Below are 144179 nucleotides of genomic sequence, written 5' to 3' on the forward strand. Positions count from 1 at the left end.
ACTCAACCATATATGACTATATATAGATGTACTTATATGTACACACTGTAAACACATACGATGTTTTAACTCAAATGATTTAAGTCTGTTTACATAAAATTGGATATTTCTAAACAATACTCAACTATCTTGAGTTAGTTGAACATTTGTGGGCACACATATACATTTAAACTGAGATCTTTGAGTTGAACCAACTTATAATATAGTATCTAAATTTAATCTGTTGTCATTGGCAGCTTCTTTATCATTGGCTTTTGTCACAATCTATTTGCTTTATACTGGGTGTGTCCAACAGTTTCTGACTAACACTCACCATCACTGTGTAGTGATTCACCCGGGGCTACCTTAGATAAACGTATAGATCACCTATTATGATTAAATACTTGCTCTCTGTGTTGTAGGCTGTAGAACGAGCATCATTTACTGAGCTGCAGTAACTCTGTGTTCTCGCTGTGCTCTCAGTACTTTTAATTCTTTACTGTTTTCTTTCATCTACTTTTCTATGAGTATTTAAAAAAATAGTTGAATGAAAACAGAAAGAAGACTACAGTAAATACAAGTTCAGGAAAATATTCATTTTAAATATATATGTATATGTATTTGTTAAGTTCACTATACTTAAAAATTATATTACATGTTACTTAAAATGTATTAGGTAACCGGTTACAACAAAGTTTTGAGCTTAGTCAACTTATCGGGTTTTACAGTGCAGTCTTACAGTATAACAAAAATAAAAAAGTTAAATCAACTTCCCCTTTAGTTGTAATAACTTAATGTTCTAAGTTATGTTAACTTAAGTTTTCTTAACCCATTACTTAACATTTTTAAGGCAACCAGTTACCTCAATTTTTAAAGTAAATTCAACTTATTCGAGTTTACAGTGTATTACTTCAAAAAATTAAGCAAACCAGCTGCCAAAATAAAAAAGTTAGATCAACTTCCTCGTTAGTTGTAATAACATGATATTCTAAGTTATGCTAACTTAAATTTTCATTACCCATTACCTAACGTTTTTAAGGCAACCTGTTTCCTCAAATGTTTTATGTAAATTCAACTCATCCGGGCTTACAGTGTATCTCACTCCCTGTGAATAAAAACAGCTATTCAATTATAATTCAATATTTTTTTACATTATTAGCAGGTACTTCTGCACAATATATAGTTTCAGTTTTTTCCTCACAATGAGCACAAAGCAGTCAGCATTCCCATTAATTACTCTGTAGGTAGAAGTATAGATACTAATAGGGCTGCAACGATTAATCGATATAATCAACAATGTCAATTATTTAAATTTATCGATTACAGATTTCCTTGTCGACTGATCGATCATTTTTAACAGTACCACATTACACACAGTGCTGGGGACAGAAGCGCAATGGGAGATGGGTAAATGGCTCACTCACACAGTTTACAATCAACTTAGTCTGTATCTCCAAAAGTGCCCAAACACAACAGATTACATATTAAATCACTAAATATCAGTACTTTCCACGTTTAAACATCTTCTAGACATTTAATTGCCTTTTTAATCTCATGTTCAGCTGTTTGTATTGTTTTAAGAGATGGAGGACATGGCAGAAATAATCATTGACTAATTGAATAATCAAAAAAATAATCAGATTAGTCGACTACCTAAATAATCATTAGTTGGAGCCCTAGATACTAGGGTTAAAAAAAGACTTCTGTAGAAGTTGAAGTATCAACTCAAGCTTCTTACTCTTTAATTGAAAGTGTAAAAAAGTACTGCTTTCAAAACTACTTAAAATATAAAAGTAAAAGTAATAAAAGAGGAAACAATAAAGCCATTAAGAACAAACGTTTAGGCCTATAGTGCACTCCCCCCCTTCCCAAAACTCTTTTTTATAAAAGCCATAATGACTATAATGTTCTATTAAAATTAGGGCTATCAAAATTAAAGCGTTAACACACACGATTAATTTGAAATCAGTAATGTGTTGTTATTTTTTAACGCAAGTTAATCACCCCAACTGAGAACGTGATCTGTTCTCGATCCGACCCAGCTACCAAATATACTTCTTTTTCATTGAGCTAAACTGCTGATAAGAAGCAGTTTAATCGGATACAGTATATTATCCAGATAACATACTGCTATGAACAAACAAACACATTTTCAGCGTTCTGTATTAAATCAGATTCACACTGCACAGATATACACACTTCTTGCTTCTGCACCAGACAGCTCTGACCAATCATAGGAAACATTGTGCTCGTGAGGTTTATTGGTGCGCATCTCCCTTCAAACATACAAGTATATACTAGTATTTTAATTAACACCACTAATATAAATATAATTGCAGTTTACATTTCTTACATTCATTATTTTATTTACTTTTAAGTATAAATACCACTGTAAAAAACTTGCGGCTTAAGAAGAACAAATGTGATTAATTGCAGTTAATCACAGAATATTATTATTTTGTGATTACATATTTTTTTTTATCGAATGACACCACTAATTAAAATGTTACTGTTGATAAATGTAGGATGCACTAAGCTCCCTGTTTGTGCTGCATATATGCTTATTTAAAATGTAAATATACAGATCTTGAGAAAAATACCTCTTAAAAATGATGAGTTTTTTTTTATTTTAGCAAAAAAAAAATAGAAAACCTCTGGAATATAATCAAGAGGAAGATGGATGATCATAAGCCATCAAACCAAACTGAACTGCTTGATTTTTTGCACCAGGAGTAAAGGCATAAAGTTATCCAAAAGCAGTGTGTAAGACTGATGGAGGAGAACAAAAATTACTTATTTGTTACCTATTGTCTCTGTTATAAATGTTAAGGAAAAGGAAAGGAAAAGAATGTAATGCCTTCATTCACATATAAAATTCTATATCTAGAACTAGATTAAACAACATTGCTTAGAGGTTATAAGCTAATGTAATGTAATTACACTGGTGGTTTATAGATCACAGCTCTGCCTCTGTGAGAGTCTGGCTGGTGTTTTGAGATGGTGTAAAGCACAGCGCAGTAGTCTGAGTATTTCAGCTGTAACTGTAGAAAGTGATTATGTTGGTGTTAAGCCGTGTCTAGACCCTGCTGAGCTATTTTCTCTGGGTGTTCAGTACGTCTGGTCAGTGGACACTGCTCAGAGGTTTAGAGAGCACAGCGTTCAGTACAGTATTACAGTATAACGCTGATGAGTGACTTTTGTGTATGTGTGCATGCTGGGGGTGTAATGGTACATGTATTTGTACACATCACAGTATATACAATACATAATATTAGCGCAAATATGTTTCACAACCACAAGCATGCCACCCAAAAAAAACCCAATGAAGCCTTTGGTACTTCATTTCAGTAATTCAGTTCAAAATGTATGCGTGTGTGTATTACACATAGAGTAACCTATTTTAAGCATTTTTTTATTTTATTGTTGATGATGATTATGACTTACAGCCAATATAAACCCAAAATCAGTGTCTCAGAAAATTAGAATATTATAAAAGACCAACTGGTACTTTTCGCAGTGTGGGCAGTGTGCCAAGTCCTGTAGCATCCTGTAGCACATTTACCCACAGATGTTGCTGCAGTTGGGCCTGTAGATCCTGCACTACACTCTACACCATGCTGTGCATGGGTGAGCATTATCCTGCTGAAAATTGCCAGTTGAAGTCCTGCCATGAGAGGCAACACATGTGGCTGCAGAACGTCCTGCACAAACCACTGAGCTGATAGTGTTTATCATATAACTACTAAGGTTGACCGTCTGTTGTATGTGATGGCTTTCTAGATCATCGCAGCATTAGTTGGGACAGTGTGTAACTCCACAGCAAAGGCCTGATTAAAGTGCTCTCCACAAGGCCTCCATACTCGAACCCAAGCAAACAGAACCTACATTCCTCACTAAAGAATATAAAGTTTTTCAATCATGACATCATTAAAACTGAAGTCTGTGATGGTGGCTGGCTGGTGAATGGCCTAGATGGTGGCATACCTGTCAAGTCTCTCGTTTTGGCCGGGAAACTACCGTATTTTACTCCTCTTTCCAGCCGTCCTCCCATATTAGTATTTTCCCGTATTATATTAGAATAAAAAAAACGGTATTATTAAGGAGACAGGGCACTGGCCGATATGTGTCTCTTAACCAATCGTAGTGCCGGTTCAAGGAGAAAGTCCTGTCTTTTCAATCAGGTTCCTGGTTTTGCGGAGCGCAAAGTCTATTAAAGTCTACTAAAATCTATTAAAAAACAAAACAAAACAAAACAAACAAAAAAAAAAAATATATATATATATATGCCAAAAAAGAGAAGATTTAATGTAAATATTTAGAAAAGGGTTTTACTTAGGCTGTTTTATAAGAATTACATATATAGGAATGTCCACAACATTTCAGTGTCAACAAAGATAGATTTCTTGTAAACCTGTCTTAAAATGTAAGGGGTTCTGAACATCGGTTGGGTTGGTGCGTGGTTCGAAGTGGGTGACGGAAAATTTCCCTTATTTTTAAATCCAAAACTTGACAGGTATGGACTTTCTCTTAAAGTCTGTCAACAGGACAAAATGTGTAGTTGACAGCAATCAACAATCTCTCTTGAAAAGCAAAATATGGTAACTGTTATTAAAGGAACACACGTGATTTTATAGAATGGTCAGATAATCCTGGGACATTTTCATTTTGACCTAAATGCAAAATACATGCAGCTTTCTTTCAGTATCTTTCATATTGTTTAACCACTGTACTTTGCATTCTTTAATTCTGGCTCCAGTGCTTTAAAGACTTCAGTGCTGTAGGTAAGTTAAACCATAAACAGAGCTGGGACATGACCAGGCCACAAGTGAGTCACCCACATTTTTGTACCAAGTAAAGCAATACATCTTACTAAACAAACTAGTATATATAAATATACTAACTTAATGTGATATTTCTTTTTCAATTTTCCTCTGAAACCAATGAAGTACCCATCTATCTACCTACCTGCCTAACCCACCCAGCTACCCTACTGACCTACCTATCCAACCTATCTACCTACCTATCTATCCAAACTGTTGATTTACCTATTTACCTACTTACCTAACCAACCTATACCTATTATAATAATTACATTTGTTCATTTTATTATTAGTTTTTTCTGCACCCCATTAAAAACCCTGATCCAGAGGCCCATCACTACGATCTACGTTCAGCTCTGAGTTCAGCTCTGATCTCTACAGTCCTGCAGAGTCTGGACCGGGCCTGGACCGTGTCTGCACCTCTGTGTATAGGTGCTCCGCTCTCTGGCTCTCCATTGTCCTGTCCAGCCTTGATACTGACAAGGTTGACATCAGAGGAGAGTCCTGACACCGGGTGAGTTAGGGCTGCCAGCTGGTAGCAATCAAGTCTATTTTGAAGTCAGGGACACACGGACCCCCAGGGCCAAAGCCGTAACTAGCCCAACTTGTAGCCCCCTCTCCCCCAAACCTCTATTTACCCGCTCCTGATATTGATTCCAGATGTGTGAAGCCCTCAGCAAAGCTTTACCTAACAGGACCCTGAAATAATCACAGCTTCACAGCCTCTGATGAAGAGCTGAAGAATGCAGCGGAGAAACTTCAGCAACATAAATAAGCTTACCTCTGCCTCTCCACCCCACTGATAGAGGATACTATAGGGTCAGTTTCCCTCAGAGCAACACCAAAATAACCCCTTAAACTGCTGCTGACCTGACAAAAACATAACGTCTTCAAAATACAACTGCAAAGGTGTAAACTTTAAAACCGGAGTTTACAGAAAATTAAATCAGTTTACTTTTCTAAAATTAGAAATAACAAAATACTTTAATGTTAAGTTGTCCAAATGGGTTTAAGCTTTTCATTCTAGCTATTTAAGCTATTCATTTTCAGAAGGATCAGCAAAATAAAATTTAGTTTTCAGTAAATAAACAAATTAATTAGCTTACAAAAAATAACAGATGAATTTTGCATTTTAAAATGAAAAGCAAATAGTTTAAGCACAGTTTGTGAAAAAGAAATAATTTGGATTTAAATTCTGTATTCAAATAATCTAATTTTCTATTTAAGGATAAAATGTTAATATGTTTAAGTAACATTTGCTACAAATTTCCATTTGTTTCTGTTTTGGAAAAAAAATGTTTTTAGCAAATTAACTAATTAACTAATTACTTAAATGGTGCGACATAAAATTGATTTTACCTTAAGTTAACAGTAAATCTGTCAGTAAAAAAAGGGAAAAAAAAATGAATATATTAAGTAACATTTGCTGTAAATTCAGATTTTGTTTATTTTTTTAATATAGATTTTTAAGAAACTATAATTTTTATAGAAATGTCAGAAAATAAATATGTTTAAACCTTTGTTTTTAGTAATTTAACAAAATACTTATATGTTGGATATATGTCTTAGAATATGTTGTAACTTGTAAGTAAATAAACTTTAGGATGAAATGTTTGTGTCAATGTAAAGTAATTTGCTGCAAAAATTGAATTCCATTACAAAGTATGCAAATAAACCTGCATAAAAATAATGAATTAGGTTATAAATTAAGACTCAGAAATGTTAAACAGACTGAAAACGAGAAAGAAACTAATATTTCAAATTAAATCCTATTCACATATGATAGAAGTGTTTATTAATGCATATTAATTAAAGCAGTCAGCAGTAGGCCTAAACTGAATACATGTTCTTATAAAGTCAGTTAAGTTAGTTTAATCTGTAAACTCTGAAGTTTTACTACAGAATGATTTTATCTGGGGGTCGCTGTCAGACTCTATCAGTGGGAGATTGATCAGGTAAAGCGCTGGTTTTGTTTAGGTTGAAGTGGGACATGAAAACAATCCCTGAAGCTCCGGCTGAATTCTGCTGACCTCTCCTCAGAGCCCGTACGCCCAGCCCAGGCCCATCACTGAGGAGCAGGAAATGGGCTGTGATATGAGGAATGCCCTCGCACGCACCCCTTCAACCTGCCACCCACCACACCCCCCTGCAACCCCCCTACAGCCCCCCACACCCCCACATGAAATGCTCCTCACGTGAATTTCTGATGACAAGTAGAGCTGATTTTCTAAACATCTCACCAGATGGCAGGACAGGCCTCCATACACTTCACTCTGTTTAAAACAGGCTCCTCCCACAACTGCTGACCTGCACAGTGCTGGATATGTTCTCAGATGTTCTCAGATCCTGCAGATGATTGACTTATAGTTCTATGTATGTATAAGTAGAGCTGGGCAATATGACCATATTTGATCATTTTGTGGTATTTTTTCTAATTGTATTGACGATATATGCAAAGTAAACACGAATAGGTTTTAGTATTACTAACATGCTAATGTGCTTAAAAGATTTGTTTTCAGTAAATTAAATATTTACTTAAATGTTAGGTCACAAAATAGTGTTTAAGTTGTAAGTAAAGGAACAGCTACATTTTTGAATTTCAGGATTAATATTAAAAATTTTAAGTAACGATTACTAAACAAATTTGGGGGAAAAATTAATTTTGAAATTTAAGGATTAAACTTAAAACTATATTTGGGTCCAATTTTAGATTTAAACTTTTCTAAAAAAATTTAGTAAATTAACTAATAAACTATTATCTCTAAATAATTAGTTAATAAATATAATAGCTAGGTTATAAAATGTATTTTAAAGTACGCAAGCGCTTCATTTGGAAGTATAGTTCTGTAAAAAACGATACTTTTCTATACAGCACTATTTCAAGTAAATGTGCTTAAAACTTTAATTACCTCAATATTTTTAAATGTTCTTTTTCATTGTATATTTGTATTGTGATACATTTACTTAATTCGAAAAAATATACACGTTTTAAAGCATTTCAAAGATATAATCACTGCTTAAAGAACACTTGCTTTAAGACCCAACTGTACATTACATTGCCAAAAAAGAATAATTAGTTGAGATTAATTGGATGAACTGCAGGTTATTCTGAATAAAAGTCACTCTACTCACTATGGGATTGCATTTAACCCTTTCAGACCCTGCATTAATTGCAGTGGACATCATGTAGTTTCTTTTTTTCAAATGTTTTGTTGCACAGAAAAACAATTGAGACCTGTTGTCCATCAGAATAGATCGTAAACCAGTCAGTGAAATAGTAGTTTAGCTTTTATATCATGTTTAGGAATAAAAATTCAGCTAATCGGATTTATTTTTATATAGATTTTATATTTGGATAGTAGTGTCTTATTTTGTGTGACAGCACCATTCTTATATTTTCCCTCACTGGAACATAATTCGGGTCTAGAAGAGTTAAAAAGTGTGTACTGTGAAAATATCTTCAAATACTGTGATCCTATATAGAGGAAGTTAATGAAATAAACTCAGTGGAAGATTATTAACACGACCAACACATTCAGACTCTCAGCAGATAGATCAGCTGCATTTAGAAGCAGGAGATCAGTCCTGCTGCTGTTGATGCTGCAGATACGGTCAGCTGATGCCCTCTTTTGGCAGTGTCCAATTACTGCAGCTTCTCTTTAGGAGATATTATTATATTATTTAATAAGCATTACTTTTGGTAATGCTTCTGTTTTGTCAATGATAGTAATATAGGAATTCAATGCTAAAACAAAAAGCAGACATTCTGAGAGTTTACATGTAGTCAGTGTAGGCCTTGTATATTGTCCCAGGCCTAGTTTAGAGTTTATACAGTCCCTTACTTTCCACTAAAATATACTTCAACCACACTTATCTATCCTTAAATATCACTGAAAGTCCCTTGTTCACATAGAAAGATATAGATATAAAATGAATAAAAATAGAGAGCGAGAGAGAGAGAGAGAGAGAGAGAGAGAGAGAGAGAGAGAGCTTGTGAGGCATGAGAGTAAGAGAGAGAGCAACAAAAATACAAAAATAAAAAATGATGATATAAAATGGAATGCACCAAAACAAAATGACTGAAACCAAACTAAATGAAAAATAAAGAATAGTGAATACGTTTTTCACAGGTTTTACTGAGTTTGCCAAGTATTAAGTGCAGTAGTGAAGTAAAAGTAATACTCCAGTAGATACACATACAGTATTTTAGTACTTAATTACAGTAATGAAGTAAAAATAATACTCCAGTAGATACACATACAGTATTTTAGTACTTAATTACAGTAATGAAGTAAAAATAATACTCCAGTAGATACAGATACAGTATTTTAGTACTTAAGTAGAGTAGTTAAGTAGTTAAAAATAATACTCCAGTAGATACAGATACAGCATTTTAGTACTTAAGTACAGTAGTGAAATAATTAAAAATAATACTCCAGTAGATACAGATACCACATTTTGGTACTTAAGTACAGTAGTGAAATAGTTAAAAATAATACTCCAGTAGATACAGAATTTTAGTATTTAAGTACAGTAGTGAAGTAAAAATAATACTCCAGTAGATGAAGATACAGCGTTTTAGTACTTAAGTACAGTAGTGTAGATATTTTAGCTCTGGTGGGCACATAACCAGAACAAGAAGTGGAATGAAAGAGAGAGACAGAGAGACAGAGAGAGAGAGAGAGCGACAGAGACCCGGAAGAGTTTCGAAACCAGGCCTTTTACTGGAAATGGTGCCAGTGAGAGCAGAAATGACGCTCAGAGTCTCCACCCACTAAACACACACACACACACACACACACACTACTGCATGAACACAGCAGCAGTAGCTCAGCACTGCAAACTGTCCTTATCACATTTATTACAGCTTCAGATTGAGCTGCCACTCAGTCCATTACTCACACAGCTGCCTATCTAATAGTGAGCAGCTGTAATTCTCCCACAGCCTGTTTACCACTCACTAACTCACTAATACTAATATCAGTCTTCACAACAAACAGTATCATCATTTAATACAGAACATCACTTTCCATTAACAACCCCCCCAAACACACCTCCCAGTGTAATAGAGCATCATTTTCTCTTTAATAACACACCCATTTACATTATTCACCAGCAACACACATATGGTTCCAGGAATATTAAATTGTAACATTATATATTAAAAAACATTTCAGAAATGCTCTGAAGAACTGTGATGTAGGCCTAATGACATTTCACATAAACATCCCCAGTTAGCCAAACCCTAACATTATATAGAATAACACAAATACAACTGATGCATAAGGTTTAATTAATGTGACATGCAATGCTTCTATTTCTAAACTTTGTAGGGGAGTTGTTCCTTGCCACTGTGTCACCACAATAATTAGCCTCTTTGTGGTGCTGCTCATAAGAGACGTGGACCTGTTTTTTTTTTTTCTTCAAACCTGCTTTTTGCCAACTTTTGTTGTAAAAAGCGCTATACAAATAAAATTTTATTTAATTTAATTTAATTGAAGTATGCATAACAAATGAGAATTGTATGTGTTTAACTGTAAGAATAAAACGGTAAATAAAAACAATCAAGCAATATCCTCACCCATATGGAAAAATTTGTATAATATATGTAAATTAATTTATAAATACATTTGAAAATTTATGAAATAGGCCAAAAATATTTTTTTGCTAATGTACTGTAATCAATTTTATGTCACAAATAAAGGAATACATGAGCATATATATTTTTTTATATTTTATATATCTTTCCATGAGGGGAAAGTTTCATAGACTGAATGTTCTAAGAACCAACAAAGCATTTATAAAATAAAATAAAAAAACAGACACATTTAGCTCTTACCTCTAACATTTTCTAAACGTTGCGACTTATGCTTCTTAGAACGATTAATTTCTGCAAACACCTACATTTTTTTATTTTATTTATACCTGAACAATTTTAATAACATTTACAGTATACATAATTTTGTTTTTCTGTTGTGTTACGTTTATTTATTTATTCTGCAATTTAAGATTTAGTTGGCATGTTTCAATAATAATGTAATATTTATTATATTATTGTTTTATATTATTTGTGTAAGTTAATAAAATATAGTTTTTCGTGTTTAAACAAACACGTTCATTAAATGTGACCACAGTGATAATGTACTGTATGTGTTGAATCATTGTTTTTGTTTGTTTGTTTGTTTGTTTACTTTTTTAGGAATGTTTTCCAGAACGTTACAGTTTAAAAAGTGTAACTTGGAACGTTGTGTTACAAACGTTCCAATTACGTTGCGATTCAAATTCAAATGCAATTCTTTTTTTTTTTCAATTACTGCGACAAAGCACGTTCCTAGAAACGTTATTTCTGAAAATACTCCTGGAAAGCTTTACAAAACGTTTCCGAACGTTTTAATAACGTTCTTACGGCGTTGTTTTAACGCTTTCTATCAGCTGGGCTAATTAATGGCAGAGGCTGCAGCTCCACCGGCTCTGAACGCTGGAAGGAGCTGCTGAATCGCCGCTCAGCTCAGAAAAGTGAAAGTACAGCCGAGCTGGGAAGGGGAAGAAAACACACACACACGCACACGCACACACAACGCACACACACACTCACAAACACACACATACACACCAACGCACACACGGAAGGCGGATAAGCTTATTTCTCCTTTACATGTGTATACGAAGTGGCGACGAGGAGAGGTGAGTCTCATATTTACTCTCTTTTCTGCTCTTTAACTCTCGCTATAGCAGCCTGTAGCGGTTGTCAGTCGTTGTTTATGTCGTTTAAAAGAAGAAGCTTTTTGCCAACGACTCGAGGAGAAGTTGGTGGACTAGGCCACTGTACTGAGGTGCTTACGCAACATGCGTTTTTTAGCTCTCCACAGATCCATCCGAGCGTAAACGCGCACGGCCTCACCAAACTGAGCCTAAAGTGCCTTCCTCTGTTTAGCGACAGTGTTCTAGTCACTTCCCTGCTCTGACAGGGTTTATCAGAACCTGTATCGACTGTTTTTCTAACCAACGACGTTTATAGAGGGAAAGACAGGCCTACCAGAAACCCCAGGACCTCCCAGATCTCAGATCATCTAAACATCAGCCCACACAGCACATTTACAATTAAATTAACAATGTGGGTTTTAAAAAGATATTTTCATCATTTTATACAGTTAAATCTGTGTGGTTCTAACACTGGCACATTTGCTGTGTACCAGCAATCTTGAATACCCCACCAACACCCACTATAATGGTGTTTAGCTATAGCTATATACAGTATATGTGTGTAAATGCTGTAAAACTGTAGTATAGTCACGCTGTTACTTACTATACTATACTATACTAAGACACTACTCTAGGTTCCAGTTCCCAGTGTTAATCCAGTAATAGCTAATGTAGTCTATATATATATATATATATATATATATATATATCTTTATACACAGTACATGCATATATGTATATATTTGTAATGTATGTACGTTTGTATGTACATGATTTACTAAAGTAAAAAAAAGTTAATTTTTCTTTACACTTTTACACACTAAAGGATAACAGTAAATGCTGTGTTGTATCCTGTTGGAGAAACAAATCACATTTTTTTTTAAAGCAGAAGCCTCCTGCCTGAGCTCAGGTTTCTGTTCCCCCTAGATTACTAAATGCTGCCTGTTTCTATGGCTTTTTGGGCAAGGCCTTCACCAACTGAACAAAGACATATTTAAAGGTTCTCCCTAAGCTAAAAGCCAGCAAGAAAGGTGGATATTTACAATAAAAAATATAAATAAAATGCTTTGAAAATGGTGGGATTTTTTTTTTGATATTTTATTATACATTGTTTACAGCATCTGTCATTGGCACAATAAACAAATTGCCAAATATGTTTTTCTGAAGCTTGTTGGTACAGTTATTCATTGTGGATTTTATTTTTTGTTATATTGATACTGAAATTGTATTGCAAGCAACAAAATTAAGAAACGTATTTTGATACAGATTTTGGCTAATAAACAGTTGTTTTCAAAGCATATCTTGAATTTAATCAGTTCTTAAAGGAAACACACCTACTAAGTATATTTCATTACAAGGAGTGTAGCACGCTCTGAAGAAAAGTCACTGTACATTGTATAGCAAGAATTTTATTGCATGAGTAGCAGTTACTGAGGCATTTTGTCTGTTAATATATTGTGATTAATATTGTGTATCATGAAAATAGCTTTTAAATATTGTGATTCTATATTTGTATTGTATCGTCTATCTCTAATATTACTGTGTGAATCTGTAAAAATGTACACTACTCACAAAAGGTAGAAATATAAAATGTAAAATGTTAATTCTACAAAAAATATTATATAATAAAATAGAGCACTTAAATAGAAGCAATCAGTGTTAATTTCCTCATCTCAATGTTGGATATGCCCCAGCAAAAAAATGGCAGTGTTTCAATAACTAACTTGTCATGTGCTCTTAAGCATCAATTACAGCTTGACAACACCAACACTAACCCCTCACGCTTTTCACAAGTCGACTTATTGTCTGCTGAGTCACGATCATCCCACTCTTCTTTAAGGGTGGCTCTCAGGTCATTAAGGTTCTGGGGTACAGAGTTATGAGCCTGTACACAGTGACTCAGCAGGAAATCTGTGGGATTCAGGTCTGGGGAACGTACAGGCTTCTCTGTTTGAGGTACCCCAGACTATTGATGCAACCTTGATAAGCTAGAGCATTATGGTCTATGAAGATGAAATTAGGCTTGTGTTGTTCATGCAGAGACACGTTTACTGTATGTATTGAACTGTAACACTGTAACACTCCCACCACCAAAATCTCGTCTGGTGACAACAGTGGCTGATGCTTAGAGCTCCTCTTGACGTCTCCAATATCGTTGGCGTCCATAATTTCTGCTCACTGTAAACTGACTTTCACCAGTTACATCAGCACTGAGGCCCACTGATCCCTCGTCCAACATACATGCTCCCTAGGATAGGGGGACATATTGCAAAATCTATTCTGCATGAATTCCAACTGTTGCTTAAAATATCTCTTTAATATACAACTCTGGAAAAAAAGAGACCACTTAAAAATTATGAGTTTTTATTATTTTACCAAAGTGAAAACCTCTGAAATATAATCAAGAGGAAGATGGATGATCACAAGCCATCAAACCAAGCTGAACTGCTTGAATGTTTGAACCAGGAGCGGCATAAAGTTATCAAAAAGCAGTGTGTAAGACTGGTGGAGGAGAACATGCCAAGGTGCATGAAAACTGTGATTAAAAACCAAAATCAGAGAAATTGATTCAGAAACTGAAGTGGTCTCTTATTTTTTCCAGAGCTGTATCTTTCAACAGAATCAAATAATTAATTTTACAGTCTGTTTCCCAATCCTACCTATTGGTTTGTGCTCATCAGTCGACTTATAGTGACTTAATTTCAGGATGGTGGCACTAAGAGATCCACCTGAAGACACTGTGTGTTAGGGTTGCAACTAATGATTGTGTTGGTTGTCGACTAATCTAATGATTATTTTTTTGATTAGTTAATTTTTGAGTGATTATTAGTCAGCGATAATTTCCGCCATGTTTTCCATCTCTAAAAACGATAGAAACAGCTGAACATGAGATTTAAAAGCCATTTAAATGTCTAGATGTTGTTTAAATGTGGAAAGTACTGATATGTAGTGAGGAAATATGTAATCTGTTATGTTTGGGCCCTTTTGGAGATATAGACTAATTTGTTTAGTTAAATTTGTAGTCAACAAATTAAAATAATCTGCATTGTGGATTATATCAACTAATAATTGCAGCCCTACTGTGTTAATAAACAGTCTTTTATTAAGCTATTTGTGCACTTTCAAAGCTCTCTGTTCCTCGTTTTAAATGTCAGGGCCTTAGATTTCTACCATTAAAGTGTGGTCGAACTTCACTAGCACTGTAAACCTGTTAGGAGCATCGTCTAAAAGCTGTGTGTTTTGGAATGCTGTAGGTGATCGGAAGAGAGCTATTCAACAAAAGTTTGTACTCGTTATCATGTTTCATTAAGTCCATTTCACATCGGATTTCCTCTTAAATTCCAGTGATTCCAGTCATATTTCCATATACCAATAGCAACAGAAACAATCAGATACTTCTTTATTTTTTTACCTAAAAATTTACTTTCTTCATCATGATTAGAATCAGTTACTGAGTTATATAAATCATCCTTATGATGACTGCGCTACAGCATGATTTTCAAGCATGTAAACAACTCACAGTGAGAGCTAATGCTAACCAGGCTAGAGCTAAAGCTATTACTAAACAGAGCCTCGACACCATTAAAACACTAGTGTAAATAAGATGTACATTTCAATTCAGTTATTAAACAGTTAAATTTAAAACTGGAACTTAAACAAGGTTATTTATAGTCACACTTTTCCCAAGTACATTTTTATTGAGTTATATAGAAGCTTCTGGTGTGGTTAACCCCTCCTATATAGAGCAGATTGTAATAGTTTCACTCACATTTGTTCACATCATTTTCAGTACTTCACATGTTCATGTAAAGCAGAGGTTATGCCGTGTGTAAATTGCTTTTGAAAATTAATGTAGCATTAATAAGTATGTTAGTCGAGGTTGTGGTCGACTCTTCCTCACATGACGTGATGTGTCACGCTGTGTCCTTTAGTCTAACATTGAAGAAGAAATCACTGGAGGCTTTTATGGCCTTTTTTGTGTTATTGGTCAGTCCTCACTTACTTTTCCTGCAGTGACCCTCAGTCAGACTGTGCGTTTTTTGTAAGTATTATAGTCATTAAATTTACATCTAGGCCTGTCACAATATCTGTTTTTGTTTGGGCGAGATATTGTGCCAGAAATTATTTCATATATGATAGCATAGTAATTAATAAAGCAGTTCCACCCTTTTAAAGAGCATTTCATTTTAATTTAGTGTATTAAGACTGTTTAGACACTGAATGTATAATATGCTATATAAAATGCTTAAATATCCTAATAAAATAAAACATAGAATAAATTCAAAACACTGAACACTGGCTTATTCACACGAATGAGGTCTACATGCTAATAAAACATAACAGACAATATTGAGGTGAGCTAATATTATTGAGGTCAGGTTCATATATTGTGCGAAGGCTTATTTATGTAAGAATCACTAAAGGCCTAATTACAACAGATCTATTGTGTCTGGATATCTGGATAAACTTAATTATTTGATAGCACTGACCAACATTAAAAATACAGCCATATTCTGTATATTTATACAACAGAGTCCTGAAAAATTTACTTAATGTCAAATTTTACGTTTGTAGAAATGGGCAATATTTTATTGTATTGTAATGAATTTTCGTATAATGGATGTCGTCAGTGCTTAAAGAAAACTGAGAATCTGCACGTTTTGTTAGAGACTGTAATTAGTGCTGTTTAATTGAATGAATTGCATTTTTGTGCACATTTAAAATAAAAAAAATGTGTACTAAGTAAGGCAGAGTATTGTCGCTGTCCTGGAAACCTTGTATCTTTTTTTTTTTTTCTTGCCCAAGTGTAATTAAAATGGACCAATAGAAAAGCTCCAAAATGATGTGAAAGTAAATATTTTTTAGTTTTTTTAGTTTTTTTTTGACAAAATATTGCAAAAAAATTGTAAAATTTGTAATCCTATTGCCCACCATTACTAGTTAGTTGACTATATGTCACGTGTCACTGACTCAACAATAATATATTAATAATTGTTTCATATTCTTGACTGTGGATTGGCAGTCTGTTGCTGGGGGTTAATACAACACTACTGATTTAGAGCTTAATTACTTGTATGCTATGTCTGCAGGGTTGGGGTCTTGCAGATCTTAGAGCTGTTTGGTAACCCTGCGTTCACACTGGAACGCGACGAGTCGCTTGTGTCGCCCAGCGTTTGTCGCTTGTGGGCGTGTCAAGCTCAACGCCCGCGTTTATCATGGTCCAGCCTCCGACAAGAAAAAAGGCACAAAAAAGGAATGGCTTGGCCACTTTATTCTACAGCTATAACTCCCAAACTTGCTGGACTCTGGTGCGTTTCTGTGATTTAACTGCGCTGGAAACGCAGCCGTTCCCACAGACTGATGTGGGTCCACCCCGTTCAACAGAAAGAACCGGGAAAGAAACTAGAAATTCAGAGGACGTCGAACCGCCTTGTTTGTGATTGGTCCAAAGAAAAGCTAGGAGCCAATCGGGTTAGAATGTCGCTTCACCGCGTCATAACTCATTTGCATAGAGTTGAGAAAAATTCATCTCCGTGTCGCTTGTCGCTCTGTCGCTCTGTCGCTTTGTCGCCTCTCGCGTGTCGCGGCGACAAATCGCGCCCTGCCATAGGAAATGAATGGTCGCCTGTCGCTTTGTCGCTTTCCAGTGTGAACGCAGGGTAAGTGTGTTGCCCAAAATCATTCTTAAGATTCATACGTGTTACATAATTTAATAACTCAAACCAAATGCACACAATAAAAATTCAGTTTATAGACAAAATTGCCATTTTAGTTTGTCATTTTCCATGCATTATTAAAGTAAAGTGAAACCACACAGACATCCTTTAAATGAAATTTATATATAATAAGAGTAAAAATGATAAAAATAAAAAAAGCTTTTGTTAGTCCTTTAGTAAGGATTTGAACCATATAAGCAAACAAAATAAGATTTGGACATGAGGCCTGGTTTTATAAGATTGTTGACAGTCAACAATCTTATGAATAAATAATCTTATATGTAAAGTCAAGTGTGTGTTATCATCATTAGCTTAGCATCATTAGCCTTGCATCTGTTTTACACTACAACGTTGTGTATGTAATATTAATATCTTGTACCTATTTGACCACTCTTTGTATGCCAAGACTGGATATGATCTGACATAATTACACATTTTTAAGTTAGTTGACAGATTGATGCACCAGGTTTATAAGATGGATATACTGTATTGTTTCATTTTACAATATATGCTCATTTTTATCCCACCAAAAGTCTTTTTCTGACCTTTAATCTTTACTTATTTTTTTCCTTGCCTCAATTTTTATTGAAATGCATTTGTAACTGCTTTAATTAAATATTTGATAATTATTATTTTATATTAAAAGCATTCATATTTAATCTTATCATATTAAACCTCTCTTTTATGATTTTTTTCTCTACTTTGGAATCTTTGTTTATACCGATCTTTAATTTCTTTTGTGTTGTTTTCACTCTCCCTGTGGTTCTCGGCTACACTGTAAAAGAGATTCCTCTTTAATATGAGCCCGAGCTTAAACAAGAAATGATGATGATGATGATGGTGATGATAATGAAAGTAATCACATGCTCCAGTGATATTACAAGTGAAATTGCAATCTAGTTTAGAGTAGATTTGTTGTTTCTCTGCAGGTGAACAGGGGAAAGTCATGTTCTTTACTCTCTTTTGTTCAATTGTTCTTTGTTTCGAGGTATGAAGTCTTTTGAGGAAACATTCAAAGAATAAATTCATTCTTTTCTCACATCCTTTGTTAGTTTGTTCCTTTTTTTGGGTATGATTAATAGTTTTTGGAAAACCCTGATCTATCAAGTGCGTTTGGAGCTAAAGGGGAATTGCATGCTGGTCAAGTAGCATCAGAACGTCTCCTGTCTGTGTTCCGTATAGTAAAGCAGGTCTGTTTTATCACTTTCATTGTTGGTGTTTCTGTAGAACAGATACACTCTTGCTTGCTAATAACAATGCAACAGTAGTTCCTCTAAATCATGTTCAGCAGTGATTTAATCATACAATAAGAAAAGGAAAGAAATAGAGAATTTTGCACCTTTTTTGCTCTGAGGTTGGAACTCTTGGCATAGTCAGGCCTGTTAAGGCTTTTCTTACTGACTCACTGTGAGACACACCCTTAAGTGTTTTGGTTTTGATGGACTGCAGACAGTAGTGCCACGTCACGGGAGCAGATGTAGATCAGAGATGTGTGGCATGCTTTAATGATGTATCAGATAAAATACTGTAAAGGTCATATTTTAGGAGCACAGGTGCTGAAAAGTAATGTCTAATAATTATATTTATATGTTATATGTTATTTATATGTTATTTTATATATATTGTTTTAGAGATCCTTTTATTTTAAAGGTGCATTAAGAATATTTTTGGCTGAACCCAAAACCAAACAAAATGCAACATCTGTTCAAAGGCTTTTACAGGTTTTCATTTATTTAGCCACTTTTTCACCACTGCAATATTAAATATTAATAATTATCTAGCCTAAATGTTTTTTTTTTTTTCAAAGAAAAAGCAATTATAAAACAACAATTTAAAACTTGTTTTGAACACTGAACATTTTTATCATCCCAGCAGACACACCAACAAAACACAGTACAGTGTTTCTACTACATGTAATACTGCAGAGTCTTACATCATTTAAAATGAGGGATGCAAGAGGAAGAGAGGGAGAGGAGAGGAGAAATAAAAGGTAGATTGTATTAGTGCTGGGCTATATGGGAAAAATCATATATCACGATATGGAATTTGTTATATCACGATAACGATATATATCATGATATACCACATTTAAGCATGTTTTCAGTTATTTTTCGAAAAATATGACAAAATAATATCATTGCTCACATTTTCCAACTTTATTTCAAATTGACATTAAACCAAACTTTCACAAATCAGAATTGCTACCTTTTAGTGCATCAGTATATATGTATGAAATGAAAACAGATGAGGTAGATGCAGTAGCTATTTTTTTTTTTAAAGAACAATGCGTCTCCATTGTTCAGCTCTAATGAGTTTATTAACTCAAAGCATGTCGCAAACCGGCGTGTCTGTGCGTGTCCGTCAAATAACGTAAAGCAGCGACATGTCGCAAAACCACATTATAAAGCTTTTTTTGTAAAGATTACTTTATTATCACTTATATAAACCAAGTTTATGCAACGTGACCACATCAATACATTTCATCGTAGCCTAGTTTATATATTTGCATGAATAATTGATAAAATTTCTGTTGAAACTTTTCTATCGTCCCCACAATATTTATCGTCATATCGCACAGCACTAGATTGTACAAGCTAGTGGTAAATTAGATGTAGCATAAAGCTTGTCATCTGCTGGAAGTGACACTGTGTATCCATGCACAGACATCTGGGCACTGTTTAGATTCCTCAGCGCAAATGCTGAAAAAAAATAGAAGAAACATTGAAATATAACTTTAAATAAATAAATATATTAAAATTTATATCATTAATAAATTATTATTTTCACTTATTCAATTGAAAATGGCATAAACTCACATTAATATTTGAATATGTTTGGTTTACAAACTTTCAGGGCATCTCTATTTTATGTCAGGTATGCTTTCATGCACAAAAACAGTAACAATTCATATTCATATAAGCATTTTCATATTTTATCGTGGGTGCCAGATGGATGGTACATTCCATTTTCAAAGTCACATGTGCGCTAGGAATACGTCATAGGCACCCACAGGGTACAGTGCAGTGGGTGCTGTGGTGATGATCATGTCCGGTGACATCTGGCTAGAAATCTCATTTAATACAGTAGACCCTACATGCAGACCCCACAGGGCAGTGCAGTCTTCTCTAGCTTCTATGTCGAACATGGCAAAAGTCTCTCCCATGACATTTGGCATATTAGTGCAAATGTACATCTATTGTTTTTGTGACATTAAATAAACAATAATTTGAGCAGCTCAAATGTAGTAGCTTATTTTCTATATTCTGATTAAATATTTACACGCCACATCAAGCTCTTTTGTTTCCAAATTTAAGTTTTGGAGAATTGGGAAAATTTTGCACAACGTCGGTCCTTTAAATGTTTATGTCCTAAGTCTTAATTAAAAGATCATAGGCATGTTTGGTTAATCTATATTAATGAATATAATAAGATCAAATAATGTATATTTACAAAACAAAAAAACTCAACCTATGTGTAATTCAAAAAGTGCTTATTTTTAAATTTTCTTTTCTGTTTCCATAATTAAATTGTGAAAAAAATTGTTTTTGCACGCATTTTTAACATTGACCTAAACCACTGTCAAACAATAAGCTCAGTCCATCCTGCTGAATTATGTGAAATATGATCCCGTTAGAGATGTGTTATTATCTTGACAAGGCTAATCTTGTACAAGAGCGTGTCTGTTTGCTACATTACTGCAGGCCCTTTACACCACAACTGCACGGCTCATTTAAAAACTGTCGAGATGCACCATCTATTGTATACTGTGTGAGCGGTCTCCTTATGTTAGCAGCAGATAAAGCCAACAGGATGTGCTGGGTACTCTCTTTTCTCACCCAAACAAAAGTCAGACCACCCCCCTCCCTGGTTCCTGTTCTTAAACAGCTAATGAAAGTGGAGAGACCGTTCACACCGCCGACTCGGCCCGAAACCCTGAACGCGTGTCTGAATTACCGTCAGCCTCCAAAAACTCCCTCGCTGAACTGGGATAAAGATATCGAGTGTATTATGAGGCCTGTTCTGTTTTTTGGTTCAGAGTCTGTGTGTATACTGCTGACACGTCTTGTTATTGATGGTGTCTTGTTATAATCTGGCCATTATTCTGGGCTTCAAGTTTACAGATTGTAGCTGTCAGAAGAAACCTTGTGTCTCCAGTCTTTTCTGGACTTTTATTTTGAAAAAAATGTAACTAGTTTTTTTTTATTTCTCATTTCGGAGAATTTCTACTTGGTATTTTAATGATAAATGGCCACACACTGTAAATAACAGCTGATTTTTTAAAATGTATATAGTTAGTTGCTAATCTCCAAAACAGCAGCTTTACAGGAGAGAAATTAAACCTTCTTCATTTTTAATTGAAGTTAATGTAATAAAAAGTTTATTACAGGTAGTTTTGGAGACTTTCTATTGCTACGTTCATCAATATTTTTTTACAGAGTGTAAGGGACAGTACTGAAAATAATGGAGATACTTGTTTTTCAATGGACAGTGACGATATATATATACATATATTGTGATGATTGTTGTCAAACAACTTAAACAATACAAATAAGACATAATAAGACATCATAAGACATTATAACAGACATGATGATATTGAAATTATATCTGTAACGATCGATAATTGCTTTATTAGACTCATCGGCATTTACCAATTCGGCCAATATTTCAAACTGATACTTGTTTTTTTAATATATATTTTTATTAGTTTTAAAGTTCTAAAGTTATACCTGGGTGTCTATTCTCTCTATAAGTAAGGTAGTTTTCACATCTAAAAAGTCTGCAGAGACCACACAAAGGTTCATGTCTTTGTTACATTGTGTATATTTGGTTTGGTTAGTTTTGGTTTCACACTGCAGTTTAGTAATTCCTGCTTATGAGGTTGGAGGCCGAAATTACGATTTAACATGCGTTTGAGTGTTTTCTAAGTCGGGTGGAAATGGACGCCATTAGGAAAATAATTTTGTTTATTCTTTTGGCCTATTATCATAAAAACCAGGAGGTTTATTTTACCATACTCCAAGAAAATAAAACGAATGAAATAATAAAAAGCTGTTAAAAAATATCTGCGCATGAAATCAATATATGTGCAAAGCATAAATAACTTTACTACACCCTGTTGTTATAAGCTATGTGGGCGGAGTCTCTCTACTTTATACTTTATATTAATCGGTTTGTAAAATGTTAGTTATATTAGTGTTTGGCGAGTTGCTTTGCAAGGTGTTGTGCTGAATTTAAGCTCTCTGTCAGATTCTGACTCCTTTTCACATACACGCTCTCGCCCTGCACCAGAATGAGTGTGAAAGGTTATCCTCCGATTTTTTTATTTAAATAAAACTCCGGTTCTTTGGTCCGGAACGTGGTTCACACCCCCTTTTACACTTTCGACAAAGTGAAAAGTCAAAACAGTCAGAACCATATAAAGCAGGTGTAAAAGCACCTTAGGTTCTAAATGTGCATATCGGCATTAGCAGATTAGTACATGTTTAATAGTAAATACCCATCAGTTCATCTCTAATAATAAATAAATAAATAAATATTGACCAAAATGTAAAAAAAATAAATCAGTGTTTGATCCAAAGTGAAAAGAAAAAATAATCTATACAGAACAGTGACTGGTTTGTTTTAAGTCGACATGTTTTAAGAAACATTAGAAACTGCTGCTGTATAAAAAGACGACAGGAAGAACCAACAAATATCAGGGATAAATTCATTTAACTCTCTTCTAACACAAATTAAACTCACAAATTAAATTCACAATATAGCTGTTTTCCAGCTGAAAGACACAAGCTGTAGTTAAAGAGCTAATTTAGAAACATTAGCTGAGCTAACTTAGCTTTAGCATCTGTTTCATTTACTGGAAAACTGACTGAATATGGAACAAGTTAGCTAAGTTGGCTAGTTAGCATATATGAATATGACTTTGTGAATGTATGATAAATTTAGGATTGGAATGACTCTACTGAGTTAGTTTATGACTAAAATTGCACTGCTGCTACATTTCTAATTGGCACTGCTGAGGTAGGTGGCTAACTATCCAAGAGTGCGAGTGGAATAGCACTGCTATTCCAGGTAAATGCACTGTGTTGTGTTGGTTTGCTTGCTGGGATATTTAAAATGTGTTCAATACATATTTTTTTAATTGTAGTTTTGTAATTGCTTTTGCTTGAAAGGCAAAGAGTATACACATTGTCTCTGTCCAATAAAAAAACAAGTATCTCCAAAACAGCTAATTTACAGGAGAGAGAAAAAACCTTCTAAACTTAAAAAAGAGTTTATTTCCGGTCATTTTGGAGCATTTCTTTTGGTCCGTTCATCAAAAAAATTTTGACACAGTGTAAGGGACAGTGTGGCCATTCAAATTATGTAGTAAACTAAAAATCGACAAAAATGTAGATCTTTTTTTTTATTGGACAACAACGATATAGGCTATTAAGTCTATTCAGTTGTAAAAAAAAAAAGGGGGGGGGGAATGTATGAAAATCTGTAAAACAAAAAAAAAATAATTTAGATTCATCTTTAATAAAAAATAATAATAACAATATATGTGTATAGTAATATAGGGAGATTAAGGTTGGATAGGGACTTTAAATAAGTATATAGTAATTTAGGGTGATAAAGGTAATATAGGCAGTTTAAATTAGTATATGGTAATATAGGGAGATTAAGGTAATATAGGCAGTTTAAGTTAGTATATTATAATATAGGGTTATTGAGGTAGTGTAAGGTAAAATAGGCAATTTAAGTTAATATATATTTATATTAATATATCAAGGTAGTATAGGATAGTATTAAGTTAGTATAGTGTAATATAGGGAGATTAAGGTAGTATAGGATAGTGTTAAGTTAGTATATGGTGATATAGAGAGTTTAAGTTAGTATATTGTAATATAGGGAGATTAGGGTAGTATAGGGTAGTATTCAGTTAGTATATGGTGATATAGGGAGTTTAAGTTAGTATATTGTAATATAGGGAGATTAAGGTAGTATAGGGTAGTATTAAGTTAGTATATGGTGATATAGGGAGTTTAAGTTAGTATATTGTAATATAGGGAGATTAAGGTAGTATAGGGTAGTATTAAGTTAGTATATGGTGATATAGGGAGTTTAAGTTAGTATATTGTAATATAGGGAGATTAAGGTAGTATAGGGTAGTATTCAGTTAGTATATGGTGATATAGGGAGTTTAAGTTAGTATATTGTAATATAGGGAGATTAAGGTAGTATAGGGTAGTATTAAGTTAGTATATGGTGATATAGAGAGTTTAAGTTAGTATATTGTAATATAGAGAGATTAAGGTAGTATAGGGTAGTATTCAGTTAGTATGGTAATATAGGGAGTTTAAGTTAGTATATTGTAATATAGGGAGATTAGGGTAGTATAGGGTAGTATTAAGTTAGTATATGGTGATATAGGAAGTTTAAGTTAGTATATTGTAATATAGGGAGATTAAGGTAGTATAGGGTAGTATTAAGTTAGTATATGGTGATATAGGGAGTTTAAGTTAGTATATTGTAATATAGGGAGATTAAGGTAGTATAGGGTAGTATTAAGTTAGTATATGGTGATATAGGGAGTTTAAGTTAGTATATTGTAATATAGGGAGATTAAGGTAGTATAGGGTAGTATTCAGTTAGTATATGGTAATATAGGGAGTTTAAGTTAGTATATTGTAATATAGGGAGATTAGGGTAGTATGGGGTAGTATAGGCAATTTAAGTCAGTATAAAGTAATATAGGGAGATTATAGTTGTATAGGGTAATATAGGGAGTATAGAGTAGTATATGAAATACTGTTGTCTATTTTCGTGTGTTCTCACAGGAAGACAGGAATTCATTGCATGAATTAAGATCGCAGTGCCTTACATCATATATGTATTGGATTTCAGTAGCACATATTGAACTGTTTTTTTTTTTTTGCCATTTACATTTCCACGTAAATGACAGATTTGTTTCCTACATATGATTAAAAAGATTAGATTTGGGCTGCCTGTGAACTTGTCACAGGACCCAACACTGGGTCCTGTCTGATCTATTTGTATTTTTTTTTGTAAATATATATTTTTATTGCATTGGGAAATGCCAATGTGTGTCTCATTGAATTGGCAAAATATAGTATAACATTAACAGCTTTGTCCCTTTTGTCATTCAGTTTATTTTGTATTGACAATAGCAGTGTTGATGTAGTATATTGAGTTTACATGTAAATAATTAAAAGCATATTCAGGGCTGTTTTACTTTATGCAGTGTGTGAACTGCATTTATAAAAATGGGCTTTATTGGAGGTTGTCTAATTTGAGTTGTGAAAATAATCTTTGCTTTGCTTAAGTCATTTATTTCTCTTTACAGCGCACATGAGTGTGAGTCATCTTTACTGTAATGTCCAGTTTCTTCCACTTAACTCCTGCAGGAAATCTGTAATCTGTAGTCGTCAGCTTGATATAAAGCTTCTCTATAGGGATGTACAGATTTTTTTTGAAGCCGCTGAACACAATGAAACATTTAAATAAGAACAGAATATGCAGTTTATTTAGCAGGTTTTATTTTTTTTTTTGCCACTATTTAATAAATAAAAAGCCTATATGTAGTTTTGACATGCTATTCACAGCTGCTTTTAAAACTATTTATTGAATCCTGAATATTTTAACATATCAGCAAAGCACAGTCTTGTTCAGTTAAATTTTCTTTTGCAGGATATTCTGTGAATCTGCAGTTCTCTACCTGTTTAAAAGATGTTCACACATATTTTCTTTTACAAACATGATTATTATATATTATTTATATCAGCATCTATATATATTTGTAGCACCTTTATTTTTAAGCCTGTCAGAAAGCTGTAGAACATCAAGAATGAAGTGAATAAAATTGATTAATACATGTATTGTTACAACATGTAATTTTTCATTACATATGTACTGTAGAAATTATATATTAGCTAAATATGATTTATTTTATTCATGTTAGATTATTCTTAGAATTCTGGTGAAAACTAAAAAAAGAAAAAATTAATGTCTTTTTTTTTTCTAATATTGTGCCGTCCTACATTTTGTCCAGTAGCGCAGCAGGAGGTTGTTTTGTCAGTGCAGCTCTGTAATATGAATGTTTTGTTTTCTGCTTGTTTCAGCCTTGCCTTGCCATGGCGCTGTGGATGCAAATTTCCCAGCTGCTTCCAAAACTGCCCAACCAGACCCTGAATGAGCTGTACCCGGATACATTCCCCATAGACGTCAGGCACTACCTGGCTAACTGGATCGAGGACCAGAGATGGTACGATAACATAGTTCTTACATAACCATACACAGTCAGAGTGAATATGAGCTGTGCTAACCTGCCTGGTGTGATGCCTGCCCATGCTGGCGTCTGTTAACTGGCGTAACAACATCGGCAGATAGTGTTCTCATCCAAGCGTGTTCGTCTGTCCAGTAATCAGAGTTTCGTTATACGCAGTTGTTGTAAGCATATGTTGACCTTTATCCTGCCAGTAGTCCCAATAAGAGGTCATTAATTGGTAAAAAAAAGAAAAGAAAGAAAAAAATGGGTGAAAAAGTCAACTATAATAGAGCAATATGAGAATATTTTCTTTATGTAACATTAAACTACTCTAAATTTGATTAGAAACAGCAAAATTAGTTTTACTGAAACTTAAACTAAAGCAATTTGTAAAACTAATATTGTATGTGTAGTTTTAAATATTATTTTTATGTGTGTTAATTTTCCATTTTTTATGTTGCAGTAAAACTATATAATTTAAATATTTGTATCAAATACATTTGGTCATATTGCTCACCCCTAGTATCAACTTTATTTTTTATTTTTTATTTTATATAAGTATTATAAAATAACTGTTGCAGCAACACAATGTATCTCTAAAATATTATACTACAATACAGGAGAGGAAACAACACATTATTAATCTTATTTTAAAGATGATGATACTTATGATTAAATATTTGTTCTAAATAATCTTGGACTATTTCTGTTGGAACCCACAAAATGTAAAGTGTGGCTTTCTATTTTTAAGTGCTGTAAAAAAACACAAATATATAGACTTAAGGCATTAATATATTATATATATATAAATATATTAATCATACTCAGATGTGGCCCACAGCAATCTCACCAAGACCCCTGAGAGAAGGAGATTTTCTGCTAGGGTAGTTTGTGGTGAGAGTGTGAGATCTATTCATGAAGTTCCTGGAACCAGTTAAAGCTGCTTCATTTCCCAGATAATTACTACAATTATGATCAAATGCCATCTCTGCTGTTGTTTCATGTTTCATTGGTCCAGAACGCAGGACCTCATTGTTCCCGCTCCCTCTGACTAAGTGAAAAGAACGTTCTCACTTTGTTTGTTGTGACGCATTTTGGTTTTTCAAGCGTAAAAAAAAACATACCAAGGTGAAAACGCTCCAAATTTACAAGCTTGTTAACCGATTCTGATCAGACCAATTGTAGGTGTGAAAACACCCTCGCAAAATTTTTATATGACAGTAGACTATTTTTCAAGTATTTTTAGTGTACTGGCCAAAAGGGTGTGCCCTACCATATTGTGCGCAATAATATCACCAACATTTTTGAATATAGTGAACGATATTCCTAATTATCAGGGTACCACTTTTTTTTGCTGTTTTTAGCAAAAGGAAAAATTCACACTGTTCTCATTTTCCATTATATATCTACTAGCGACCAGTATCATTTTTTTTTTTTTACTTTAATCCTGTATATAAAGACATTTGGAGTGCATTATTAGTATCATGACGTTCTGCGTCATTGACTTTTGTTTAATATGTCAGTTAGTGGTGTTCCATATTATATCGTATGCAATAATAAAATGTAATTTTTTTATTTTGATGCAGTAGTGTATTTATATAATTCAGAGTTTTGTCATATCACCAAGAATTTCATTATCGTCAAATTACTTTAAGATATCATGATATTATTTTAGGGCCATATTGCCCACCCCTACTGGCTAAACGCTTCATGAATCTACAAACTGTGCAGTTTGTAAATATCCTGTCAGGATGTAATTCACTATTTATGTAGTTTTAGAGTGGTTTTACACCTAAAGTTTGTTTACTCTGGTCTAAATCAGTTTGTGAATGTTTTCCCTTTTTGGTTTGGTCTGTTTTTTAGACAAGGAAAAACCCAAGTGCATCAAAGTGTGTTAAACAAACCATATGAGAACGTTGTCTCTGCTTATTGGTCGGAGCTGTCTGAGGTGGCACAAGAAAGTAAATACAAGAAAAAGTTTGCGTAATCCCAGATTAGCGAATCTTTCAGTGGCATTTAGCATTGAGCAATGACAAATGTTCTGCAAATTATTAGCTGTAGTAATTATCTGGGTATTAAATCAGGTTAAACTGCACCTGAACAGCCGTTTAGTTGAAACTTGTGGAGTACACCTAAACACTGAGACCATCTCCTCTCGTAGATTGTGGAGCAGTCGGCACTCGAGTGCTTTTACGGTATTCAGTACAGTTTACGGCCCAAACAAATCACCTCAATGAAAACAAACCAAAATCCTTTTTTTTTACCTGACTGTGAAAGTTGTGATTAAACACCCTTATTCAGTTGTCCCTTTTACACTGACTGAACAAATCTATGTGTTGTATAAAGGTTGCCAAGTATAGCAGTATTACACTGTGTGCACCATTTAATGCTTTTTTACTACAGTCTGACAGATTGAAAATGAGTGTGTCTCTGCTTGTGTGTGTTTTTATTCTCAGGGAGGATTTTAACGTGGACAGTGTGGAGCAGGTCCCCCTGGCCCAGCAGCTGCTGGAGCAGATGCTGGAACGTCTTTATGATGTAGTCAGCCACAACTCCAACGTGGTGGAGAGGGTCAAACTCCAGCACATTAGCAGGAAGCTGGTACTGAAACTCTAAATTCTGCCGGATTTAGTCCCTAATGTGTAAAGAAAGTCGTTCAGAATGGGTTTGTTGGAAAATGGTTTATTGTAGAGAAGCTTTCTGACACTGGTTTCTTCACAGTGGTGGTGATGAAAAAAAAACTAAACTAAAGGCTACATCCACATAGCAGGTGATGTGGACCAAATCCGGTGTTTTATCTGGAAATATGAACAGCAAAAACACACTTATTCTGACCGATTTGGGATAATTTGTTATGTGGTACTGAAATCTGATTCATATCCCATACATTGCAATCCAACTCAATCGATCTGTCGGTTTTAACTCAAATTAACCATAAAATAACCAGAAATTTCCCAAAAATGGTCAGAATAATAATCAGAAGTTTAAAAAAGGAAGAAACATCAGAAAATTGAGTTTTGCCCTTTTTAGCAAGCCACTCCTGGTGATCAGACCAGTTTCAACCACTGGAACTCCATGATAGCTCCTTAGATGCTGGATGAGGTGAAACCGAAACTTCATGTGAAGCAATGCTCTCAAAGACATGCAAGTTAAGGAGCTTGATCTGTTCTGATGAATTTCAGATATTTACTGACATGCCAAAACTCATGGAATTAAGAAAAGTGAGGCTTTTCAGTTTCTGAATTCGCATTTAGGCCAGTAGCTTTTAAAAACTATTATGAAACTGTTTGAGACATCAGGCTGTGTTTAATACTGCATTAACTCTCTGTGTGATGGCTTTTAGGGGCTTTTAACCCTTGTAAGTGTACTATGAACACTTCTGAACTTGTAGGTTTTCTAGAACAAGGCTTTTCCCACCAGACCACTCTGAATGACTTATTAAATATTTATTTAGACAGAAATTATATAAAAAAATGTTGGATTTCCCCTTTAGAGTGGGAACACAAGGAAGGTTGTGTGAATTATTTTTTGGATTGATTTTCTTCCAAAATAAACATATATTGGGTTGAAAAGGTGACATTTTACAAAATAGCTCTTTCAAATAATATATAAACAGTGTACAACTGAACTAATGGGCACATCAACCACATTTTCCCTATAAAAATAAGTTCACCTTGGTTGCCAAGGTAAGAACACTGAATTACACTAAAGAGTGCACAAAGTGTTCAAGAACATGTGCAGTGATTGTGTATAATCACATTTGCAGCCAAATTGAATAAATAAAGAGTCAAACTTTCAGTTTCTGTCATATATTTCTGTAATGCTGGTTACTGCTGAGGTCCTAAACAGCTGTGACCCATCTGCCTCTCCCTTTGTGACTGACAGCGGTTCACATTAGCATGTTGTAGCATGATGCCATTAGTCACGTTTCCTCACTTCATCTCAAAAACTCACTGCCTAGATAACCCAGCTCTGTGAACATAAGCAGATTAGCATGTTCTGTTTTACATGTTGAAACAGATTTCTGCTCCATAACAGATAATTAAGAGCCTTTGCACTGCTATTAAGAGATACCAGTGCTTTTTGCTTTCAGTTTCATTGTATGTCTTATTACAGAAAATATAATACATAGTGGTTCCTTTTAACATACCACTATTTTTCAGCCATTGCTATGAATAACCATATCTCAAACATGTATCTCGAACATTTCTCCCTTTTGGGAAAAAGCAGTTATTTTCTTTACTATTGTAATAGTTTTTTTTTCATGTTAAATGCCGTTATAGCATATTTTAGTTTTTTTTTTATGTAATCAAGTCATTGAAAAAGAAGGAATGTTTTTTTTCCCAAAAAGAGATGGTAGATATATGGACATTTGTTGGAAGGTCTCATTTGATAGTGGGTTTGATTGTGCTCCTGTATGACTATTTTCACATTTTGTACACAAATCAATCAAAAAAGCAAGCAATGTTTTGTACATTAGCTCTTAGGACACATGACCACTGTTTGGTAAAGGATATCTGATTACTTTCATAAACCTATTAAGATAATGTTTTATTGCAAATAGTTCTGATGACTCAGTTTAATGTCTCATTATGATGTGACACCTGTAGAGTCTGTAGTGACTCCAGACAAGTTGCTGTATTTCCTCACAAAGTCCAACCAGTGTTTATTGTGCCATTAAATACTGTAATAAAGGAGCAGCCTAACCTGCTGAACTACTTTACAGAGCTTGTTCCAGTCCCAGCCTATGCATCTGGTGAGGATGGTGAGGGATATTCTGAGGAAGGAGAGACTCCTGCTCAGTCAAGCGGTAAGCCAATCCCCTTTCTCCCAGGAAGCACGTGGAGCTCTTTTCAGTTTGTACTGAAACTGCACGTTGTGCCTGGTGTGTGTTCAGTCTGCTCCTGAGCTTTCAGCATATCTCCTCATTTCTGTTCTCCAGCCAATGCAACAGTACCAGCAAATGCCGAGCTCTGTTAACGGCTCCATGCAGCCGGCCAGCAACCGCGACCTGGACGCCCTGGTGCTGAAGGTGCTGGAGATTCAGACCTGCCGACAGGAAATTCACCGACTCCAAGAGGAGCTAAACTGGGAGAAGCAAGATTCTGAACCCATGCAAGGTATGCTCTCACTCATTCACTCACTCACACATTCACTCACTCACTCACTCATTCACACACTTACTCACTTACTTACGTACTCACTCACTCACTCACTCACTTATTCACTCACTTATTCACTTACACATTCACTCACTCAGGCATTCACTTATACACACATTCATTCACTCACTCATTCACTCACTCATTCATTTACACATTCACTCTCTCACACATTCACTTATACACTCACTGATTCATTCATTATTGCACTCACTAATTCACTCAACCATTCACTCTTACTCACATATCCATTCACTCACACACTCACTCACACTCATTCACACACTTACTCACTCATTCACACACTCACTCACTCAGTCACACACTCATTTATTCACTCTTTCACTCACTTACTCATTCACTCACTTAATTATTCAGTCACACACTCATTTATTCACTCTTTCACTCACTTACTTACTCAGTCACCCACTTACACATTTAGCCACTCACTCACTCACTCACTCTTTCACTCACTCACTCATTCACTCATCTACTCACTTACCTACTCACTCACTCACTCATTCATTCGTTTATTCATTCACTTATTTGCTTACTCACTTATTCATTCATTCACTCATTTACTCACTCACTCATTCACTCACTCAGTCACTCACTTACTCACTCACTCACTCACTCACTCACTCATTTATTTACTCTCACACTCATTTACTCACTCACTCATTCACTCATTTATTTTTTCTCTCACACACTCACACATTTAGCCACTCACTCATTCATTCACTCACTCATTCACTCACCTACTCACTTACCTACTCACTCACTTACTCACTCACTCGTTTATTCATTCTTTCACACACATTTAGCCACTCACTCACTCACTCACTCACTCATTCATTCACTCACTCACTCACTCACTCATTCACTCACTCATTCACTCACCTACTCACTTACCTACTCACTCACTCACTCACTCACTCGTTTATTCATTCTTTCACACACATTTAGCCACTCACTCACTCACTCACTCACTCATTCATTCACTCACTCATTCACTCACCTACTCACTTACCTACTCACTCACTCACTCATTTATTCATTCTCTCACACACTTTTAGCCACTCATTTATTTACTCTCACACTCATTTACTCACTCACTCATTTATTTTTTCTCTCACACACTCACACATTTAGCCACTCACTCATTCATTCACTCACTCATTCACTCACCTACTCACTTACCTACTCACTCACTTACTCACTCACTCATATATTCATTCTTTCACACACATTTAGCCACTCACTCACTCACTCACTCACTCACTCATTCATTCACTCACTCATTCACTCACCTACTCACTCACTTACTCACTCACTCACTCACTTACTCACTCATTCACTCACTCACTCACTCACTCACTCACTCACTCATTCATTCACTCACTGATTCACTCACCTACTCACTTACCTACTCACTCACTCACTCATTTATTCACTCTCTCACACACTTTTAGCCACTCACTCACTCACTCACTCACTCACAAACACTGACATGACCTAAATGTAAATGTTGGTTTTTCATCAGCAAAGCAGGACTTTACACTAGTCGTGGGCAGTGTCTTCAAAAAAAAAGTAAAACAGTTTGTACAGTTTTAGGGGTTTGGTCCTCTGTGTTCATCATGTCATCATGTTATATCATGTTGTGTCTTTATTTAACACAAATAAGAATATTGTCGCTGTAATGCAAAAACATGACATATTTGAATCGGTCAAAATGAGCTAAATTAGAATCTATATACTGGATGCTGAATTTGGGTTGTGCACCTTTTTATTGCAGGTAGTTATTACAGCAATTAAGAGGCTCATGCTCATGGACAAATTAGAACCCATATACTAAATGCTAAACATTGTTCATGACTATATTTTGCACACTGTGTTATTACAGTAATCGAGAAACTCTCACTTTAGGACTAATTTGAACTGCTATACTGGATGCTCTATTTAGTTTCACACTTCTTGGTTACTTCTTGGTTTCAGTTTTACAGTAACTATCATCACTGTTTGGACATGCACTGTTTTTTCTTTATTTTTTTTACATTTTGCTACATTGTTTGATTAATATTAAAGACATCAAAACTATGAGGTAGAACCTGAAATGAATCTCCAACTGCTTTTACTTCAATCTGAGCTCCAACGCATCCCAAACCACCTGAGTTGGGTTTGTATGTCTGGTAGTTATGAAGGCCATACGCTGTTTTTGTCCACTACCTAATTGCATGTATGTTCTTTCATAGTTTAAGTCTTTAATATTAATCTGAGGTAAATAGGACGATTTGAACCCAGGTGTATATCCGGGTGCTGTGTTTTTTTTGTTGAGTTTTTGTTATTTTGTTGTGCAATATGGTGGATTAAGAAACTCATTGGAAATTCATTGAAACAATTCAGAAAATAGAAATGAGAAATATGAGCCAGTATACCTCCAGCCCACATCTACTCTAAACACAATGGCTTTTTATTTAGAGTAATGATAGTGTGAAATCCCGCGTGGGTTTTTTTTGTTCAGTACATACTGCTTTATATCTTAAGTCTGTTGGAATGCTTTTGGAATGATCTGGATTATTCAGTAATTATTCAGTGTTAAGGCACTGCATTGTGATGAGAGCATTTTTAAATGTTTTTATGTCTTCTGTATCTATGTAGATTGCGTATCTACTTGAATGTGTCATGCAGATAAACTACAAGGACAAAAGTATTGGGACACCTGCTTATTTATTGTTTCTTCTTAAAGCCGATGTCCGTAAATTTTGGGATTAAGGGCCCTCTCTGGTGAGAATGGGTAATTGCACCAAGCACACTGAAGAATCATTTTAATCTGGGAGGGTGTGATGCGGTCTCCTTTCAGAGCGGATGAATCCGATTCCAGGTTATGTTCAGTTAGAGAGAGAGAGAGAGCTCTCAGTCAGAAACTTCACTACTTCATTTCTTTGGTTTTGAGGCTAATGAGCTCTGAGTTCCTCTTCTGAAGTCTCCATTGCTCCACCAGCCGCTCGCGTTCAGTAAAACTGAGCCGGATTCTCTTTTAAAGGCTGTACGTGTGATGTAAGCACGTAAAGACACGTGACGTGGCCAGAAAAACTAGTTTACAGAGCTAGTTAGCGTTAGTTATCTTGTGTAAGTAACTGTAGGTTTAAATCGGATCTCTGGTTGATTCTGCGTTCTTCCGAGACCTTAAATACACACTAGGGGAGCACAGTTTGACAAGACAGCACAACTTGATAGAAGACCGGTCAAAGTGGACGCCGTTCGCACTGGATTTTACGATATAGAGCGGACTCTGTGGCTTCCATGTGGTGAAACTGTCCAAGCACCGAATCACCAAGTCTGAGGTAAGAGTTAGCAGCCACTGGAGTTGTCTGGGCTTGCATGGCATACATTCATATTAGAGACAAGACTAGACATTTTAAAATGAATGGGAAAAACGATGGAATGAGACCTTTAAAAATAAAGAAAGTAAATTTCTCCATTCCAGCAGACACCCACCTTGTTGGAGTAAGAGTGGACTAATCTCCACTTTCTAGCAGTTATTGGAGCATTGATGCAGCATGCTACAGTGCATGTAAACACATGCCCATAGTGTAAAAACTGTAAATAGCGCTTAGTGATACGAGTGTGTGGTGATTGAGCACATGCCTTCATGCTGAAGCAGTTAGTCTTCTTTTTTCAGTCAGACTGAGTTCTAATTCAGTTCAGATGCAGTGGACTCCTGAATATAAGCCTGTTTGTCTGCTAAAGCTTTTACAAAGTATCTCTCATGTCCCAAGAGTTGGGTGTCATTAATCTTCTTCTTGACCCCGTTTTGGTTTTCTACTCTGATTTGTGACTTGCCCCCTCTGTTTTTTGACCCTGTTTTCCATGTCCTGTTTTTTTTTCCTTTTGTATAATTTTCCCTCTGAGGTTTTGGTTTGGTGGTTTGGTTTCTCTCTGATTTTAATCTTCCCCTTGTATTTGAGTATATTTTTTGGTTCAGTTCTAATTTTACGGCAAGCATTTACTGCATTCCAGTCTGTGGTGTTACAGTAGGGTTATGACATCCACAATTTGTGCAGGAGGGAATGTCCTAGACTTCAGATTTTTGCTTGAATCATTTGTAAAATTTGACTTTGATTGAGAAAACAAGGCTATTTACCAGCTTGTTTGTTTTTTTGGCCTGATCTCACAGAAGCTGCATATTATAGCATAGTTTTAATATAGCATTTTAATTATTGCGAAGTTTAATATTACATTTTAATGATTTAATTATTAGCACAATTTAAGATGTAATTTTATTTATAGGTATAAACGAGGCACTGAGAACTTTAAAAGAGCACAGGTAGCTTATTAAACAGCCTGTTTATACTCGCAGTACCTTCAGGTAGTTGTCCTGGAACCGCCAATCTGAAATTAAGCCAAAAATAAGGCAAGGCAAGTTTATTTATATATCACCTTTCATCAGGGGCGTAGCAGCAAATTCCAGACATTGTCAAATCCGGACCCAAACCAATAAACTACTGAGAAGGATTTAATTCTGACCGTGTTCATTTAAAGCGGCGGAACTTTTATTGTATTTATGGTTTACGTGCTTTACAGTGCAGTAAACTCACAGACCAATCACATGTGCTGTAAGATCACCAAATGCTCTCCTCTGTCAATCAGATCGGTGCAGATGAAAAAGGTCTGATACAGTAATAATATTAAATAAAAGAAAACTATAGTTTTTTTTTTTTTTAAAGGTGATATTTTGGCCAAGTTCAGCAAAAAATAAATTATCATTCAATGAATTTTTACCATGACAGGCAGGCCTAAATCTTATATAAATGAAATCTAATAGAATAAATAAAGCATTTTGAAACAAAGTGAACATACAGATTCACATTAATAGACTCAGGAGTTCAGAATGTTTCCATTTATTTTATGATGGTTGATAATGTAATGATTGTGACAGGCCTATTTAAAACAATAAATATTGTTGAAATATACTAGTATTTGTAAGTACTGAATTATAAAACAAGTTAAAAATGGTGACGGTCCGGACCTTAGCCTGATTAAATTTTCTCTAACCGGACCAAACTGAATTTAATTAAATCCCCCTGCTCTAGACACTGTAGAGTGCCCAATTAAACAAGTCATGGGTGTGTGACTGAAGGCCTGAGCCAACAATGAGTGCACTAGATTTAATAGAAGGAGTAACTAGACACCTTTGGACATGTAGTGTATGTTGTATAGTGTCAACACTGTTATAACCAAAGGCAAATACCTGCAAAACAAATCTCATAGGTCATGTTATATATTTCATTCAAGCAGAAGTGTCACGTTACAAAGTACAAATACTTTGTCTTACTTAAGTAGAAATGTTTGTTATGTATACTTTACTGGAGAAATTATTTTTCAGTTAAATGTTTACTTTTATCTTAACTTTCTACACCTTACATTAGAAAATAAAAATAGCCTCATTACTCCTATTTCATTTCAGCCCAACACCCCCCACCCCCCTCACACTCCAGCAAGAACATAGAAGACATATGTAGCCTAGTATAAAGATGATCTCAAGAGATGAGACTCAAGAGAACTCCACACAAACGTCCAACAAAGCTTCTTTAATATATGTACATTCTACTAAAATACAGTCATTTACAATGGGCATATACAGTACAGGCCGAAACCTGAAATGGTTTTTCAACAGTCTTGAAGTAAGGAGTTCCCAGAGGTGTTTATTAGCACTTGTTGCCCCCTTGCCTTCCTCACTCTGTGATCCAGCTCACCCCAAACCATCTGGATTGGGTTCAGGTCCGGTGACTGTGGAGGCCAGGTCTTTTTTTGTTAAGTACATAAAACTCCACATGTGTTCATTCATAGTTTTGATGCTTCAGTGACAATCTACAATGTAAATAATCATGAAAATAAAGAAAATGCATTGAAAAAGAGAAGATGTGTCCAAACTTTTGGCCTGTACTGTATCCAGCTGAAACATTAGGGAGCCTAGTGCATCCCAAATGGGGGGGATGGGGGGGTAGGGTTCTATAGGACTCTGTGGTTCGGCTAAGCTTTTGTACTTAATGGCTTTATTTTTACTCATTTCATTACTTTTACTTTTATTCTTTAAGTAGTTTTGAAAGCAGTACTTTTACACTTTTACTTAAAGAGTAAAAAGCTCGAATTGATACTTCAGCTTCTACAGAAGTATTTTAAACCCTATATATAACAATGACTAAACTTTGTTTTGGATCGGTTCCAGCGATTCAGTTGTGTTATAAGGTCTTTTTTAAGGAACTGCGGTTTTGATAACAGACACTGTTCTTGTACTCTTGTGTACAGAAACCATGTGGATTAACTGGGTGAGTGAGCTGTTCTGTGGAATAGTGTAAGTACAGTGTAATGTACAGAGACAATTGTTTTATGAGCCAGGTCATGTTACTACGTGTCTGAGTGCACACTGAAGAGAAGAGTGAATATTTATGTGGAAGTATGCGTAAGAGAGTGTGCAACAAAACTGTCGGCATACCAACAGAAGAATTTGAAGACAACTTTGTCATACCTGTCAAGTTTTATATTTAAAAATAAGGGATATTTTCCTCCGTCCGCTTAAAGTCGTCCCACCAGCCCAACCAAGATTTAGTATTCCTTACATTTTAAGACAGGTTTACAAGAAATCTAAAATAACCACATGTGAACCACTTACACACTAAATTTAGATTATCAGAATCTGATATACCTCTGCGCTCCGCGAAACCAGCAAGCTGATTGGCTGTTTCTCCTGAAAGGCGAGACTTTCTCCTTGAACCGGCACCACGATTGGTTAAGAGACACAGATCGGTCAGTGCCCTGTCTCCTCAATAATAAAGTTTTTTTAATTTTAATATAATACGGGAAATTTACGGGAAAATATTAATACGGGAGGACGGCGGGAAAGAGGAGTAAAATACGGTAGTTTCCCGGCCAAAACGGGAGACTTGACAGGTATGCTTTGTTGAACTTGTGCCTTAGAAAATATTTAATTTTTTATTTATTTTGCACACAGAGGAAAGAAAATGCTGGCATTTCTGGCTAAATTAAATCTGCCCAAAAATATTTTTTTTACTACAATTGTGGACACACAGAGTCATTAGTATCATAACATGTTAAATCAATATATATTTTTTTCAATATTGTGCAGCCCAATTGCTGTATGTATTTTTATATTTATGTATTTTTCCAGATCTTTTTTAGTTAATTTTTTTCCAGCATTATTAAATCTGTATTTTGCTGGACATATTTTGGTTCAGTTAAGTCAGTTAAGTATTTTTTTTCAGATGTTTAAACTACACTATAATAGTGCATCTCAAATGTAGTAAAATTATATATATATATATATATATATATATATATATATATATATATATATATATATATATATATATATAATTGAAAACTAACTTTATTTCAGTAATTTAGTTGTGAAAAAAAAGTTGTGATGTATTACACACAAAGTGATCTATATATTTTGTTTCTTTTTATTTGGATGATTATGGTTTACAGCCAATGAAAACCCAAAAATCAGTGTCTCCCAAAATAAATAATACGTAAGACCAATTGGTACTTTTGGCAGTGTGGACAGTGTGCCAAGTCCTGCTGGAAAATGAAATCTGCATCTCCATAAAAGTTGTCAGCACTGCACTGACTTGATAATATAACACAGTGGACCAACACCAGCAGATGACATGACTCTCCAAACCATCACTAATCGTGAAAAAGTGTTATCAAACAACTTACCAAAATATTTGGTATATATTTGGAATATCTTAATGTAATTAAACAAAAGTTCTTTGCTTTTTAAAAGGATGTAACTGCATTATTTTACTAGTAAATCATCATTAGTGTTAGTATTAGTGTTATTCTGGAAGTTGGTCTAAATAATAATAATCTATTTTATCACAATTATTTCTGGTCCTTAAAAGATAGTTATCATGACAGGTCTGTTAAGGGTGAGAGAAGTAGCCTTTCCTATGATTTGATTTCACTTTGTTCATGTTTAGAAAGTGTTTAGAAGTAGTTTTTTATAAAGTCAGTGTAAACACAGCTTTGTGATAAACTGTGTCTGTTTTACATGAAGTGTATAAACATAGAGTTGAGGTACATTCCTTTTCTGGTGCGTAACTTTTGGCTTTGGATTTGCATTTTTCTGCAGTCGCAGTGAAGCTGGCCTTATGGGAGCAGTGTTTCAATAAGGAATTAAGCCTATTCTTGGACTACAGAGCATTTTAAATGGAGATTTTCCAATAAAAGCAAAATCTAGTCTTTAAGCTAGACTTAATCTCTGTCTGGGAAACCAACCCTCGCTGTCTAAACCACATCATTTACCACTTTTGTTTCCCTGGTTTGTGGATGGTGGGGTATATATGACAGCTGGAATACTAATCAAGATGATTCAGCTCATTTCTCTGCAAACTGGCCACATAGAAGTGGACTAAGAGAAATCTGGCAAAAGACAGAAAATCTTGTCTCTGTCCGTCATTTTGTGTGTTCATCAGTTCCTCTCTCTCTCGTCCCTTCTCTCTCTTTCTCTCTCACAAATGCAGAATGTTATGTAACATGTTTTTCTTTTAATTCCTTCACAGGACAGACTGAGATGGAGACCAAACTTCCGGATCAAGTCACCAAACAGAATCGCATAACACAGCTGGAGCACAGCTATCAAACCTGTGCCAAGGTAAATGCCTCAAACAAAAGCCTGCTCTGTTTTAACCCTTATCAACCCTTGTGTAGTCTTAAGGCTCAAAAATGACACACCACCTAGAGGTTACCATATTTTATAATATTATTCACCATAATATTGCTAGCATTGTTTAAACTACATAAAAAAAGAGCTAAACACTTTATATTATGATAATAATAGTAATCTGGCCAAAGCAGTGTATTTGGTATTTGTTTTGCTATTTCTTAACCTATAGTTGAGTCCTACTGAGGCTCTCTTGCCTTGTGTTTTGGGTTTTGGAACACATGAGCAGAAATCTTAAAGATCCATGACTTCTGCTAAATGACAGACCAGTTTGTGCTATTTTTGATTACCATATTTTTGCACTATAAGGTGCACTATCAATAAACCTCTGTTTTCTGGTCTATTTTTATACACAAGTTGCACTGAATTATAAGGCGCATTAAACTCACCTCTGAACGGCGAAAGAGCTAGCGCTTATTGCAGTTAGCGGATAATGCTATTGCTGCTCCAGCAGTGCTAGCTTTGATTAGCAGCAGGCTGCAGGCCAAAAATACTCACCTCTGAACGACGAAAGAGCTAGCGCATAGCAAGGTTAGCGGCTAATGCTAATACTGCTCCAGTCTCGAGTCTCTGGTGCTGAAGAACTAAACTGAAACTCCTGTATAACGCTGTACTTAGCGGAGAGACTTTACTGCTTATTACAACCTGACTGGTAAAATTTAAACATAAGTCGTACCAGATTATAAGGCACACAGACGATTTTGGGGAAAATTAAAAGATTTTAAGTGTACCTTGTACTACGAAAAAAACAGTAACTTAATTAATATTTCAGTTAAAATATTTATTGAGTAACAAACAAATTTTACACCATTGCAAGGGTTGCTTTGTACATTCCTTTTGTGGTTGGCAGGTGTATTTCATTCCTTTTTAAATGGAGTGCGCCTAAGCTATGCCTGCTTCGATTCCTCTTGTGGAGAAACTAAGCTAAGCTAAATTAAGCTATGTATATGCAGATGTATTTAGTTATATTGTATGACATATATATTTAATCAATTCATATAAGAGGTTTATTTCCTTATGTCCTTTTATTGGACCATAGAAAAGCCAGTATACAGAATGTTAAGATTACACAAGCGATAAATGCATAGGTGTTTTTGCTGACTGTTTACACGTGCTTGATACCTGAGGTTGTTAGTTACCAGGCCGTTGTAGTTACCACAAATGTATAAATTTAATAAAAAAATTTACAATGCATTTAACAACAGGAAAATAATGAAAAACACTGTATTGTGTGATGTGCTAATATTTGGTGTGCCACATGTACATGAAAAATGTGGATAAGCTAAGGGGCTCCAATAAGGTAATGAGTTGATAACAACAGGAGGTATGCACTGAAACAAAGAACAAAAGCAGAGCTGATTTAGGTTTGCATGTGTTTATGGACTTTTCTGGGTCCCTTCTTCATTAAAATTCATTTCAAAATAATGACATTAACTTTATCAGCGCTGTGGGATCAAAACAAAACAATCAGCAGCCGATCATGTATTTTTCTTTGGAATAAGCTGTTGGACTTGCTTAGTTGGTTTGTTGTTTGAGTTACTTTCCATGCTGGACATCTTAGATCACATCACTACAGTTGTGGTAGCATGTTTTACAAATAAGTATATTATTACAACCCATTTTAGCATCAGGCCACAACAGTGAATAAGAGTGGGCTATCTCCCCCGACCCCCTGTCAGACCAAAGTCCAGCTATAGGAAGCGTTTAGAGTCTGTTATTTCTGCAAAAGGAGGATGTACTCAATGTTGATAATTTTTTGTCTTTCAAGTTGTCCAAATTTATGCACCTGGCTAACTTAGTTTAAAGTGGACATGAAACATTTCAGTTTGTACAAGTTTTATAAGGGATTAAATATAATGGAATTTATTTTGGGGGGAATTTTTTTTATATAAAATGTTTTCACACTAAATTATAATATATTTATATAGTTTGTTATGTTTGCGCTAGTGCGCAGCCATTTTGCCTGTGCAGCACTGGTGACGTCACAAGGTTGGTTGGTTGAAGAGCCTAGGTAAATAGCTAGAAAGTGCTCACTACTAACCAGAAGATTCTCGCGCTTTAGCGCCGCTAGCCACCGCCGAAGAACAGCTGTCCGGTTAAGAGGCGAGATATGAAAGTGAAAGTAAATCCTTCTCTCATTTTTCACCCTATAAAATTTTCTTACACCCAGGGGCTATACAAAAGTGCCCCCCTCTTTGCTACGATTTTTGGTTTGCCTTGGACTTTATTATCCATTGAGGAACTACTGTAGGCTCATAGTTTATGTTAGTTAGGCGTCCAAGAACCAATCTCGTGACGTCACACTGGGACAAGATGGCGCTACACTTACTTCAAAAATGACATTTAGGTTGCTTATTATTTTAATTCCGTTTCCCTGACAGCTGTTAAACTTATAAGATTTGTTAGAGTAAAAATACATCTTGTGAAATATACTAAATACTCAAAGTGTTTCATGTCTACTTTAAAGAATTATTGCACGCTTTCTGTAAATCCTATAAACTTCATTTCACTCCTCAAATATCACTGTGTTTATCTGCTATTTGGTACACTGTATTTAACTGAAATTTATCAGGGATGCCCAGACCTTTTCATACCACTGTACTTGAAGATCAGCTAAACTTACCTTGTGCTGATCAACCATTTTTTACCATATTTAGTAACAGAATACTTGTGTGTGTGTGTGTGTGTGTGTGCAGATGCGTGTGCAACTGCTGCAGGAAGCAGTGCATAGTCTGGAACAGTGCCAAGCTGGACTCATCCAGCAAATAAAGTCTTGGAGGTGGCAGCAGCTCCGCTCCACCATTGGCCTTCCCTTCGACGACAACCTGGTGCCTCTGCAGACATGGTGAGCTTTTCACAACCCTGTACACAGTTTCCCATCTGTACACTTCCTTCATCTTTAATGTGTCACCTTCCTTCAGGAAGTCGTCAGTTACATTTAACACGCCTTAGTTACACAAATTATGACAGAACGCTGCAGAAAGGAGCAGTTAAAATGTCAATATGGTGGGAAAAAATCTCTCATTTCCTTTCTAAAGAAGAATTTAGAGTTTATGTTTCTTAATATGTCCTTGATGTTTCTTAATATGTAGTTCATTTTTCTTTTGAATTCTGTTTTTGTGTCACAAAAACTTCCACATTTATTCCAAGTTTGCAGATGTGAGATGCAGATGTGCAAACAGCTTGTCTAACCCTTGTAGAAAAGTATTGCCAATAGAATTCTCTGAAGCAGATAAATGTGAACCCATTGGCAGCATGATTAATGCCAGATGTGGGATAGAAAAGTATAAAGCCCCCCCAATCATTGAGCTGTGGAGCAGTGGAACTGTGTTCTCTGGAATGATGGTGCTCCATCCAATATTTTTGGAAGGCATGAGTTGGGAATGAGGTGGAGTGAAAATCATCCAACATCCTGACATTCACTAGTGCTCTTGTCTTTGATTGCAATCAATTCCTCACAGCAGTGCTCCAACATCCAGTAGAAAGCCTTCTCTGGACAGTAGAGACAGTTACACCAACAAAAGCATGATAAACTCTTTTTTTAATAGCAGCATTGTGCGAGAGTTGTCTTTTTCCTGGGCTCCCCCTAGAGTTGGGAAGTGTTTAATGCTTAGGATAAGCTTTACACATGCATTCCTGGACAAGCTGGAAGATACAGAACAGCCATCTGAACAAAAAAAGCATGTGGACTGAGTTTGTAGAGTAATACTTCATGATTTGACACAAATAAGTGACAGTGTTTTATACATTTTGCAATATGAGTGTTGTCTTGCCAGCTACACCAAAGTTACATAGTGCAGTTAATTGTGTGCTTACCCAGAGCATGTAATTTGTTGAGTTTGCAATACTCATCATTGTTGTCCATAACCAGTGATAGAGTAAACAGGGTGAATTAAATGGTTTGTGTGTCTGGTTTTATTGTTATGCAGATAGCTGTGCACTTGTGTCACACAAATAAAACAATTGCTGTAAATCCACAATTACATAACATTTCAAATACACTGCGCACTGCCTTTAATCGTTTATTAAAATGTGTGCAGCATTTCCACATAAATAAAACAGCCTGGCAACTGGCCAAAGACAGTTTTGTCCATAAGTGCATTTACTTCAAGCAGTTGTGTGTGAAGTAAATCCTTTTGAACTATGATGATTACATTTTAATCAGTGTATTTATTTCTGTATTTGAATGTATTCAGATTGTTTAAGTAAATGAATGTCAGTTGTAAATAGGTTTTGCATATTATGTGACTGAGCAAATATGTGTATCTGCGGAGTTCCATCATGCTCTACACTGATGGAGAATGAAATAGTTATGAAATAATTAGGCATGCACTAATATAAAAATTCCAGGTAGTCTATTAAAATTATGGATCTTTGCCAGTGGCAATTATGCTGATCCTGATACAAGTTTTCAAAAAGTAGAGATGGGACTGATGTTATCTGGATCAACATGACTGAGACAGAGTGTTTATTTGTAAAACTCTGCAACATGAATTACATTACATTACATTACATACAGACGCTTTTGTCCAAAGCGACTTACAATAGTCAAGTACAATGTAAAATAAGTTTAAAGGTAAAAACAACTTTGGATAGGGATAAAAGGAGGTCAAAGGGGAATAATAGGATAGAGGAGTGAAGGAGGGGAAGAAGGAAATGAGGTTAGAAGTAGTTAGTGTGTTAGAGGTGTTAAGAGAGTAAGTGCTCCTTGAAGAGCTCTGTCTTCAGGAGTCTCTTAAAGATAGCGAAAGATTCTCCTGATCTGGTAGTGGAAGAAAGTTTGTTCCACCATTGGGGAACTCTGTATGAGAACAGTCTGGATTGCTTTGTGTGAATGTTTGTTTGGTAAAGCGAAGCGACGTTCATTGGAGGAGCGCAGCGGCCGGGAGGTAGCGTAAGCCTTCAGGAGTGATCAGTGCAGGTAGGAAGGAGCTGTTCTGTCATCACCTTGTAGGCGATTGTAAGAGCTTTGAATTTGATGCGAGCATCAACTGGTAGCCAATGGAGCTCAATTTGCAGCGGGGTGACATGTGCCCGTTTTGGCTGGTTGAAGACCAGACGTGCTGCTGCGTTCTGGATCATTTGGAGTGGTTTTACTACGCAGGCCGGGAGGCCAGTTAGCAGGGCATTGCAGTAGTCGAGGCGTGAGATGACGACCGCTTGCACCAGGAGTTGGGTGGCCTGTTGCGTCAAGAACGGTCTAATTTTTCGGATGTTATAGAGCGCAAAGCGGCAGGACCGAGCAACTGAGGCCACATGGTGCGTGAAGGAGAGTTGGTCATCAACCAGAACACCCAGGTTCCTAGCAACCTTTGTCGGTGAGAGAGAGAGAGAGTCGATACTTATAGAGAAGTTGTGTTGAAAAGATGGTTTTGCTGGTATGACCAGAAGTTCAGTCTTTGAGAGATTTAATTGAAGGTGATGCTCCTTCATCCATGAGGATATGTCAGAGAGACACTGCGATATCCGTGCAGAGATTGAGTGATCTTCAGGTGAGAACGACAGGTATAGCTGGGTGTCATCAGCAAAGCAATGGTAGGAAAATCCGTGTGAGCGGACAACCTGACCAAGAGAGGTGGTGTATATGGAGAAGAGAAGGGGTCCCAGTACCGAACCTTGGGGAACCCCAGTGGATAAGGAGCGGGCTGAGGACAGCTGTCCTTGCCACGACACCTTGAACGAGCGCCCAGTGAGGTACGATCAGATATTTTAGTGGACTTATTACAGCCTCACCTAAACATTGTGTTCTTCTCGAGTTCACCAAAATCCTGTAGGCTTTTAATCAATGTTTTGACACTATAGGCCCTCAGTGTCATCAATAATAGTGTATCGGTTCACAGAAGTCACAGTTTGGTTCATAAGAGTAATTTACAACAGGGAAAATAACGTATATATCATTTAATTAGAACAGACATTTTTGTTCCATCTAGTACAATATACACTGTGTGCACAATTATTAGGCAAGTGAGTATTTTGACCATATTATCATTCTTAGGCATATTTCTTAACTCCAACACGAATGCTTAAGCAGAGCAGGTTATGTGTGTCTGTGTAATGAGGGAGGGTGTGGCCTAAGGAGGTCAACAACCTACATCAAGGTGTGCACAATTATTAGACAGTTTTTGTTCTTTATGCAAAATGGGCCAAAAAGTAATTTAACTGACTCTGGAAAATGTCAAAGATCCGGCTTGTGGCTGGATCAGTAACAGGCACAGAGCTCCACTTCGAGTCAGACGCCAGCACAGTGGTGGGTGGGGGGGGGGGGGGGGGGGGGTATTATTAAAGTTGGACCTTTTCGGGTTGAAGATGGCTTCAAAATCAACTACTAAGCCTACTGCTAGTTTTTAGAAGACAGTGGTACAGGAAGAAGTCTGCATCTATTAAAATGACAATGTTTGTATGCAGGACAATGCTCCATCACATGCATCCAAGTACTCCAGTACACTTATGATATGGCCCCCTTCCTCACCTGACTTGAACCCAATTGAGAACTTTTGGGCAATTCTTAAACAGAAAATGTACAGTGCCGGAAAACAGTACACCTCTCTGAACAGTGTCTGGGAGGCTGTGGTTGCGTCAACAGATCAAGAAACTGACAGACTCCATGAATGAAAGGCTTATTACTGGTTTTGAAAAGAAGGGTGGCTATATCGGTCACTGATTTTTTTTTTCATGCATTAGAAATGTTCATTGGAAAATTTTGAGTTGTTTGTTTATAATTCTCACTTGAACAGCTGAAAATAAAAAGTGAGATGGAAAAAATGTGTTTTTCATTTAGCTGCGTAATAATTCTGCACAGTAATAGTATAGCTATTCTCCTAAGAAATCCAACACCTCACTTTTACTTTCTTAAACAATTATGTTTGAGGTTTATTAACATGTTGCATTAACAGAGAACACTGTAGTTGGTGATTAAAACAAAGACTTGCCTAATAATTGTGCACACAGTGTAGTGCTCACTTGACTTTGTGATTGTGAGTATTTTGAAATATACAGCTCTGGAAACAATTAAGAGAGCACTTCAGTTTCTGAATCAGTTTCTCTGATTTTGCTATTTATAGGTTTATGTTTGAGTAAAAAGAACATTGTTGTTTTATTCTATAAACTACAGACAACCTTTCTCCCAAATTCCAAATAAAATATTGTCATTTAGAACATTTATTTGCAGAAAATGAGAAATGGCTGAAATAACAAAATAAATGCAGAGATTTCAGACCTCAAATAATGCAAAAAAAAAAACAAGTTCATATTCATAAAGTTTTAAGGGTTAAGAAATCAATATTTGGTGGAATAACTCTGGTTTTAAATCACAGTTTTCATGCATCTTGACATCATGTTCTCCTCCACCAGTCTTACACACTGCTTTTGGATAACTTTATGCCTTTACTCCCGGTGCAAAAATTCAAGCAGTTCAGCTTGGTTTGATGGCTTGTGATCATCCATCTTCCTCTTGATTGTATTCCAGAGGTTTTCAATTTGTTAAAATCAAATTAACATATAATTTATGTGATCTCATTTTTTTCAGAGCTGTATATGTGAGTCAGAATATTGGCGAATTACATGTTTGTTTTCAGTCGTTACAAATCTAAAGGTGAGACTCTCTCTGCACACAGCAGCGAGAGGGAGAAAGAACAAAAGTCAGAGAAGGCGGGAAGGACAAGGGCAAAACAGTACTCCTAAATCACTACAAATCCCACAATACCCTGCACATCCAAAGATTTACAGCTTAAGGATTCCAGGTGTAATACATGCTTGTGAAATGATTGTATTTCCCTAGTAGCACAGACAATATGCTTAGAAAACACAGCAGTCATTATACATGCCTTAATATGATGCTCATTTCCTCTCATTCCTCTCTCTGGCTTTTCCCTCTGCAGGTGTGAGCAGTTGCTGGGGGTGAACAGTAATCTGAGACAGGAAATAATGTTGTTGAGGAGGGACCATGGTGCTGAACACTTCCACCAGCTGGAGGAGAGCCTCAGTCGTCTCCTGCAGACACTCATCCAGAGGTACAGAAATCCCATCATGCCTGTTTATGCCTGTTTAAGCCTATAACATAACTTTTTGACTGCACTCTTATTAAACACATTTTAATGTGTATATATATATATATATATAATTATTATCATAATTATTATTATTATTATTAGCTTTTTTTTTTCTTTTAGAGTAGAATGTTTTAAGAATTTTGGTAACAAAACACACTGTAATGTTGTAAAATACATTTTTGAAACCTTTTTTGCGTTTTTTTTTTTTTCACCACAGACACTGTGTACTGGTCTCCCCACCCCCTAAACAAAACGTTTAGGCACCACTGACATTTTTCTTTACCTTTAAGTTCAGGATCTAGGTCAAAAGACCATGTTGCAGCTCTGCTGTGTTGCAAAATACCATACTGCATTGTTACATGTTACAATTGCAACATGCTTTCCGGTCCATTTACAGTACCATAGAACTCATGTCGTATTGTATTGTGAGAGGTTCTCTCTAAAAATATATATTAGCTTGACCTCTGCTGTGCTGCGGTTACATGCATTTCTTACATTCATAAGTAATTATGTGTATTGCCTACAAAATCATTCTTTAAGTACATTATAAAGTAATTAAAACTGATACTTTGTTACCTTTATTGCAACAGCTGGTAATGCCGTTATTGTTATCAGATATTGTTTATAGCTGTAATCAGAGTCAGTGCTCTAGTTCAATTCACATCCTATTTTTATTAGTTTGGGTTACTACAGTGCGTTTAGATTGTGTATAGGCCTGTCATGATAACTGTTTTTCTTGGATGATATATTGTCCCAGAATTGAATGTAAAATACAATATTATTGACATTTTAGGGCTATTGTATACTATATTATATGTATAATGATAATATAATAGCATAGTAATGCAGTTACACACTTTTTATTTTTATGTGGGTTTAAGAATTATAAGGTATACTATTATAGTATATAATATATACTTATAATATATACTATTCTTTATAAGGTTTAAGAATAGTAAACTTAAAGGAGAAACCCAGTGTGAAATGGACTTGTGGTGTAGTGAAACATGGTACAGCACTTACAATGCTAGTGCTAGGGGCATAACGCTGCCCATGCGAAGATTATTACAATATTTTTACACCATTATCAAGCTTGAATAAGCTCCACACTTCATTGGTAGATCTAGTATTTAAAACAAGGCACTGAGAACTTTGAAAGAGCACAGATAGTTTATTAAAAACACTGTTTATACAGACAGTACCTTCAGGTAGTTCTTCGGGTGCCCCCATCTTCAAGTTAAGTCAAGATAAGTTGACTAACGAGCATAAACAAATAGGTAGTGCAGGGGAACAGATTGTAAAAGGAATCTGTGGAAATGCCTTAGTTCAAGATGTTGCTGAGCTGCTTTGAGTTTGTTAATGGTGTAAAAATAGTGCTTTCTGTTCATTGGCAACTATATGCCCCTATCACTACCATTGTAAGCCTGTTGGGAGTATCGGCTTTAAAAGCGCTGTATTTCTGAATACTTTTGGTGAATGGAGGTTGGCTGTTCCACAAAGGTTTGTACTCGTTATCATGTTTCACTACAACTCAAGTCCATTTCACACCAGATTTCTCTTTTAAGAAAAGAAAGACAAAAACATGATTAAAAAAAATCAAGTTTGTTCAGCTTTAGTAGGGCTTTTGGCTTTAGTAAACTTGAGAAAAGTTTTACTTAAATTAATATTTGAGTTTTCCTAAAATAGAGTGTTCCGTATGTTAAGTACATTAAAACTTAAAAAAATAGTTGAACTTAAGTTAGATTAACTTATCCAGGTTGTTCGGGACTTTAGTGTAAGATTATATAAAATAAAACACCTAAAGTACACAGAAAGCAGTGTACTTACATTTGAAACGTTTTAAACCTGAAAATATGTGTTAAAATCCTAATGATCAGAGATTGTTCTAAGCTGAAGAATGTCACCAATTGTGTTGTTGTTCCTTTCAACTTTCCGCAGTTCACTGGTGGTGGAGAAGCAGCCCCCACAGGTGATTAAGACACAGTCCAAGTTCTCCAGCACAGTGCGCTACCTGCTGGGGGAGAAAATGGCTCCAGGAAAGCCATTCGTCCTGAAGGCCCAGATCATCACTGAGTCACAGGCCAGGAATTTAGGACAGGGGGTGATACCCACGTAAGCAGCACACACAGCCAGACACACGACACACACACACACACTCACACACTCACACACACTTTTGGTTTTAATACTTTTTATCAGCACAAATCAGATTCTTTGTAAGCATTGGTCTTATTATTTAATTGTATTATGGTTACATGCACATAGATTCCACATTCCTTTATCTCCTCTCACAGATAAAGCAAATAACATGTGCTGTACTGGAACACATTCAAACTTACAGCACTCACTCTTTTATGCATGACTCACTTTCACAGTCTTTCACAGTGGGTAGTTTTAGAGGCTCAAAAGCATATTAAAACATGTTCTGGCTTATTTGTGAAGTTCAGCCAACATTAGAGAGCTGAGTGAATATTTTTTCAGCAACTGATATTTTGTTGACTAAGAAGCAGTTCTTCTTTTTTCTCTCTTTTTTCTTATTTCCGCTCTCGCATTTTCTGCTGGCTCATTCTCCCATGTTTCTCAGATTTGCAGAATTGCAAGTTACTAAAATGAATAACAATAACAGTCGACGGGTAATAAATACTTTTTTTGCATTGTCTTTTTCGACCAGGAATATTTTTCTAAACAAACACATTACTACAAATTAAAAGAAAGCTTTACCTTTATGTACCTTTTTAGCTATTTAAACGTGTCCAAGAATTCCATGTGCACCCTGTAATATTGAAATAACTCCACCCCTTTTAGAAAACAAACCTTTAATATCAGTGACATCACAACATGCATACTGTTTTATTTTCAATGAACTAAGGACACTTCCTGCTGCTGCATGTTCAGCAATTAATATTATTAATTTCACTAAAGATTTCTCATATTGTCTCCAGGTTTAGTTTTGCTGTCCATCCTGACGTGGTAAAATATCAAGGTAATTAAAGTAATTTTAGAGAATAAAAATGTGTCTGCGAGACCAAGAACAAGGCCACCATGAACAATTCAGAATGAGACGCATGAATGAAATTAATTAAAAAAAAAGTGAAAGTAAAAGTGAGTAAGCTGTGAAAGTATGATGTATGTGTAGTCTTAATTATTAAAAGAAATGTCAAAAGAATAAAAAAATACATTTTTGGCAAGGCAGGTTTACTTGTATAGCACCTTTAATACACAGAGGCTATTCAAAGTGTTTTACAGAAATATTTAAGGCTCAGTGTAGATAAAGTTTAAAAGAAAGTTATAAGAAATGTATAAATAAAAGCAAAAAACTTACATTTATTACAGAATTAAAATGAATAAAATTGGAATATTAGAAATACATTCAAGACATAATACAGAACCATGTTAAAATACAATTACAGGACATTATAATTAAAAGAATATACAAGTAATGAAAACTAAGAATAAACTTTTGGAAAGTTATAAAGGCCTGGGGGCACAGTATTATTCTGTTGATTAACATGCTGGAATTTGGTGCAATAAAGGATGAGGCTGAAACTCCTGCACCAGATGCTGATACTTGCTCTGCTCAGTCTGGGCTTGAATTGTTTTTTATTCACACTAATTAAACGGAGTGACAGTGATTTTGCCACAAATAGCCGAGAGCAATCACCAAACACAGAAGAACACAGAAGAAGTTGTGTGATGTGCTGTAAAGACAAATATACAGCTCTGGAAAAAAGAGATCACTTAAAAATGATGATTTTCTTTGATTTTACCAAATTTTACCTAATTGAAAAGCCATCAAACCAAGCTGAACTGCTTTAAATTAATTTTTTTTACACCAGAAAGTTATCCAAAATCAGTGTGTAAGACTGGTAGAGGACAACAGGCCAAGATGCATGAAAACTGTGATTAAAAATTGAGTTTATTCCACCAAATATTAATTTCTGAACTCTTAAAACTTTATAAATCTATCTATCTATCTATCTATCTATCTATCTATCTATCTATCTATCTATCTATCTATCTATCTATCTATCTATCTATCTATCTATCTATCTGTCTGTCTGTCTGTCTGTCTATCTATCTATTGTGGCTGGAAATGTGTTTAATTTGTAATTAGTTTTTTTAGCTTTACATGTGTTTAAGCTGTTGTAGTCGGTTGAGGATGACAGGCATTGTTTTGGTGTCACTAAAACCACAGAAACCAACAAACAGCTTGTGTAAAGAAATGCCCTCAAGCAATGAGCAACCAGTTGTTTAACAAGCGTTAAAGACTAGACTTACACTCTGTAGATCAGATATCTTTAGCTTGTTTTTTTTGTTGTTGTTGTTTAGCATTAGCTGATTAGCTAAAAATTGCTTAAAGGTAAAGATCATCTTTTTTGTCGGATTAACTAATATTACTTTAAATCTTAATAAGGCACACAAAAGCTGTTTTCTCCTCCTACTGGGGAAACTTCACAATAAAACACTGTGGGCCCTATTTTAGCGATCTGTAGCTCACCAGTCAGTTGCGTATCGATGTACGGGTGTAAGATAAGGCCCTGTATGTTAAACAGCAGGGGTGCACAATATACGAAAAAAGTGTGATGTGCGATAACACTGTTGGATATCCAGTTCCAGATCCATGTGAAATGTGATTTTATTAGTTTAAGCTTCCTTAATAGCGCATTCAGCTCCCCTGCCGCGAGATGCCTTCTGTACTGTAAATTCCAATCATGAAAAAAAAAATTATTTACTGATTTAGGATGACTGTCTGTGTGTTAAAAACTGTATCAAATCAAAAGATCAAATATACACTAAAGTAAACATGAAATGGCCATCAAGTTATGATCAATATGGAATTGTATTTATTCATTTCTTATTTTCAACAAAAATATAACGCAAATAAGTATATTTTTATAATTATACAGTTATATGGTTCAATTGTACACTGTAAAAAATAGGAAATGTGTGGCAGTCTATAGATATTTCTATGAATATAGAGCTGTTTTAAATCTGAAACACTATAAAATTAAAACTGCTGGCCTAAAATTACAATATTACAGTGTTTTAAGATTTTTATTTGAGTAGGCAGTTTCTAATATAATTTGGATCAAGTTGATCATTTATCAGTATGTATCAGTTCTGATGAACATGATGTATTTTGTTAAGCTATTTACATACAATAGGTCCCTGCAAGGACAATAACTGGATTTTTCACTGGTCATGTGGGGACACTGAGTTCTTATGAGGACACACACACACACACACACATTACTGTAAAGCTACATACAAAGCAGTAGGTTGTTCCTATGCAGTGTAGAGGTTAGCTTGCTAACACAAACACACACCCACAGACAGACGCCTAAATCCAAAGTGCACGCTGCACACACCCATACTCAAGAACACTTCAGTCTTAAACACATACAGCTAGAATATAGTTCATGAAGATTAAACTGTAGAACTAATGACGCCATAAAAACACTAAATTACATAACCCCCAGCACACACACAAACACACACACACACACAAACACACATGTTGTAATGTCTTGTTACTTCACCTGACGCTAAATGGAAAAGACTGGCAGTTGTCACCAACCTACATGTACCCACATTTTCTACATGCATGACTTGACCTTTCAACACATCACTGCTGTGCGTAAACAGTCTCAAACTGTGTACTTACTGAAACAAGTTCATTCCTTCAAAGGTACTTCTATAGCTAAGACCACTTAAAAATGATGAGTTTCTTTGATTTTACCAAATTGAAAATCTCTGGAATATAATCAGAGGAAGATGGATGATCACAAGCCATCAAACCAAACTGAACAGGTTGAATTTTTGCACCAGGAGTGGCATTAAGTTATCCAAAAGCAGTGTGTAAGACTGGTGGAGGAAAACATGCCAAGATGCATGAAAACTGTGATTAAAAACCAGGGTTATTCCACCAAATATTGATTTCTGAACTCTTAAAACTTTATGAATATGAACCTGTTTTCTTTGCATTATTTGTTATTTCAGCCATTTCTCATTTTCTGCAAATAAATGCTCTAAATGACAATATTTTTATTTTATGTGGCCCTAAAATAATATCTAAATATTTTTGCGATAAATACTCTATATTCTTAGCGATATTACAAAATACACAGAAAAATATATATTTAATTTTAAGAATATACTACTGCAAAAAAAAACATTTGTTTTGTATAAATATAACAACAAAATGAAAACAAATGAAACAAAAAATCTGTAAGCTTTTGTCTGTTTTGTAAACAACAGTATTTTACCGAAACTCTAATATTGTGTAAAATAATAATGTAGCACAAAAACAATATGATGCAACAAAATATTTTCCAACATATTAAGTGCATGTTTTTTTGTGTGTTGTATATAAACTCCAAACATGAAAAAAAAAAAAAAATAGACGTACAGCTTCACAGTAAATAAAAAGCTTCCCACAACAAAACAAAACAGCTTTACAACAGAATACAGATATTATCAAAATATTGATTTTATCATTGTTTCAAACTTTTAGTGACGTTATTGTGAACATTAATATATATGCACAATATTTTTTGGGAAAAAAATATACCCAACACTATGCTGATACACCAAACATATAATAAGCTATTCATTTAAATAGGGTGCTGGAGTAACAAGCATCTAACAGGACCAGAGTAGAGAAGCTCTCTGTAACAAAAACTATTTACTGTAACAAAAGTGGGTAACACTTTATAATAAGACTACCTTTATAAAGGGTTTGTGAATGGTTTACAAGTAGTTTATTAATGGTTAATAATTAGGTTGTAAATGCCTTAAAAATCATTAATAATCAGTACTAACACATACGTAGAAAGTGCAACAATATAGATGGCTGTGGGTTCACTGTTTGGAAAACAACAGGTCATTGTTGCCCTTTCTACGTATGTGTTATAACTGATTATTAATGATTTTTAAGTTTTTTTTAGAACCTAATTAGTAACCATTAATAAATTAATTGTAAACCATTTATAAACCTTTTATAAAGGTAGTCTTATTTTAAAGTGGTACCCAAAAGTGACCCAACTGCATAAAGCTGATCTGTGGCAACAGATAAAATAGTAAATTAAATTAAAATGTATGTATTCATTTATTAATGCATAATTTGTGCATTATTTATGAATGTATGTTTATATATTATCTTAATTTAAACATGTATAAAAAGAGTAATAAACTGTTAATTGTTTGTGCTACACCCATGTGGCCTTTATTTATATCTATTATAGCCTGAAGGGAATTTGTCTCACATGCCAATAACAATGTTAAATATCACAACCACACACACACACACACACACACACAGACTAAACAATACAAACACAATAAAATCCAATAAATTATTATGATCAGTTATTATACACAATACATTTATATACAGTATATAATACTCATATATATACTTACACATTTGTCGGGCTCAATGATTCCTCAAATCGGAAAAATTAATGTATGTTTTTATATGTATTATTTAATACTATAACTCCCCCATTATAACACCCCCTGCCCCCCACCCTCTTCTTGTTCTCACACCATAAAAATCTGTAATGGTAATTAACAAAGACTCTGATAAACAGAAAATGTATACATATGTATACCCACTTATACATAGGTACACAAATACAGTAGAAACTCATGCCTAATAAATAAATACATAAATAAACAAATAAACATATCTTGTATGTCTTTATAATGCTATTATATTGTAGTAGTATTGTAGTAGTTTTAATACTAATTAATATTTAAAAATAATAATTAAGAAACATGTATAAAATCTTGTATATAACTATAACATGTTATAATAGTTTAAACACTATGATATTTCTAATGTTTTTCAATTTGTGATTTTATACATCTTTCTTTTTCATTTTACCTTCCCTTTAAACTTTATTCCAAACCACATTGACCTAATATCACTGAAATGACTGATTCTAAACTTTTAACCAGATATTAAATTAGAAGTGAAGAACAGAAAAGGAGTAAAAAGCTATATACAATCAAAGCAAAAAAACCTAACCTGTATTTCCACCATGAACATATATAGTATAGTTTTTCATATATTCTCTTTCATTTTACCCTCACTTTAAACTTTATTCCAAACCAAATCGGCTTAATATGACTGAAATTACTGATTCTAAACATTTAAACAGAGACTAAATTAAAGGTCAACGACAGAAAAGGAGTAAAAAGCTATATACAATCAAAACAAAAAACCCTAACCTGTATTTCCACCATGAATCGTGTCAAACAGACATAGTGTACTACTATGCCAACCTCAGAGGTCACATGACTATTTTGTCATCTCTGTGCTTCCTGTTGCAGTCTGCCCACAAAAGCTGACACAGCTGAAAAGTGAACGTGTGCCACGTTGGCAGCCGCATGTTATTCGGGGAAACTGAGGCGCTGTGACGGTGTGGATGAGCTGCTCCCACATTTTGGCCCTGAATTGGCGTTTTAAGAGAGAATCTCAGCACTTTTGCTTCTGATTCTTCCGGAAAGATTGGTGGAACTGCTGTGAAAAGTTTCTGTTCAAACTGAAACTGAAAACTCTAACTGTAGCTGCCGGATGACTCATTCCGTTAAAGTGACGGCTATATAAAGCCGTTTGACGTGCAGCACCGGTTCAGGCCCTGAAAGGTGTTAAGATATTGCATGTGTTTCAAATGTGGGGAAAATTTTTCCTCCATCACTTCAATAAAACACAGTGTTGACATACATCATGCTATTAATGATGTCCTGATAGTGTTACTATCAGTAACTGCCATGACAGAAACTACTTCACTGCTGTACTTAAATACTAAAACACTGTATCTACTGGAGTATTATTTTGAACTATTTCACTACTATACTTAAGTACTAAAATACTGTATCTGTATCTACTGGAGTATTATTTTTACTTTATTACTGTACTTAAGTACTAAAATACTGTATCTGTATCTACTGGAGTATTATTTTTAACTTCACTACTGTACATAATAAAATGCTGTATCTGTATCTACTGGAGTATTACTTTTACTTCACTACTTTACTTAAGTACTAAAATACTATATCTGTGTATACTGAAGTATTATTTTTCTTCAGTACTGTACTTAAGTGAACTTACACTATATAATTGTATATATATATATATATATAAAACACAGACTAACACTTTTTTACTGTTTACTATGTAATTCCATATGTGTCCCTTAATTGTTTTCATTTCTTTAATATTAATTTACAATGCAGAAAGCAAATAAAATAAAATAAATTAAAATTATCAACCAGTACATATATAGGCATATTGCACAAACTGAAATTTGGAGAAATATATGTAAATATATTGTTGTTGTAAGTAGAATAGCACACAAGATCGCTGGTGCACATGCATGTGCATGTTTGCATAATCCCATTTGCAATCAAATTACACAGAGGAAAGAAAACACACAGTAACTACAACTTTCAATTCAGCATTTTATTACTGTAGTTATCATAATTGCTACGTATTCATACAAAGAAAAGTTAAAAGTCATTTATATTGCTAGCCAACACTTTTAATTTATTAAAGAGTGAAACCTGCATTCTTATGTTTTTTTTTTCCTCAGTGAGAACGTGGGGGAGCTGATCAATAGCACGGCCATCTTAGAACACAACCCTTCCAGCAAGAGCACGTGTGCTACTTTCAGGAATATGGTTTGTATTCAATTTTACTACTACCTGCTTGCTGCTAGTTTAACTAAAGCTATAAGTTATAAAGAATAACTAAAGTTATTCGTTTTAGCTGGGGATGTGGGATGTAATGTATTTTTACTGCAGGACATCAGATAAATATATGATCGGTTTGCATGTGATAAAAAAATCTCTGTATAAATAGCTGAGATGGGAGCAGCTATTCGATTTATGCACATGAGTCACCTCCAGAAATCTGTAAAAAATAGACCACTTATAGTCATATATACATTACTTATGTACTCCTCTACTTACCCTCACCACACACAATCAGATTGTACTGTACTGGTACTGCACTGTCCTGTCTGTTAAATTAAATTAAATCCTATGTCTGCTGTATTTATTGTATGTATTGTAGTATTCTAGTTCTATGTTGCACAGTTTGTTGCACGTTGCACCACGGTTCTGGGGAAACGTAATTTCGTTGCACTGTGTACTTGTGTACTCTTGACTGGTAATTAACTTTTAGTTTGATAAATAGCAGCTATCGGTTCATAACAGATATATAGTGTATATAGGGTATATGCTATGCTGTAGAGTGACTTATACAATGACTAAAGCTGCGAGAAAATTTACACTTCTGGATTTGAGTACATCGTTTTACACCAGTTTTACTTTAGACTTCAATGGCACGAGGTATCTGTGCCATGTGGATTAAAATTCAACAACTCCTTGCTCAACTCAGTTCTTCAGAAAAGCAATGAAAACCTTTCCACGTTTTTTAATGGACTATTTACCCATATGTTGATTAAGATCAATATAATCTTGAGGTTATTTTTATAGCTGGTTTAACTGTGGGATGTAAAAAGCTCTGTCAGTAAAGCTCTTTTTTTTACTGACATGGTGCAATCAGACAGGACTAAAATAAGTGAAGATGTCTGGTAATAATTTCTTCACCTCCACCCCACCAGGTGAAACGAATCACAGGGTTCGTACGGTCATGAAAAACCTTGAAAAGTCATGGTATTTGAAAATAGCAATTTCCAGGTCTGGATCAATTTTGGAAAAATAAAATCACTCTGAATTTTTTGGAAAAGTCATGACAATTTGGTCTACAAATCTTTGTGTTTCAGTTTATCAATGGGGAAAATCTATTTTGGGCTAAACAATACTTCAGCTTACAGTTAATTCAGTGATTTAGCCCCATACAATGAAGCTCTCAGGACCTACTATTTTAGACCTACAATAATAAATTTTAAATATAGTTTTAGTTGATTTTTGCTTTTATTGTCTTTGTCTGCACTGATGTTTTAAAAATCGTATGGTCATAAAAAATTAGCCTTGAATGCATGGAAAAGTCATAAAAAGGAGCTTTTGGGAGTTGAGCTAGTTGTGTGCCTCCTATTCTATTGTGTCCCTACAGGAAGCTGTAATATTGAAACACAATGGTTTTAATTACCCTGATTTGTTTTCCACAGTCCATAAAGAAAATCAAGCGAGCCGACAGGAAGGGCTCTGAGTCAGTAACGGAGGAGAAGTTTGCCCTGCTTTTCACCGCAGAGATAATGATCACAGGCTGTGAGAGCCCCTGCAATGTCCAGGTAGGTCTTATCATAATCAATCAGTAGCAGTTTAAACTGCAAAACAACATTTTTTTTTTAAATTAGTGCAACCCTAGGTGAATTCTACTCTGCAGAAAGGAAGCTGTTTAGCACCAGGTTTAGAGAACGCTGCTCTACATGGGAACTCTGTCACCAGTGACGTGCAGACGCTATGGCCCAATGTGCTTGGGCAACTGCCCTTTTGCCGTCCTTGGCTGATATTGCCCGTCCGAGGGAGGGGAAAAAATAATATAGGCAAATATGATTTAATATTTCAACAAAATTTTCTTTATAATTCGTAATTTTTATTGAAGTTTCGTAAAACAATGTTTTCAGAGTCAATCATTCAGATTCAGACACCTTGAGAGAGGTGTAGCGGGTAGCGGGGGACACGCAGAACGCTTCACTAGGATAAAAAAAAAAAGCGCAGCACACGACTGGGCGGCTCTTCAGCCGACTAGCAGAGACCCAAGAGCAGTTTGAAGATGCCGTGGGAGTCGAGCGACTGCCCTGAAGGTGAGCTTGAAATGTAGCCTTCACAGTATTACAGGACATGATCACAATCAACTTCTCTAAAATCCGATGTCGTCTAGTTTAGGACGTTTAGTGATCCTAAATAATCTGACAGCCACCTACTGTGCCACGCTTAGGTAGCAAAAAAAAAAAAAACGACAGCCAGCTAACTTGCAGTCAACGTTTTACACGGCTCAGGTTGTTTTGTGGGAGGCTAACTAAACTAAGTTACATGCAGCTGATAACATTTCATTTTATCCAGCAAGATGAATGACGGACATAAAGCACTATTCGAATTATTCACATGCACGTTGTGTTAATGCAGAAAATTAGAAATGCCCACAGTAAAGAGACGAATACAGGAGAGAGAGAGACTCTTTTTTTGGGGTGGAGGATGCTCTTTCTTCAGGTTAGAGCAAGATTCCTGTGCACGTCCCTGCCTGTCACAGTAAAAGATGATATATTGTCCCAGGATTTATTGCTGTAGTATGTGTGTGTGTGTGTGTGTGTGTGTGCGTCAGAGAGAAGGAGATCAGACCGGACCAGCGCGAGTGGCTAAAATAAAATCAATATCGAGGGCGGCAAAAGTTATTGCCTCCATGTTAAAATATCGTACATTAAGTAAATGTAAGTACAAATACTTCTTTACGTTACTTAGGTAGAAATATTGGTTATCTATACTTTTTTAGCCAACTTTTTACTACTTTTTCTACTTTTTACATTTTCACACACTTATCTGAACTTTCTACTCTTTACATTTTAAAAATAGCCTCGTTACTCCTATTACATTTCAGCTTGTTTTTATACCGGCTTCTCATCGTTCAATATAAAACCCCTATCCAGATTAATTTCTCTATCCAGATAGAGTGAATCTGATTGTGATTGGATGTAGAGAAGTATAAACATATACCATCCTGACTCCCTATTGGTTTATACTGTGATCCATCACACCTGCACATGCCCCCCCCACCCCACACTCCCGCAAGAACATAGCAGACATATGCATCCTAGTATGAAGATGCTCCGTTCAGAGACTCAAGAAAACTCCAGACAAACTCCAGTCCAACTAATCTTTAACTTTAATATATTTACATTCTACTAAAATACATTCATTTACAATCAGCATATATGCAGCTGAAACAGGAAACAGCCTAGTGTACCCTAAATGTATCAACATTAGCATTTTAATATAACATATAGGGGGGTTAGTGCACTATAGGACTTTTACAGGATTTTTTACTTTTACACTTTAATTAGTTTTGAAACCAGTGCTTTTACACTTTTACTTAAAAAGTAAACAGCTGTTGAGTTGATACTTCAGCTTTTACAGAAGTATTTTTAATCCTAGTATCTTTACTTCTACCTACAGAGTAATGAATGATAATACTTTTCACTCCTTTGTTTTTGCGACAGGCCCAACTGCATATAAAGGCATGCTTATGTTTTTTACTGTATATAGAAAATGTATCATATTGAGGCAAATTTTGAAATCAAATTGTTGAACACTGTTCGTCCAAAAATACATGCATGGTTGTACACGTGTGATTGCACCAAACTGAGAGTACTTACAAAGCACTAATGCAATCAGTGCTTTAAATCTAGAAGAAGTTGTCAGTGTGGAGAGAAATGACGAAGGATAAAAATAGACACAGTAGATACTTCATTGATCCTGACGGAAATGTAGGGGTCAAATAGATTAAAACAACATTCGATTAATGCAGTCAGTATACACAGAATGCACAGGAAGAATTTTTGTTCTCCAGTCTGTGTGAAAATGCATTTGACATTTGCACTCACAGCCAATCATTTTCAAAACGAGCTTTAACAGGCTGTGGAATGGTGAGTTGAGTTGTACATATTGAGTTTGTAGATATGCCTGCGGAGCTTGGCACAGGCTGTAATGCTGCATGTCAAAAGAAATTTTTTTTGAGGTAAAAACAAATATATTCAAATCGTGTCAGTTGTGTGGTTGCCTTGTGGTCAGCATGCAACACCAAACAGTGTCCTGTTTAAAGCTCTCTGCTAAAACTAGTGGAGCTGTGTTGATGATAAGAGCTGAATACTGGCAAGAACCTGGTAAATACAAGTAAAGCAATAAGGAAAAGAAAAGATAATAGGGAGAAGAATCATACTGATAGAAAAGCACAATCCATATTAGGACAGAATTTAAAATAAAATTTGGGTCTGAACCAAAGTAGCACGTGTGAAAAGGCCTGTGAACCATGGTTGAGTTTGGTCTGACCAAAATAATTGTTCTCAGTTCGAATCTACTGAACCATGGTCTGATTTGTATGCAGTAAGAAACACTATTCTAGATGGTTCAGACTTTTAGACCAGTTACAGGAATATGATTGGTGAAGAATTGGTGTTGTGCTGAAATTCGACTTTGCTTGCTGTGCAGGCGAATCACGCAGAAGTATGAACACAAACATTTAAACTAGGAATTAATTTATTTACTGTAATTTATTTACAGTTGATTAACCTTATTTCTATTATTAATAAACAGAAATAAAAGGAATCTGAGGAAAATCTTCGAAATCTAACAAAGAGCTAAAATTCAGCAAAACACCTGAAAAAGCAAAGCAACTCACTGAACTCTAACATAACTAACATTCTACAAACCAAGTAATATAAATTATAAAGAGACTCTGCCCACGTAACTGATAGCGACAGAATAAGGTAAAGTTCTTTAGCATGCTTACAAAACTAAGTGGACCAAATATTGGCCATATCGAATTTATGATGTGCATCATGATCAGGAGATTGCCGAGTCCTGTTCATGCAGCTTGCCATCAGCTGCCGGAGGCCTGAGAGCACAATTGACTTTGCTCTCTCTGGGTGGGTAGATGGCACTCTTTTCCCTTATCAGTTCAAAGGGTGATGTCAATCAGCACAAGGCGTCTGTGAGCTAATGTTTTAGAACCGAGTCGCTGCACTTTCCTCCGAGTGCGCTGTGATGCTACTCGGCAATGATGCATAAGCAGCAGCTCCAAAAGAGGAGGAGTCTGTGATAGGGGAGTCCTAATGAGTGGGTTGAGTAATTGGCCATATAAAATGATGAGAAATAAAATAATTAAATAAATAAATAAATAAATCCAGGTGTGACCAGACAGGCCCTAATTTTTGATCAAAGCCATAACTACAAGCACGATTCACTTCATCTTTAAAAGATTACTCGCTTTGTTTAGTAAGTAATCTAGGAAAGATGAGGCAGCAGACCAAACAGTGGAGAGTCAGGTGTGCCAGCTTACCTGTGCCAACTTGATAAGCTTTCAAAGTATGATTTGTGAAAGCAGTTTGGGTTGTGAGACAAACATTCTGGAGCCAGTACTTTTCCTTATCCCAGAGGTGGGGTACCAGTAACACTCTCAAACAGGCAGGAAGACTGTGACTGTGTCTGAAACGTGAGACATGCTGCTTCTTCAGACAGGGTTCTGAGGCAGGAAGACACACAGTCATGTCGGATACTGATATTATTTTTCAGATTATCAAACTAACTTTAATATCAGACAAAGAGAAACTGAGTAAATATAAAAAGCACTTTAAAAAAATATATATTTATTAAAGGGGAAAAAAAAACTATTCAAACTGATCTAGCCCTGTGTGAAAAAGTATTTGCCTCTAAACCTAAAAGCTGCATCAACTGCGATCAAGCTTTACTGATAACTGGCATCATCATTATCATTTCACATCTCTGTGGAGGAATATTTGCCCACAATTTTTTACAGAATTGTTTTAATTCAGCCGCATGAACTGCTTTTTTAAGATCGTACCACAGCGTCTTAATCAGACTTTGGACTGGATGAGTTGTTCATGCCCTTTTGGAATATTGTTGGTCAGCCGGTCACTCCTGGGAAGGTTCACTAGTGTTTCATGTTTTCTCCATTTGTCCCAAAAGCTTTAGAAATGACTTTGTAACTTTTTCCAGACTGATAGATGATCAATGACTTTGTTTCTCTGTTTTTGTTTTTGTGTTGTTTTGTTTTTTTTTTCCCTTAGATTGCAGCATAATGTGTTGATTTCTAGATATTTTAGCTGCTTCATGTTGTCAGGCAGCTTCTATTTAAGTGATTCCTTGATTCTACAGGTCTGGCAGTAACCAGTTTGTTTTTTTCCCCTTAATAAATAACATTATAATTTAAAAAGTGCTTTTTTATATTTGCTTAGCATCAAACAGTGTCCTGTTTAAAGCTCTCTGCGAAATTCAACTATAGCAGTATATTATGATACAGTTAGCAGGACGATATATTACGTTATTTGTAGCAAATGTTAGGAAAAAATAGCAGGGAGAGAAATCATACTGATGAAAAAGCACAATCCATATTTAGACGTCAATTTGGGTTTGAATCATTTAAAGAAGTGCTTTTTTATATTTACTCAGGTTATATTTGTCTGATACTAAAGTTTCTTAGATAATGTAAGAAAATGTAAGTATGACTCTGTGTAGCGCTTTTTGCAACAAATGTTGTCACAAAGCAGCTTTACAGAGATACGAGTCCAAGCCTCTTATGAGTAGCACCACAGTGATAGTGCCATTTTATACTTTAGTGCCATAATTGTACTTTTTCTTTTTCTTATTCTAGATGATCACGCTCCCTGTGGTTGTAATCGTACATGGAAGTCAGGAGAACAACGCTATGGCTACAGTCATTTGGGACTGTGCATTCTCCGAACCTGTGAGTAGCACTGACTTTAAATGCCTTAGAATTAAATACAGCCAAAATTATTTATTTGAATAATAGTTTACATCATTGTAATAATTGGTCTTTTCGCTTGGGCGTCCTCAGAATAGGATCCCGTTCGTGGTACCGGAACGCGTTCCGTGGAGCCAGATGTGTGAGGCTTTGAACAGTAAGTTTATGTCTGAGGTGCAGACCAACCGAGGTTTGGATAGATACAACCTACACTGCCTCGCTCAGAAAATCTTCGACAAAGATGTCTCAGGAGACCTCAGCAGCACGCCGGTATCTTGGGGCCAGTTTAACAAGGTATATTCTATAATGTTACTTACTGTATGTCATGGCACAGTCATATTCTGCACAAACACACTTACTGTATAATGTAGAGGGGCGAGGGATATAACCATAATAATATAACATGAAATTTCACAGGTATTATGCTATAACAGTATTTTTTGGAAAATAATTCCAAGAATATACTACTGCAACAAAATAAATGAAAAATAAATAAAAAAATATCCATAAACCTTTGCTTTTGTAAACAACAGTAACTTACCAAGAGTCTAATTTTCTATAAAACAGTATGAATGTAACTAAATGAATAATGTAAAAGTATGTATTTATAATGTAATGTATATTATAATTTAATGTATAATAATAATTTAAAATAGAGTACACAGTAAATAGCAAAACAAATGCAAAATAGTCTGCTTTCATGACTATCGCGAATAAAACTATTATCACATTATAGCTTTTTTTTATCACTTCAGAAATTATAATGATATATGTACAAAATAATATGGCACATCTTTAATACTATATATCTTATACACCATTAGGAGATTATTAGAGCTAAACCTTTTCAGTTCAGGCCATTAATATCCAAACACTCCTTAACAATAATGCTGTTTTTCTAGGCAGCCCAACAGAATGTTAGCGCTGTTACGACAAAAATCTACGTGATAATATAATGTGATAACATAATACTGCAATATTGCAATAATAGTAATTGTATTTTTGTGAACAAAAACAAATGACAATTTTTTTTGTAGAAATTGTTAAGACTGAAAAGGGGCCTGGGGGTTTCACTGTATATAAGTATAAATATAAACATAATTTTATTACAATTTTAAAGGAATGCATCTGGTTCCTATTGTACGATTGACATGTGATGAACACACATATAACAGATGAGGCCATAAAGACTGTTTTTTGAGATATAGAGACATTTTCTATTGCAGGAAGTTCTGCCTGGACGAAATTTCACCTTCTGGCAGTGGTTTGAGGGAGTGATTGACCTGACCAAGAAATGTCTGAAGGCTTACTGGAGTGAAGGGTAAGGGTGTTGGTTATATTAAGAATGAGTTCCTTGGATTTTAAAGATTTTACCTACATCGAAAAATTGTAAAATTAATACTGTCACACTTCCTCAGAGAAGTTAGTAAAATGTTTTCACTTTTTCCAGGCGCTTCTGTTAATCTGATCATCAGGAAATGTAATGAACACAGTGTAAAGGACATGTGGTGTTTTTTTAAATGAGGTTGTAGGATTTGTGATATATGACAGCAGTGAAATGTATTCAGTGTATTTACTGATCCAGTAATGCCTGTGTTATTGTTCACTGCAGGTTGATCTTTGGCTTCATTGGGAAGCAGCACCTCCATGTTATTTTACAAAACAGACCAAGTGGCACTTTCCTGCTGCGCTTCAGCGACTCGGAAATCGGAGGCATCACCATCGCCTATGTGGGGCCCAGTGAGAGTATGTGTTATTAAAAATACCTTTCTTTTCCTTTGTGTTTTATTATTTATTTCTGTTGTACTATTTTTTATTTTTTATAAATAATTTTATAAATATATTTAGGCATTTATATTTAGACTTTTACAGACTAGGGTTTCCTAGACAAGAATTACGCCTATCCTTGGAATACACAGCAATTTGAATAGAGGTTTCCCACTGAAAGGAAAATATAGTCTACGACTGGTCTTCCAGGGTATGTTGTGTGAAAGCCTGTAAGGTTTTTGGTGCATGGGTGTCATTTAATTAAAATTAAAATACAATTATAATTTGCAATGATGTCCCCCTTAAATTTTCCGGTCCTAGAAGGATATACATTAATACTAAAAGCATCCAAAATACATAAGTAAATACATTAGTAATACATATATAAATTAATGGATGAATGAATGGATAAATAGATAAAAACAATATCAGATTAAATATACATATGTTTGCTGTCAGCTTTGTATCTCCAAAATGGCAGCTTTACAGAAAAAGAGAAAAAACTTTATACATTCCTATTTTAGTACAATCTGAAGAACAATGGGCAGATTTACATTTTGTAAAAAAATAATTAAGAAGCGGCAAAAATAAAGACTTTTGCCTGATAACAACAATGTACATGTGATACAGATGAAATGGTAAATATGACAAGATATATCGATAGATATATTGTATGTTCAGTACAATAATTTAAAACATTATGCTATACTATTCTAAATACTATACTATTGTATTAATATACAACAAAGTAGTATTCAATAGTTTAAATAGTGTACAGTGTTTTGATTTTTTTTGCCAAATTTATATAAATGTAGAGTTATGTACCATATATTATTTATGGTCTATATATTTTCACAAATTATTGTCATTTTACAGAAAAAATATGTTATTTTTTACATTTTTTGGGAATAAGCATTCAAAATATCTTCTTTACCCTTTAAACCTATTTTAAAATGAAAACTGGACGCCGTTGTGCTCTTTCTGAAGTTGCTGTCTTTTTCTCTACAGATGGAGGCAGGAAAATTCAGAACATCCAGCCTTTCACCAAAAAGGACCTGGACTCCTCCGGCCTTGGCGACCGTATCCGGGACATCAACTGCATCAGTCATGTGTATCCAGAAATGCCAAAGGATGACGTGTTTAAGAAGTTTTATACAGGCAAGTATGAAGCATTTAGTATGGAACTCCCCACTTAAGCAGAGATAGAGGATGACAATGCATTGTGCTCTATATGCCCGGTGGTTGCTATGGAATTCTTGTTGGTTGTTATGGTGTTGCTAAGAGCTTTCTGGCTGGTTCCTGTGGTGTCCCAAGTGGTACCTAGGGTTTTGCTAGGCAGGTGCTAGGGTATACCAATTGGCTGCTTAATTGTTGCCAAGTGGTTGCTGTGGTATCTTAACTGGTATCTGGAGTGTTGCTTGGCAGTTGCTATGGTATCCTAGGTGGTTAGAACACAATTGGGATAGAGTCAACATTTCATCCATTAAAATAAAAAAAAAATGGAGATTATATGTTTACCTTATATACATGTAAACTATTGCCCTCCCTTTATTTCTATGTGAAATCCATCTTAAAATAAAAATAAATTGTTGCTAAACTATGCAGAAACTATACATTCAATAAAAAAGCACAGAGCATTATTTATAGTTACAGATAATAAGACTCACTCAAGCTCTGCTAGACAGCAGGACTAACAAAACTAGTTTGATTAAAAATCTGAGATTTATTTTAGTCTGGAAGAAAATCATCATTGTGGAGCTGACTGTGCTGATTGGTTGGAGGCTGAACCATCCAGAAAATTGCTGTCACACTGCAAATAAACCAGACCAGATCCGGACCGGGACCACCTCTTTTGGTCAGGCCAATTTTTGAAAAGGACTGTGGTTCACAGCAGCAGTTTTTTTTAAACCTTCTATTTTGGGTAACCAAATACAGAGGGTTTGAAGGTGCCCTTAATGTCAATAATTGCTCTGAGGTTGACAACGTATTTAAAAAAGCGGACAAAGCATTTACATGTCCACGTTTATCTCAAATAGTCTGGCCAATTTTCACCTGACCCACATTTTAATCACACTAGGCTCAGGGTTTAAAGCTACCTTATGACACCCTGCTGTTTACACGGTCATATCTCGGGTAGAACAGCAGTCTCAGTTCATGTTGAACAAATGGAACATTGAAACACAGCAGCTGTTCTGACCCAGTGTGTTCATCAGTGTGTTTTCAGTGCTGTTTCTGCTTCCTCATTTCTTGCTTGTTTCTGCTGCTGTTGTGTTTATTTCCCCTATTTAACTATGCCATTTCATTGGAAGGGGCAACAGCTGAGATTAACTTAGATGGAAACCTCCAAGCGTGGCTTTTCCCCCTGATGCCACTGGAGATAACATAGTAGTTAGCCAGATAAGCAATTTAGCAATCAATGCCATAAATTCTCAATCGCTTTGAGAGTGAGATCCCTTTGCCTCCGTAGAGTTCGCTCCCAAAATCTGTTCCTCTCCTGATAACCCAGGCTAAACATCTTAAATGCTGATTTTTGATAAATCAGAGCCTGCACCGTGAATCTTGCCTGTTTAGTCTGCCTGCTATTTGAATATTACATAACATCATTTTAAAACATTGTGAAAAGGAGAGAATAGAGGTTCTTAGCCCTGGTCCTGGACACACCCTGATTCAACTATCCAGCCTGTTAAAAAGTTCTTCCTGGGTGTCTTGAGGTGTGTAAACAATATTAATAGAGAACATTCTAGAACAGTATGAATAAAGAAAACATTCTAAAAGAGTATAAATGGGGGAACATTTTGGAATAGTTTAAATGGAGAACATTCTAGAACAATATGAATGAAGAAAACAGAAAAACAGTGTGAATGGAGAACATTCTAGAACAGCATGAATGAGGAAATATTGTAGAACAGTATGAATGTGGGCTGCACATTCTAGAAAACTTTAAACGGGAGAACATTCTAGAACAGTATGAATGAGGGCACATTTCAGAACAGTGCAAGTGATGATGACATTCTAAAAGAGTTTAAATGGGAGCACATTCTAGAAGAGAATGAATGAGGGAAAATTCTAGAACAGTATGAATGAGGGCACATTCCAAAACAATGCAAGTGATGAAATTCTAGAAGAGTTTAAAAGGGAGAACATTCTAGAACAGTGCAAGTGATGATGACATTCTTTAAACCGGAGAACATTCTAAAAGAGTATGAATGAGGGAACATTCTAAAACAGTATTAATAGGGGCACATTCCAGAACAGTGGAAGTGATGACGTTCTAGAAGACTTTAAACGGGAGAACATTCTAGAATAGTATGATGGGGGCACATTCCAGAACAGTGCAAGTGATGATGACATTCTTTCAACGGGAGAACATTCTAGAAGAGTATGAATGGGGCAATGTTCTGTTTTAGAACATTCTAGAACAGTGATGAATTAGACAGTTAAATTAATAGTATGAATGAGGAAAACATTTAAGAACACTGTAAATGGAGGATATCACTTTAGAACAATGTCAATAAGTGAGAACAGTAGCCTTGTAGCCTTGGATACACTACCTAGGTCAACCTGGTTTTTGTTAAAATTGTTGCATGCATGACAGTAATAAAAAGTGATTATGCTGGGAAAATATGAATTTCTGATGTCTGAAGGTATATAAATAATGATCCCATTGAAAAACACGTAGTACACCATTATTTTAGATCATTTTTAGGAAAATTAGTACAAAGGGAGCTTCAGAATGCTGACACACTTTAATCCTGTTTAGTGAAGTAAATGAAACAGGGAAGTAAATGTAGCTGTTTGTTTTTCCACAGTTCTGTCTCCGCCAGTCCCTGATGGATACCTGCCATTCAAACTCACCATGGTAGTGGAACCGTAAGTAATATAAAAAAGCATATTTTCTTTACAGAAGCATAAAGAATACGAAAAATATAGTTTACACAGTTGTAGAACACTGTGAAGGGGAGAGAAAATCCTATAACATAATGGGAATGTTCCCGGACTATATGAATGGGGAGAACATTGTTGAATGGTGTAAATGAATGAGAATATTCCAGAACAGTGTGAGTAGATCAGAATGTCCTGCCACAGTGTGTGTGGTGGTAGAGTATCTTTATTGTGAACAGAAAAAGCACCTTCTTGCTTACATGGAATGGGGGAGAAAATTTCCAGAGCTTTCAGAGTTTCTTTTGCCTCTGTTGCGTTACAGTGACCGTAACTGTTGAGCCTGGTCAAAGGATAAATAAAGATTTATCAACTCTTATTTTTCAACACCTCATAGATAGATAGATATTTTCTGTGTTTTGAATGGTGTAAATAGGCAAACATTTCAGAACACTGTGAATTAATAAGTTTGTAGACACTTTCTGACTGCTTTTAGATTAGTAAAGGATTATTTATAACACAACTCCAGGTTTGCTAAAGCTGTTTAACCCCTTTGAGTGTTATAAAATAATAGTATAATATCTAATTTGTACATCATTTTTATAAGTCGCTTTGGTCAAAAGCATCTGCCAAATGCAATGTAATGTAATATTTCGAGAATTTAAAGTGTATTTTGTGGGCTGTTGGCTCTGCAGTGCTGCATCTGTGAATTCAGCTGTGCTCCAGTGCAGTTTTGGTGATTTCCTGCCTAACCACACCTGGTCCAGTTCAACCATTATCTATGATGTTTTGAACTATGTGTGTGTGTGTGTGGTCAGGGACATCACCAATCTGTGCTGAAAACCAGCCCTCCAGAATCCAATCATGCAATTGTGACATTCTATCTGCCATATAATCAGATTTACATGATGATGTAATTAGGCTCTGAGGCAGACATCACATTAATGTATTTACTGTATTTACTGTGTTCTTGTGTGATTGGGTTTGTGGCGTATATTACATTACAGTTTGTGTGTTATTGACTCTGCTCTCTGGTGTGTTTCAGCAATTCCACCCAGATATGCACGCCACAGCCGCAGCCTGAATTCTCCCCAGAAATCCCTCTGTAAATACCTCTTTCACACACACACACACACACACACACACACATGCACACACACACAAACTAAATTCTTACATATCATCTCTGTAATGCAAAGACCTTTTGACTACAAAATGACTTGTTGGAAGTGAATGTAAAAAGAGATTTGAAAAGACATGAAATTTGGACACAATGTAAAAAAAATAATAATAATAATTCTGTAAAAAGAAAAATTACCAAAGTAAAGATACAACGTTTTTACATGACTCATAAATCATGCTATTTCTGTGCAATGTATTGAACCCTCTTATTAATGTGTCTAGCACCCAAAAGCATGCACAAAATATTTTCTATTACATTTAAACTTACAGTTAGATAGCTGTAGATTTTTAAAAAATCTTTTATAAATAATAGCTTTATATAATTTTTTTAATCTTCCCTTTTTATGTTTAGGCAACAGGATCAAGTCCCAGGCCCTCCATTCCCAATGTAAGTATTTTTGTTTTCTGCTACTGCTACTGATATTATATAATAGCATTGCTCAGCCTAAAACTGGAACGACAAACACATTTATTCCTACAGAATCAGAACAGAGAGAAATCATTGTGATGTTCTCTCTCTGTGACTTTCAGTAAAATGACCCTCAATTTAAAACAATAAAATCTCAATTTTTCTATTTTCTATTTATAAATGTCCACAGCAACATAAACACACTCAAATCACAGTTGTCTCTAGCACTGGCAACGTGACAAGATGATTGGCTGATCAGCGATTCAGTAAATGACACCCCAGCTGATGCTGAAATAGTGAGAATTTTCCTCTTTATTTTAGAGCAGTGGGGAGGTGCAGTGGCATTGTATGAGGTAGAGCAAGTCCTCGATAGGACAGTGCTATGAAGACATGTCCTCAGTATCCTGTTGCTCACAAAAACTGAACTGTATAACAAGGCTGTGTCACAGCTAACAGAGAACGTTATATTATTGAAACATTAAAAGTAACATTAAAGACACTAAAACTTAAAACATGAACACAAATAACGTTGCAGAAAACTTGAAACATTGAACATTTTAAGAACGTTAACTGTAACGTTCAGAACATGTTCTACGAACCGCAAGTTGTTAGCTAGAGTGATGCATGGGGTGATGGGATTTGTTTAAAATATTTCAAAGCATTTCTCAGTTAATAGACAGTAAATACAATTTGGTGTATTTTTGCACTTTCTAATTTTTATACACAAGTTAGCATTTACTGATTTAACGGCAGACTGAACAAAGATTAACCAACACCTTTATTTATGGTTCTTTGGGGACTCAGGTACATGCATTGCATAAGTTAAGCTGTTAGAGACATAAAATTTGATGCTCGCATCAAATTCAAAACTCTTACAATAAAATTTGACATAAAATTTGATGCTCGCATTAAATTCAAAACTCTTACAATCGCCTACAAGGTGATGACAGAACAGGCTCCTTCCTACCTGCACTGATCACTCCTGAAGGCTTACCCTACCTCCCGGCCGCTGCGCTCCTCCAATGAACGTCGCCTCGCTTTGCCAAACATTCACACAAAGCAATCCAGACTGTTCTCATACAGAGTTCCCCAATGGTGGAACAAACTACCTCCCACTACCAGAGCAGGAAAATCTCTCACTATCTTTAAGAAACTCCTGAAGACAGAGCTCTTCAAAGAACACTTACTCTCCTAACACCTCTAACTAACTACCTTCTACTACCAGATCAGGAGAATCTCTCGCTATCTTTAAGAAACTCCTGAAGACAGAGCTCTTCAAAGAGCACTTACTCTCCTAACACCTCTAACACACTAACTACTTCTAACCCCATTTCCTTCTTCCCCTCCTTCACTTCTCTATCCCTTTATTTCCCTTTGACCTCCTTTAAGCCCTATCTAAAAATGGGTTATCTTAATTCCTATTACTTTTGTACTTCATTATTGTATGTCGCTTTGGACAAAAGCGTCTGCCAAATGTAATGTAATGTAATGTAATGTAATGTAATGTAATGTAATAAAATTGATAAAAACTGGTTGCATAATCTTAATTCTTAATCGACCGTTTTTTTGTGTTTAAAATATTATTTGCCAGAAAATACAGAGAATCGCAAGTGTACTGTACATTCTATATGCTTAATATTGGTGTTGTATGCTTGTAGCCATTTTGTAAAAATGGTCTTAATTATGTTTCTGAGTGGTATTAACAGGTCTTAAAGTAACTCTTAGGTAACAATATCTCTTATAGGCTGCATTTCTCAGCCTTAAATGATGCAGCAGCCAAAAAAAAAAGGCAGCCTACGTTCAGAGAGATTAGAGAACCAAGTGATTTCTTTGTGTACATACAAAGCAAAAAGGTTAAATACAGGGTCGGTGGAAAATGGTGAAACACAAAGCTTCCCGAGATCCACAGTTAATTTTCAACGTTCTCCCACAATTCCTCCCACAATGTCATGCAGCAATTGAAAGAGGCAGGACCTTTCTGGTGATGGAATTACCAGGGTATCTGCAAGTATGGGTAAAGTGAAATGCTGAGGTAGGCTGTATTTTATTGACGTTCGGTGACGCGTCAGGCGAGAAAAGCAGCTTTCCTCAGCCCCAAGTGGCTGCTTATATTGCTCTTTAGGTAGAGGTAAATGTAACCAGATAAATCCAGGTGTAGTTCTAGCTGTTTATATATGTGCTTTATGTTTTGTGCAGTACTGCTCCTCTTCCTGGACCCACGTTTTCCCCATATCCTGATCCCACCGTGCCGGCAATGTCCTTCCATAATTTCTATGGAGAGGAACCCATGTGAGTCTCCACACACCCACACATCAACACACACACCAGCTCTCTCTATTAAAATGTAACCTTGATTTTGTTATTTTGTTACTCCACTGTGCATGCTGTCTTACCCGTTCTATCTCATTTCATTCAGGAATATTATTTACCATCAGTAAATAACTGCTGCAAATGTCAGATTTGGTAAGTCAGCCCCCCTCCCTTCCTTTCTGTTATCAGGAGAGATCCACATGTCCAAATGGAGCTGGAGGACATTCTGTCATCATTAGACAGCTAAATTATAATACTATCAGAGACTGCAGCCACCTTCTGCTACAGGAGCCCTGACCCCCCCTTGCACAGAAACACAGAAATACTATGTGGAGCATACAGAAGCAAAGCATTATACACAGCTCAACACACAGATGGCAACACTCGCCACCCTGCCTTCGGGGTGCACAACAATTCTGCAAGCTCTGTGTGATCCGGAACCTCTGCTTTACTTCATCGTATCAAGGATAGGAAACAGCTTGGTACACTAAGGATGCTCAGAACAGCACACAAGCTTTTATCCGAGTTGTGTATTTCATTTGTCCCATCTGTGGTGGATTGATTGCTTATAAGTGGACATGCAGGCAGGACTTAAAAGTACACTAAGCTGATTGTTCCATCAAGACCTGATGACAGAGGAAGTAATCGGAAATGTGAATATTACTTAATAGTGTAGTAGGCTAGAAGCCTTGTTTTTTTGCATTTTTGTGTCCAGTTTGGCAATTGTGTCCAGTCCACTATTTTTGTGTCCAGTTTTCTATGTTAAGTCAGGCAAGCAAGTATTATATGACTAACATGTAACATAATATATATATATATATATATATATATATATATATATATATATATATATATATATATATATATATATATATGAAACAGAGTGCTTAGTGTACCTTTAAGCCTGCAAAAGTGGAGAAAAAAAGGGGAAAAAATAAAACACCACTGGGGCCTTCTTATTGGGAGTTTCTTGATACAATATAAACACACTATATGGACAAAACTTTGTAGACACCTGCTTGCATTTATCAGTAATCATATATAGTAACAGCCTTTAATTTAGTATAGTCTTACAGTAGAGGTTGGTACAAATGTTTGACAATTTGATTGCATTCAGCCAAAGAAGGACAAAGCCATTAGTGAGGTCAGATCATTCCAGAAGTATTAAATGAAGCTCCATCACTCACTCACAGAATGCAATTCCACTTCATTTATTAGTTCTATTCCTTCTGAGCTGGCAGTGCTTTTCTGTGGCGAGTATACAAGCTGTTTTAGCAAAGGCTGACTGACTACAAAGGGGTGTCTGGAAACTTTTGGACATATAATGGATTGTATTATGCTGTTTGGATGTTCCTGCCTTTACATGCATATTATTACATGTACACATGGTGTAAATCCATTTTAAAGACTTTAAAATGCATTGTCAAGCTGTTGTGGTTTACTTCATTATTCATTATTCATTTTTTACAGTACATTTCCATGGGTTGCCAAAGCTGTTTTTATTCCTCCAGTGTTTACAGGTGATTTGAACATCTAGATTTGAACATCAGGTTCTTGATCTTGTCTGCCATTGTTCTTTTCAGTGCTGTAATGTGGCTTGTATGTACCCTATTGTACAAAAATATGAAAGATGTCTCATTGAAGGCCTTGAAAAACTATAAAATCAACATCTACACTGTAGCATTCATGTTATAATATGTCATAATTAAAGGATTGAGCTTGTACCAATATATGATTTATTCTAGTACATATCTGTCAGTGCTGAAAGAGGAACAGTCATAAAAAAGGAATGGTCACATATCTGAATTAAACTTATAGAGAATTATAATGTTCATTTATGTAAGGTTAAAAATGCAGTATAACAAATAAAAGGTGGCTACTTCACCACAATATTCCAGCAAGTTAAAACATTATCAGTGTGGAATAACACATTCAAGATAAATTCAAACATTAGTTTAAAGCTGACGTTTGTTTTAAATAATTATCTACCAATACGATATGTTTCCAATACCGTTGTGCATCTGTAGTTTCAGTGGTACAGAGTTTTCTGCATCTTGTATTTACTCCTGTACTTCCTTACTTCCTTGTACACCTTGTTGCTTCTGTGCATACCCTAGCTTCATATTTAAGGTTATATTGTGAGAGCTGAAAGCACCAAAATCTGGGGCGAGCCTCCCTTCTTAAAAATGATGTTTAAAATAGAATTCATTGTGGCTATAGCATAGGAATGGTGCTCAGTTGGGACCCACAGTTTATAGACAGATGTTAACTCTGAAGTCTTGGACTTGGACACCTTTATGCTGTTTAAATTCCCCTGAACAAGCCAGTCCGCTCACATACCACTCCATTTTCTTGTAATATGAGATTGTATTGTTTCTAGATAGCCGTGTAGAATTTGTTTGGCCTTTCTTTCTTGTGCATACTTTTACCTCTGTGAATTTCTGTTTGATTTATTGCCCTGTAGAATTAATACTCAGTATTCATCAGCATAAAACGTCCTATAAAGTGATTCTTTTTTTAACAGTGTATGTACTTAAATAATGTATGCAGCAGCGCTACAAAATCTTTTTCTATGTGTATCTCTTTCCATCTATGTTAAGCTAGTCTTTATGAAAGATTTTCTCTGGGAAGACTGAAGACAGGCTACAGAGGTTTACAGGTCAGTTCTTCTCAGGATAGATTCCTTAATAACATGTCCAACTCTCCAAAAGTGCATAATTATCTTTTACACACACAGGCACACACACTGACATGCGTTTTCCCATTTCAGTGGGAACTAGACAAACCTCAATCGTAATGCAGTGTTTTCCATGTGGCCTTCAGTCTTCAGCCCTTTTTTTTTATATAAAAATCTATGTAATATAATTTCTTCAATATGTTCTTCAAGCTATGGACAATCATGTTGCTTTGTAATAAAACATTTTTTTCTATCTTGTAAAATATCTTTCTTTGTGCTGTGAGTGCTTTGTTGTTGGGGAAAATAGACCATCAAATAAATAAAGAAATAAATAAACAACAAAAGACTTTGAATTCTTCCCACATTGGAAAATTGTTGTCATTTGGTTTGGTTCAGTTCAGCCAGTGAGCACTATTATTTTATTAGAAGAGGACCAAACCTTTTCAAAAGATTAATACAGTAATACACAAACATGCCAAAAGTCATGGGATAACAATATATAAATTGACCGTGAAGTGTTAACTTAGGGGACAACCCACACCTGAATATGTTATCGCTGTTAATTTCCAAAGTTGTGCAGGCATCCACAGTGTCCCGTGTGTACCATGAACTTTTCATAAAAGGCATTATTTCCCACAGTTGAAAACACTTATTCTGCAAGTCATTGTCATAACATTTGTCAAAAAGTAAACACTTTTTTCGTTTTTTTTTTTATTGTATATGTTTTATAGTAACATTTACAGAATTACAGTTATCACAGTGTTTTAACTATCCCGTTTTAATTTCCATCCACTCACACTCAGTCAGTAAATGCTTCTAAAATAATATAATTTATTTTTTGTTTTTTTGTTCATTCATGTGGGATGTCTTTTTTTGCATTTTATCTACGTTCAGTGACGCCGCAGGTGAGAAATGCAGCTTTCCTCAGCCCTAAGTGGCTGCTTATATTGCTCGTTAGGTAGAGGAAAATGTAACCGGATAAATCCAGGTGTACTTTCTTGTGTGGTCATTATATATATATATATATATATATATATATATGTATATATATATATATATATATATATATATATATATATATATATATATATATATATATATATATATACACATATATATGTGTGTATATATATATATATATATATATATATATATATATACATATATGTATATATATATATATATATATATATATGTGCTTTATTTTTACATTATACTTACATAAAATTAAACTTTTACATTTATTTTGTTACAGTAATATATTCTAATATATATATATCGCTTTTTATTGCTAAGAATATTATCACAAATAGATATTTGACACAAATATATTTTGTATATATTTTGTAATGTATCATGTAGTTTGACTAGCATTTTTAAAACCTTTGCTACTCATTAAATGTTTATGATGGAAATACATTCTTAAAACAACTTTATTTAACGTGTTAACATTTTTTGTGATTTACTGTCACAATTTACACCAATGTATAAATGGAATGCCTATGAGGCCAAGGGCATTGGTAAGTGTTTACATTGACATTGAATAAATGTTAATTCAAAGGTTTTGAATGGTTGGGCTGAGCTCCACTTAATATTTTTAGGCGAAAGGTGCTTTACAAAATAATAATAATAATAATTATGATAAATTTAATAAGCTATAAGAATAAAATACAAACAAGATATGGGTTACATTAATGTTTAATGTAAGTATATTTTGTAAAATCTATTTGCGCAACGTCCTTTGATAAACTAAAGATGAAAAATTAACGTTGATTAAACATGCTTTAGCTGTCTAGGTGTGATCTATAAAACATAAGCAGCCAATAGCGGCGCTCGGTATATGGTATGCAGATCAGCGGATCTGCGCAGCCGGTCACGCGCAGCAGCTTTTCAAATTAAAAGCGCGCGTGCTCAGCTCTGCGGTAAACCGTCAAATTCACCTCAGACCTTTTTTAGACCTACAGACACTTCGCTTCGGGTTTTCCTCAGGTATTCAGGTACATTAAGTTAATAATCATAATTTATCATTTAATACATTTCCAATTATAGTGTATTTTTAAGGAATTGAGTTGTTTTTTTCTTTAAACTGTTAGCTTTAGAGATAATCATTAGTTAGCTAACATAGCTAAGCTAAGCTAGTTAACGTTACTAGTGCATTAGAAAAATAGAATATCGTTGAAAAGTTACTTTATTTAAGTAATTTAGTTCAAAATGTGACCACAGAGTGATCTATTTTAAGCGTTTATTTATTTTATAGTTGATTTTAATACTATATAAGACCAGTTGGTACTTTTGGCAGTGTGGCCAGTGTGCCAAGTCCTGCTGGAAAATAAAACCCACATCTTCATAAAAGTTGTCAGCAGAGGAAAGCATAAAGTGCTGTAATTTTTTCAGGGAAAATACTTTACATACTTTGGACTTGATATTACACAGTGGACAAACACCAGCAGATGACATGGCTCTCCTGTTTGCCTATAATAATATATATATAAATATTAATATATTAATTTCCCTCTTATACTTCCCTCCTCTACCTTCCCTTGATATTAAATATTTTGTTTGCTTGTTTGCAAACATGTTTTTAAAATTATTGATATCAATAATAGTCCTCTTGCTTTCACATTTAAATTTATTGGTTATGGATTATACTTTAGGTTCTCAACATTTCTGACCCTATTTTGAAGCCATATGCCTCTTCTCCCTTTTTTACATGTTGTATAATTGAAGAGAGGTAGGTGTCAGAAAGGGCTCTGATTTTAATCTCAAACAATCCTATATTTTGAGATAATCATAAATATCTAAATTGCTATATATATATATATATATATATATATATACATGTATATATATATATATATATATATATATATATATATATATGTATGTATATATATATATATTTATATATATATATATACATACATATATATATATATATATATATATATATATATATATATATATATATATATATATATATATCCCCCTAGTTTATTAACAACAATTGGGGATTAGAGTATGCTGCTAGTAGTCAGTATTGAAGCTTCTATATGTATGTTTGTGTGCTGCATGGTCTATGCTAGCATGCAGCCTAAATAGATAATTGTTTCCCCATTATATATGCTTTTATACTAATTAAAAAGAGGAGAAAAAATGGTGCCCACCTATCAAGAGCTAAAGACGGTTTATTCCTGTTTATCAAATTAAAATCCAGTAAAAACACAATGTTTAATCTCACCTTTAATCTCTGGGTACTAAAAGACTTAGGATATGTATGTGAAATACAGCACTTGTCAGAATTCGCTCTTATAATGACTAGATATGTAAAATATTGTAAAAAAATTAATAATAAACTCAAAATAAATAATGTTGAGTTGGTATTATCTGCTTCTGGTAGATTTGTCATAGGAAAGGAGAACCATGACATTGCACATTCTGAGATTTGACTATTGTGCATTCCCACATTGCGATGATGATACTAAAACAAAAGGTGCCGTTTGTTTTAGTAAGAAATTACTTTGCATAAGATTAGTAAATAAGGGCATTGTTTTTGTTTTGTCTTAGGAGTTTGTAGATCCTAGAGTTTCTTAACAGAATAATTTATCTTAAGTTGTGAATCTCCTGGAAGGAAGCCAGGGTTGGCCATACTTTAAACAGTTACCACTGAAATACAGAAAGGTGGGTGCTTAGTTAGTGTATGTAATTTAACTTTGAAATTAAACTTTTTCAGTTTCTTCCAGTGAAGAAAATATTGTTTTGCGTGCTAGTTTGTTAACAGATGTACTACAATGTTCATTTAAGATGGCTAGTTTTCATCTAATGTCTGTTGGAGAGCTTGCGTTATCGAGTTTTTATGCTTTTTGGGATAATAAACAAAACTAGCAATATCGGCCAGTTATTGTCGTGTTTGACAGCCTTTACTCAATGTTTGCTAACAAGCTAGCTAGAAAGGCTACGTTGGCATGTCGGGTAGTAGGTTAGATAGCGTTAACTAGTTATTTTGAAATTATTAATAAATCTAAGACATTAAAACAGAAACTTGGCACCTATACACATATACAGAAATTAGATGCCCATAGTCTTGACCAGATTTAACTAGCTCACTAAAACAAAAGCTATCATAAACTGAATCTTTCTACCTCATTAAGAAAGACACAGGAAAGCGATTTTCACATCATGGAAGGTCACTGTTAAAAAAAATGGAAACAAAAGCTCATGTAGATCAAGCCTGGAAATCCTGCTGCATTATCACTCTTACATTCTTACCAAAAAAGAGACATTCCACGACATAAAATGATCATTTATGTATATTTATCTAGTTTGAACAATCATTTGAAATTTAAAAAAGAAATCTTTACACTGTACATAACATCTTAAGCACAAAATGGTATCTAGTTCTCATGTAAACATTGAAGAATCTGTGTTCAATGTCCAACTAGACTGAGAGTCTTGGAAAGGCTATGATGAGAAGATGAAATCTACTGGCCAACAGCCTGATCCATTCTGGTTGGTTTTCTGCTCTCCCACATCACTCTATCCCCTCCCAGGCCCATCTGAGTTCATTGAGCTGAATCAGAGCAGGCCTGCTTTGAGGACTAAATGATGACATTGGAGGGAGGTCAAGAGGATGCCAGGATGAAGCCACTCCTTCATGTTTACAGCACTGAGCTATGAGAACACAGATGCATGTTTACTACTGAGGACAACAAACACTAAGGAAACCTCGTCAGTATTTCCTATCCACTTCCCTTTGAATAGGAAAATCTGACTGTGATGCACTCTCACAGAATCCAAGAGGGGAAATACGTGAAAAGAAAGCCCTGAACAAATAAAGTCCCTCTCTGACAATGGAAGAAAAAAAGAAGATAGAAGTCACTGCATCTTCATGCACTCACGTTGCTCAACTTAAAATATTAAAATTGTCATTTTATCACAACGAATACAAACAGTCTGGTGTCCATAACAGAAAGCTGAGGTTATCTAAAAACTGCTTTTTAACACACAAGATCTTGCCAAACCCAACTAGTCTAAACATTAAAGCTGTATGGCAAAAGGTGTTTTAGAATCCTAGAAAATGTATGCCAGAAAAAAAATCAACCGAAACAGTCTCAAACACTGAACATAATGTAAACCCTAAATCTTTGGAGGTACCCAACGAGTTGATTTCAAACACAAACAGTTTCAGTAAACAAAAATTATCAAAATCAAAATAACAAGGAAAAAATGACAAGCGCTTGTATCAGAGAAAGAGCTAGTTTAAGAAATGGCCAGGTAGATGTTAGGTGTTCCTGTTTTATTAAAGAAAATAATATGAAAAAACTTTTAAATGTAAACTTTCAAATGGTTATATATTGCTATAAGTAAGTGGGATTGGGATGAAGTTGCTTTTTAATGCAAATCAAGACATGAAACTGATCCAAAGTGTGAGGGGGAATGTGTCTTTCATTTTAGAAAAACAAGGTCTGATACAAACACAGTATGGTGGGAATAGAAAAGCCAAAATAAAAACTGTCACACACACACGCACACACAACTGAAAGTGTTGCTGAATATGTTGCTGTAAAATGCTAATGATATTGTACATGTCAGATTGTTTTTAAAGAGAAAAAGAAACAAAATGAGAAGAGAAAAAAAACTAAAACAATAGTGAGAGCGCAAACTGAGAGAAATCTGGAAAAGCATGTAGAAGTCCACTGCCCTAATGTAGCTCACTCCTAGTAGACTACAACTGAGAGAGATGCCCCTGTCCTGAGCAGTTTTAGCCACCTGGTCAGTCTGGACTGACCGACCCGCTCCCTTACCAACATATACAAAGCGGTGTCCTTGGTGGCCATGTCCTCTTCTAACCCTCATTCTTTGGCCTGGGAAGGCTGTAGGTATGGGATTTAGGATGTAGGGTCTAGGCTATAGGGAGAAAAGGTATATGAAAGATGACGAGGGCTCTAGCTGCCCATATTGTCCAGGCTCTGAAGGCATGATGAGGATGAAGGTGTACTTGTTGGGAAATCCTATGTAGATATGTAGGGTAATCTGGGTAAGGAGCAATGGGTTGAGGGTGTAGGCAGTGAGGCATGTGAAATGTATACGCATCTGGTTCAGGGTCGGGAATAACAAAGCAAACCTTTCCTTGCTACATTTATAGGGCCTGTGTCTTGAGCTCGATTGGCTCCCCCCGGGTGTCCTGTTGCCCCTCGACCTCTGGAGGCCGATTGCCTTTGAGCACAGCCAGCCTCTCAGACAGGCCACGCATGCGTGGAAAAAGCATGAAGTCATACAGGAGGGCACCAATCGCGCCGCCAATGAAGGGGCCGACCCAGTACACCTGTCAGAGAGAGGGAAAAGCACAGAGAATGGAAAAATTTAAGGTTAGATTCCCAATGTTTCAATCTCACAAGCATCTCCACACCTCCTACTGTCATTTACTATTATTTTATGAACGTTTCGAAACAAATAAATCAATAGAAATAATCTAAAGGTACCTCAAATTAAATTAACGATTTTCATTTTTGTGTAAAGATACTGATTCTGAGATACAAGCTTTACTTGTGAGAGTGAAGCTATGGTGTTTAAAGGTATTCAAACCCTTCTCACCCAGTGGTTGACAAAGTTCCTGATGAGCACAGCAGGTGCGAAGGACCTGGCAGGGTTCATTCCAGCACCGGTATAGTACATCTGCAAAAGATTTCAATTTAACACTGAAGACACAAATGTAACTTGCAACAAATTTAACTTGACACTTGCGACTGGGTGCAACTTTTTCTCGCTTTTGTTTATATAACAATGTCTGGGAAAAGCCCACACCAGTTAAAGAGTCTCTTCAGTCGGCCTCTTACCCCAAGCAGGTGTCCCATGAGCACAGAGAAGCCGATGGCCAAAGCAGCAGAGCCAAGACGCCCATTGCGCCTCTCGTCGGTCACAGCGAAGATACAGACGACCAGCTGCAGAGTGAGGAACACTTCCATGGTGGTAGCCATGCCCAGGCTGATGCCTGGTTGCAGCTAATGAGAGGAAGATGCATGGACAGAACAGGGTTAGCCTCTGTTTCTGCATCCATAATGACATTCTTTATGATTATGAGCTAAAGCTGCAAAAATATAGCAGTTGATGCAGTGGTGTTTTGGCTATGCCCAGTTCTGTCTTGAGATATAATGAAATTTTATTCATTCACACATAGAGAGTATTTATCTATAGCAGTGAAGTATAGCAGCTTGGAGTAATCTTACACAAAATTCAAAGTGCTACTTTGTGTTCAAAGTTAGTAATACAGGTGGTGAGAGCAGTTGCCGTTCATTCACTTACTGTGTTAAGAGCCAGATTGCCTCTCATGTTGCTTGGCGTTACCCCATATAGCACAGCAGCCCCAGCAAGAGCCCCCAAACACTGGGCACAGATGTAGAAGAAGGCGCGGAACAGGGACATCTGGGAACCGATCAGGTAGGCAAATGTGACGGCCGGATTGATGTGGCCGCCGCTGATGTGGCCTATGGACTGGATGAGGGTGGCGGCTGCCAGCCCAAAGCAGAAGGCAACATGGAGCACATTGTGGGAGCCAGTGGTCCAACGCAGAGCCGCACCTAGCCCAAAGAACACGAAGAACATGGTGCCGTAGAACTCAGCAAACACAGCTCGCCAGAAAGACATGGACCGGAACTCCCACATGACTGCAGTAGTTCAGAGGCAATCCTAAAAAAACTGGAGGGATTTGAACTGAAAAGGAGAAACACCTCCAAGTAAACTCAAAATACAGAAAACGGACACAATCCGCTAGAATATGTTTTGGTGAAAAGACACCAAAAAATAAATCTAAGATCAAGTAAATATCAAAGCAAATATAAGATCATAAATGCCTCTCTAAGCTACAGATGCATTCATGCATAGAGCAGCGCTATTTCACCAGATTTCAATCATCTGTCTCGTTTGCTCTCACTGCTACTGTTGTCATAAAGTTTTATGTGTTGAGCTGGCTGTTGTCTGCATCTATATGAACACAGGTCAATGTTGATAAAGGGACATGGATAGACAAAAGTTAAGCATGTCCTGCAGACATTCAGCCTCTCTGCTGGGGCAGGGGTTGCCTGTGGGGGTATTTATAATGCCCTTGGGCCACTGTGACGCCATAATCCCCCTGCAGGTTTGTGGGAGGGGTGTGGGGACAATACCCAAATCAAAACAAAAATACTTAACCCCTTTCTCACCTGGCCAGCCTAACTTGCTAGTTCATGGTCTGGTGCTATGATCAATGCCACAGACATGGTGAAAGCCAGAGTCATTGATGGTCTGTGAAGGTGGGAAGTTCAGGCAATTTCACTTTCGCTTCAGTTTTATATGTACATTTTGTTTCTTACACTTAAAAATCAAAATAACTTCAGCAGAGCCATTGTCCTAGACCTAGATTATGAATGACTTAATATCTGCTGGTGTCCAGTAGAAACTCTGTCCTTGAGAGGACAGATATTCAGAATAAATCTTAGCAGAATGTCTACTTTGACAGGATTATTATATCCAGCATGACTGTGTAGAAAAGAGGCCCTAAGCTGCTGAGAGAGGTGACAAAAAATAAAGAGCGTTTGCCCCAGTCAAGTTTACACTGTACGGCAGTGGTCTGACTCTTCTGGGTCTAGCTGAACTCGTAGAATACGTTTGGGCCCCTAAAAAGCTCCAGTGCCCTCACAGTGAGGATTACATGCTGACAAAAAGTAAACTGAGCAGGAGGGGCCCCAGATGCAACTGCCGTATCACAAGCTTTCCTGTGCATGGAGAAGAGAACCATGAAAGAAAACGTTTTTTGTAGATGTTTTACAGACATTGGTCTTGAATTTTATGTATTTTCACTTTTCTGAGATCATTTTAGTTTTCATGGATGTGAGGTATTAACATGCCTACCCTATATGGTCTCACTTAACCCTGCAATATGAAAAGCGCACAACTACATGGAAATGTCAGTGCTTCACATCTATGCAGAACAAAAACAGGGAAATATCTAAAAGATATGAAATGTCATCAAAGGCATTTTCCACAGAAAATGTGGTAGCTATGCCCCTCTTTAATTGGCAACATCTGCAAGAGACCTCAAACATTATGTCAGATTTAAATGAGACTGAATGATTTTTCTGCAGCAGCAGAACACATGGGCTTTGCCCCAACATCCACTTGGTCACTGGGCTGTGCCAGTTTGTTCGGTGGAGAACTGATTAGACAAGAGTTTTTACATTGTGTGTGCTGGCAGGGGTGTCAGCCTGAAACCCAATAAAGCTCTGGAAAATCCATGTTTGGAGAAGAGGAGGGGACAAGAGGGGCTAGCGTTGAGCCTCTATCAGAGAGTGCTGGGCAGGGCTGAAAGAATACTGCTGCGCTCATGCATTTGCCTTTTCATTGGGGACAGGGACAGAATGCTGGCAGCTACGGTTTCTGTTGCCTTCTTTGATTGTGTTGCTATTTCTAGGCAACATATTTAATACTAACTAACTTTTGTCATCAATCAAACTTGCTAGAAGGTTTTAAGTGTTTCCATCACTGTTCACAAAGAGGAATGATCAAAGGCCCTACTACAAAGTTGCAGGATGCAGCGCGTTGACAAATTGTGCGGTGACTGCATGAGTGTGACCTCAGTTTTTATGCTGAAATGTGAAGAGTGACAAGAATTTGCTATCCAAGGATATCTTGTTACATTATTTGCATTGTGCAAAGATCTTTTCACACGATACGTTTTTTGAGTCAACACCACAGGTCTACACATATACTCTAGAATTTCAGTCTGACAAAAGCACTTAGAAGCTAAAGGATCACTTTTGGTCTTATTGAATAGTGTAAAAAAAACTTTACTTGTAAAGAGTATTTAGCAGTGTATCATTTTTCACAATCACCCCATTTCACATTTTTATTACAAACAAGGTTCTTCTACAAACAAGGTTCTTCATTGAACCAAAAGTGATTCTTCAGCTTCTGAGTGCTTTCTACAGAGTGGTTCATCAACCACAGAGGTCTACAAATCTGGACCCTGAATCCATTCTCCAGTCCTGGACTTTGTCATTCTTGGTAGGTGTGACACTATATGTCCAATCAGTTGGAATAACTGTTACCTTAACTTTTAGCAAGAACAAAATCCAGGATTGGAAACAGAATTCAGAGTCCATTACTCAAGCATCATTTTAAGAACCTCTATTTTTAAGAGAGGGTTCCTGATGTGGTTACAGGCACTTCGAAGGACTGACGGTTGCAACGGCTTCGCAGCGTTAACCAGTTTGTGTCTCTTTTGTGGGCTGGATTACAGGCCTCTACTCGCTGCTCGTGTAGGGGTAAGCTACCTTTTGTGGGTGGTAAACCCCAAACACAGGGCAGGCGGTTTAAAGCCGCTTGCGTTGGGATTTTTGTGTTACCCCCTTCCCCAGACTGCTGACATCAACACCAGCTTCCAGCAGACAGACATCATATCCCAAAGCCCCCCGTACTCCCAGAGCCCATCTTCAGCAAACTGCCAGCTCAGGCATCTCAGTTGTCCAGAAACCAAAAGCCTCAGAAAGACACTTTGGGCAGTCTTCTTAAGTTCTTGACTTCTCTGGCTGCATCCAATGATCTTGTTGCTGGTCATCCAACATCCAGCCATCCATCCAGAAGGAAAATCTACAGTGTGTATAAAAAGCTCCTGTACGCTCAATGGAGTTGATACAATGGACAGTGGGTGTAGAAACAAGGAGGTAGTTTTAATGAAGTGGCCGGTCGGTGTAGAAATAGTGGCCACGTACTGACACTACAAAGAAAGGATGGCGTTTTAGCATGAAGAAAATGCTATGTTAACAGGAACTAACCTAACCACTAATGGAAACTACAAAAAGTATCCTATTAAAACAATCAGAGTATTTTTGGATTGTTTATAAATATTCTTAATTTTGTCATAAAAACAAATATCTCGAATTTGATCCATATCAGCCATAAATATACATTAAATCAGGTGTATTTTGGACTGTTCTTAAACATTCTTATTTTTTAACGGAAAAAAATTGCTCAAATATTGGATTTTACATTTATATATACATTAATATATACATTTTTTTAATTAAAAGTTACAATCAAGGCAAGACATGAAGCTATAGCCTTACGTTTGTGTGGATTTTTCCACACTTCCTAAACATTTTTTTAATATTAATAAATACCTCAGATCATTTGCAAACTGTCTGTGCAAGTGCATAACATCCAATAACATCCAAATAGGATATAAAAACACAATTATTTTTTACAGAAATTGCAAAATACGTAGGACTCTAGCCTTTTTGGACCATTCCTAAATATTCATATTTTATTTTTTATGAAAAAAATACTCAAGGCTATTGCCTATTTTTAGACCATTGTTTATTTAAAAAAAAAAAATCTAAAAGCCTGTTTTGGAGGCATTGTATCCAATAATATGTAAGCCATTAAACTTCATAGAGTATATTTGGACTCCACAAGAAACCGAAAAGAGCAGACCTGAATGGTATGTGTGATCCTTTATTTATTCATATACGTTAATCTAAAGTATAAAACATATTGTGTATGGTATAACACTTTATTTATTGCGTGATTCTATACATGTTCCTTCAGTATTTAGCAAACTAATGAAAGAGCAGTGTCCAAACTTTTGACTGGTACTGTATGTCCGTTTTGCCCACGTGCCTTTTCTCCTCTCCTCTCTGTATCGCTCCCTCTGCTGGATGAAGGAGGACTCAGCATGTGTTGTAAAGTCCAGCGCCTGGGCGACCTCTGGTGGCTGTTAGTTTTAGTGTAATCAGCTAATAAACAGTCGCAGGACTGCTCTTAAAATCCAGATCAGTAGATGTAACTGATTGGCTGTCTGACCAGAAATCCAGGAGTTAAACCCCTAGAAATATTAACAGCAAGGATGAAAGAAAGTGATACTATGATCAGATTTGGTCCACATTACTGACGTCATCCTTTGCAGACATTTTTCATTTTATTTTTAATGCTCTTTCCTGTTCTAAATAATGTTTGCCCAACAGGTTTCGCCCTGATGATGCTACATTTTATATGCGCACACACACATTATCTTGGGGGCTAAAAACCAAAATTTTGCTGCTGTACAACCTGCCAAAAGACATATTTATTTTATTAGAATTGGAAATAATATAACACAACTACAAAAAAGGTTCTAGTTTTAAATCAAATTCAAAATAGCAAAACAACAAAGGGCTATAGCCTTAATTTTATGTGAACTTGATCACAAATATTCTTTTTTTTTATATAAAACATTAAAGCAAATCAATTGGGAAATGCCGCTGCATGGTATATTATTCCTAGCACTATCCACATAAGATATAAAAAAACACTTATATTTCTCCCAAATCATTAAATTAATAAGGATTTTTGGACTATTTCTAAATATTCTTATTTTTTTATGAAAAATAACTGAAATCAGTTGGAAAATGCCTCTGAATGGTATACTATACCCAATATTATCCACATAAGATAAAATATTTTTTTACACAAATCATGAATTCACAAATCATGAAATCATGGATTTTTGGACTATTCCTAAATATTCTTTTTTTTTTTTTAATAACTGAATTAGTGCCTCAGCATTTTACCCAATGTTATCCACATAAGATATATTAAAATCTTAAAATTCTCAAATCATGAAATTACATGAGGCTATAAATAGCCTTACGTTTATGTGGATTTTTGGACTCTTCCTAAATATTCTTATTTTTAATAAAAAATAACTGAATCAGTTGGCAAACAACTCTGCATGGTGTATTATACCCAATATTATCCACATAACATGTAAAATCATGGAATTACATATAGTCTTACATTTATAAGGATATTTGGATTGTTGGATTTTTAAATAAAAAAACACTGAATCAGTCTCTGCATGGTGTATGATACCCAATATTATCCACATAAGATATAAAAAAACTAGGCTATAGCCTTAAGATTATGTGTTTTTATGTAAAATATCTGAAATTACTTAAAAATCATTTGGAAAATGCCTCTGCAGGGTGTATTATAACCAATGTAATCCATGGAGGATTAAAAAAGAACTTTTAATTTTTTACACAAATCATGAAATCACATAAGGCTATATAACCTTACGTTTATGTGAATTTTTGGACCATTCTTAAACATTCAAATTTTTTGAATCATTTGGAAGTTTGTACATGGTGCATTACAACCAATAACATCCAAACAGGCCACAGACCTTCTATTTTTTACTAAAATCACCCGATTGTGGTTCATGTGGATTTTTGGCCTATTATCTATTTGGAATTAGTTAGAAAATATCTCTTCATACTGCATTACATTCCGGTGCAGCAAAATTTGCAATTAGATAAGCTTTTGAGCAATTCAAAAATATTACTTTTATGAAAAATAATAAAAATCTGTTGAAATAAACGCCTGTGCATGATGTATCCAATATCATCCACGTAAGCCATAAAACTCAATAATGTTTGCAAACTCCCTAAAAAACAGGAAGGTTCAGACATGAATGGGGTGTGTTTTTGTTTAGATTTACCCATTCTTACATACAGCTCTAGAAAAATGTAGAGACCCCTTCAGGTTCTTGATCAATTTATCTGATTTTGATTGTTGTTTTATTCTATAAATTTGTGACATTTTCCCAAATAAAAATGAAAAGAGAAATGGCTGAAATAAGAAAAAAGATGCAGAGCTTTCAGACATCAAATAAAACAAATTCATATTTATAAAGTTTTAAGAGTTCAGAAATCAATATTTGGTGGAATAACCCTGTTTTTTTTATCACAGTTTTCATGCATTTTGGCGTGTTCTCCTCAACCAGTCTTACACACTGCTTTTGAATAACTTTATGCCTTTACTCCTGGTGCAAAGGTTCGAGCAGTTCAGTTTGGTTTGATGGCTTGTGATCATCCATCTTCCTCTTGATTTTATTCCAAAGGTTTTCAATTTGGTAAAATCAAAGAAACTCATTTTTAAAAATGTTAAGTGGTCTAATTTTTTCCAGAGCTGTATTTTATGTTTTCTACATAATTTCATGTATCCTTCTAGAGACTTTAATATCTAAAAATAAAAAAAAATACACTGAATGGGAAGGAATGTCCAAACGTTTGACTGGTACTGTATGTGCATTTTGCACACGTGCCTTTTCTCCTGTCCTCTCTGTACCACGCCCTCTGCTGGAGGAAGCAGGACGCAACATGAACTAAAGTACCCCAGTCATGGAAAACACAAAAACCCTCCTAAAACATCTTCCAGCTAATTGGCTAATAAACAGTCTCAGTGAAACTGTGAAGAAGAGGTTTTACACAAGACTTACAGTTCAGATCACGAGTTTCTGCAGATGTAACTAATTGGCTGTATGATCAAACACTCAAGTAGAGGAAACTGGATTGCAGGCTCAGATTTGAGTCTTGAACATTTTCTTGCATTACAAGGCTACACCTACACTGAGGCTGCATACTGATGAGTTTTAGAAATACTCAAACTATTAAGCAAAAGTATAGTGCCAACAGCTGACACCAAACATATGATGATATAGTACACTGCAATATACACTGCTCAAAAAAATAAAGGGAACACTCAAATAACACAATATAACTCCAAGTAAATCAAACTTCTGTGAAATTAAACTGTCCACTTAGGAAGCAACACTGATTGACAATCAATTTCACCTGCTGTTGTGCAAATGGAATAGACAACAGGTGGAAATTATTGGCAATTAGCAAGACACACTCAATAAAGGAGTGGTTCTGCAGGTGGGGACCACAGACCACTTCTCAGAACCTATGCTGTCTGGCTGATGTTTTGGTCAGTTTTGAATGTTGGTGGTGCTTTCACACTCGTGGTAGCATGAGACGGACTCTACAATCCACACAAGTGGCTCAGGTAGTGCAGCTCATCCAGGATGGCACATCAATGCGAGCTGTGGCAAGAAGGTTTGCTGTGTCTGTCAGCGTAGTGTCCAGAGGCTGGAGGCGCTACCAGGGGACAGGCCAGTACACCAGGAGACGTGGAGGAGGCCGTAGGAGGGCAACAACCCAGCAGCAGGACCGCTACCTCCGCCTTTGTGCAAGAAGGAACAGGAGGAGCACTGCCAGAGCCCTGCAAAATGACCTCCAGCAGGCCACAAATGTGCATGTGTCTGCACAAACGGTTAGAAACCGACTCCATGAGGATGGTATGAGGGCCCGACGTCCACAGATGGGGGTTGTGCTCACAGCCCAACACCGTGCAGGACGCTTGGCATTTGCCAGAGAACACCAGGATTGGCAAATTCGCCACTGGCGCCTTGTGCTCTTCACAGATGAAAGCAGGTTCACACTGAGCACATGACAGACGTGACAGAGTCTGGAGACGCCGTGGAGAGCGGTCTGCTGCCTGCAACATCCTTCAGCATGACCGGTTTGGCAGTGGGTCAGTAATGGTGTGGGGTGGCATTTCTTTGGAGGGCCGCACAGCCCTCCATGTGCTCACCAGAGGTAGCCTGACTGCCATTAGGTACCGAGATGAGATCCTCAGACCCCTTGTGAGACCATATGCTGGTGCGGTTGGCCCTGGGTTCCTCCTAATGCAGGACAATGCTAGACCTCATGTGGCTAGAGTGTGTCAGCAGTTCCTGCAAGATGAAGGCATTGAAGCTATGGACTGGCCCGCCCGTTCCCCAGACCTGAATCCGATTGAGCACATCTGGGACATCATGTCTCGCTCCATCCACCAACGTTGCACCACAGACTGTCCAGGAGTTGGCGGACGCTTTAGTCCAGGTCTGGGAGGAGATCCCTCAGGAGACCATCCGCCACCTCATCAGGAGCATGCCCAGGTGTTGTAGGGAGGTCATGCAGGCACGTGTAGGCCACACACAATACTGAGCCTCATTTTGACTTGTTTTAAGGACATTACATTAAAGTTGGATCAGCCTGTAGTGTGTTTTTTCACTTTAATTTTGTGTGTGGCTCCAAATCCAGGCCTCCATTGTTTAATAAATTTGATTTCCATTGATGATTTTTGTGTGATTTTGTTGTCAGCACATTCAACTTTGTACAGAACAAAGTATTCAATGAGAATATTTCATTCATTCAGATCTAGGATGTGTTATTTGAGTGTTCCCTTTATTTTTTTGAGCAGTGTATTATTCTACCAAGTTGATAATAATAAAAGAAAAAATAAATGTGTTCTGGTATGTTGGCAAACAGCAGTACTGTGTTTGCTGCTCTCATGCCTTTGACAAATAAAACACAGGAGACATTTGTTTAGAGACAGTTTATTAGAAATATGTAGACAAAACCCCACTGCGCTTAACAAACTGAAGTTCCTCAACCTGCAGCATCAGGTTAGCACAACATCTTTTCGTTTTACTCACATTTGCATTGATATTAGGAGTGCAAACACAATTTGGTCAGCTATTGATAAGTTACCCTTTTGTTCTGTACAGCGGTGAAGCTCACATTGTATCACTTCTTTTTACATATATGGAAGATATCAGTGTTCAGATGCCTGCTACACTTTCGAATGTGACGAACAATGATGATACTACTGTATTGAACTCATCTTGTAAAGTGATGTGTACAGACAGGACTATGTACTTTCAACATAACTGATTTATACGTCAGCCTATTTCATGGACAAAACCCCACCTAGAATGTCTATAGAAGTGTTTATCTGTGAAGCAGAACGAGCAAGTTCATCAACTTCAAATGCAGCTATGTTTAAATCCAGTAAATGTTTTGGCTAGTATTTGCAGCTGAAAAAATATAGCACAAGCCTGAGAATGCCTGTTTTAATCCCACAAAAAAAAAAAATTAAATTAACATAAAAACTGAAATGAAATTTACAGTCTGAACCAGGTCTAATGTGAATGGGGAAACGCATCATGTATCTTTTTGTCACTGGGGGTTACAACGTGTATATGCTATATAACGGACAATCTTACTGATACCCAGGGTAAAGGCGAAGATTGATCCTCTCTGCACTTCCCACCTCCACATCCACTGCTGAGTAAATGGACGATAACTAGAATCCACAAAAACATCATGGAGAACTTCAAATTGTCCATGCAGAATAAAAAGGTAAAGACAGCACTGCTGATGGCTGAAGACAGCCACCAACACAAATGGTACCACTCTGGAGTGACACTCGCGTGACACACAGAGCTTGGAAAACAGCTCAAAATGTAGGCCTTGTTTTGTTTGTTGATTCTCCCCCCAATAATAATCATCCTACTCATAACTAGCCTTTTTCTTCAAATAACAGTTATACGATGATCCTCGTTTCTGCCACATGACATCCTTTGCAGATTCACTCAAGATCTGGCATCTCTGTAAATGAGAGGATTAAAGTTAGTTTTATTCAAATACATACAAATTAAAATAAAAATAAATAAATGATCAATAAATAAATAATAATAAAATTACTAACTTTCATCATCGCTATCTGCAGATTCTTCCTGTAATTTAAAACAAAAGAAATATTACACACATGAACATTGCGTTTTTTTTTTTCCGCCAACTATTAATCAATCAAAAAACATGTTTGGTATATGAAGTTTCATTTATTAGTTTAGCACAGGAGATGCAAAGCAGTGCAACTAAAACAGTGACTAATTTCAGCCTTATTTTACTACAATTGTAGTGTGAAATAATTGAGAGACTGTGGATTGTCCAAGTCCAATGTATGTTAGAAACTTTAGCCTAGCAACTCCTGTTGTAAAGCAGCACACATCAGATGTCGGAGGTCTCGGCTGATTGACTGCATGTGGCGTAAGTGCTAAATTATTTATAAGCTATTCCTTCATCAACTCCTTTTTTGTGTCAATAATTTGATAAACAATTTGAGATTTCTGACCATTAATAAATATCATTACACAGAGGAGGATAAAAATATTAAATTCATAAGGGGTTATGTTGTGTGACAAGGAAACAATCTTACATCATCTGCACCATCCATCTCAGGCAGATCATCTTCCCCACCCATGTTGTTCATCATCTGCACAGAAACACATGAGAACATGTAATACCGTTCCCCTGGGTAAACCATATTTTATAGGAATACTCTTTAGCTATACACACCTCTGAGAAACGGTCATAGCTGGACAACTCTTCATCTGAATCATCTTCCCAGTCTTTCCAGTTATTGAAGTCAACACTGAGCCAATTAAGCTGAAAAAAGACAAGACAAACAGGTTTTTCAAAAATCTGCATAATTTGAGATAAACAGTTCCTATGTTTGAATCATTTAAACACTTTAAACGCTTACCTTTGCTTTGTCTTTTGTTAACCTAGGCCACGACTTGCCAGATTCTGCTTTTTTTAGACAACAATACACAGATCTGTCTGTACGTTTGTGTTTCGACTCCTGCAAACAAAAGAAGCTGAATTCTTATCCCACAATACCTTTGCAGATGTTTTGGTGAAAAGACACTTTCACAAAAAGTAAAAGAAAAACAGAAAACTGCTTTGTGCTTACATTTGGGTCGATGGCCTCGAAAAGGTCTACTTCATTATGATATTTGACAGTATCAACTCCACCTACACAACTGAATACACAATATACAAAATGTCAGTCTATTCTAAAAAGCACAATAAGGTTAAGATTATATTTTATTTACAAAAAATTGAACATACCTGAAATCAAGTTTTGATTTGTCAAATTTCACTTCAACATCTCTGCTGTCTTCTACACAGAATTCGATGAAGACAGAATCCCGTCTGTCATACCACTTAGCAGTTGCTGACTGCCTGTTGAAAACAAAAACAAAAATTCTTGGTTAAATGCATCCGTTTATGAGTGGGATGATTAATATTGGCTTACAGACAAAAAAAAACAGGCCCAGTTTAAAATGCCAGACTTTCTTTTCAAACAAATTACTCATAAATTTTGTAAAACATGTTTAAAATGTGGAAGAAAAACCTCACAAACCTACAGAACAATTAATATTTATTTAACTACTGACAATAATTTCAGCACAATACCTGCAGTGTAACGTAATATCAAAGAGAAAACCCCAGATTAGGCTTAACGGTCCACTAAAACCTAATGTAAGGGGTTGCATCCTTTGTTTTAGGTCTGGTTTAACAGATACCATCCTATAGGTTTGTTTGCTGCTAGTCAAAGAAATTAATGGCTCTTGACTTAAACAAACATCAATAACCAATCCACCCAATTACCAACTGCTGCCACCTTCAGGCAAAAGAAAATAAAAAGCAAATGTGTGGGTGGGAACCTACTAACATATGCTTCACAGTAACGTCGAGGACCAGTTAAAATCTTTCTGCTGGATGATTTTGGCCTCAGGGCTGGGCAGTGAACACCTCTAATGTAGATCAAAGCCACAGAAAACAGAACCACCCAAGTGTTTTTTATGTCTCTTTATAGAATTTCCCCATCATAATAATAATAATACAGTCCTACTTCTTACACTTACAGAGATCCAACCAGTCTATACAGTGCAGAAGCACCTGTTAAAAGAGGATTATAATCAGTGGTGGATGAAGGACCCAGATGTAATTGACTTAAAGATGTAACTAATAAGAACTGAAAGTAAAAGTACCATGACTTATGAATGTCTTCTCATTTTTTTTAACAAGACTCTTTGTTAATAAACTTATTTTAGGTGAAAATCTGTAGGTTCCCCTTTAGCTTACCAATCTTTTAATAGACTTGGTAGCTAAAAGTAGTTCAGAACATAACTTTTACGCATTTAGATTGTGCATAACGCAGTGTAGTAAAAAGATTATCAACTATGGAATGTAGTGGAGTTAAAATAGAAAGTATACTACAGACAAGAACAACCTACAATACAAGAACATGCTGTACAGAAAAAACTGTACACCAGGGACTTTGACTTAATTTAGATTTGGATTAAAATAGGTAAAAGGAGTAGTAAATATTTCACTGCTTGGATTAATTGAATTAATGGACTAAGAGCCACCTATCCTTACCTTGGCTAACTACAGATACTGGTTATCAAATACGCTCAGCATCTAGAATGCACCAGCTGAGCAACTCTGATAAATTGCACGCCACAAACCTGATAAAAATATGAATATGAATTTATATGAAATATGAATTTACTGACCCTGCATGACCCTACAATTAATAGCTAGATTTGCATACTACCCTGTAAAATATATTAGACTTTAAAATACTTAAGATTTATTTCCTTATTTTTTTTAGGAGCGATTATCAAGTAAGAAGATAAAATGGATATCTATGGAGCATCTTTTGACTGCAAGTAAAAGACGCTGAGAGAAAAAGAAGTAGGTGGTTTAAACCGTACCAGTCAAAGGTTTGCACATACTTTATCTTTCAATGCTTTTCCTTATTTAATTTATTTTCTATATTACATATTAACATTAAAGATATCAGAACAATTAACTGACGCATATGGAATTACATTTTAAACAAAAAAGGAGTATTTGTCCTCCAATCCCCTGATCTAAACCTGATTAACTGGGATGGAAAAGGAAGGAAAAGCAACAACTATTGTTCAGCACCTCCAGGAACTCCTTCATGATGCTGAGAAAACTATTACAGGGAGACTCTACCTCATGAAGTGTGTGCAGATCTGTGTAAATGTGTTACTTAGAAGAATCTAAAGTATAAAACATTTTCTGGTTTGTTTAATACTTTTTGTTTACAGAATAATTATACTCCTGTATAGCTTTAATATAGTCTTCAAAATTAAAAATACATTTTATTTTCTATAAAAAAATAATAAAAAAAAACACAGAGTGAGAAGGTGTGTCCAAACTTTTGCCTGGTAATGTACATGTATTAACCTTTTTATGAACAAACTTGCAATTTAAAGCCTTCTCCCAGGTTATAATGTAACTATGTCATAATGTAACATTGTATGTTAAATAGTTTATTATGTTGGGACTACGTGTTTCTTGTGTACAAAAAAGGGGCGAGATATAGTTATAATAGTGTGGATAGCTCATTCATGAATGTCAGTGAAAAAGTCCTGGATTTACACACTACAAAAACAAACAATATGGCTTTTTAAAATAAGAAACTAATAATAAATAATAATAAAAAATAAATAGCTAACCTAGGTTTGCTTAGTTAAAAGCACAAGGGGATCCTCACGTTTGGAAGTCGATAGGGGAAAGGCCATGATTATCTGGAAAACTAAGCGTTTATTATTTGGTAAACTTGTCGACCAATAGACTTTAATAGAGCTTAATAAAAAGCTCATGCATTAGGAAAATGCATGATTTCCAAATACCTATCATTAATGTATTTTTGCCTGGTCACTTGCTAAGGCGTGCACGATTAGCTAGCTAAGCTAAGCTAGTTAGCTAGCTAGCTAGAGGCCACAGTGACACAGGGCAAGTCTGAACAGAATACTAGCTAGCTAGCTACCCTAGCTCATTACATCGCGGGAATATTTTAAGGCCGTTAGAAACGTTTAATTCAATCACAATTTTTGTAGAAATAAGACGCCAGCTTGCCACAGCCCTGCTAAACTCGTTAGCAGCTTAGCTTATTACACTTTCAGACCTACACTAGTGTAGTAGTAGTAGTAATGGAAAGCCTGCAGTTAGCTTAGCATAGCTTATCTTAGCTGGCTAAAATCCCTTCAGGTCTCAATTAGCTTAGCCTAGCTTAGCTACTAAGTTAGTAAATCATTTTAATAATTAAAAACTTACATATTGGTATCAACCTTCAGCTTTCACCGAGATTACAGCTCTGAGCCCTTCGTGGCCTCGTGTCTGGGCGTGTGCGCGCGGTGCTGCGCCCCGGTAAACCAGTGAACTAGCGCTCGGTAGTAAACAGCTCTCCCGCGCCTCCTCGCGTGTCCTCGCGCTGCTCCGCTCTGCGCGCGCTGACGCACCTCGCACTTTTCTGGCGTCTTCTACGGCGCGTTCACGAAGCTTCCGCGTGTCCATGGTAACGTGAGTAGTAACGGCAGGAGAGTGCTGTATAAGAGTCGCGTAAAGATGTTAAACTTTAATATATATGTATATATTTATTTATAACATAAATAAACGAGACAAATACCCGTAAGGTTAGTGAGCCCCTAAAATATAAACATAGAACCATTATATTTAGTGACTTAAAACGCTCACTCAAGTTTAGAGGCGATACTTTTAGTTAAACTCGGGGAACAAACAATAAAACTGAGAGGAGGGTAAAAAAAAACAGCACTGTATTTGTTATTAAAAAAGAAAAATTGGCATTTTATTTCTTTGAAATTATTTTAAGTCATTATTCTAAGATGCTAATGTATTATTTTAAGATTAAGATTGTTTTAGATAATACCGCATTGTTTTTAGAGACTAAGAAATTAACGTTACCTGGAGGTAATATTTCATTGTTTTGAGGGTTTAAGTCATTTTTTTAGATAATATGTCATAACATTAATAAACAAGGAAAAACATACTTACTTTAGTTAAAATACTTTAGCTAAGCGGGGGGAACAACCGATTAAACTGAGAGGAGAATTAACAGCACTAAGCAATAAGAAAATAACAAATGGCATGTCATTTTTTGTGAAATTCTATTGTCATTATTTTGAGATGCTAAGTCATTATTTTGAGATACTATTTCGTTATTTTGAGATAGTATCTTATTGCTTTGAGATAATACCTCATTGTTTTAAAAGACTAAGACATTATCTGGAGATAATATCTCATTATTTTGTGATATCTAATTTTTAAGATAATGTCATTGTTTTGAGAAGTCATTATTTATGAGAAGTCTTAATTTTGACATGCTTTCTAATTGTCATTATTTTGAGATACCATCAAATTTTTGAGATGCTAAGTCATTTTTTAATGAAAAATATATGTGCTGTTTTTTATGGGGGCAGTAGGCTTTCATAATTATACTGAAGAAATTGACTCATAAATCACTGCAGTAGTTTATTAAGTTCAGGAAATAGTTTATTAAGTCAGGGGAACTTTCAGGTTGCAAAATGGTTGTTTTTTGTTGGCTTTCTCAGAACAAGAAATCTTTGCTTTCAAGAAAGATATCCATCCATCCAGCCGCTTCTTCCTGGTCTGGGTCTTGTTGGGCCTGAAATTTACCAGGAATGATTGAGTGCAAGACAGGAATACTTCTGGAGAGGATGCCAGTCTATTGCAGGGTACTCACACAATCACTTGCTCACACTCAATTCACTTACCATGCATTTGGGTGGCAGGGGGGAATTGAGTGCCTGCATGGACAGGGGAAGAACACTTCATGCCACCCTATGTACATATCACATTTATCAAATCTAATGCAAACGAGTTTAAATAAAATAAAAAAATGGAGGGAGAAATTAAATGAGCTTTTTAGAAGGTAATCTGAATTTAAACTGAATTTTGAAGTAAACATAAAGCATAACTGTTGAATGTACAATTGCTACAAAAAATATTTTTAATTGACAAATCTACACAAACCAGTATAAATAGCATCACTTTAAACATATGGAAGATCAAGGCAATAAGTAATGGTCCTACTGGCTGATAGTCTGGAAGCTATGCTAATTAGCTCCATGTTGCTTGTACTGTCAAACCCAAACCAGCGTATCCAAAACAAAGTCACCAAAGGAACTAGCATATGCTGATGACAACTAGTATCATTGATGGTTTACATTGCTCTTGAACTGGTCTGTGTGTCATTATGTCGCATGGTTCTGAACAGTTATTGTGCAAGCATAATTACTGTCAAAATGCCATAATGCAGTATTTCTCAGTACTGGTTCTGATGCCCCCTTGCATATTTTTAAAGTTTCTCTGCTTTAAATACACTCTTGGATCTCGTAAAGTGCATGGTAATGAGCTGATTAGTTGAATTTATTCAAGTGTGCTGTGCTCAGGGGCACCAGGACCAGAAGTGAGAAATACTTCCATAATGGGCGTCACCAGAAAGGTCCCACTTGTGAGGAAACTTGTGGGAAAAACAGTCCAGCTTAAAAGCAGCTGATCATCCAAAGAAAACATTCTCAATGCTGGTCAAGAGCTAGTTAACAAGCTTGCCTCCCACCATAAGCTATGTTTTTTTCTGGTCTAGTAATACGTTACACAGAAAATCAGTCTAGGTGGAAAACCAACGTGTAGATAAGAATGTCTGTGAGGGTTTTTAAAAATGTGCCAGAAGCAGAAGAATAAAGTCAGAAAACTACAAAAAATAACATACAGTCAAACCTAACCTTCTCTTTCTATCTTTTCTTTTATTAAGTGCTGGGAATTATGATACAATATCAATTATTATCTCAATTAAATTTAGATGCATGAAAGTGACAAAACCTTTAAACGGCTCATTCTGGACTGGCAATAATAGAGCTGGTGAGATCTCTTTATGTGAGAGTGATTTTGTACACAGAACCTTATGATAATGTTTTGCAAATAACCAAATCTTTAGGCTATAATATGTTCCCTTTAAAGCAGCTGAATAAATGCATTCTTTACAATGGGTGTCCACAAACAATTGAACGTGTAGGACTTTTATTTTGGAAAGCACAGCGATTTTGCACGAACTGCACAGGTAACCCGTTTGCTCGCATTTGATGCACAGTTGCTGTGGCAGTGGATTTATTGGAAAAGCCTCTGTAAGTGTTTCTCTGGGGTGTTTGGGTGAGCAGAGCGCCATGCAGTGGACAGATCAGCCTGGACTTTAATCCTGTCCGATCTGAGAGTGACGAACTTCCTGCTTACATTATCATGCGTCCTACGTGTGTAAGCAAAAGATGACACAGAAACATTCATGATGTCCGGACGGTAAAGAACGGAATAGAGTGGTGCTCGTGACTGACTGTCCCTAAAAACTAGAGGAGCCATGACTGCTGTCACTGCTTACAGCCCTTCCCAGACCAAGGACAGGGCGAGGGACGGTGGGAGCAGGGAAACAGCCTGAGTTGGAGCTCGGATGTGGGCAGATTTAGGCTGGCTCGAACCTCCTCGGACTTAACAGGGGCCTGTGCGACTCTGTGCTCTTTGCTTTAACGGTAAATCAGATGTAGCTTCTTCTTTTCATCGAATGGAAAAGTACTTTCAGGCAGCAGTGGAGCCCCCATACACCCAGCACCGACCTCTTCCGGCAAAGTCAGTACAGAAGAAGGTGAGAGAACAACAGCACCACAACAACAAAGCTTTATTTATAATCCAGCTTCATACTAATAACATGTATCACACCTAAAATAGCAATGCATGCAAATCTGTGCATTAGCCAAGATAATGTTGTCTCAAATCCTAGTCATGTATAATGTCTCTAACTAATCTGTACGTGTTTCTTTTCCCAACAGGGTAATAAACCTGCTGTTAAAAGGAATATATGGGATCACAAGGTAAATAAGTGTTTATTTTATTAAGTGTAATAATAAATCCCTAAGCTCTCTCAGCTCGTTGTAATGCCGCTGTAAGCGGAGGAGGGGCTTGGAACACGGTCTCTTTGTTTATACAGTGAGGGGTTTTAGTGATGGGTAGTTTGATTCACTTTGCCGAATCGATTCCTTAGAACTGTCCGTTTAAACCAACGACGTCGAACGCTCGATTCAGCGATTCACTTTCTTACCGGGCCCTTGGGCTTTATAAAATGTTTAACTTAGCTAAGCTACTTTATTTTTCACTCCCTCTTTTCTGTAAGCAGCCTCTAAATATCTTATTATGAAATTAAATTTTATTGCTTTAGAATCGAGATTTCATTATTATTCATTATTATTTATTACTATCCCAAATAAACCCATGGTGACGTATGTGTCACAGACCCTTTGAAAGCTGTGTAAAGTTCCTTCTGTTAAGTCTGTGCCTACCAAATAATTGGATATTGGTTTATTTGTATACTTGTTTTTTAAAAACATAAAAAACTTACAGCACTTTAACTAAGTTCCTAAGTGACATATTGCTACTGAACATGATGAGAGAGAGTTTGTGTGTTTGTTCATCTGACCTTATTGTAAAAGTGTATTATTATTATTATTATTATTTGCTTCTACAGATCTGGTTCTACCAATTTAACTATTCAAACGCATACATTAATGTTTTTTATGTTCCATATAACCAGTTTTGGTCTGATTTCTAGAACCAAATATCAATAATAGATATTTTTTTTTTTACCTTAAAATATTTACAGTAAATATTTTTAAAGTGCCACAATAAGAAACAAGCATGAATGATTTGCTCACTGCATTTCACACAAAGCAATCCAGACTGTTCTCATACATAGCTCCCAAATGGTGAGACAAACTACCTTCCACTCCCAGAGCAGGAGCGTCCCTTGCTACCTTTGAAAAACTCCTAAAGACACAGTTAATTTCTGATTCACCTCCTTTCTTCATCTATAACACTTTTTTTCTTCCGTCCTCCCTATTTGGCCTTGCACACTATTTAGTCACTCTGGATATATATATTGATATTGTTCTGTAATATATATTAAATCAAAGTTTGCTATCAATGTTCAGAAATGGGTCTGGGCTCTAATGGGTTATTATTATTATTAATATTATTATCATCATCGTTAATGTAGTGCAGTGTAAGAAATACGTTTTCATCCATTTTAATTAAAAAATGAATCTTTTATTTTCTGATTTTTCATTTTTTACATTTTGCAAATTGGATTATACCATCAGCCTTGTGTTACAAGATTTGGACAAATTGGACAAAAATTTTACAATTGGAAATAAATTGGTACAAAAATGGACAAATCTGAACATTGAGAGAATATTCAACTTTTAATTTTTCTTGAAATTCTGTTTGCAAAAGGCTGAAATGAAAAACTCGATAATTGAAAAATGATCTTATTTCTTCTTCATTTCGAATTTAGCTTTTACGTTTTTCTGACCATCGTTGTTGTTGTTGTTGTTGTTGTTACTCAGGTTCAGTTTAAAACAAAAATAAACAACGCATGGCCAAGTTGGATTCAGTTGTGACTTGTGAATCGGTTCAACCAAAGTAACGGAACAGAGCCGATTCAAAAGGAACCGATTCTTCGTGATTCGAGCATCGCTGGTGGATTTAGGAGCAGCTGATTCGGTTTCGCGCCTGTTGATGTTTGACGTTTTCTTATTCGGGTGTGGGTAAAGTGTCCGCAGCTCCTCGCTAACATTTAGCAAGTTCGGGAATATTCTGCGCTGTGCGGATGAGGTGTGCTGTTAAAGCGGCCGGGAGAGGATCCGGTTACTGTCTCCGGCTCGGTGTGAGCGGCACAGATAAGGTAACACGGACACTGTTTGTCATCTGAGGGCAGATAAAGATGTGTGTGTGTCGTCTTTTCGTGACACTTCGCCTCCGGTACCGAGATATCTGACGCTGCGCCTGCGGAGTAGGAGCGGTGGAAATTTCTGGAGCGCTGTTAAAACCGGATTAGTTGTTTAAAGCTGATTTCTGTCGGTTTATTCAGGGCCTGTATCGTCTAAATGTGAACTGAATAAGGCTCTGTTCACACTGTGACTACTTTCAATACGTTTCTGTGTCCTAAATATGTGTAAATGTGCTTATAATTACTTACCCTTTAACCCATAAGAGCCCAGACCCAATTTTTAAATATTTAAGTGAAGTCAAGTAGATTTATTGTCAGTTCTGCATATATACAGGACATAAATTGGATTGAAATCATGTTACTCTACAGCAAGTACCCCAAAATAAAACTATAAATAATAAATGAATAAGAGACACTACGTGTACGATACAACAAGGTCACAGATATAGACATATGTGAATAGTTTAATATAAGAGTGAAGTGTACCAGTTAGATATGTATATAGGTATAAACAGAACCTGTATTAACATTAGTGCAAATATAGAGGTATAAAATGTTTAAGACCGGTAAAGTGTATAAGGGCATACATTTCATTAAATGTCACAGTTGTAGGGGAAATTTAAATGGGTATGACAGTGCAAATATAAGTACGAGTGTAGGTAGTGTAAGTGCATGTCAATTCCAGTACTGTGTTGATTGCAGTACTAAGTTTCAGTACTCCGTTGATTTTAAGGGGGTCAGGATGCTGAATGTGTGTGCTGGGGGCAGAAGGGGGAGGAAGTGGTAAAGCAGGGCAAGAGTTGAGCATTCTCACAGCCTGATGGATAAAGCTGTCCCTCAGCCTGCTGGTCCTAGCTCAGAGGCTCCTCAGTCTCCTCCCTGAAGGCTCTGGTGATCAGGTCAAAAATAGTTATATGGAACATACAGTAAACTAATAATTTAAGTGTTTAAAGGGCTACATGTTTGGTACAAACTTGTGAAAGCAAATAATACACTTTTAAAATAATCTAGTTTTATCTCCAGCATTAACCCAGCTCTCATACATTCTGAATCTAAATAAGATCAAATGAACAAACACGGATGTACACAATCTCCTGTGATGATGGTCGCAGAATGTTCAGTATATTTGTTTATGTATCACATAGGAACTTCATGAGATAAGTGAAGGACAGAGTGATGAAAGAAACTTCACACATCTTTTAAACAGTTTGTGACACATAACTACATCACCGTGTGTTATTTTGGGTTAAAATTAATTGTTTCGTATTTGATGAATATTTATATTTTTAAGACCTTTTCAACATAATATTTGTTTATTTGTTTATTTATTAAACAGTACACATTTGACAATAATATATACATATTTATATTATTTTGTGACATTCATTATAAACATTGTAACATTTGATGTAACATATTATTTAGTTATTTGTTTAGTTTATATTTATTACACCTACTTAATGCTGCGCAAAAGCTGTACAGCTGTAAGCTAGACTCATATTTGACTTGAGAACTTGTTTAGTTTCATTATTAAATAACATACAGCCAATTGACAATAGAAATTCCTAAAGCAAATAAGGAACCATTGTGTAAATGAAGAACAATAAGAAATCAAAGTCCGATTCTGCATTCACCAGAAAGATAAATACAGATTTCTGTTGGAAGTTTGACATGACTGTTTGAGTTCAAAACTGAATGGCATGCTAGACTATAAGAGATAATATTTTTGTATGTAACAAAACTATTGTTAGCAAAAATGTAACCAAATCAAGTATGAATCAAGTTAGATACATACACTTTTGAAGAGTTTGTTGTAAAATGTCAAGATTTTAAAGAACCTATTTTTTTTATGGTTCAGACTTTAAAAGGTTAAAGCTTGTTCCTCACAATACTACAGGTTTTAACCTAACTTTAACTAACAGGCTGTCAGATAATAACATTATAGTTTGACATCCTGTTAGTAGAATACACACAATCACTGTGTTTTGTGCTGTATTATTTATTGTAATAGAATATACACTTTTGGCATCATTTGCAGTGTTTTGAGCTGACACTGTGGTACGGAGTAAGCCTGGGGGGTAAAATAAGCAGAATAAGCATCATGTGCTGTGCTTTAAACTATAATCACATCTTCTTACACTGGGATTTGTTAGGAATAATCATGTGTGGCCTTCCGGGGCTTTTCTTCTTTGTCTAGTTTCGTCTGATGAGATGAGCGTGCGTGCGGGGCAGGGCAGTGACGAGGTGCTGGTGTCTCAGGCTGTGTGGGATTACCTGGCGGCGGCCGGGCGGCCCTGGCTGTTGGAGTTCGAGGATAAGCAGGGCCTGAGTGCCGGGATCGTTCGGCGCGGGGAGCGCGGCGGCTGCTGTGCGGTGAGACTCTCTCCGGTGGAGGGCGGCACCAGGGCCAGGACCGGCATGATGGTGGACCCGGTGTCCCCCGCCACTCGCAAAGCCTTTATAGACCTATGCCGTTGTGCCCGCAAGGAAATGACCAAACAAGACGCTGCACCCAAGAGGAAACGCTCTCTGCTGCCCTGTGTCGGGGTGATGGAGGTGGACGGGGAGGGGAGTTTACTACCTCCTCCTCCTCCTCAGCCACGCCGCTCCCAGAGGCAGCAGCAGCAGAGGTACAGGAGAAGCGCTGACATGGAGGCCAGTGTGGTCCTGCCCATGCAGCACGAGGCCACCGCAAGGACAGAGGCTGAGCTGAATGTAGGCCAGCCAAGCGAGGAGGACAACGCCAGCTGCTCCATCTGCATGGGTGAGATAGTGGAGAAGACGACTCTAGAGAAGTGCGGCCACTCCTTCTGCCGCTCTTGCTTGGATCAAGCTTTTAAGGTGAAGAAGGCTTGTCCCGTCTGCAGGCTGGTTTATGGTCAGCTGATTGGGAACCAACCAGCCAATGGTAGCATGATGGTGGAGCGAGAGCCTGATCTGGAGCTGGCTGGACATGAAGGATATGGGTGCATATGCATTATCTATAGCTTCCCTCCTGGATTCCAGGCGGTAAGTATGTCAGCAAGGTCCAAATTCATAATTTTGCATGACAGCTTTGAGGGTAAAATAATAAAAAAAAAAAACAGACACTTTCAGGCTTTGTTCACACTCCAGAGCAAATCATATTACTTCCTAAACCTGATTTAGAACAAGTGTTCGGATTACAGTTTACAGGTGGCCAAATCTGATTTGTATACTAATCTGTAGGTGTATTTGCTAGTTGGTTCAAGATGGTTCAGGCTATAAATAGTAACAGCCTGGCCATCATAACTGCAAGAAAATTGTAGTTTGACAGCCTGTTGTACAATAAACACAACCTGCTGTATTATTTATTGTAATAGAATATGCACTGTTAGCATAATTTGCAGTATTTTGAGCTGACACTGTAGTACACAATAAGCCTGGGGAGTAAAATGAGCAGAATAAGCTTTATGCCTGTGCTCTTTAAACTATAATTACATCTTCTTACACTGGGATAAAGGTACTAACATGTAACACACACACACATTCAGGCTTTGTTCACACTACACAGCAAATCAAATCTATAATCTAATCTATATTAGATGTTGTATTTGCTCTCAAATCCACATAGTATGTCAGTGGAACAACACAATGCGTAACATAACGTAACTAAATGATTGTGTTAAAAAGCTTAGATGTCAATGTGTACTATTTTTTTTTTTTTAACACGTACAACCTCTGTTCTAAATCTGGTTTGTGCGTCCTACTGATATTGAGGTTATGTCTCCTCTTTACTGATTTATAACTAACTATTAGCTAACAGGATGCTGTGTTTCACAACATCACTGCCCTTTTTCATCTGCTACTGCATAAACAGAACAGAACATTATGCTATGCTCCATTTATCACAGAAGTAGGATGTTGGACCTGGGAATAATGTCACAGTCAAATTGACAGTGTTCCAGTTAAACATTCTGATAATTGTAAACTGTTGTACAATTGTAAAATAATTGTAAAGACTTTGGGGTTCCACTATCCACTATTTTGTACCATTGTCTCAGCTTAGCAATGTTAGTGATAGCAGTTGAAGACAATGCAGTGAACATTTTTTTTTTTTGCACATCCAAATACAATAGAAACATGTCCACAGATAAAAGTTGGACAGTACTGTGTGTAAGACTGATGTAATGAGACACAAATAGATAGAATAAGTGATCATAAACTGTATGATACTACTGTTTTACTGCTATTAATGTGCAATACAGCCGTTTTAGATTCTGAACTTCAGTTTGATTAAGGCCTACCGACTTTTTTAAGTAGGAAATATGACCTGTGGGGGAGTTTCGGTACTAATTTGTACTTGGAATTCACAAAGTCCTACTCCCGTGTTTAGAAGGAAAAGAAGCATTAGTGTAAGCTGATCTGTTCAGTAAATAACATTAGCAAACTGGCTGTAACTGTAATATTCAGAGACGAGTATTAAGTTCAGATCTGCACTGCAGCAGTCACAGTAAAACACTGTAAAACATGCAAAGTACAGATATGAAAATTGTGTAAAAACTGAATGCTAAAACCTTCCATGTTTAAGCAAGAATATGTAAATGTTCCCCAAAGTGAAACATTCTGGTGTCAACAGCCATCATTCTCCAAATGAGGAAGAAAAACATGCAAGATATGATCTGACTGGCCAAACTGTGCCACATTTCCAGAAAGCTGCTTACAAACGTGGCTTTAATCAGATTAAAAAAAGTCCTATTTCATGCAGCTTTTAGCTAGTGTCACTCACATGCCTCAGAGTATGACCTGAGGAAAAAAGCAAACTTTAGGCAGCAAATGTTTTATAGCTATTCAGCTACAATTTAAACAAGGGTTAATGGGTTAATAAGGGATCGAATAATAAAAAAAATAACGGTCACTTTAATTTCCAGCAAATGGTATATTACCATAAATAGTATTATAGCTCTGGCTGAAGTGACTCGTTTTAAGATTTTGTGGTCTTAATGTGAATACAGATCTATTTTTTCCCCCAGAGCTATGTGGATGTCAGCTGATCTTTTTTAAATCAGATTTAAGTCACATTCATACATGGTCCCTAATCCTAAATGTGTATCAGAATCGTGGGCATACGACATGAATGTGAATGGTCTGTGCACATGCACTTAGTGCTGTCTTAATTATAATTCAACTTACTGTACCCTAACATGCATGTGCATCACCTGCAGACTATTGTATACACTTATACACTATGAAGTATATGAGTTCACTACAACAACAGAGCCTTCTTGGTGGAGAGGCAGAATTCAGCACAACAGCGCTGCTTGCTGATGATGACACTGCATGTGCACAGGAAAAAAGACAAATGAAAGCTGATCTGAATGTATCTGGTATTCATAAATTGGATGTGTTTCCAGTGTAGGATGACATATAAAAGTGATTCCAGTCACATGGAAAAGACTGAAACATGTCCACACATACAGGAAAAAATTAAGAGAGCACTTCAGTTTCTGAATCAGTTTCATTGAACATTGTTGTTTTATTCTATAAACTACAGAGCATATTTCTCCCAAATTCCAAATAATAATATTGTCATTTAGAGCATTTATTTGCAGTAGATGAGAAATGGCTGAAATAACAAAAAAGATGCAGAGATTTCAGACCTCAAATAATGCAAAGAAAACAAGTTCATATTCATAAGGTTTTAATAGTTCAGAAATCAATATTTAGTGGAATAATCCTGGTTTTTAAATAGAGTTTTCATGCATTTTGGCGTGTTCTACACCAGTCTTACACACTGCTTTTGGATAATTTTATGCCTGCACTCCTGGTGCAAAAATTCAAGCAGTTTAGTTTGGTTTGATGGTAGTGATCATCCATCTTCCTCTTGATTATATTCCAGAGGTTTTCAATTAGTTAAATCAAAGAAACTCATAATTTTTAAGTGGTCTGGTATGTTTTTTCCAGAACTGGATGTGTCACATTATAGCATTACATTGTGGTAAAACAACAGAGGTGATGTGCTTAATTGCATCAGTTTGTGCATGTGTGTATTTCAAAGACAGATCACTTAAATTTATGATCTTGCATCGTCAAGATTACCTGAGCAAAAATGTGAATCATAATTGATTAATGAGACTTGTAATGTAAATGTTCATGTTCTGTTTTGTGCATCTCCTTAACTTTTCCAGCAAGAGCACCCAAACCCTGGAGTGAGGTACCCAGGCACAGACCGTGTAGCGTATCTGCCGGACAGCCCTGAGGGGAACCGCGTACTGCGCCTGCTGCGGCGGGCTTTTGAACAGCGGCTCATCTTCACTATAGGAACCTCCATGACTACAGGCATGCATAATGTCATCACCTGGAATGACATCCACCACAAGACCTCTATATGGGGTGGACCACGATGGTATGCTGTCTTATATATGTCTTCTATATGAATAATTGAAGTCTCCCATGGCCTGAAGCTAGGGTCTAGCTGTGTGCTTTATCTTTTTTTATAAATGTGGTTAGATTCCAGATTTCTGCTTTCCTCTTTTTCTAAAAAGCTTTAGTCTAGAATTTGCATAGTCCTATGGGAAAGCCATGCAATTAGCGTTCTCCTCCAAGCGTGATGAGGTGCATCAGTTCTGTATGGCCAGCCACTTAATTATATACATTGGCAGGCTTCATACACACTGGGGGAAACAAACACAAGGCTTGTTCGATCAACATCTGCCTTGGTACACTGCACGCCAGTTAGATTTTTTGCCCGTCTTTCATCTGTGCCACCAGCATGGGCCATTATTTCACATAAGCAGTTGGCAGCAGTTTTCTGAGCCAGGAACTTCAGTTGCTCTCTATGGGTTGCAGTAGCTGAGAGATGGCTGGATGACAGCAGACCTTTTGTCTTCATTGGCTAGAGCAGTGGTTTTTAGCCCTGGTCCTGTTTACCCTTTCAACACAACTGATCCAGCTAATCAGCTAATTGACAAGCTCTATTTGAGGTGCAGATAGTGTGTGGTGCTGCCGGAAACCACTAAAATATGCAGGTTTGTGTACTACAGGACCAGGGTGGTGCCATGTAGGCACAGACCATATTGAATACAGGATTGTATTGCAGTGTAGTAAAATGTGGGTGTATTGCCTTTCACCCTACATTCCACCCATTCATTCATTCATTAATCAAGCCACCTTCTCTGCTTCTTCCTGGTCAGTATTGTGAGACATACCTTTAAATCTATAGGAAACACATTAAGGAACCCTTAAAGTAATGTTAAATAGTTGCTAAAATAAACATTTTCACACCCAAATCTATGATTGTATGTGTAAAACAAGCAATTTGTCTAATGAATGGCAACAAATCACATCTTTTCTGTGCCTGACATGACTAGTGTTACCCAAGTAGTTAAAAATTCTGTTCTACTGTGTCAGTACAGTAACTCAACCTCACATGATGAAATAAAGAGGATTTTTGCCCTTATTACATAACAGTGGATGGGGTCCCTTCTGAGTGATTACTCACTTAGTGGATGCTGTGGGGACATTTAAAGCCCAAGAGTCTCTGATTCGCTGCTTTCTTACCCTCCTGCTCCTCACTCCTCACCTCTGCATGCTTGTTCACATCTCTGTAATGGTGTGTTAACGCAACACAATTTTAACCCTTATTTTCAGATTGTCTCACAAGCCCCTGACAAATTATCTAGCAGTTTTAATATCTGGATTTTTTTGGCAAATGTAAATCCAGGAGTTTAAAAAGTGTTCAGATTGGAACTTAGTGTAGCCACAAGCTACAGCAAATAAGAGTACTATACAACTTGTATAATCTGCTTGTGACAGACATCCATTTTTCTAAAACAAAAACATCATATCAGTTCTCGCATGTGTTTTTGTGTCAAACTGTGATAATGTTTGTAGGGCAGAAAGAGTCATCACAGATTTCTCCTGGTGAAATATTTTGCAATTAGCTGATTAGTCCTTTAATGTGCTAACCGCCACTATCAATAAAATATTCTTAATTGCAAGCAGTGTAGTGTGAAAGTGTATACAAGACAGGTAGATGTATTGTTTAAGTAAAGTTGCTCTGTGTTATTCTTGACCAAAATATTATATGTTTATGGCGTCTTCTAAAATGCATTGAGTCATTTAAATGCCTAAACAACATCTGTGATTAGTCTGGAATCTCACAGCACACAATAAAACACTCAGTGTTTGATTATGGGTTCATTTGCATATTGCACCCTTCTGTGAAACTAGTATTGCTGTTGCTGGCTTTGCAATAAAAAAATAATTGATACTGAAATAGGACTAGAATAGAATATTAATTTAGAAAGATAACAGCATGCTTCAGCATTGTTTCCTCTCTTTCAGCTTTGGCTACCCAGATCCTACATACCTCGTGCGGGTGACTGAGGAGCTGCGGGAAAAAGGAATAACCGCCGAGTGATTCTTTGATACACAGCACTTTTGGTATAACGTTACTATGGGACAGGCAAATGTGCAGACCTGACCACAGACAAACTCTCCACAGATTTAGTGTGTTAATGCAAGTCACAGCCATGTTCTGCAGCGGTGGTTTGGTTGAGAGGACTCTGTGTACACTAAGATTGTTCTAATTTGGTTCTTTTTGCTTAAATTTGCTCTTGGAGATGATATGTTATGGGTGCAGTGCATTCCACACATACCTTTTATGAGTCTTTTTTTATATATATATACATTTACTTGTTTTTGAAGGGAGCACTTTGGGAGGATTAGAGTCCTGTGGTACTTCTGAACTCAGAAGTAGCCAGTGCACTGCTGGATTGTGAGCATCTTAAAAACACCGGACTTTCTTCTGCTTTGGTTCCAGAGACGTCAGTGCGGTTGTTTCTCTGTTCCAGGCTAGAAATGTAGGCTTGCTCTTTTAATCTCCCTGTTTCTTGCATACAAACTCATTCATGGTGCTTTTCCACTGCTCGGTACTTAGACTACTTGACTATGCTCACTTTTTGGGATAAGGTAACTGGTTATTTCCCCCCAGTCACATCGCAAAACACCATCACTGCCATCTCCAGAGTGGTGGCAATACCAACAGATACTTGCTTGTAGCTTTTTCCATCAGTCATCATTCTCTGTCTCAGTGCTCTGCAAGGTTTAAATGCCATGTTTAAAGTACCCATTTCAAGGTACCAAGTACCAAATTTGCAGAGTAAATTTAAAACAAGTAGTGTAGGTACCATGCAGTAAAAAAGCATTAATGGCCTTGCCATCACTTTTGTTGAGATTAAATAAGGATGTATATTCTTCACACTAAAAGTTCTAAAAAGAGTTATTTGGAGCAATTCCAAAGAACAACCCCTCTTAGTTTCCTAAAGCTGTGGTTCTCAGACAGGTCTGAGCTGCTCCACGTTTTAGCTTTAAATCTCTAAAAATTGGGATGGCACAAATTTTAGACTGTCTGGGAAACTATGAGGATTGGACTAAGAACCACTGCACTGAAAAAAAAAAGAAATTCTGTGGATGAGTGGAGAAACACTGTTGAAACTTTTAGGTCTAACAGTTGAAATGTTAGGCTCTAGAAAATATACAATCATATCATATTAATTGGATGGGAACATGAGTTCATCTCCAGTTATGTGTTGGTTTGGGCTTTTACTGATCAACTGACTTAGAAATATAGCCCGTGTACACCTGATCACTTTGTGATTGTATCTGGATTGTGAACTGATGTATATTTTAACCACATTCATTTACACTTGGTATTTGGATTAAATCCCAGTGCTGTGTGGTAGATTACCTAAAATTTGCAATTTTACATGCTGTCATACATAGTTATCTTTCAGACAAACATGGATCACATTCCCAGTGACATACAGCGATAGAATTAGTGTTCTTTGTGATTTGGATTTACACTCACCTTTTTTATGTAGCTTTGCTTAATCCAGATATGATCCTAATACTTAAGATGCATAAGGTTACCAGGTGTAAACAGGGTCATATTGTATAAACCAGTCTAAACCAGGATGTCAAACCTATCCACATTGGACCAGAGTGGCTGCAGGTTTTTGTTTTAAATTATCAGTAACACACACATGTGAATACACTGGTGAAATCAATTTGTTAGTCTTCAAACAGCTGTTGACATGTGCTTCTGCTTGGCTTAAATGAAACCTGCAGCAACACCAGCCCAATGTGGACAGGTTTGAACCCTTCAATTATTAAATTTTCTGGAAATTGTTCTCCTCATTCTTGCATTAAACCAACGTCCCTCATATCCTGTACTTCATGGATCCAACTCTTGAGAACCACAGCTTCAGGAAACCAAATATAGTGGTTCTTCTATATAGCATTGCTTTAAAGAAACTTATTTTTATGGCACCTTTATGTTCTTCTAAGAATGTCCGAAAAACAAAAATGGTCTACCACAGCTTTACTGGTACTGTTGGGACAATCCCACCCATTCAAGCAAGTTCTTCAGCTTGTTTTTTTTTCTTTAAGCAGCACTTTAAGGCACTTTGCATTGATGGAAGTAAGTGAGCTAATAATGGAGATCTGAAGCTGACTCGATGTCTTCCTGGTCTTCCAGAAGGAAGGCAGGACAGTGATGTTTGCAGGCGCTTGCGGTCATGAGGAATCAATCTTAACAGCTGCAGTCTGATGTCAGTCCCTCTGAGCTTTTTTATCTTCCTGTCAGCTTCCTCTTTATCTCATTCAGAGACAAGGTTACAGCCTTGTATGTTGCCTTGTTTTAATGTTTACCAGTTGGCTTCTGCTCTGTCTGTGTTCTGGTAATGTTCAGGCAGCCCCAGTAAGATGCTGGAACTGCTGTTTGCTCAGTTCTGGTTTCTTTGGTAAGAGAAAATGTCAAGTAAAGACCTTCCAGTACCGTTGCAGCGTTCAGGGGGTTGCTTTAGTGTGTGTACAATTATTTGAAAGGCTTCTTTAGTGAGTTTTACATGCACTTCATAATCTGATCATGAGCGAATTTCTGCAGCTATCTGATTATTTATGTACTCACAAATACAGCATACTCCAATCTAAGCAATCAGAAAATTCTGTTTATGTGACTGAAATATTCAGATAACTGCAGAAACATTTAGAAATCTGATTAAGAAATCTGATAAGTAGAGCTGGATTTTAATTTAGTAATGTTTTAGGCATATAAAAGAAACCAAATTTTTATTATTATTATTAAGTAAACTGCTATCTCATTATTTTAAAATAGAAAGTCATTATTTTGAGAAAGTAAGTCATTTTTTCAGATACTATCTCATTATTTTGTGACAGTAAGTCATTATTTTGTGATACTATCTAGGAAAAAATGTTTTTCCCCAATAGCAAACACATACGCTATCTCAAAATAATGACTTACTGTCTCAAAATAATGACTTAGTATCTCAAAATAATGAGATAGCAGTTTACTTAATTATAAGAAAAAAATGTGCTGCATTTTGTTTGTTAATTTTAGATGGCGGGAATGGGCTTCCATATAAAACAGACCCTGTTTAACAAAGCACCCACAAAATGAAAACCAAACCTTTTTGGAGTGACCCCAAAACTAAAGGATTAAAATAATATATTCATCCTCTAGCTGATGTATGTTCATAGTGCAACTTTTTCCCAAATTCATGTAAACCCATTGATCGGTTAACTGTGAAGCTCTGATGTTCTTCAGCAATCTGATTATTAAATGCATGTAAAAACACACACACTAAACTGATTGTCTGTTAAGAAAGCCATTGTTGCTGAAGTGTTGCTGGTTGAGGCTTTAATGTTCAGACTTAATTTATCAGATTTATAAAATGATGTCATAATAAAAAGGTCCTATAGACCAAACTGAGGGGGGAAAAAATCAAACAACAAAAAGGCACAATCATTCCAAGATATGATGATCATAACTAAAACCTCAACGCTGGAGAATGCCAAGCGCTGTCTTTATATCCGAGTGCCCGTAGACTAGCGTGTGGTTTATTTAACACACACAATGTTTTCCAATGACTGAGTGAACATCTGATCTAAAGTATGTGCAGCAGTGTTGTTCAGCAATGAGTTTATGAGTGAAAAATATGCAGTAACATCTAATTTACTCATTCAGAGAGTTGCAGTATTTTTTATTCATTCAAGGTCATAGCATAGAATAGCATAGCATGATATTACTAATGCTTCAGCATAATAAAGCTGTCAGACTGTCGAGCTGTTGGCTTGGCTGATTAAAAGCCAGAAGCCTTGGCTTGTTTAGGTGGTCTGGCTGCAAGTGGACTACGCCGTTCTGTGTTTGCTCTGGAATTCGCTTCACGGATCATTTCAGGCAAAGATAATCTTTTCTTTTATGTCACAGATTTCAGGATATCTGCTCTGCATCATCAAATGATGAGAAGTCATGTAGAGGTTTTCTAAAGTCGCTAAACATTTCCTCTGTTCGCCCCCTTTATTTTCTTTTAAGGGACCAATTCAAAGGTACTTCTGGATGATGATATGTGTGCGTGTGTGTGTATGTGTGTATGTGTATATATAGGTGTACTTATCATGCAAAATTCTATGCAGTTCAAGTCCAATGGGAAGAAAAAAAAAGTCCTCTTCAGAGAATTGATTGTTGATCAAGTGAATGATTTGCCTTTATGATTGTGTTGATTTGTACATGACAAAACTGTCTGCTACAATTTCAAATGTGTGCTTTACATTTTCATACTTGAATAAAGAGTTCTGTTCAGTTGCTCAGAGTTGTGAGAGTTTTATTTACTGATACATTAGTGAAAATACAATCACTTAAAGCATTAAAATCATTGCATGAGGACAAAGATAGTCGTGCAATTTGTTAAGCTGTTGGTGCATGTTTGGAAAGTAAGGGTTATTATCGTTTAGGGGATATCTGCTTTTTGCAACGTGACAGATACGATATTAATACATATTAAGTCTGAAAATATTTCAGAAGAATTTTATTTGTAATGTGTACATGCACTGCATATTGTCACTGTCATACAAACATTTTTATCTCTATTATTTCTGGGTGAATGCACCAATAAAATGCTCTAAAAGGACTTACTCTCATTAATTTCCACTAAAAGTTACAAATAATGTTTTTTTATTCTCTTTACAGAACCATGTACTTTCTATATTTTATCTAAAATGTTTGTGGATACCCTTTTGATGAATGTATCCAGTTGCTATAAGTTTCACTCTTTGCTGACACAGATGTGCACATGCACATACAGTTTTCTAGTCCCTGTACAGAAGTACTGCCAATATAACAGGACAGATATCTATTAACCATCTATGTCATCATGCTTACTGCAAGGTGTGGGCTATAGGGGGGGTATATAAAGTCACCCAGCATTGAGCTGTGGATCAGTACAGCTGTGATATCTGGAATGATGGCGCTCCATCCTATACTTTAGGGGATAAGTTGGGGAACATTCAAAGCCCTGAACTGACTGACACTCTTGCCGCTCTTGAATTTAATCATTTCTTTGCAGCAGTACTTCAAAACAAACAGCTCAAGACGAGCTGGACATCCAGAATAAACTGATCCATGTTCCATGTTTTTTTTTTTAGTAGGGAAGTCTTCCCTAAACAATAGAGAAAATCAACTCATTTTAGTATCCTTGATTTTACTATACTATACTAGACTATACTACTCATTTTTAGTAAATTTATTTCTCACTCACGTTCCGTGAGTTTTCTGTTCCACTTCAATTGTGGCAGAAGTTACATTCAGAGTAAAAGAAAATCAATCCAAACATTTTTAAATAGTACATTTAAAGCCCTTTTCATGGTCTTTTCTGACTCTGGTGTTACATGAGAGTGTTTCAGAATCACAGACAAGTGGGTTCTTACATTTCATTCACTGTTGCTTCAACTTGTATCATTAAATAATAATAATAATAAAATTCATGTAAATATCAGGTTAAATTTTCATGTAAACACTAATATTTTAAACAATGTTAGGTTGTATGTTCCTTTTACAATAATAACATTAGTTCTCTAAAATCTTTAATTTCTTATCTGGTCAAATACAGCTCTGGACAAAAAAGAAGAGAGCACTTCAAATGATTAGTTTCTTTGATTTTACCAAATTGAAAACCTCTGGAATATAATCAAAAGGAAGATGGATGATCACAAGTCATCAAACCAAACTGAACTGCTTGAATATTTGCACCAGGAGTGACGGCATAAAGTTATCCAAAAAAGCAGTGTGTAAGACTGGTGGAGGAGAACATGCCAAAATGCATGAAAACTGTGATTAAAAACTAGGTTTATTCCACCAAATATTGATTTCTGAACTCAAACTTAAAACTTTTTGAATATGAACTTGTTTTATTTGCATTATTTGAGGTCTGAAAGTTCTGTATCTTTTTGTTATTTCAGCCATTTCTCTTTTTTTTTTAAATAAATAAATGCTCTACATGGCACTAATTAGATAAACTAAATGTTAGATATGATTGGGAAACTCAAGAGCTTTAAAAATGGATAATCTAACACATACATACACACTTTTACAAGCATCACAAAGTACAGTTCATTTCACAATTATTAAATGTTGTATATGTATTGAGAATAGAGATATTTAATAAGGATTGCATGTCATCTAATCATAAATAGCCTGGACTTCACTAAACTGACTGGGGTTGTTGTTCTACAGTCAGATTAAATGAGAATTGAGCTTTTTGGCAACAAACACTTAAGCTGACAACATTAAAAAAGAACTTGATGCCCACTGTTATGTATGATTGAGGGTCTTGGATATTGTGGGACTGTTTTTCCACCAAAAGCCCTGGGAACCCTGATATAATGCATGATATTTTGGATCTGACATGAAATATGAGGATATTTTAAATCAAAATCTGCCTCTCTCTGCCAGGAAAATAAAAATGGGTCTTCAGTGAAGTAGGGCAGTGATCCAAAACATATGTTCACATCAACAAATAGCTTTATCAGGCTCATGATCTGAACTGCAAAAAAGGGTTGAGCTAATTAGCAGAGTGTACTAGTGAGGACGTTTAATTTCCCTCTAAATACTGTAAGGTGTTATGGTGGTTCATTCAACATTGCCATAAAGGTTCCATAAAGAACAAACCAAGGTTTAAATAAAATTCATTTAACGTAGAGGCTTGATTTTGTGATTCTTGATACTAACACTGCTAAATTTGGTTCTTAATACAGCCAAATTACATTCACAGGTGCATCTCAACAAATTAGATTAGCATTTAAAAGTGATTTTATTTCAGTAATTCAGTTCAAAATGTGAAACTCATATATTATATAGATGTATTACACACAGAGTGATCTATTTTAAGCGCTTATTTCTTTTATTGTTGATGATTATGGCTTACAGCCAATGAAAACTCAAAAATCAGTGTCTCAGAAAGTTAAAATATTAAGACCAATTGGTACTTTTGGCAGTGTGGGCAGTGTGCCAAGTCCTGCTGGAAAATGAAATCCGCATCTCCATAAAAGTTGTCCGCAGAGGGAAGCATGAAGCGCTGTAAGATTTTCCAGGAAAACACTAAACTGCACTGACTTTGGACTTGATAATAAAACACAGTGGATCAACACCAGCAGATGACATGTATCTCCAAACCATCACTGATCATCAGTAAATTTTACATTTTATTTGTAAATCAAGGGATCAGAGTCCGGAGGAAGAGTGGAGAGACACACAGTCCAAACTGCTTGAGGTCTAGTGTGAAGTTTCCACCAATCAGTGATGGTTTGGAGAGACATGTCATCTGCTGGTGTGGGTTTGAACTGAATTACTGAAATAAAGTAACTTTTCTATTTATTTATATTCTCTTTTTTGAGATGCACCTGTCTATGCAGTATAAATATTCTCATATGTGAACTCGAAATCGTCAGCAGGGGGCACCACACCTCCTCTTAATAGGCCAGTAAAACCTTCTGCAGGGTTCCTGTGGATCTATAAAAGATGATAAGGATTTTCAATAGATTTTAAATAAATGTAAAATAGGTCATATCATGTCTTGAAATATATTATTTATTACTGTGAGAAGTATTAAACTCTAACACAAAGTTAAAAAAGAGTCCCTGGTCATATCTCAAACTTCCTATTACCATGCTAGATAATATGCTACATTCCTGACACTGTATCATAATATTTTCTATACTAATGGACAAAGTTTAGTAAAAACAATAGTAGAAGCCAGTCTCTGAGACTAGATTTTAGTTTTGTCTATTTAAAACAACAAAAACACTACTACATACACTATTACTACAAATTCACAACATGGACAAAAGTATTGGTACTGCCTATCTGTTTATTCGTTGTTTCTTCTGAATTTAGGGATATTAAAAAAAGTATATCCTGCTTTTGTTGAGTAACTGTCTCAACTGTCCAAGAAAGGCTTTAAATTCTCTAGAATTTAGAGAACTGTTGTGAAGACTTGATTGTGTTCAGCAAGTAGAGCACTAGTGAGGTCAAGATGTTGGGTTATCACCATTCATCTTATTCAGTTCAGAAAAACACAGTTCCACTGCTCAACAACTCAACGTTGGGGGCTTTTTTACTGCCATTAGGAATGGTGCCAAATAAACATAAAACGTTTACTAAACGTTACGTTACTTTTATTGGAAATGGTAGCATTAATTAGAAGGGGGTTCCATAAGCATTTAGACATAATCTTCAGTTTCCTGGAAAGAAATCAAGCCTACACATAGAATATATTTTTCTTCCTTTCAATGGAAAATAGTATTTTAAGATGTTGTATAGTACAAGACTAAGCTTAATTCCTCTCTGGAAAACAGCCCCATTGTTTTTGGATTGGTGATAAAATTCAGTAAATTAAAATAGACAAAAAAAAGCTTTTACAATAATAAATGCAGCTACACATAGAAACACATATTAGTTTATATGAGATGGCTGCCTAAAAATGGTGTCAGCACCTTACTAAGAGCAGGAAGTACAGATTTGTACCATTTAACCAGCCAAAAAGTACATTTGCAATTCTGTGTGTGTATATATATATATATATATATATATATATATATATATATATATATATATATATATATATATATATATATATATATTAATTCAACATTTTTCATTTGAAAACCATCAAGCTTGGTCATCAAGTTGTTGACACATATTCAGTATAATCTTTAGGATCTTTACTGGTACCAAAAACAGTGGTGCAAAAAAAAAAAAACACTTTAACTGAAAGGAACTCTATTGTACCTCAGTATAAGGTACAGTCCCAGCAACAAGCTTTGAAATCTTTTAAGTGCAAGTATGTTCTTATTTTTCTTATTGTGTACAGATTAGGGAGTAACTAGGAGTTATGACTGAATCAAAGCAAGCCTGCACCAGGCCCTCACTGCTGTTGACCAGATTGCAGGACCCTTTGTGTCCACTAGAGTGTGGAAGAGAATGGTTCACATGATGCAAAAGTGCAACGCTGTTGCCAAGAGTGCCTCTCCAGTTCCCATATGTTGGGAGTATTAGCAGATCCATTAAAACATGCGGTATTAGTGGGGGATATGAATCAATGGGCCTGAGAAGAGTAATGTCTGCTATTCACCATCTGCATTTAGAGCTTTATCCTGCTTTGGCATAATAATGTGTTGAAATCAGCACACTGGTCAGATCCCACATTGCATCACATGATTAGTAAAGGCCAAATCTTTCAGTCTAATGCTACAACCAGACCAGTCAGGGTGATTTGGTGTCAGATCCAGAATCCAGCAGTGACCCAGGGTACGTAGAGAGCTGTGGACTGATGGAGAGGTATATAAGTGGGCCATAAAAGTAGGAGGTGTATTAGTAGCCTTGCAATATTGGATATTTTATGTTAGTAGAAACAGAGGACATATGGGTTAAAAGATCATGCAGAGAGGAGAGGTTAACAGTGATTAGGAGTGGATGTGGAGAATTGGCTCAGGTACAGTGTCCTGCAGCGTCGGCCCGCAGTGTGCCTGCAGGTTTGCTTAGTTGTGTGGGGTTCAACCACAACAAAAGCTGTGCTTTGTGATAGTGTGGAGAGGTCAACACTGGTTTAAAACACTACAGAGGGGAATCTGGCAATGATTCATCACAGTGGGGAGGTTAGCAGTGGTTTAGAGCTATTGGGCAGATGTAATAAGTGGTTAGGGCTAATATGGAGAGGTTTGGCAGTGGTTAGAGCTAAATGGAGAAGTCAAATTATTCCACCTGTTTAGTCATGTGGTTAACAGAGATCATTTGGTGGTTTAAGGCTAATGGTGGTTTAAGGCTAATGTGGAATGGTTATAGTGGTTTAGAGCTAATGTGGAGATGTTATCAGTGGTTTAGAGCTAATGTGGAGATGTTATCAGCGGTTTAGAGCTAATGTGGAATGGTTATAGTGGTTTAGAGCTAATGTGGGGAGGTTATCAGTGGTTTAGAGCTAATGTGGAATGGTTATAGTGGTTTAGAGCTAATGTGGGGAGGTTATCAGTGGTTTAGAGCTAATGTGGAGATGTTATCAGCGGTTTAGAGCTAATGTGGAATGGTTATAGTGGTTTAGAGCTAATGTGGGGAGGTTATCAGTGGTTTAGAGCTAATGTGGAATGGTTATAGTGGTTTAGAGCTAATGTGGGGAGGTTATCAGTGGTTTAGAGCTAATGTGGAATGGTTATAGTGGTTTAGAGCTAATGTGGGGAGGTTATCAGTGGTTTAGAGCTAATGTGGAATGGTTATAGTGGTTTAGAGATAATGTGAAGGGATAAGCAGTGGTTAGAGCTAATGTGGAGCAGTTAGGGCTAATATGGACAACTTAACAATGGTTAGAGCTAAAGTGGAGGAATAAGCAATGATTTGGAGCTAATGTGGAAAACTTATAGTGATTTAGACCTTATGTGGAGAGGTTAGTGGTGGTTAGAGCTAATGTGAAAAGGTAAGCAGTGGTTTAGAGCTAATGTGGAATGGTTATAGTGGTTTAGACCTAATGTGGAATGGTTATAGTGGTTTAGACCTAATGTGAAGGGATTAGCAGTGGTTAGAGATAATTTGGAGCAGTTAGGGCTAATATGGACAACTTAACAGTGATTAGAGCTAATGTGGAGGAATAAGCAATGATTTGGAGCTAATGTGAAAAACTTATAGTGATTTAGACCTTATGTGGAGAGGTTAGCGGTGGTTAGAGCTAATGTGAAAAGGTTAGCAGTGGTTTAGAGCTAATGTGGAATGGTTATTAGTGATTTAGAGCTATGGCAGAGAGATTATTGTGGTTTAGGGCTGATGTGGAAAGGTTAGCATTGGTTAGAGTTTATATGATGAGGTTAACATTAGTTAGCAAATATGAGGGTTAAACAGGGTTAAACACCAAGGTGGAGAGATCATCAGTGGTTAAACGCAATTGTAAAGAGGTTAGCAGAGGGCAGAGTTTATATGATGAAGTTAACATTAGTTAGAAACAAATACGGAGATGTTAAAAAGAGTTAAAACACTAATACAGAGAGATAATTAGAAGTTAGAACTTGTCTGGAGAGGTTAGCAGTGTTTAGAGTTTATACGAAGAGGTTCAAATTAGTTTGGAACAAATATGGAGAGGTTAAAAGGTGTGAAATACAAATCCGGAGAGGTTAGTGGTAATTGGTACTTGTCTGGAGATGTTAGCAGTGGTTAAACACTATTTGTGAAGAGGTTAGCAGAGGTCAGAGTTTATAAGATGAGGTAAACATTAGATAGGAATAAATGTGTAGAGGGTATAAGTGGTTAAAAACTAATGTTTAGGGCTAGTGTGGAGATGTTAGCACAAGAGAGGTTAAACACTATTGTGAAGTGGTTAAGCAATGTCCAGAGTTAAGCAGTTGGTAAAGCAAGTGTAACGGGTTTAATAGTGCTGTAGCACTATTGATGAAAGTTTAGCAAGTGGTTTAAATCTAATCTGAAGAGGTTAGCAGTGGTTAAGAGCTAACTTGGAGAGGTCAAATAATTTCAACTGCTTAGCCATGTGGTAAACAGATAATTTGAAGATGTTTAGAAGTGGTGTATATCTAATGTGGAGAGGTTAGCAATTGTTGGAAGCACACATGTGGAAAGGTTTAGTGCTAATGTGAACCGTTTAACAGTGGTAAGAGCTAATGTTTAGAAGTTAGCTGACAACAGAAGTCAGCAGTGGTAAAGCACTAATGCGAAGTAGTTAAGTAATTTTATGAAAAGGTTAGCAGTGGAAAAATATAACAAGGAAAGATCACATTGGCTCCAAACACTGCTGCTGACCATTCCACAGTAGCCCTAACCATTTTTAACCTTATCTAATGTGAATAGATAATCAGTGGTTACCAACATTGTGAGAGGTTAGCAGGCAACAGTGGTTCAGCGGTCTAAAGCGCAGCCACTATGAGCGGGAGGTCGCAGGTTCGAAACCCTGGGCATGCAGCTTTGCCATCAAGGTGGGTAGATGGCGCTCTCTCCCCACATCACTGATGTCCACAACACAGGGCATCTGTGAGCTGATGTATCGCAACTGAGCCGTTGCGCTTTCCTCCAAGCGCACTGGCTGCTCGGCAATGCTGCATCAGCAGCAGCTCAAAAAGAAGCGGTGGCAGGCTTCACATGTATCGGAGGAAGCATGTGCTAATCTTCATCCTCCTGGTGTGCTGGGGCACACCAGGTGAGTGGGTTGGGTAATTGGCTGTGCTAAATTGGGAAAAAAAAGGGAAAAATTTGAAATAAAATTATTTAAAAAAGCAACTGTGAGGAGGTCAGTAATGGTCAGACAGTAATTTAGGGAGGTTGTACAGTGGTTAGGAGTAGATGTTAAGCATTTGTGGTGATGCTGTGGGTCTGGGCACAGGTACAGTGGCCCACAGTGCTGGCCTTCAGAGTGTGTGCTAAGCCATGTTGGGCTCAAGGGCAACAACAGAGTGCTCGGCCTTCTCTGGACATCTGCTGCTCTATCACAGCGTAGCCTGGCCCATCTGGTCAAGCATGCCTTTCTCCTGTCCACTGTCATCCTGCTTCATGCCAACATGCTCTTGCTTTTGTTTCCTTATTCTGTTAGTCTAGTTGGGGGAATTCGCAAGGAGCCGTTGGGGTTTGGCAGATTTTATGGTGTTAAGCTAAGTGGACTTTTTTGGAATAGGCTTCTGCCCAAAATGTGTGTCTGCCAAATGAAACTGGAGCTTTTTTATGACAATATTCCGAAAATGTATTGATACATACAATTAAACAGTGTACATATATACAAATACAGTGTAAAACAGTGATCCTATGGTGTGGATTGTATTTTTTTAAATTATTATTCTAACCTAAAAAACAAACTCAAATACAGCGAGATATCCTTCCCTGTGCAAACAGGATCTGTTTGTTATTTAAAATGAACAGTCCACAGGCTTATGGATACTGTGGCTGCATTAAAATTGCATGGTTTGTGATTTGGTCGCTGTTTCCCCAGGCATTCTCACTCATGTCATTATCCAGCTGGCTATACGAGAGGACAGGAGCGGGGAGTTATTGAAATGCAGCCAGAATGCAAATACGGGGGAAATGATTGTCCTGAGCATCCCTGCGCATGTGTTCGGAATTAAGCAGCAGAATTGTCTAAAATGGAAAATGAGGGGAGGGGATGCTAGGATGCTGGGATGCAGCAACAGAACATCACAGCAATGCTATTATTAATAAATAATCTCAATAGAATAAGATGAGGCTTTTAATTTTTGTATAAAAGAGCGGACAAAAGTGGTGCATTGCATTAATAAGTGCACATGAATAAAAAATATGTAAAAAGTAAATAAAATGAAAAATTAATTTAGGCCTTTTCATATGAAAATTTTGTGCACATTTGCTTGTTTGTGTGCAAAGGGTTTTCAGTGGTTTTGGTCAAGCATTTAATTGAATTTTGAGCCCAGTTTAAATAGTCTTCGAGGCTTCTAACACAGACTCTTGTTTTCAGGGTGATTTGTGTTGTTGGCTGAGCTTCTTTCTACCGTTTTTAGTGTCTGTCTGCTGCTGTCTGCTCCTGAGCTAAAAAGGTGTGTGTGTGTGTGTGTGTGTGTGTGTGAGAGAGAGAGAGAGAGAGAGAGAGATTTCTCTGTGTTTTATGACTGTGTGACATTGACATTTGTGTGCTGTTTCACTCGAGCATTCGTCTGCCTTGTGCCCCCTCCCCATTGTGCTCTTTAATTACACAGGATCTGCGCTCCAGGGACAGCCTTGGCATAGCACCACCTTTCCCCTGTCTCTATCTTTCTCTCTCTCTCCCTTTCTGAATGTGACAAAGCTACACTGAAATGCAATGAAAAATAATCCATTGAACTGTGCACATCATCTTCACATGACTAATGATACAGTCACTGTCAAACAAAAACCTTTAATCTCCTGTTTTTGCCATTGTTTTATCTATCTATCTATCTATCTATCTATCTATCTATCTATCTATCTATCTATCTATCTATCTATCTATCTATCTATCTATCTATGTCTATCTAAGGTGGTGCAGTATCTAATAGAGTAGAGGACAGTAAGTAAACACAGTATTTAAAAATTCCAGCAGCACTGCTGTATCTGATCCACTCACTGTACCAGCTCAACACACACTAACACCTCATATACACTGCAGTGCCGCGAATAAATCACAACCACCCAAATAATAATAGCTACTCTGTGGTGGTTTTCTCTCTTTTGGGATCCTGAGCATTCAAGGACAGGGTGAAAGGAGGATATAAAACAAAGTATACAGAGAAACAGATACAGAACTACAGAGCTCCTATATGCTCAGTTAAGCTGATACGGGGTTACCGTGGGTCCTTAAAATTCTTAAAATGTCTTAAATTAAAATCCTGGTAATTAAGGTCTTACATTGTCTTTAATTTACTGGAAATTTGCTGTAGGTATTAAATTTTCATGGTGTGTATAATGCTGGTGGGAAAACACAGTGGCCCAAAGTGAACATCTAATAATGTTAGCGGAGGGCTAGCTAACATTAGCGGCAAGCTTGCTAGCATACTTACGTTAGCGGTGAGCTAGCTACTTTACCGTGAAGATAATTAAGGTTAGTGGAGAGCTAGCTAACATTAGCGGTGAGCTAGCTAGTTACCGAGGAAAGAAGTAAGGTTGGTGGAGAGCTAGCTAACATTAACGGCGAGTGAGCGAGGTTAGCGGAGGTTTCCAATACAATAAATTATTTTCTTCCAAAGAAATTATGACCTCATTTTGGGGCCTTAAATGATATTTATTAATTTTTAAAAAGCATTAAATTTGACTTTGAAAATGGTGCAAGAACCCTGTAATAAGATGGACAGTGAGTATAGGAACATAGTATTCTGATATGACTGTTCATATACAATAAATAATAAAGTACAGTAGTGTTACATCATAGTAAATCGAGTAGTAGGAAAGCTAATAAAGGATACTACTGTGCTCTAGGTAATATATGTGTGTGTGTGTGTGTGTGTGTGTGCATGTGCCTATTTCAATGCAGTCACACTGGGGGAGCACTCAGGTATGCTTTAATACAATTACCTTGTGTTTGTATGTGCATGTATTCCAGCGTGATACTCTGGGAGTAGTTGTTTGCATTATTAAAGAATGTACATGTCCCATGCTTGCTTCAATGCAATTACTGTTTGTGTGTGTGTGGGCATTTACGTGTTTGTGTGTACATTCATCCTCTCACGTTCCACGCTCTGATTCATAGCTGTTGTGTTGCTTTTCTCGGCCTGATTTAGCTGAGCACACCCTTGTCCTCTCTTTCTCTCTCTCTCTCTGCACACTGCTGACAGATTTACACAGGCACAAACACACACACATACACATTCAGCACTGGGCCGCAGGAACAGCACTGGGCTTTGGCTTCCATTTCCAGCAGACAGATTGAAGGCTCTGCCCAAGCTGTTCTTCATTAGTGAAAGCCAGTGCTTCCACTTGTGAGAGTTACAGCAGTATCATGGTTCCTCAGAGCCTAAATATGTACTGTATGTGTGTGTATGTGTATGTGTGTGTGTGTGTGTGTGTGTAAGAGAGGGAGAGATAAAGGGAGATTAAAACGGCAGCCTATAATTACTGCTTAAAATCACTCGAACATAAATAAGTGCGGGGGGCTATTGTTGGCATGGGCAGTTTATTATTACACAGGAAGGAAGCGTTTAAGATGGCTTCATTTGGATGCAGGTGTGACAGACCACTTTACACTGGGACTTTGCTGCAGCTAGACTCCATTAGTGATGCACTAATGAGATTAGATTATATCCCTGCCAGAAAGAACACCTCCAGTTTTTCAGTAGCCCACTGGCAGGGATGCGTGGCCCTGGCAAGCCTGCTTTTCTTGGTGGCACTTTACAATAAAGTTAAGACATTATTAAACATTACTCAATGTTAATAAGAATGTTGTAAATAATAATGAGTAAAGACATTCAGTTTCAACTAGTGTCAATTGATAATTAGTTGATACGTTCTGTCATAAGTGCTGTTAATTAATGTCCCCTTAAAGTAAAGTATTACTAACTTTTCCATGTCTGTCAAACCTTTAGCTCTGACTACTGAGACCCAGTTCAGTGTTAAGCAGTACAACAAGCATTGCCACCTCTCACACAAGCTGTTGAATCTCAAAAAGTTGTCTTCTGATGCTGTTGTGGATTTGAGTCTGCCATGATGCAAAAAAAAACCAAAACATGTACAAAAATAAAAAAAATCTAAAAAATGAGACAATCTGCTCATTTTTCTTAGTATTATATATTTTAAATAATCAGTCTGAAAATCTCAGAATCCTAAAAAGTAGGATTTGAAAAAGTAAACATTCAGATTTCATATCATAAATTTAGACACAAGAATCAGAATCACTTGACTGGTGACTTTTTGTGCGTATTTTGAGTTCACAATACTTAAAATAAGGTGGAAATACTAAAATAAGCTAAATAATCTTACACTTCTAATTCTTGGCAAAACAAAAAACAAAAAATCTTATCAGAGAACAAATAAGCTTATTTACCTTGAAATTAGATAATTTTACTTGCTTTTGATGGTGTATGAAACTGTATACACAACAGTTTTATAGAATTCCTAAAATGTGATTTCTAAATTTAGGCTAGGGAATGGGAACAAATCAATAGGTTGCCAAGTGTTTAAATGATTAAACATTGAAATATTGTTTTTTATAATTTGCTAGATCTGACTGGGATGATCTGCGATACCATATGAACCACCTAGCAACACCTTGGGAGGAACACCCTAACAGCCTTCGTGGATAACATGGCGACCACATACTGGTGAGTACCCACCACATTCTGCTTTTGTCTGTTCTCAAAGTTTTCAAAAGGAAAGTTCTACGTATTTTTTAGTTATTATTTTAGTAATCTGAATGTGTAATATTGACTTAATGCTGCAGAACAAGTAGTAGCAGTAGCACAACCTGTTGCACCACTGCACAGTACATTTGTCAGTGTTAAATCAACACTTTTAATGTAATTTTGTATTATTTTATCACTATCAGTGATCAAATTTGGTGTTTTTAAACTTTTAACTGGTAACCTTACAACAAGTGAAGGTAAAATGTCCAGTGGAGTGACTGGAGTGTCAGGAATCAAACAGTGTCACAGAGTCTTAAGTTTACTGTGCTGATGTTCCTAAATAAACTTAGTAAGAGCGATATTGTGTACTGTAAAGTGCAGCTCGATGTCATTGCCAAATTGTGGTTATTTTTTTTAACTGTTAAAACATAGTTTCTAAAGAGTGTCCTGCCCTTTTCTGCTTGTTCCTTTTACATGCCCCAGTATTTGGTAACAAGGGCTAGATTCTCTCCAAGCAGAACAAATATTTTAAATCTTCCAACATCCAACATAGCTTAAATCAGTTTTTTTTTTTGCTTTAAACCTATGAAAATGATTTGCTGAATTCATAAACGTATAAGGGACAGATTGGGACAAATATGAGTAATAAATATCAATTTAAAAAGATGTATAAAAAGATGTGTAACCTCTGCTGTATGTAATTCTGTGGTCAGAAAATGATCAATGGTAGGTGGTGGGCAAATTGTGCTTGACTGTATCATTGAATTATATTTTATTACATTGTATTAGTAGGTTGTTATAGTAATTGTCACTATACTTTTAAGTTAAAAGTTTTTGCTGGGAACTGTGATGGTATCATCAGTATTATAGATGGTATTATCAGTATTATTTGCTAGGTGGCTGCTATGGTGTTGCCAGAAGGTTATTGTGGTATTTCACACTGGTTAAGCAAGATCATTACTGTTCTCTTGCTTTTTGACCAGTGTCACCACACTGGTCTAGAGTATAGCGCATTTGACCAGATTGTTAGCCAGTATGACTAGCCGGCCAATCAGCTTGGTCAAACTGGTCATACTGAAAGACCAATTCAATTATCTGGTCAGGATAATGCATATTAATATGGGGTATTTTTCCCCTTGATTACCATAATTTCAACCATCTTGATAATCAATGACCAGATTTACAGACTAATTGATGATGCTCAGCATATTCTAGAACTTTTCCTGCTGTTCTAGGTGTCTGCTAGACTGTTTAGTATAGGTCTTTATGATATTTCAGTTGCTTTTCCACTATAACCAATATAGGTTGTTGCTATGATATCCAAGATTATTGATTGCTAGGGTGTTCCTACACTGTTATACTCACTATATGGTGAATATAAAGCTCCAGGTGGTTGCCAGGTTGCCAGGAGTGCTAGCAGGTGGTTAATATGTCATCGCATGTGATTAAAAGGATGTTAGTGATATAAATATAGCAATCATTTAGAATAATAATTAGACATACAATGATTGTGAATGCATGACTATTCTCAAGTGTTGAGAACTGCTTACACACGTTGTGTTCTATTAATTCATCCCCATTCTAGCCTGAAATTAGTTAGAAATCTTGTTTTAGGAATCCAAGAGACACAAACACTAATTCAATAATGTGGAAATGGTGTACACATTTAAATTAAGCTAATTCAATGCACCGCTGCATTTTTTCAGTGTAGCAATTAACTGCCTGGCAGTGAGTCAAGCAAGCTGGGCTGCTATATCTGACAGCTATAGTCTACGGCAGCTTTGAGAGAGCGTGTAATACCTGTAGCTACATCCTCTTTTTATATTCAGCCTTGAAAGAGAGAGAGAGAGAGAGAGAGAGAGAGAGAGGGAGCAGTGTGTTGGTGTTGGGAGGCATGACTGTCTCCCAGCTTCTGTGTTGCATAGTAACAGGGGTTTATATCGTCCTACCTGACTGTGCCATTGATTAAACACGTCTCTTTTATCTGCCACTGGCATTCCTTTTGTGGTGCAGTGATGGAGGTTCGGAGGAGGTCTTATTTATGGCACTAATTACTGGGCCACCATTAGGAAGGCCTTCTGCTTAATGAGCAGTGCAGCGGACAGGAAATATGACTCTCAGTGCTGGACAGATAACTGTGACCGTGCTGTCGGCTGGACAGCAGGGAGGGATCAACTGTCTTGTTACTGTTATATGTGTTGAGAAGATTATAAAGTGGCAGGGATGCACTAAATGTATCTTGGGCTTTTTGGTAAATCTTTAACCCTTGTGTGGTGTTCAAATTTTTGTTACTCGTTTACTTTGTTACTTGTATTTAATTCAGCAAAATTAAGCAATTTTACATTAAAATGCTTTACACATGCTTGCTTCACCTAAATTGCAAGCAATATAAACAGCTTACACTGTTAATATTTGCCCTTTACCTTTCTTATGTTACATTTCTTTCAAAAAGTGCTACTCTTCTTTTTATTAGTTTTTTAATAAAATGTAAAAGAAAATGAATTAAACTCAAGATATGAGTAGAACATTTGTGTAGTTTCAAATTTACAAATGAAGCAATGTTTATTAACCCTTGGCCAAACATACTGTATGTAATATAAATGTGTAGGGGGGGGGGGGGGGGCTGGGGGGTACAGTGTGTGTTTATCGAAAATGTGTTTTGATATATGTTTCTCACAAAAAGTGAGCCAATGCCAAACATATTTTTAGTATCATTTGATGAAAAATGAAAACGGGTCCCACAGACCCGAACACCACACAAGGGTTAAGTCTGATTTATTATAATCATTTTTAGAAATAATTTATTATGTAGTAAATTAAAAGTGTTAAACAAACCCAAAATACTCTGTGAAGCATTTAGATGCTCTTATCTGGGGAGATGGTAACTCTGATGAACTTATCCTGTGCAACAGAGGAAACTCTTGGTCTTCCTTGATCTTGATCTTGGTCCTGATGAGAGCCAGTTTCATCATAACATTTTGAATGGTCTTTGGTCATTTCTTAAAGTAACTTTAAGAGGCAAAGTAACATTAAGCTCAAACACATTAAGAGGCAAGGATTTTTAAATCACTCAACCAGCATTTACATAATATTGACCATGCTCTTTGACCAGTTTGACCAAACTAGTCAACCACTATAATCAGCTTGAAGACCAGTTAGTGTCAGTTAGAGTTAGTAATAGTGATACTAGTAAAAGTAACTGTCTCTACTGCACAGAGATGGGTTTTATTAAAAAGGGTTTTATAGCCCTTCATCCTGGACATGCTGCCAGTAGGTTCATATTTATCAGCTCAAGACGTTCCTGTTCTATTGGCAGTGCGCTTTGCATTGCACATCTGTGTAAGCTGAACGCATTCATTAAAAGGGGTATCCAAAAACATTTAGTATAATATAGTGCATAGTATAATATATAGCGTATTATATTGTATATAGTGTATTTCATTATATAATATATTAAATAATGTACTTTTGTGTGGACTCCAACCTGTCGATTCAGACTGAATATGTAAGTTTATTACACAATTAACAGGATAATTATTGGTAAAATAAAAATAACTAAATAAAAACAGTATAGCCAAACATCTACAACTTCTAATCTGTAACACAGAAAAACAGAACATTCAGTTCTCGGCTGACTTACACCACCAGGTGTGGTGTTTTCTCCGTTGTGTTTTGCTACAGTGTGTGTGTGTGTGTGGTGTGCTGTAACCCACATTCTCAGCACCTGCTGGGTTTATTCCTGTATTCTGGACGTGCAGCCATTTTGAGGCGTAGCAGAGTGAGGTCAAGCTGCAGGACGTGCCTGAAAGGATTACAACCACCAGCAATTCAAATGCCATGACCCAGGCAGCCTGTCCAGAGCAGAGGCCACATAAATGTCACTAACTCTTGTCCGGTTAGGAGGGTTGGAGGAGTCTGGGCTCAGCGTGTCAAGCCCTTGGCTCCTGGTTTCAGGTTAAACTGAGGATACGGTCTTACAGGTAAACTGAAGTAAACCTGTACCCATTCTCTCCAAGGCATCACATATGTATGCTGTTCTTCACTATTGTAAAGGAAATGGATGTACTAAATTACAGCAAGCTTGTAAAATGGCTACCTCCATAGATTCTAAACTTACGTGGGTCAAACTATCAGTTTCTGTCATATATTTCTTTTGAACTGGTTGCAGCTGAGGTAATATCTTAGAATCTGTGACCTGTCTGCTCATTAGTTGTGACTGATAGGATTACTGGATCACTTTACCTTAAATGTCTCAAATACTGAGCTGCAGCTCAGTCCTTATCTGTTCATGAGAAAAGTAGCCAGCTTGGCATTCGTCTTGTTGTCCTTCTGGGCTCCATCAATCAAACACACATTTCTCACTTTCTCTGGTTATGAAACTTTAGAAAGATTATAGCTTACAAATTAACATTGTAAATGGCAAACATAAATCAAACTATGCTGAATTTAAACTATGTTGAATTTATTTAGTTTCTGATAGGGCTGGGCAATATGGCACTAAAATAATATCACGATATTTCATGGTATTTTCGCGACAACGATACTGATATGGCACACCCCTACCCGAGATATTAAAAAGTACAAGAATTTTATCCAATTTGTAACAGAAGTCAATGATCTAGAATTTCATGATACTAATAACGCACTCCATATATTCTCATATGTTCAGGATCAAAGTAAAAAAAAAAGATACTGCTCAGATATAGGTAATGTAAAGGTAATGAGAACAGTGTGAATTTTAATTTTACTAAAAACAGTAAAAAAAAAAAAAAAGTAGTACCCTGATGTGATAAGAAGGGGTTGGTGATTTGGCACGTATTTCAAAATGTTGGTGATATTATTGCGCACGATAAGATATGGCACACCCTTAGTTTCTGACACTGAAAGAGACACTTATCTAGAAGGATCATGTGGATAAAAAGACTGTGGCAGCAGATCTCAAAATCAGTCAATTGCAATGGATAAAGTATCTCTGCTGAACAGAATGCAAGCTGATCAATTTAATAAAAAAAACCTAGCTCTTCACCATCATGTTGTATATTGATCAACCCCAGAATGGCTTTATGAGATTGCAACACTTCCTTTGCCTGATTTTTGCCATTTTTGGGACCAGCTGGGATGCTAGCTTTGGCAACCTATAAGTGTGCAGGATCAACAGGTCCAGCTGCATCATCAACATCAGTGCCATATAATGCCATACAGAACCTTATGGCACATCACTTGTTAGTACTGTAGACATATTGTGATCTCTGCACCAGCATATTCACAAGAAGACGATCAGGAGATTAAAGTATCTCAGCAGATAGCATCTGAGGTAGCACGGCCAAGTGTTTGCTCTGTGCTCAGGATGAATTGATGTGCTGTTCACTTTCACATTGACTGAAGATGTTTGGGAAAAAGGAGGGGGAAACATTCTCATTTCTTAGTTCACGTTCCCATGACAACAGGCTTTGAGCAGGGAGAGATGGAGAGAGTGTTTGTTCCTGGGCGAAAGAATCCAGTTCTGGTTATTTGCTCCATATCCGAATATTGAACAAAGAAAACAGGATGCCTGCAAAAAGAGAGATGTTCACTCGGCAGAGTGAGTGAGAGAGAGATTGTGATAAAAACTGAGCTTTTGTCTTCTTCTATCTGTGCATTAAAGCCAAATTCTACCAGAAGATTCTGAAGGGAAGCATGCATGAGAAAACTTTTACCTTAACCAATTGATAGAGAACAATATTTGAAGTGAAAGTGATTGATTCTTGGTTAATTTTAGTATAATGTGTCGTTTGTGCCAACTGCATAGTTGAATAAAGTTTCATACAAACACTGTGAAACAATACATTTTACTCCAAATGACCATATTATTACACATGTAGAGGAGTTAACCTTCATTTTAAAGTACTTTTTTAAGCATTCCTGTTCATGTAGCTTGCTATCAGCTGCTGGAGCCCTGAGAGAGCACAATTGTCCTTGCTCTCTCTGTTGGGTAGATGGTGCTCTTTCCCCTCATCACTTCAAAGAGTTGAAAATGTTGATCAGCACAAGGCTGCATCTGTAAGCTGATGTATCAAAACAGAATCGCTGTGCTTTCCTCCGAGCGTGCTGTGATGCTACTTGGCAATGCTGTATCACCAGAAGTTCTAAAAGAGGCGGTGGCTGAGTTCACATGTATTGGAGGAGGCATTGTACTTGTCTTCACCCTCCTGGTGTTGGGCATCACTAGTGATAGGTCCTAATGAGGGGGTTGGGTAATTGACCTTGCAAATTGGGGAGAAAATGAGAAAAAAATAGAAATAAAGTTATTTAATTATTTTAGACAAAAAATTTTTTTACAGAAATATATTTTTTAATATATGTTGTTAAAGTTAAATATGTTTTAATATGTTCATATTTAGCTGAGATAAGGCTACTAGGCTGGACAAGACAAAATATCAGAATCTGATTGCAGCAAAACAGGTGTGAATAAAGGTGACTAAGCAATAAAGTCTTAATCAAAACTTGAGCAAAAGCTTCTATTTCTATACCAGGAACCTATCCAGCAATACCGCACTGGTTAAAAGCTACTGCATTTCATCTGTATCCAAAAAATCCAGTCTGCACCGCACAGTGTCCTCTGTCCCCGATGCCTTTCTTACATAACCCACATTAAGATTGCTTTACGCCTCACAACTCATGGCCCCGCTGAGAACACAGACAAACGACCCCAGGAATGAGTGTGTGTTGCTGGAGAGCTTTTCTTGACCTTGAGTCTGTCTGTGATCCTCAGGGTCAGCTTCTTTTCCTGGAACATTTCTCCAGCCCAAGCTTCTCTGATATTCCCTAGGTTAGGATATCCTGTCCATAAATGATCCTGTTCCTAAATATTCAGATCAGTTGTTTAAGAAGGTTCTTTTTTATTCACTCTATTTCAGAATTATCTTGTTCACACGCCTTATTCTATCAATTTACACAGTTCTAGAAAGTTAATTTATTCTAGAATATTCTTTCTAGTCATTATCTTCTAGAATGTTGTACTCATTCATATGATTCTTCGGATTCATTCTGTTTAGGAATCGTGATTCCTATGATTTATACATTTCCAGGATGTTAATTCCTATGATTCATGTTCTAGAAAGTTCTTCCCATTCAAAGAAAGTTCTTTCTATTAATTTTGTTTTAGAAGATTTTCCAAATTCACTTCTCTGGATTCATAATATCCCTGAATGTACTTCCCATTCACCTTTCTAGAAAGTTCTAGAAAGTTCTTCTTATTCTATTCAAGAATATTCTTTCTCTACTCATTTACACTTTTCTAGATTTTGTGCTGATCCCTCTGATTCATACTGTTTGGGAATCTTTTATACTCTTTCAGAATGGTGACTCCTATGTTTCATGTTCTAGAAAGTCATTTCAATTCACTGAAAGTTCTTTCTATTCATTTCGTTTTAGAATATTTTCCTAATTCACTCTGTTTTAGCTTCTCTGTATTCACAATATCCCCGAATGTTCTACCGATTCACCTTGTTCTAGAAAGAAGGCTAAAATATTTTTTCTCATTCGCACCATTTAAAAATGCTTTCTCAATTCACACTAATAATCTGAAAGGTTATATATATAAATATATATATATATATATATATATATATATATATATATATATATATATATATATATATTTACACTGTTCTTGAAGATTATTTCCATTCGTAATGTTATTTAATATTCTCCCTCTTCACACTATTCAAGCTTGTTCTTTATATTTCACCACAGTTCATACTGTTGTAGGAGGTCCCTCTCATTGACACTGTTCTAGAGTGTTCTTTCTATTTTTTTATTTTATTTCAAACAAGTTCATACTCAATCACACTAGAATGTTCTCTTCACACATATGGTTCTAGAAGGTTCTCCCCATCCACACTGTTCCAGAATGTTCCTTCCATTTGTGCTGCTCTAGAATATTTTTATCATTCATAATGACTCTAGAAGGTATTCCCTATTCTTTTTTTTTGTAATTTAGATTTTTAATTAATTGTTAATTAATCATTAATTAATGATATATTACTGGTACAGACACAGCTCAGCACACTTTTACATATATAGATACAGTATACCATTACCATATAAAACCAGTATAATAATATAAGGTTATGGTTTGCATATACAGGTCAAGTCAAATGCATGTGGTTCCAAAAGCTGTCCCATAAGGTTTCGCTTTCCTCTCCCCATTAAGACTCCCCACCATGACCTCATAAGATGTCATTTTATTTTCATTTTGTCATTCCACATTTTCAGTTCGGGGACCTTTATATTTTTCCAATTGCGCAATATTATCCATGCAACTGATATTAATCCAACTTTAATCAAATTAAGCATGTTTTTTGTTACCCCAGGGATTTCTGTTCAATCTCTGAGAAGGCAGAAGCGAGGTTGGTCATCCCCATTCCTAAAGTTCTAGATGTTTTTTCTTTATTCAAATTGATTTATTTAAAAGAAAAAAACAGTATAAAATAACTCTTCAGAATGGTGTGCTGGTCAGTATGGGGTCCATCATCTTTTGGTGGACTGAAAGTGTCTAGTATCCTGCTTAAATTGAGGGGCCCGAGCACATAGCAGCGGGTCTGAGTGAAGGTTTGCTGTGCACTTTGAGGCTTGTGAGCACATGAAAGTGTGAGAACAGCCGGCTAAAAGCTCATCTCATGCCTCTCCACACCACAAAGGCACTGGCTTTGTCCTGCAGACACGGTGTTCCATAGTAGTGAGGGGGTAAAAAACGAAGATGTGCAGAAAGCATGTTTTTGCCTATCCTGCACCCCCACCCTCCTTTCCCCATCCCATGCTCATTACTGCTGTAGCCTGAGGGCCTTCAGCACATATCAGGTCAATAACTGAGTGTGACATGCGGTGTCTGAGTCTGTGGCATCAGCGTGTGACAGTGCAGTGTGGAAAATCACACACCGCAGTGCCGCTTGCATGGGTCTTATGAGGACTATTGACTTACAGAGCGTCTCCTGAATGCAGGCAGACAAGCAGAGAGGTGTACCTCCTTATCACAAAATCTCAGCTTTATTCTTTATATCAGCTCCTGAAGATGAAAGACTGATACCGTCAGACTCTTCACTCGCATGAGCGGAGACGGATTAGAGAGTCCGTGATTTGCGGTAAAAGGATTTAGACGTTTAGTGGAAAAAGTCATTTACACAATTTCCCTCTTACCCTGAAAGTAGGTGATCAGTGAAGACACAGTTTGCTTCTTTAGTTTTGCGCTGGAGCTACAGAGCTGCTGCCACTAACAAGAGAGGAAAGCTCATAGCTTATTCCACCAGTTAGCTGTGCAGACTGCATACCTAAATCATCAGTCTCACAACATGTTGAGTTTGTGAGCATTCGCACAAGTAAACAAGCAAAAACATAAGATTCTGTATGGATGCTGTTGCTGTGTTTTAAACACTGATCATGCTTTTGTCCATGTTTATGGATAACAGTACATCATACAGTATCAGAGATTACATAATTCCATTAAAATAAAAATAAAATCTTAGACAGTAGAAGGCATTTCTCATGTGGGATGTAATGATCGTGACCGGTGGTTTCTGGCTGGAATTCTCCATCTTATTAGACAACAGCCATCACAATAATTTTCAATGGAAAAATTAGGCCCCAGATGCATATGCCACAGACCTTTAAAAACTTCCATCGGACTACAAACTAGTTACTGTCCCGTGACTCCTGGCATACCAGTTTATATCTTACGGTGTCAGAAATCACATAATTATGAAGACTTTTCTGGTCCATCTGTGCTTTTCCTGCCTCTGCCCCAGTCTAAGGGTCCTATTTTAGTGATCTATAGGTGAGCCGTCAACCATGCAGCTTGATTTAGGACGTATCAGTGTGTCTTTGCTATCATAATGATGGGAAAAGTACACCTTGCATGGTTCAAAACAAGCAAAAGGCATGTTCTGATTCTCTTAATTTATGATGGATGTGTTTTGGGTGTAAAGTGTCATTCCCTTTAAGAGCCAGATGCACTCTGACTTTGGCAGATTGGTATTTTAATAGTGCATTTCTGTGTAATTTAGTGGAACACCAATTTTATATTATTTTGTATTATGTATATTGTAGATGTAAAAGTTGAGTTTGTGCACTGCTGCATATCCTTGTGTGTGTGTGTGTGTGTGTGTGTAATGAGCAGGGGTGTATGCATGTTGGGCTTGTGAGGCAGGCCTGCGTTGCCAAGATATCACTAAACGTCTGACTGTTTACTGTTGTCAGGGTTCTAATCATTCAGCGGAGCACCTGTGTTTTCTATGGCTAAGATAGTAACATGCCATAGCTTGAAAGTTTTTTTTTTGCCTGTTACACCAGAGTTGCACAGTGCAGTTAGCAGCATTCAATTCCTGGAGTAACAACAATAGAAATGCTATTTTCCCTATAGTGGTCAGTGGAGTGTCAGAAATTGAAGCTGTTATTTTAAGGTAAAATGATATATAGTGCTGCTTTAATATGAGCAATGAACAGTCACTGTCTCTGTTTGACATTTTCCACTTTTTGACATAATGTGAATCTGGACATTGTTCAGTATATTGTAGCAACATTTTTGATTTATAATAAATTAAACAATAGAAGTGCTCCAAAATGATTTGAAATAAAATTCTTTGGTTCCATTAAGAGTTAAGAAGGATGATACTTTTTTGCAAGACATTAGCGATAATGCTTGGCAGGTGTTTTAGAGAAGTGGTGTTTGTGTTCTACAAGCCACTAAGTGTAGCAGAGAGCCTGGAATGAATGAGTGTTTGTGTGTGTGTGTGTGTGTTTGTGTGTACGGACAAGTTGGACACAGGTTGTTTCATCCCTGTTCAGTACACACAGTCCAGCTTCCCTCCGTGTTTGGCTGGTGCTGCAGTAAGGGGTGGCGGGAGGCCAGCAGTGTGGAGCTGTGTGTGTGTGTGTGTGTGTGTGTAAGTGTGTGTCCTGAATTCACAGCTACTCTGCTCACACACACACACGCTCACGACCTGCACATCTCAGCCACACTGTTGTCACACACAAACCACCATTAACGCCTTTGTGTGTGCCCTGTTGCCTGGTGATGGCAAGAGCATAGACACGATGTGTGTGTGTGTGTCTGTGTGTGTGTTTTCATACTTGTTCAGGGTTAACCAGCAGGGCCAATACATATTTCCTTTTATACGAGCTCCATGTTTCATTCTTATGAAAATGCATTTAGTAAATGCACACACAGCCTGTCTGGTTCCTGTAGAGAAGTACGGCCAATATAATAAAATCCTCTGGATCAGATATAAACATAAACATATTGGCACCATGGTGATTGCCAGGAGTGGGATAGAGTGCTATAAAGCCCCCAGTATAGAGCTGTGGAGCAGTGGAACCATGTTCTCTGGAATGATAGAGCTCCATCCATTGTTTTTGTGATATGTTGGGAATTTTGGGGTGAGATGTCGTCAACATTTTTTAATATTGTGAATGATATTATACTCTGAAATATCACACCATAATATCACCCACCCCTAATTATCACATCAGGGTTCTACTTTTTTTCTTACTTGTTTTTAACAAAAGAAAAATTCCCACTGTTCTCATTTCCCATTATATATCTACTAGTACCTACCAGTATCATTTATTGTACTTTAATGCTGGATATATGGAGATATGTGGAGTGCATTGTTAGTATTATAAAATTCTGGATCATTTACTTTTGCTGCAAATCCCCCCAAAAAATCTTGTACTTTTTAAAATGTTATATTCATTTAGTTTCATGTAGTGTATTCTTGAAATTAGTTTTTTAATTCAGTGTTTTGTAATACCGCCAAGAGTATTGTTATCGCAAAAAATACCATGGAATATTGTGATATTATTTTAAGACCATATCGCCCACTCCTAGTGAGGTGTGATGAAGATCAGCCAACATCTGACCTCACTGATGCTCTTGTTGCCGAATGCAGTCAAATGATCCCATACTCTTTTTAAGACCCCTTATTTCAGAAGTGTATAACTACCATTTATCATCTCTGATGATTTTCCTTTGCCTTTCGTTTTTCTTAAAGTGGCGATCTGTAAGTTTAGGGGATCTAGAGACCTCTCTGGTGAGAATGTGTAATTGCATCAAACATACAGAGGAGTATTTTTAAAATGTGCATTATGGTGTGGTCTTTCAGAGAGAATGAGTCTGGTGATTTGAAAAATCAGTTATCAAAGCTCTCTTCAGTTCTAATTCTGTGTTTCTTTGGTTTAACAATGCATAAATTAGCAGACAAAGGCTGACTTTGCCATTCTGGACCATTATCAGTGTATAAGCACAATTAGCAGTGCCAAGATTGTTCAGATAACCAGCAAAAGCTGGAAAGTTGGAAAACCTACCAGACCACTCTGATTTTAGAATGAATATATTTGTCTTTGCAAGGATTTTTGCAAAAGCACATTGATGTGATTTATTAGAATGTTTTGTCTGCTCTCAACTTTGAAATAATACTGTTTTTAAAATCTGTATAATTTGTTCAAAAACATAAGCTGAAAAATTAAGAATTTATACCTAAACTGACCCCTGCGACATTCCTTTTACCCTTATTGCTCAATTAGTTTTAAAAATACAAGAAAATCGAAATAACATCAAATTCACTGTAAAGACATCAATGTGAATATCTGCACATATAAATACACTAAAATGAAAAAATGCATTCACCCAGGCCTCACAATTACTCATCCAGGTCAGCGTGAACGGCAGAAGAGCCTGGCTTGCACGACTGATTTCACAGGCATGTCTTTGTGCCTCCGTTTGAAAAGGTTTGGACGTGTCCCAGAAACGCAGAGGTGAATTATTTTGGACTGCTGTTTCTAAACAAAACAGGTAAGCGAGGTTCTGACAGCGCTGTGAGGGAACATTGAACAATTGCTCATGTCCGGCTTTGTCTGGTACTGACTGTCTCAGAGAGACGATGGCTCTGGACACAGGAGAACACAGGGTCAGCACGGTCAGTCGGCTGCAGGTTCAATTAAACACTCAGTTTGGATCATTACTATTCCGTCTAGCACTCAATGCTTTGCTGTGGAAGTGAAGAATTATAGAAACCTGAATTGGAATTTGATTTATTTGATTAATATTTGATAACCCACTGATTAGACAGATTGATCCCCTGTGAACAAGCACTTTTTCCATGTCTAATGTGATTTACTCTTCTGGTCTTGATAGCATGTCTGCTGGATATGATGGGCTTGGTTATGCCATTGTATCTTCAAAAATTAGAGCATCATTTCTATGTATGTAGTGAATTCATCATTTTTTAATATGTATTTATAATTAGAACATTACATGACCGGGGTGCCCTAACCATTGTATGCAACTGTGACAATATACCACAATATTTGATTATTGCTGTTAAATTCAGTAGGAAATTATAGTATCATGGCTCAGTAATAAAGTGCTGGGTTATTCATTGCAGAGTTGTGGGTTCGACACCTTGGTCCACTGTTTGGCCCTTAAGTATAATACTTAACTCTCTCTGCTCCAGGGTTGCTGTAACATGGTATTTTAAGCTGGAATATACTTATTGTATTTTACAAATGTTTTTATCTGTAAATGCACATTGCAGTACATTAATATTGCAGATATCTCTTCACATTAACTAATAGTGTGCTCAACTGTGCTACACTGCTGTGCCAGTAAACTATAGATAATCCAGATAGGATTGATTCCTTTAACATAAGCACTTTATACAATGTCTTTACATAGCTTAATTAGATTTTAAATACAGTGCACTCACTATTAAACTATAAGCTCCACTAAACTCTTCATTTTTTTAAACAGTCCATAGTTTATATAGCAATTTATATCATTAGCTACACTGAGGCATCTCCACTGAAGCACATTAGTTATTCTTCAGCAGTAATGATTAGTCATTGCTTTGTGAATGTGATTAATATTCATATATATCAGGGTAAAATGAGGGCACATGTTAGCCCGAGAGCTGCGTACGCTTCATTAGTCTGCCCTCAGCACACAGGCCTGTATGAAGCACAAATGGGGTGCCATATCAAATATGTCATGTTACCATTTGGGACGGAGCAAAATGGAAAAATGGAGTGTGTTAAAAACTGTAATATTAGAGCGAAGCCTGGAAACGGTTCTTGGATGTTTTCAGCCTCATAAACAAGCGGCAGCGCAAACACACTCAGACGCTCTAACCTGACTGAGCCAGAGAGCACAGTCTGTTCTACTGTTTACATGGTGTGTGTGTGGGTGTGGGGGGGGGGGGGGGGGCATCTGTGTGTGTATTTGAGCTGTTGTACAGCAGTATAGTGCTGCAGCCCTGCCATCACATGCCAACCCAGAGAGAGAGAAATAGAGAAAGAGAGAGAGATAGAAATAGAGACAGAGAAAGAGATAAAGAGAGAATGTGAGAGAGAGAGAGGGAGAATAAGAGAGAGAGTAACAGAGGGAGAGAGAATGAGAGAGAGGGAGATAGTGGTCTGGGGGGAAGCTGATCGTTGTGGATGTGCTGGCTGCCCTGCACTGCGGCAGAGGCTGTGTGTGCGAGTGTGTGTGTGTAAGTGTGAGTGTGTGTATAAGAGAGTGTGTGTGTGAATGTGTGTATAACACTGTGTGTGTGTGTGTGTGTGTGTGTGTGAGTGTGTGTATAACAGAGTGTGTGTGTGTGTGTGTGTGTGTGAATGTGTGTATAACACTGTGTGTGTGTGCGTGTGTGTATCTGTGGGCATGCTGCAGAGGCAGACAGCTCATCAGTAATCAGAGAGCGACGCTCGCTTCTCCCCCACAGGCGGTACACACACCCAG

General features: G+C 36.3%; 4 protein-coding genes and 1 long non-coding RNA gene across 8 annotated transcripts; 3 read left to right on the forward strand and 2 right to left on the reverse strand.

Moving 5' to 3' along the window:
- The first annotated feature begins 11362 nt into the window (after nt 1–11362).
- On the forward strand, nt 11363–77496 carry stat6 (signal transducer and activator of transcription 6, interleukin-4 induced). Of its 3 annotated transcripts, XM_049486511.1 has the most exons (22): nt 11363–11483; nt 16592–16623; nt 26344–26486; nt 28946–29090; nt 31216–31299; nt 31432–31609; nt 40240–40331; nt 43097–43245; nt 48278–48409; nt 50387–50560; nt 58048–58135; nt 59590–59712; nt 64809–64901; nt 65013–65213; nt 66146–66240; nt 66532–66665; nt 67695–67844; nt 70496–70556; nt 71611–71670; nt 72100–72135; nt 74353–74445; nt 74656–77496. In XM_049486511.1, the coding sequence occupies exons 3-22, from the start codon at nt 26356–26358 to the stop codon at nt 74711–74713; spliced, it is 2277 nt and encodes a 758-aa protein (XP_049342468.1). In that variant the 5' UTR covers nt 11363–11483; nt 16592–16623; nt 26344–26355; the 3' UTR covers nt 74714–77496. The 3 variants fall into 3 exon arrangements, with proteins under 3 accessions (XP_049342468.1, XP_022532594.2, XP_049342469.1); XM_022676873.2 differs by lacking the exon at nt 16592–16623; XM_049486512.1 differs by lacking the exon at nt 16592–16623 and having other exon boundaries at nt 74573–74708.
- A 1510-nt stretch (nt 77497–79006) lies between these two features.
- On the forward strand, nt 79007–97373 carry LOC111194056 (uncharacterized). The gene is made up of 3 exons (XR_002650856.2): nt 79007–79140; nt 83286–83508; nt 97286–97373. It is a non-coding gene; the product is annotated as an uncharacterized LOC111194056 (long non-coding RNA).
- On the reverse strand, nt 81438–85190 carry mipa (major intrinsic protein of lens fiber a). Its single transcript, XM_007257873.4, has 4 exons — nt 84443–85190; nt 83977–84141; nt 83735–83815; nt 81438–83465 (listed from the first exon to the last, which is right to left on the reverse strand). Exons 1-4 carry the CDS (start codon nt 84800–84802, stop codon nt 83280–83282), a joined length of 792 nt encoding a protein of 263 aa, XP_007257935.1. The 5' UTR covers nt 84803–85190; the 3' UTR covers nt 81438–83279.
- On the reverse strand, nt 93359–98951 carry ptges3a (prostaglandin E synthase 3a (cytosolic)). The gene is made up of 8 exons (XM_007257872.4): nt 98764–98951; nt 95734–95847; nt 95576–95645; nt 95366–95464; nt 95179–95268; nt 95039–95095; nt 94529–94556; nt 93359–94428 (listed from the first exon to the last, which is right to left on the reverse strand). Coding segments are annotated over exons 1-8 (480 nt in total). The 5' UTR covers nt 98766–98951; the 3' UTR covers nt 93359–94408.
- A 1985-nt stretch (nt 98952–100936) lies between these two features.
- dtx3 (deltex E3 ubiquitin ligase 3) lies at nt 100937–116921 on the forward strand. Of its 2 annotated transcripts, XM_007257871.4 has the most exons (5): nt 100937–102160; nt 102345–102386; nt 106494–107305; nt 110443–110660; nt 112601–116921. In XM_007257871.4, exons 2-5 carry the CDS (start codon nt 102374–102376, stop codon nt 112674–112676), a joined length of 1119 nt encoding a protein of 372 aa, XP_007257933.2. In that variant the 5' UTR covers nt 100937–102160; nt 102345–102373; the 3' UTR covers nt 112677–116921. The 2 variants fall into 2 exon arrangements, with proteins under 2 accessions (XP_007257933.2, XP_022532593.1); XM_022676872.2 differs by lacking the exons at nt 100937–102160; nt 102345–102386 and adding an exon at nt 103925–104251.
- Nucleotides 116922–144179: the final 27258 nt, after the last annotated feature.

This window comes from Astyanax mexicanus, chromosome 13 (genome assembly GCF_023375975.1).
Source record: "Astyanax mexicanus isolate ESR-SI-001 chromosome 13, AstMex3_surface, whole genome shotgun sequence".
Classification (NCBI taxonomy): Eukaryota; Metazoa; Chordata; class Actinopteri; order Characiformes; family Acestrorhamphidae; genus Astyanax; species Astyanax mexicanus.

Coding starts and splice junctions, on each gene's coding strand:
- stat6 (XM_049486511.1), top strand. CDS start 26,356: ATGGCGCTGTGGATGCAAATTTCCCAGCTGCTTCCAAAACTGCCCAAC. Junction 29,091..31,215: donor AGCACATTAGCAGGAAGCTG/GTACTGAAACTC, acceptor ACTACTTTACAG/AGCTTGTTCCAGTCCCAGCC. Junction 74,446..74,655: donor TTCTATGGAGAGGAACCCAT/GTGAGTCTCCAC, acceptor TTCTGTTATCAG/GAGAGATCCACATGTCCAAA.
- mipa (XM_007257873.4), bottom strand. CDS start 84,802: ATGTGGGAGTTCCGGTCCATGTCTTTCTGGCGAGCTGTGTTTGCTGAG. Junction 84,142..84,442: donor GCAATCTGGCTCTTAACACA/GTAAGTGAATGA, acceptor TCCTCTCATTAG/CTGCAACCAGGCATCAGCCT. Junction 83,816..83,976: donor TCATGGGACACCTGCTTGGG/GTAAGAGGCCGA, acceptor AATCTTTTGCAG/ATGTACTATACCGGTGCTGG.
- ptges3a (XM_007257872.4), bottom strand. Junction 95,269..95,365: donor TAACAAAAGACAAAGCAAAG/GTAAGCGTTTAA, acceptor GTCTTTTTTCAG/CTTAATTGGCTCAGTGTTGA. Junction 94,429..94,528: donor TGCAGATAGCGATGATGAAA/GTTAGTAATTTT, acceptor TCTCATTTACAG/AGATGCCAGATCTTGAGTGA.
- dtx3 (XM_007257871.4), top strand. Junction 107,306..110,442: donor TCCCTCCTGGATTCCAGGCG/GTAAGTATGTCA, acceptor TAACTTTTCCAG/CAAGAGCACCCAAACCCTGG. Junction 110,661..112,600: donor ATATGGGGTGGACCACGATG/GTATGCTGTCTT, acceptor CCTCTCTTTCAG/CTTTGGCTACCCAGATCCTA.